This window comes from Schistocerca serialis, chromosome 6 (genome assembly GCF_023864345.2).
Source record: "Schistocerca serialis cubense isolate TAMUIC-IGC-003099 chromosome 6, iqSchSeri2.2, whole genome shotgun sequence".
NCBI lineage: Eukaryota > Metazoa > Arthropoda > Insecta > Orthoptera > Acrididae > Schistocerca > Schistocerca serialis.
In genome coordinates this window covers 247463141-247607319 of record NC_064643.1, presented here as the reverse complement: position 1 = coordinate 247607319, position 144179 = coordinate 247463141, and the positions used below count along the sequence as shown (strand labels likewise).

Below are 144179 nucleotides of genomic sequence, written 5' to 3'. Positions count from 1 at the left end.
ATTTAAGTCTCTGTCTGCCTTTTGTCTATTGGGCTGCCAGGTGCTCCGACTCACCACAATCTTCTAAGTGACACCCCACCGTATCCGAGTGGTGTCTGTTCTTGGACCTACGAAGCTTTGTATCCAATACGGTGAATTCTTTCGTTAGAAGACTCTCCATGTTGGGTTAATTGTCCGATCAATCATCAGTGTTCTGACCGTGGTCAGGATTTACAATTCCAGATGTGATCTGGAAAAGTGGTAAATGAAATATGGTGGGATGATGAATGACATTGTGGAGTGTGATTGGTCCGCGAGAGCTATTTTATTACGCTCAAGTCCGCCAGCAAGGCTGGTTAGGACCCCCCTATCCTCCACCTGGGCCACGCCACGTTGGAGTATCACCTCTCCTCCTGCTGCGACAACGTAGTAGCTAATATCATAATATTATTACAAATTATTGAAGCGATTTCATAAATTTGCTGCGGCTATATTAATTGACACTGCCTCACATAACTCGACATTCATATAGAAAATATCGAAAAGTTTTGTAAGACTGTTGTTGCAGCCGCACTTCAGATTTCCGCCATGAGCGCGCAGCAGTGAGCAGTTAAGTAAGAGAGCGACAGGCGCGGAGAAACCGTATGTTGTGCTTGAAATGCATTCACTACAGCTGCCGTAACAGTGCAACGAAACTTCAGAGCAAAGATCCACCAACTGCCAACTCCATTCGGCGATAGTACGCACAGTTTAAGGTTTCAGGATAACTCTGCAAGGGGAAATCAACGGGTCAACCTGTAGCGAGTTTCGCACGTAGCCTACAGAAGTCAATGAAGAGAGAGCAGAAAGTATTAGAAGCGACCATTTGGAAGATCTTAAGGAAACGACTTAAGATGAAGCTTTACGGCTCGCAGTTACTACAAGTTCTAACTCCCGATAAAGATCAGACGGCCTTGAATTTTTGGCACATTTGCACAATCTTATTGATGAGGATAGATGTAATCTGAAACTCATCTTCAGTGATGAAGCAACATTTTTTTGTTAAACGGCAAAGGAAACAGGCACAATATGCGAATATGTATGACACAGAATCCCCCACTATCTTGCAGCACATTCGAGACTCACCAAAAGTTAATGTGTTTTGTGCTGTCTCGCGGTGTAAAGTTTACGGCCCCTTTTTCTTATGCGAAAATACTGTTACGGGACTCGTGTACCTGGACATGCTGGCTCACCCCACAGCTGGAGATTGAGACATCATCTACCAATAGGATCGTGCTCCATCCACTTCATCACGACGTTCGTTAATTCTTAAACAAGGACTCAATGGTTAGATGGTGGTGGGGATGATGATCAGAAATTTATGTTGTGGCCTCTACGCTCTTCCGATTTAACCGCATACATTTTTTATGGTATGTGAAAGATTCAGTGTCTATGCTTCCTACACCAATAAAGCTACCAGAACTGTGGACTTGCATCAATAGTGCTTTTGAACGGATTGATTGTGACATGCTGTGCCAAACGTGGGAGGACGTTTACTATGGATTGGATATCTGCAGAACCAGTAGGATTCCACACATCATGAAAATATGTCTTATCTGGAAACAAATTGGTTACATTCAGCATATTACTTGTTCTTGACGACAATAGTACCGACTATACCTGTTGCCCTAAAGCGTGCCGTCACTATTGTTTGTTTCTGTCTCGGATTTGTTTTCATCTTCCATGAGGGTCTGGTATGGATAGGTTTACTAATGTACTGTTAGCCGATATGTACCTCGTATGCCGGCTGGGGCGACCGAGCGGTTCTAGGCGCTACAGTCTGGAACCGCGCGACAGCTACGGTCGCAGGTTCGAATCCTGCCTTGGGCATGGGTGTGTGTGATGTCCTTAGGTTGGTTAGGTTTAAGTAGTTCTAAGTTCTAAGGGACTGATGACCTCAGAAGTTAAGTCCCACAGAGCTCAGAGCCATTTGAACCATTTTTTGTACCTCGTATATCGGTTAACTAAATGCAGTGGGAGAGCGCACAACCATGCAATCCTGAGCTGATCCTGCAGCGATGGAAAGCAACATCATAGTACTCTTGTACACAATATTTGTGGTTTTACTGTCGTTTTACGTGTGATGACAGCATATGACTGCATATTGATAATGAAATTCAGTATTAATGAAGGCTAATAGGGGTTAAACTTTCCCACGTATATTTTGTGTCGTCTGAGAATGTGGAAGATACCCGACAGCCTAACAGTACTAGAAAGTGACAGACTCGTCGAGCAGGAAAGTGTATGCATGCTCTCAGTCCTTGAACACAGGTCCATCTCAAGTTCTAACAGCCATACAGACAATTCGACACATGGTTGATCTTCCACCGGGTTATTTTGTGACTTTAGTTTATCTGTTTGGGGTTAATAAAAATAAATACAATCGATTTACACTAAGAGGAAGAAACAGTCCAGTATTCAGTTCTCCAAAGTAATATCGAACAACTTGCTGTCCAACAGGGGTGCGGGCATTAATTTATTCACAGACGTAGTTAAGGTACTGGGTCCGAAAGTCCAGCCTCACAACATAGGCGTGTTAAACGTACTGGTTCTCACCTATGATGCAGTTGCGGTTATGCAGTGCTCCCTTCTGTGATCCTAACTGACCCTTGCAAGACTACAAACAGATTCGGGAAGGGCTTAGTATCACGTTAAAGAAAGAATAAATTAATCTTGTAAAATCAACAATTACATCAATAGCTTCTGTCCTGCAGTCAAGTTAGTGCACATAATTTACAACATTTATGCAAAGTTCCCAATAACACTCATCATAATTCAGGGGATTACGAGACTGAAACTAATTCCTACTGACAAAACACTTCCGTCCTACACGTAACATTATTATCACTTCGCTGCCCTTCCACTTGGGACTTAGACACGAACAGCCAGGATAGTTTTGTAATCTTCTAGCAATAAGACACACGATTTCTTCAGGATCACATGGCCGTTACCGACATCCTATAGCGACACGAGCCAGTACACCACTCAATAATTAGCCCCGTTTCACTTACCGACAGTTGATTGAGTGATGACGTAAGGCGCGTCATCAGTTTTGTTCGTTTAAATTGTCTCGTAAGTCTGTAAATACTACAACCAACAAAAATATACTTTGAGACTCTGAGACCACAGCCTATGCGCCTGGGCGCATTCAGACTTACTTAACACGAAATGAACAAAGATTACTATGTAACCGAAGTGCCATCTGACTTAGGTCCGTTCTCTGTCAGGCCTCGATGAGTTCTCCTCCGACCTGTCAGTCGTACTTACAACACTTCAGGAAACTGTAAAGTAAGAAAATCCACTTTATCAATTTTTTTCTATCAAAATTATAGTGTTCTACATTCGTTCCTCCAGTGGAAACTCTTTAAGAATACTCTCCGAAATAATTCTCCCTTCATTCTTATTCTATAAAATGCATTTTTCTGATGAACTATTTTTCTTTCCACGATCGTCCATTTCATGGACTCGTCCATCGGCTGGCTACCAAGGGGTATCTGTTCTCGGAAACTATATCTTACTTTTCTTCTGTGCCTTTTCGCCGGCCCTCCAAAACTTTCCGTAACCCCATTCAGAAACCCACCAAGAGGACTTGGCGTCCTTATGTGCGCTGCGCCCCGTTGACCGAAAAATGATAGCTTCCTGCCTTTGTTTGTCCCCAAGAATACTAAATCTAGAGCTTAATTAAACTTAAAATATCTCGTGATCTACCACTCGGGCCACAATTCGGTTTCCATTAAACTTACCCTAATAAAAATCCACTTACATCTACATGTGATCCCACCTGTGCATTTCTCTCCATTTTTTAATTTATTGACTTATTAACAAGGAGTGCAGTGAGTGTGCACTGTGGAATGACCTACTACTGCCACGTCTGAAGTCGGCACGCTTAAGAGGTCACTCATACTCCCTCACCCCGCCCCTCCCATACATGAAGTTTATGCAGACTCTAACCACTTCAATTACAGATCCCCTGTATGGGAGGCAAACGAAAGGCCTTTAACTGCTAAACCTGTTTCTGGACCAAATTGGCAAAATTCATAGCTTCATCCTCTTTACTTTGCGTTGTGTCTGAAACGGAGTGGGCGGATGCAGAACGATGTTGCCATTGCGCTAATACCCCGTGACTCTCCAGCGAGATTTCCATCCACAGAACTTCCATTTGAGCGAAATAAATATGAACTGAATGAGAGTCTACCAAAAGGTAACACCATCATGGAGATGCGTGGCAACATGCTTTCCCCCTTTCTTTAAAAAAATGGTCTCAGTACTAATCTTACTGCAATTACTATTGCTACTACTATGGTAACTTACGAAACTGCTAAATAGTTCATCGTTATGTTTAAGATTCAAGTCTTCTTAAAAAATTTATTTGATGGGCATTTGTTTTATTTATTAGATACTTTACAGCTACAGTTTACATATTAATCATTATTTGGTGAGTGAGTGTATGTTCACAAGTTAACTCCTCTGGCTCTCCAGTTGTCTCCGTACTTGGCCACAGCTTCTCCACTAGGGTCATACTTGGTGAGCAGCTTCTTCATATCGTCTGGCTTATTCTTAGACACGTACGACAGGAATTTCGCAACATCATCTTTCTGTGGTTCAGAGCATTCGGCGCAGTTGGTCTTCACCATCTCTGAGATCAGGCCTGTGGATGAAATTCAGAGATTAATTCACCGAAACTTTCATACCCATTTCCGCGTACAAGTGTGGTTTGAAGTTTATTTAAACAAGAGTTAAGATAAAAACGATTTCTTATACTTTATGTCTGTGCAGTGCTTCGTCTACTTTTGGTAGCTGGATCTTTTGAGAGATTTATGTAAGGAGAAGTAAGATGACCTCACATTTCTTTCTCGAAGCGGACTCTCTGTATCCATATGCCAGCTTTAGTCGTATTTTGCATGATCAACTCCATTACACCCACCATTATAATTGATAAGTGGCAAATATTTACCGATCAAAAATGTTAAATTCGTAAACTTCTAACACTTTCAGGATATTTAGACTTCTCCGTGCAGGATAAATATAAAATATTATATTATATAAAATATATTATATTATATAAAGGGTCGAGGGACATGAAAGGGAAACAGTGGTTGGGAAGGGACTGAGACAGGGTTGTAGCCTCTCCCCGATGTTATTCAATCTGTATATTGAGCAAGCAGTAAAGAAAACAAAAGAAAAATTCGGAGTAGGTATTAAAATCCATGGAGAAGAAATAAAAACTTTGAGGTTCGCCGATGACATTGTAATTCTGTCAGCGACAGCAAAGGACTTGGAAGAGCAGTTGAATGGAATGGATAGTGTCTTGAAAGGAGGATATGAGATGAACATCAACAAAAGCAAAACTAGGATAATGGGATGTAGTCAAATTAAGTCGGGTGATGCTGAGGGAATTAGATTAGGAAATGAGACACTTAAAGTAGTAAAGGAGTTTTAGCTATTTGGTCAGCAAAATAACTGATGATGGTCAAAGTAGGGAGGATTTAGACTGGCAATGGCAAGGAAAGCGTTTCTCAAGAAGAGAAATTTGTTAACATCGAGTATAGATTTAAGTGTCAGGAAGTCATTTCTGAAAATATTTGTATGGAGTGTAGCCATGTATGGAAGTTAAACATGGACGATAAATAGTGTGAGTAAGAAGAGAATAGAAGCTTTAGAAATGTGGTGCTACAGAAGAATGCTGAAGATTAGATGGGTAGATCACGTAACTAATGAGGAGGTATTGAATAGGATTGGGGAGAAGTTGGTGGCACAACTTGACTAAAAGAAGGGGTCGGTTGGTAGGACATGTTCTGCGGCATCAAGAGATCACCAATTTAGTATTGGAGGGCATCGTGGAGGGTAAAAATCGTAGAGGCAGACCAAGAGATGAATACACTAAGCAGATTCAGAAGGATGTAGGTTGCAGAAGGTACTGGGAGATGAAGAAGCTTGCACAGGATTAGCATGGAGAGCTGCATCAAACCAGTCTCAGGTCTGAAGACCACAACAATAACAACAATATAAAATATATTACATTATGTAAAATTATATTATTTAAAATATAGTAGTTTATATTAATGGTCTTCTTATTTGATATTTGTAAGTACCGTAACTGAAAGAATCAGATTATTTTTAAGTAACATACTGAAAACAGTCTGTACTTCAAACCTCACTTGTACTTTCAGGTGCTACTGAATCAGAGATTTTTCTTACATCGTAATATCAATCGCTGCTGTACACACGACGAATGAATGGTATCACCTTGTCAAGGATGCTCCGTGCTACATCAGTTAGGGGAAAACTGTTGTGGCGAGAGTCAAGTTGTTGGTATCAAAGGTCGTGTACCGACTACCGCAAATTGTAACAAAGAACATACGAGGAAAAGGGTAGAACATCACTCGTCAGTTCAAAGCTGGACAACAACACCCAGGAAGTAACCATGCCATTCACTAAATTATCATCTCTATCGGGCGTGGAACTCCTCATAGCACGTGTACCTCTGCTATTGGTACGAGGGTACAGCTCTACATGGTCCAAGGAACACCGCTGTTGGATACTCGGAACATGGAATAAAGTCACCTGCACGCTTGCGCTCATTGATGTCTGACGACAAACACATCGAAAACGTCCTGAGTCGATGCTTCCTGCTTGGTCAACAGTTCACTGCTTACCATCTTTCCGGCCTCGACCTGTGGGACCTGTGTGAGCACCGCTGAAAAATTTCTTCGGTAGGGATCCTTATTACCATCAACACGAATTTTAGCCTCTTGAACAATACCGACATCTTTGCATCGCCCATGGTCTGTGACGACAGGTTTACGACGCATCCTGTCCTGTCCAAGTACCGTCTATCTTTCCAAATCATCTCGTATCTACACGCATAACTCCACCATCATCCGGGGCAAAAGTGTTCGCTCCTACACACGCCATCCGCCCAAGCCGCCGCATCATAAAAGCAAGAATTCAAAGAGCTAAGTAATACCTTGAGAGTCAATGGATATGACAATGTAACAATAAGAAGAGATCCAAATTCAGGTATAGAAATGAAATAAAATATCGACTCTCGGTGGAGCATTTATCTTACGGCAAGGTCGCCTGTGATACAGTACGCAGGGTACAGCGCCGAGGAGGCAACAAACCAGTTTTCCAGAGACGCCTCAACGCTTTAGCTGTGTAAGCTGTATTAAGTTGGCACGTAAGTTCCTAGCTTTTTTCTTTTGAATGTTGGTTATGCGGTTGCTATGGGTTTGCTTATAGATTGTCATTTGTTATTTGTAGTTCACTGTTGCTATAGGAGTTTAGATATTGACGTTTTAGTCATTTGGAGATAGCGACGCTATGGACGTTAGAAAGTGGAGTACCACTTGGAGAAAACCAAACATTCCGGACGTATTCTTCTGTTTGACCAAGAAAATTGTTTTCTTGCTTTAAGAAGGATCGTTTTGATATTAGTGACTCTCCAAGTTCAGGAAGACCTTCGGGGTTTGATGAAGATCGTTTAAACGCATTAATCCACATTGATCCACGTCAGCGCTAAGCCAAAATGACAAAAGTCAGCTGGTGGCCATACGTGCACCTCTGCCTTCTCGTCATCAATTGGCTTGTGAATAACACCGACCATTGCTATGTTGTATCGTTACTAGTGACGATAAATTGTGTCCTTATCCTAACATAAGGAAAAGGAAGGAATGGTTGAAGCCAAACAAAGCAGTAACTCCCCATACAAAGACCTGCGCACACACACAATGCTATTCACCTGGTGAAACAGTGACGGTGTGGTGTACTACGAACTACTGGCATTTATTTTCAATAACTGAGACGTCCAGCAGACGCAGTTCAAGAACATCCACCAGGGAGACAGCGTGACATGACGCTACTCCGCGACAATGCCCCACAGCATTCTGCTAGCTGAAAAGAAACACTATACAGTGGTTCCGCACCAACCTTATTGACCCGATCTTGCGCCCTGAGATTTTCGCCTTTCCCTCTGTATATCGAACAACGTTCAAGGAACTTCCTTTCCAGATGCAAATGCGCTCCGTACATGGCTCGACGAATTCTTTGCTTCAAAAGCACATGATTTCTACAGTCGTGGAATCGAAAAGTTAGACCGGCTTTAGATGACTGTAAACAGTGAAGGCGAATTATAATTGATAACTAAAATCTCCTGTTGTGTTTATTAAAATTACTGAAAAACGCTACGAATTTATGCACCAACCTAATAACATTTAGTGTGCGGTATAGGCTAGATTGGAAAAACGGGGAGGCCTGTTAGCATTCGCTTAGCAGAGCATAAACGCAATGTTCAGTATGGGCAGCATAATAGATCAGCACTAGCGGAAGACCATCTCTGTTGTGGGCAGGCTATTATGTTTCAAGAAGCACCTCTACTTGCAAGACAGCCGTGAGTGCTGACACGTCAAATAAGAGAGAAAACTGAAATAGTGTAGCTGAAGACGGCTACAGGCTGCTGACGTTCCGGCAGCTAGCAGTCCCTGAACGGTGGCCATGTCTGATCGCAGGGCGGCGGCCGAGGCCGTGATTGGCTAAAAGAACAGAGTATGCATAACCGCCGTCGTTACAATCAGGAAAATACGCTAACCAGAAACTTTTCGTACATTCGTAGCAGGATATCAGCTACCAGCAAGCAGTGTAAATCACAAATAGTTTGCTCCATATCCCCTCCCTAACATCGAACAGTGGTGTTTCTGAACCAATGAAATACTGAGAAACTTGACCTCGGTGCTATTCTGAGAGCACAATAAATGCAATGTATTGAAGCATTCACTCCCAACTAATTACTTTATGTCCTGAAGCATGTCACTGACACGCAGCAAAAAGTCTTTTCCTTCAGTATTTTAGGCTTATTAGTACAGGGTGTTCACAAATTATTTACGCAAAAGAATGGTTCAAATGACTCTAAGCACTTGACATCTGAAGTCATCAGTCCCCTAGACTTAGAAACTATTTAAACCTAAGGGCATTACACACATCCATGACCGAGGCAGGATTCGAAACTGCGATCGTAGCAGCAGCGCGGTTCCGGATTGAAACGCCTAGAACCGCTCGGCCACATGCGGCCGGCATTTACACAAAAGTAAACTTTTATTGTAACCTGGGCAAATAACTAACAGAAATATTTCATAGGGCGCTAAATGCAGTATACTTTCAAGTTTTATTTCCGCCTAACACTGTTAGTTCTCGATGTTCCCGATAGGTGGCATAGGTGAATAAGTTATTCCAACAGTCATCATGGATTCGTACAACAGTGCAGAATGTGGGCAATGCTGTTTATGGTTTCATGAATACAAACTCGTTACTACAGTTCACATACAATTCAGTACTAAATACCGCAGACCACCATCTCCGAGATATACTTTTATTAATGTCTACAATCCTTTCGCCGAAACTGGCTTTGTATCACAAGTTCGTCCAGCAGTCTCTGACACAGTAATTGAACATGTTCACATTCTTGCACTCGCAGTTCGGGTAAATCAACGAGACATGCCAGCTTAGAACTCAATACGCCTAGTGTTACGGTGTGGAAACACCTGTTATTCAAACCTTACAAACTAGAACTGCCGCAAGCTTTAAAAGAAAGTGACAAAGAAAAACGAGCTGAGGTTTGTAAAGAAATGTTTAATAAAATGCAGACTCAAGATAATTTTCTTCATAGAATTGTGTTCAGTGAAGAACGACTTTCCATACCTGCGGAAAAGTGAATCGGCATAATGTTCGCATATAGGTGAGCAGAAAGCACGTAACATAATTGAAAATGTACGGGACTCGCTGAAGGCAAATGTTTTTTTCTGTCCTTTCTTTCTTGTCGAGTCATCTGTAACTGGCATATCGTACCCTGACATGCCTTTACATTACAACATGACTCAACTGCGACAGGATAAGAGTACAGAATTTATTTTCCAGCAAGATGGCGCGCCACCACATTGTCGAGTAAGTCAGCAACAATGTTCCGACCTTGATTGTATGCGATGGAGCAATATTGTGGCCACCACTATCAACTGATTTAACCTAGACGGACTTCTGTGTGTGGGGTTACATTACAGTGTTTGTTCCTCTGTTTCCGGGAAACATCGACGAGCTGCATTACTACCATACATCAAGATTTGCTTCATAGGATTTGGCAGAAAAATGATTACAAACGGACGTTTCTCGTTTTACGAAACGTAGCCACATTGAACATTCGTAAATATAATTTGATGATATACTGCATTCAGTTCTGTACTGAACATTTTGTGTGAGTTAGTTACCTTCTCCACAATTAAGGATTACTTCTTAATAACTTATTTCCAAGCACCGTGTTTTTATAAGATGACGCGGCAGTACACACAGAAGGATTTTAAAGAAAAAGTGTAGACCACTGAGCTATACCTTCAGCGTGACTATGCGCCTCGCTATGCTTTTGTCTCGAGGGTTTAAAGAACACGCCATGGCAATTTGAGGGGACTCAGATTATGCCCCTGATATCAGTTCTACAATTCTGTTGGGATGGACTCTTTGAGGAATCAGGGAGCAGCGTATCTCCGTGATTTCAGTGGTTCATAGAATCGATGCCGTGACGCTTCTTCAGAAAGATTAAGGAAGAAAGGCTGTGCTGCGCACTTTATATTTTTAATTCGGTTGATGACGAGTGTATTTCCGTGGTGGACAAGTTCTCAGGTTTTTCTTAGTGTCAGAAAATTGAATGATCCTAATCGCATGTTTTGAATTGCTCACATACTACATACAACTGATTCAGATGGAAAGTGTTCACGGAGGCCTAGCCACCCAGAGTATCAGCAAGAATTCAAATCCGTAGCTCAACAAAGTACACAAGTAGGTGAGTGCAAAACTAAATTTATGAATGTCTTTGCAGTTAGATATCTTCTGCCTTGTAGTCTCATTTAAGCTATTTTGTATTAAACTATGTACGAATTATAGGAATGTGTTGGGGAGTTTTAGAAACGGCGGGTGTGTACTTTGCAAGAACGGGCAGCTTTGCTGAATATAACAAGCACTATCACGGTTTTGAAATGACTGCAGCAGCGCCCGCAATGCACGTGGCAAGTGTTAGCGAGAGGTGCACGTACTTTTGATGATTTTCGCTAGTGGTTCGCAGGAGTCGTCGCCGTCCTCAACGAAGCACTGCACGGCGGCGTCCACCTTGGCCGGGTCTGCGAGCAGCGCGTCCATGTCCACGTGGATCTGCGACAACGGGTTCTGAGCGGCGACCATCGCCACTGCTGCCAGCAATACCAGCAAGTGCGGACGAGCCATGGCGAGTACCTCTGCAGGTGGACGAATGCCAGTGGGTGCCAGGCGTCTCACTTGGAGGCCTTCTTATACCCAGCTGCTCTCGGACTTTTGACCTTCCGAGAGTCACCCTTAATAACCTCCTGACCGGCGCTTCCCGGAACAGTTACTATGCAACGCTGCCTGTCCTTGCAGAGGGCACACGTAATTGATCGTTACGACGCCTACACAGACCGCACGCAAGCGCATTTCCGCACGATAATATCTTCTCCGGCTTGCTGAACGATCTATTAAAACAGTTACAATTAATGGATGGAGACTGTATCAGAGATGTCATTATTAATCAGAATGCTCGCGACTGTTAAGTTTTCTACTGTTCGCAGCAACACGTGGTCTAGTATTACCATAATGATTAACTTTATGCCGGACTAGAACTCGATTCCGGAAACTGGCCCTTTGCTGATAGTGCTCTTCACGGCTCAGCTATCCAGGAACGATTAACGCAAAGCCTACCACTCGCACAGCCCTCACACTGCCTCTTTCACTCAGGAAGCATACTTATTTTATTTATCGTAAGACGAAAACAAATAGAATTATGAGATGCTATCTCAGTCAGATGAGTACAGGGTACTAACAGCGACAGAAAGGAAGTGGTACACCGCTAGTAGGATTCGTTATTAGAAGGGAGGTAGAGCACAGAGTGAGTTACTGTGAACGGTTCATTGATAGGGTGGTTCTCATCAAAAGCTACAGCAGGCCAGCGCCAGCAACGACAGCACAGGTTTTCAAGCCGACGTCGCAAGCCAAAGATGAAGAGATGGGGAAAGTATATGAGGATATTGAATGTGTACTTCAGTACGTAAAACGAGATGAAAATCTAATAGTCACGGGCTATTGAAATGTGGTTGTCGCGGAGGGAGTAGAAGAAAGGGAACATGAAAATATGAGCTTAATACTAGGGATGAGAGGAGAAAGATTACTTGAGTTCTGCAATAAATTTCAGCTACTAATAGCGAACACTGTTCACAAATGACAAGAGCAGGGTGCATACTTGCAAAAAGGCTGGAAGATTTCAGTTAGATTACATCATTGTAAAGTAGAGAACGAGATAGCACATATTGCGCTGTCCTCGTACCCAGAAGCATGTATAAACTCACATCACAATTCAGAGTAGGCTGAAGTTTAAGAGACCAGTCGCGAAGATTTAGTCAGAAATGATATGGGATACGGAAGTGCTAAACAATGAATAAAGATTTTCTGAGGCTACATATACTGCGATAAGGAACAGTTCAATAGGCAGTTCACCTGAAGAGAAACGGTCATATCTAAAAAGGGCAAACGCAGAAGCTGGAAAGAAAACTGTCGGTACAAAGAAGGTAACTGTGAAGAAACAGCAGGTAATAGAAGAAATACTTCAGTTGATCGATGAAAGAAGGAAGTACAAAAATGTTGAATGAAATTCAGAAATACAGAAATACAAATCACTTAGGAATAAACGAAACAGGAAATACAGGGAAGCTAAGGTGAAATGGCTACATGAAAAATGTGAAGAAATCGAAAACGAAGTGATGGTCGAAAGGACTGACTCAGTGTGTAGGAAAGTCAAAATAAACTTTGCAGAAATTAAAAGCAAGAACGGTGACATTAAGAGTACAGTGGCAATACCATTATTAAATGCAGAAGGGAGAGCAGATAGGTAGAAAGAATTCATTGAAGGCCTTTATGAGGGGAGGTCTTGACGTGATGGGAGAAGAAACGGGAGTTGATATAGAAGAGATAGGGTATCCATTACTAGAATCAGAATTTAAAAGATCTTTGGAAGACTAAAACTCAAATACTCAGAATTTCCAAAATCATTGGAGAAAGTAGCAACGAAGCGACTATTCACGCTTGTGTGTTGAATGAACGAGTCTGGTGATATACTATTTAACTTTCGTAAGAAATTCATCCACACAATTCCGAAGACTACAAGAACAGACAAGTGAGAGAATTATCGCACAGTCAGCTTGGCAGCTCATGCATACAAGTTGCTGAAAGAATAATACACCGAAGAATGGAAAAGAGAACTGTGAATGTATTAGATGATAGTCAGTTTTGCTTTAGGAAAGGTAAAGGCACGAAAGAGGTACCTGTGACGTCGCAGCTGATACTGGAAGCAAGACTAAAGAAAACTCAAGACACGTTCAAAGGGTTTGTCGACCTAGAAAAACCGTCTGACACTATCAAATGGTGCAAGATTCTCGAAATTCTGAGATAACTTGGGATAAGCTGTTGTGAAAGATGGGTAATATTTACAGTATTTACGAGCACCAGAAGGTATCGATAAGAGTGGTAGATCAAGAACGAGGCGCTCAGCTTATAAAAGATTAAGACAAGGATGTAGTGTTTCGCCCTTACCGTTCGATCTATACATCTAGGAAGCAATGATTGAAATAAAAAAAAGAGTTCAAGAGTGGAATTAAAACACAGGGTGAAAGATACCAATGATAGGTTTCGATGATGACATTCCTATCCTCATTTAAAGTGAAGAAGAGTAACAGGATCTGCTGAATGGACTGAACATTGTAATGAGTACAAAATATGGATTGAGAGTACGGATCAAAGAAAGACGAAAGTAATGAGAAGTAACAGAAATGAGAGCAGCGAGAAAATAAACATCAGGATTGGCGAACACGAAGTTGATGAAGTTAAGGAATTCTGCTAGTTAGGCAGCAAAATAACCTATAAGAGACAGGACTAAGGCAGATATAAGAAGCACAATACCATTGGTAGAAAGGGAATTCCTGACCAACACAAGTCTACTAGTATTGCAAGGTGGCATGGTCTCCTGACCTTCATTTCTTACATATTCCGTCCTCACAATCGTATTCTGCACATCAATGTGCTGCATTCGAACCCAAAATCGATAAGGCAGAATCAATTTTGTATGAACCTCTAGTACCATGGTACTAGAGGTAGCTGCAGACGGCAAAAATTGTAGTGGAAGACAGAGACTGAACTTTTTTGAGTCATCAGTCATCTGACTGGTTTGATGCAGTCCTGTGCCAACCTCTTCATCCCAGAGTAGCGCTTGCAACCTATGTCTTCTCTATAGTCTTCCTCTACAGTCTCTTGTCCTCTACAGCTCCCACTAGTACTATGGAAATCAATGTCCCTCTCCTTGTCAGTGGTTTCCACATATTCCTTTCCCTTCCGATTCTGCGCAAAACTTCCTCATTCTATACCTCATCAGTCCACCTAGTTTTCAACATTCGTAGGTAGCAAAACATCTCAAATGCTTTGATTCTGTTTGGCCCCGGTTTTCCCATAGTCCATGTTTCACAACCATACAATACTGTACTCCAGAAATTCTCAGAAATTTCTTCCTAAAATTAAGGCTTATATTTGATACTAGTCGACTTCTCATGGCCAGGAAAGCCCTTTTTCACAGTGTTAGCCTGCTTCTGATATCCTCCTTACTCCGTCCGTCATTAGTTATTTTGCTGCCTAGGTAGTAGAATTCCTTAATTTTGAATGCTTCGTGACCATCAGTTCGGATGTTAAGTTTCTTGCTGTCCTCATTCCTGCTGCTTCTCATTATGCTACTCTCGTCTTTCTTCGATTCATTCTCAGTCTATATTCTTCACTCATTAGGCTGTTCATTCCATTCAGCAGATCACGTAATTCTTCATCACTCTCACTGACGGTTCCAATGTCATCAGCGATTTGTATAATTGATACCCTTTCATCTTAAATTTTTATTCCACTCTTGAACTTTTCTTTTATTTCAGTTATTGCTTCCTAGATGTATAAATTCAGCGGTAAGGACTAAAGACTACATCCCTGTATTACACTTTTTTTTTTATCTGAGCACTTCGTTCTTAGTCTTCCATCCTCATTATCGCCTCTTGGTTTCTGTGCAGATTCCATATTACACCTCTTTCCCTATGGCTCAACCCTATCTATCCCACAATTTTCTGCATCTTGCACCATTTGACATTATCGAACGCTTTTTCTAGGTCGACAGACCCTATGTACGTGTCTCGATTTTTCTTTAGTCTTGCTTCCATTATTAACTGCAACTCAGATCTGCTTCTCTGTTGCCTTTACTTTTCCTAAAACAAAACTGATCATCACCTCAAACATCCTCAATTTTCTTTTCCATTCTTCTGTATGACAGACTTCAGTATGACTTGTCAGCAACTTGGATGCATTAGCTGTTAAGGTGGATGATATTTTTCCGAATGTCAGAGGGTGTGGCTCCAAATCACACATTCTAAACATCAATGTGAATAGTTGTTTTGATGCAACTCCCCCAATGATTTTAGAAACTCTGACGCAATATTAATTATTCTTTTTGCCTCTTTTGATTTTAAGTCTTCCAAAGCTCTTTTAAATGCTGATTATAATACTGGATCCTCTATCTCTTCTAAATCGAGTCCTGTTTCTTCTTTTATCACATCAGACAAATCTTTCCCTTAGTAGAGGCCTTCAATGTACTCTTTCCACCCATCCCCTCTCTACTCTGCATTTAACAGGGGAATTCCCGTTGCATTTGAAACGTCCCCTGTGAAAAATTGTACAAGACTGTGCTTAAGCTGACACACAATATTTTTAGCGCAACGCAATCTGACTTTCGGTAATCCCTACAAAAGAATAGCCCTGACTAACATTAACCTACACCTTTCATAAATCACTTACCTCACAAAAATCTTCGTTACTCGAACTACTGCAATACAGGGAGCGCCACTACTGCCAGCTAAATAAAAGATTCAAACTACGGAAGGCACTAACTACTGATAGGCATAGTTAGCAAATGAAAGATTTTAATACAGAACAAACAATGTATTTACCTTAATAGTGTTGAAAATTCATAATATACATAGCAGTTCCTGACATCCAGTCTTACAAATTTCAAAACTCCGCCATCTCTCTCCCCACATCCACCACTGCTGGCGGCTCACCTCCAACTGCGCAACGCTATGCGCTGTTGACAGCCAACTGCCCAACGCTACAATGGCGAGTATTACAACAATGCCAACCAGCCACAGACTGCACACAGCACAGCAAGTGATTTTCATACAGAGGTAGCGTTACCAATACACAAACCTAAACAGCCTACTTACATAGCCCCCATGCTCCCCACAAAAAATTTTCAAATTTTTTGGGCACTGGCCAATACATATTTGTTACAATTTTTTTTCACAATTACAATAACAAATAAATCAAATGCACATACTCACTGATACAATGTTGGTCAAAAGCTAAAATTTTCTCACAGTCCATAAAGACAGTCCTGATCATCCATCACAGTAAAATTGCAGTTTTTTTTTTTCTCAAAGTCTGAGCAGTAAAAGAAAATGCACACAGAAATAGTGGATTTCTATGCAATCTTGAAGAAGTAGTGTTGTCCTTCCAACGGAAAGACAGTGCTGACTCTTGACATACAGACAGGTATTGGTCCACAACAGAGCAAACCCACAGCAGAGTCAGTCGAAATTTTGAAGAGTATTGGTAGGTAGGTCATCACAGAGCAGACCCACTGTAGTCCTGGTAGAGATTATGGTATTGGTGGGCTACCAGAGGTGCAGACCCACTGCAGTCCTTGTAGAAATAATGGTATTGGTGGATCATCAAAGATGCAGACCCACTGTAGTCCTTGTAGAGACAGCCAGCAACCATCTGTTGCGACTGTGCAGGTGCACAATTACCATCGAAGAGTCTTGCGGACAATATAGCAAGTCCATAAACCACCACTTGTGCACTCACAAAAAAATTTTTTTAACTGTCCTTAAAACCAGCAATGCTGTTATCCAGTCCCTTGCTGAATTATTAATACACGTGCAAACACTATGAGTCCCTACTTCTCACATATTGTCCATATATTATGACCAACAGAAACATGTGCAGTGAAATGGAACTTACAAGTTAATAATATGATGAACTGGTGTCAATTACAATTTTGTAACATAAGAATACAATTACAAAGGTACAAAATACATCATTAAAGAACATAACAATACAGATAAATCTGTAGTAGTATAGGCTTTACAAAAGAATTGAAATAAACAGATACATCAGTGTTGCAGGAATTATGACATAAGTACATGCATAAAGATCAGAATAACTTTTGAAACATCAACTTCACACATGAGCATTAAAACAAAACAGAATAAATAATGTCTAAACATCTTTACACAGTAAATAACATATTATTATAAAATTTCTACAACATAACTCTCATCAGCTAAACATATAAAGCCAGGAAGAACACAAGTATACAAGAGTACACAAACACATAGCAGAATAACAGAAAGGGAAAGGACAGGGTTTGTTTTACTGCAGTACCTTGCAAACAAAACTTTCTTTACTTCTTGGAGATCTCCCTTCGTTCTTCATTATTTCAAAAAGTGCTATCTATACCCGCTTTCTGTACTTTTTTTGTAAAACCTCTCAATGCATTTCTTCCAATTCATCGCAACTCATTCTCTTATATAGTCTACCCCCTCTTAAGCTAACTTAAATCTACTGAGCTCAGATGCTAAACTAAGGAACGAGGCAATGCAGCAGCATAAAACAATTAATACAATCAGCAATGAAAAAAAATGGAAATTGTCAAAGCAAGCTGCAGTAAATCTAAATTACCAAGCAATGCAACATTACAACTAATATGAGCCAATGTGCAGCAACAAGAAAAATAAATCAGTAGTAAAACTAGCTTAACAGAGTATTACAAAGTGAAATTTAGTAGCACTATGCTTGGCAAACAGCAGCAGCAAATGTAATAACTTATATCTAAACATGACAAAGCTCGAGCAAAAAAAAAATTACACTAAAGATGGCCATGTCTAATACCTATGTCTCATCTTAATACTAGAGTGATGCATCACAATTTATTCTACAAAAGAAATTACCAAGTACTTGAAAAGAAAATTCTGTATGCAATTCCTGTGAAGGGAAATGTCTTTTTGTGCTCCTTCGTTTTTTTTTAAGTACATCATAAAGTTAGTATTTACTGGATCAGTAGGCATAAAATATCTATATTAGTACATCTATAAAATTTTATTTTAACCAATGCTGCAGGGCAGCTAGGAACTAGATATTAAACAAAATGAGCAAATATATATAGCCTATATAGAGCAATACATGAAACGTCATTCACTAGGCAAATGGCGTCTCCAAAGGCAAAAGAATCCCTCAACTAGAAAGACAATAAATTTAAAATGTTTCTCGTCATTTCATTAGGCATTTCAGTAAATATCATAAATTAAGAGCTCCACAGTGTAATCATATGTTTTCGAGTTTGAGTGTGTCGTATTTGCAATGCTTTCTACAAAGGAATGTTAATAGCGAGGATAATGGCCTCTTTTTCTTCCACCTGTGCCTCTGAAAGGTACACACTAATGCTTTTTTCCAGGCGACTCGTGCAGCTGGATGCCCACGACGCATTACGTGCAGGTGGTCACTTAACTTTCTTACCGAAATATTTACGACACCAGTTTGCACTACAGTGACAGTCTCATATAAAAACTTCACAGTTCGAGAATTAGCGTTGCAAATCTGTAGAAACTAAATCCTATACATATAACAGTGTCCAAAAAATATTCGTCGGCATTGTGATACATTCACGCATTTAGACACATTTCATAACTCTTAAAGTACGATTATTGGTTTCCAACATACTTTTTCACAAGTCAGAGCCCCTAACCACTACTCATTATTCCTTACTTTATTACACATATACATATTCGTCGACACTTCTTCAATATTTCATCATAATAAATACGCAGCATAATCAAATTCCTCATATAGCATCAGCTTATTGATCATAAACATACCTCAACAGCATAATACACATCGTCATCATAATAATAACATCATAAAAACTCAGCCAAAGCTCAAAAACGTCGTAGCTTTCTGCAATAAATTCAAATCCTAAAGAAAATTCTCTGCTCATTTCAGTAGTGTCATCTACCTCAAACGTAGTTGAAAAATCATGACCCCATACCAAATACATCACTCAAAGCTCTCATAGTATCGCAATGGTTCCGAAAAAATATGAACAGTTCACACAGTACAGACAAAATACAATTTCATAAGTGTGAAGGTATCCAACTGTGTAATTGCGTAAACATGTCACTGATGTAGTAAAAAAAATGTTTGTCTCTCTCAGTTAAATGATCAGATAGCTGTGTAATTTATGTGTTAGAGAAATATGGTACCGATGTGTAAAGTTGTATAAACAAATACCACATTAGCTAGGGTTCCTTGTGATTGCCAAACACATGGTACACAAAGTAAGCGTGTACCCCCCTGAGGATAAATGAATAATACCCTCAGGTGTTACAGATTACAGCAATGGAATGAAATGTATCATCTAAAACCTTTGTATCATTGTACTTAAAATATCTTTAAAAATAAATGTTTTAAGTACAAAATTAATCACTCAAATACTGTAGCGCTAAACTGTGCATCGTGTAAGATAATCTCTGTGGAAGTGTCGTAGTTATCGTCCTCCGAAAGCTAAGTTCCCCAAAAGTTAATGTACTTACCTCATGATAAACAAAAGTGAAATGCTATGCGTATAGATATCTTAGTTATTACGCTTATTGCCGTGATGAAGAAAGTACTGTGCTGTAACGTATTGTTGTGCTACGGAAAAGGCTGTCTCATTGTAGCTATACCACAAAAGTTACAACTAAAACATGTTTTACTTTCTAGAATAATACAGAAAAACTGTGCAGATATAAAACAGAAACACTGCAAAAGCAACAATGTAAATCGTGTCACATATTAGTAGTGTCGTGATATAATTGTGTAGCTGTCACATAAACTAACCACTGTGTCATCTGGTATCTCACTGAAAGTACTTTAAATCCAGAATGTATTTTCAAGTAAACCAAAATGTGGCATTAAAATCTCATTAGTAGTACCAGTATATGTTCTAAGTATGTAAGCCTTATAGTTGTTACGTACTCGTGCAACTAACAAAGCAAGAATGTACAAATAAGAACACTGTGTCGTCTGTTCACTATAACAATGCATTCGTAATTTCTGTTTAAATAAGTTCTCTTGGTTCTTGATTGGACATTTAACTTCAAACATTGTTGCATGGTAACAGTTTCTAAGTCTGACAATGCATACTAGAAATGTGAAGTGAAAAGTTTTATAGCAAAGACTAAGTTAAAAAGCAGATTATCTCTCAATAAACGGTTTTAATGTGAAATGTGGTGCAATCTTTTACCCTTTCAACTTGAACGCAATTATCATGCGGTATACATCGGTAAGGAATACTGGAATTTTTCTCAAGGTTAGCGTCTATGTTATTTTTTCCTGAGCCAGCGGCACACGCGGCTGCCTGCGGTGCGAGTCATTGTCTGTTTCTTTGTTGGCGCGCGTCGTTACTGGGATTAGGAGACCTAACTTCTACAAATTCAACTTGTTGAGAGGGCCCTGCCGTTTTTGAATCCCGCCAATTCTGATGCAATTCAGGTCTGTTATTACGATTATATCGTCTGTCGTCATGTCGGTAGATTCCATAGTTTCTTTCTTGTCGATCACATGGTGGAGAATTTCTCCCGGAATCGTAACTGTGCGGTGGACCGTTGCGTCTGAAGTTATTCTGTCTCCCTTGATAATAATTCTTCTTGTTCCCATATTGTCTGTTTCTATGGTAATCTCTGTCATATTCATTACTACGGAAATGCGATCTTTCTCTGTAACTATTATTACTCTGCCAGTGGTTGTCGTACGGGTGGTGTCTGTTTTGGTCACGATTTACGTTTTAAGACTAGCCTTGTCGTGTATTTTTTCTGTCATCGAGGAATTGTGACAGATGTGACTTGTAATTGTTGTGCTCCTGTTTTCGCGTTCCGCGATTGTCAGCGTCAATTTCCAGTTCTTGTAACAGTCCCTGAAAAGCTTCTATGTCGTCTTTGCAACGTCCTGCTAAAATAATACGTCGTAAATGTTCAGGCAATTTGATTAAGCAAATGCGGATGAGTTCTGACGGGCTGTATGGGTTTGAAAGATACTGATTCTTATGCAACATGTCTTCAAAATATTTCATAAGACTGGAAAATTCAGATTGTCCGAAACGTTTCATCATTATGATGCTATGTTTTACTCGGTCTTGTGTAGCTTGAGACCAATATGCTGAGAGGAAGGCATGATAAAATTCTCCTTTACTGTGGCAATCGTGAATGACCAATCACATTCTTACAGCTGGTTCATTCTCCAAGTAGCCACACATAAATTCTAACCTGTGTTCTGACAACCAGTTAGGAGGAAAACAATGAGAGAATTGATGGAGCCATGCTTGTGGATGAATGTCGTTGCCAGAATTCTTAAATGTTTTAAATTTACGTGTAGTAATGAACAGATTATAGTCAAAATCATCATGTCGGCGAGTCGCATATCGGTCATTGTTGTGTCGGCGGTTCCATTTCAAAATTCGGTGCACCTTGCCAATTTCTTTCATAATTTTCGAAATGCGCTGTGTTATTATTTTGTGGCTGTTCCGTATTTCTATGTCGCTCTTCCCGTATTGGGGTGCGAGTGTCCTCTGAAATACGTAATTCTTGTATTACCTGTGTCAGCTGATCTTGTACTTCCCGGATTTCTCTTTGGTGTTGCGTATTAATTTGATTCTGATTTTGTTTGAATTTCTTAATTTGTTCATACTCTTCTGTGTCAGTGATGGCTACAGGTCTTGTGTCATTCAGATCATCTACCTTTGTAGATAAGTTAGTGAACTGATCCGAAAGTTCGGCTACTTTCTCCGATAGTGTACTTATTTCCTCAGTGTGTTTTTCTAAACCAAGTTTCAGAGTATCTACTGTGACCTTTAAGTTTTCCTGAGTTTTTGCAAGTTGCGTAACCGAATCGGTAGATGCTACTGAGTCAATTTTAGCTTGCAAGGTCTCATGATTTTCATGAACAGTAGTTTTCAGCTCTTTTATGGCTGCTTCGTGATTCTGTAAAGCATTTTCATGCCGCGAAAAAATAGGTTGAAAATGCTCACAAATCTGTGTTTTTACGTCATTACAAACTTTTTGACATTTCGATTCAATGTTATGTAACTCAGTAGTTAAATCTTCACGTGTTTGTTCAAGTGTGGTGCCTAACTTCCGAAGATTTTGTTCCGTTGTGTCTATCTTTTGAAGCTTTTGCTGTGTTTGTCTCTGATTTTGTTCCACTGTGTCTAACTTTTGAAGCTTTTGCTGTGTTTGTCCCATTTGTTGTATTAATTGTAATAACAATGCATTGGTGTCTGAAACATGTTCCTCAGTGCTTTTCGGCAGTGAATTTGCACCGGCAACATTCACATTTTGACAAGCGAAAAATGTGTCTTGACTCATTTGAGAAAACGGTGAGAACCCAAAACCTGAGTCTACAGTATTTGCAATATTGTGTTCTGTCATTCCCGATTCCTGAGGCGAGCTGTTGCCGACCGATCGATCGATAATGCTTCCCTGCTCACTACTTGTTTTACTGTCTACAGCATTATTTGACGCCCGCTCCATTTCCCTATTCACAGTTACCAAATTACTAATTTGAACATTAGTAAATTCATTACTCGGTGGCGCTGATAAGCTACGCTCGTCGTCACTATTATTTCTCAGTTTACTTTGGAGCCTAGTGTTACGTTTTTCACACGCCATTATTGTCACAATATTTCACAAGATAACACAGAAAAGCACAATTTGAAGAGCAAAAATAAGAGAACACATTAACATAGCACTGAAAATAATATCTAGTTAATTGCAAGCGCAGCTGCGAAATACTTGGTGCAAATCTACATGCATGCCACAACAACAATGAAAGACTGCAACTACAGTTACGCGCTAGCAATAAACAAAATCTATACTAATTACACAAACTACAAGAAAAAAATCAGAAGATTCCAGTGAGGTATCCTCGGCTAAGGGTCGACATATGAAACGTCCCCTTTGAAAAATTGTACAAGACTGTGCTTAAGCTGACACACAATAATTTTAGCGCAACGCAGTCTGACTTTCAGTAATCCCTACAAAAGAATGGCCCTGACTAACATTAACCTATACCTTTCACAAATCACTTACCTCACAAAAATCTTCGTTACTCGAACTACTGCAATACAGATAGCGCCACTACTGCCAGCTAAATAAAAGATTCAAACTACGGAAGACACTAACTACTGATAGGCATAGTTAGCAAATGAAAGATTTTAATACAGAACAAACAATGTATTTACCTTAATAGTGTTCAAAAATCATAATATACATAGCAGTTCCTGACATCCAGTCTTACAAATTTCAAAATTCCGCCATCTCTCTCCCCACATCCATCACTGCTGGCGGCTCACCTCCAACTGCACAACGCTATGCGCTGTTAACAGCCAACTGCCCAACGCTACAATGGCGAGTATTACAACAATGCCAACCAGCCACAGACTGCACACAGCACAGCAAGTGATTTTCATACAGAGGTAGCGTTACCAATACAAAAACCTAAACAGCCTACTTACACATTCATAATGTTACAACCCTTGCTTTTAATACTGCCGAAGGTTTTTTTGCTTTCCTATATGCTGAGTCATTCCTTATGTTAATCATTTCTTTATTGATTTTTTTTACATTCTTCATGCAGCAATTTCGTCTTAACATCCTTGCACTTCCTATTTTTTTCATTCCTGTGACTTGTATTTCTGTATTCCTGAATTATCCTAAACGTTTTTGTACTTCCTTCTTTCGTTGATCAGCTGAAGTAATTCTTTTGTTACCTACGGCTTCTTCGCTGTTACCTTCTTTGTATCGATGTTTCCTATCCAAATTTTGTGACTGCCCGTAACAGAGGCGTCCATTCCTCTTCAACTGTACTGCCTACTGAGCTATTCCTTATTGCTGTATCCATAGCATCAGAGAACTTCAAGCGTATCTTGTCATTCCTTAATACTTCCGTATCCCACCTCGGGGTGTATCGACTCTTCCTGACCAATAACTTAAACTTCAGCCTACTCTTCATCACTACTACATTGCGATCTGAGTCTATATCTGCTCCTGGGTACGCCTTACAATCTAGTATTTGATCTCGGAATCTTGAGGTGACAATGATGTAATCTGACTGAAGCCTTCCCGTATCACCCGGCCTTTTCCGAGTGTATTTCCTCCTTTTGTGATTCTTCAACAGAGTATTAGCTTTTACTAGCTGCAATTTGATACAGAACTCAATTAGCCTTTCTCTTCTCTCATTCCTTGTCTCAGCCTCATATCCTATAGAAACCGTTTCTACTACTGATTCTCCTACAACTGCATTCCAGCCCCCCATGACTATTAGATTGTCATCTCCCTTTACGTACTGTATACTCTTTCGATATCCTCATGTGCTATCACTATCTCTTTCTGTGCAGCTTGTGAATTCGGCATGTATACCTGAATTATTGTTGTCAGGGTTGTTTTGCAATAGATTCTGATAAGAACAACCCTATCACTGAACTATTCACAGTAACTCAGTCTCTGCCCTACCTTCCTATTCATAATGAATCCTCCCCCCGTTGTACCATTTTCTGTGCTGTTGATATTACCTTTTAGTCATCTGACCAGAAATCCTTGTCTTCCTTCTATTTCGCTTCACTCACCCCTACTATATCTATATTGAGCCTTTGCGTTTTCCTTTTCAGATTTTCTAGCTTTCCTACGATATTCAATCTCTGACATTTCACGGCCGACTCTTAGAACGTCATACGTTCTTTGGTTATTCAGTCTCTTTCTCATGGTCATCGTCCCCTTGATAGCCCCCTCGCCCCTCGCGGAGATCCGAACGGGGGACTGTTCCACAATCTGTTGCCAATGGAGAGATCATCATGACCAGTTTTTCAGTTCCAGGCCACATGTCCTGCGGAATCACGTTATGTGTCTTTAATGCTGTGGTTTCCATTGCCTTCTGCATCCCCATACCGTTGATCTTTGCGATTCTCCCGTGTTTAGGAGAAATTTCCTGCTCCAAGGACAAGAATATGTTCCGAACCTCTGTCCGCTCCTCCGTCCACTGTGACAATACCATTGACAGAATGAGAGTGAGTTCTTATGCCGGAAGTCTTCAGTCGCCAATGCTGATTTTTAATCAAAATTTAAACACAGCTGTGCTTAGAACACGGGACTGAGGACGTTTTCCCTATTAATCAAAGACGCTACCACTAGACCACCGGTGGAATACAGCCAGCACACAAATGAGGATATAGGTTGCAAGTGCTACTCCGAGATGAAGAAATTATCCCAGGAGAGAAATTCGTTGATGACCGCATCAAACCAGTCATACGATCTATGACTTAGGGAAAAGAAGGGGCTTAGTACCCGGAATTGACCGGATATCTATTTATTGCCACCTTGTGTTGATCCATCTCCTTCTTCCCCTTATCTCCTCCCTCTCCTCTATTTTCTTCGCAGACTCTCTCTGCCCCCATCCCCCATCCCTCACTCTCTCTCTCTCTCTCCATTCCCTCCTGCCCCTCCGTCTACCTCCTACCCTCCCCTCTAATTCGACCTCCTCCTCCAATCTCTTCGTCAACCTCTTCCTTCTCCCTCTCTCTGTCGATCTACTCCTCTCCCCTCTCTCTGTCGATCTCCTCCTCTTTCCTCTCTCTGTCCATGTTCTCCCCCATATTATCTGTTCGCCTCCACATCCCGCTTCGCTCTGTACATTTCGTTCTCCAAATCTCTGTGCTTATCTCTTTCTCCCCTCTGTGCATCTTCTCCTTCGACTTCCCAATCTGTTCATATCCACCCATCCCTTTTCTCCCCACGTCATCATGCTCAACCCAATAGGATGCTTGTGGCTCTGACACCTATAGTATTTGTTTCCAGAGTATAAGTAAGCTTTCCAGAGGCTGAGGACGAGCCTTTTACCCATAGCTTTGCCCGCGTACGCACATGTCAAGTACATTCATGTTTATAAAAAAAACATAATAGCTTGAACGATTAGAGATATGATTTTCATATTCAGAGGACATATGGATTAGTAAGTTCTGCATAAAGGATTAGCATTTGAATCATATTGGCCCTCGAGTTCAATGTCAACATCGATATCGCGGCCCAACGCCACCTACAGGTAAAATGTGGCTGCGGCTCTCGTTGTCGCTATGAGCCGACGGTATTGCATCACTGTGGTTTGAGTGGACGTGCAGGACACCTCGCAGACGTATGCACGAATCATACCGTCAAATCAGTGGGTTTGAAAGAGGGTACATATTGGCATGAGAGAATTTGGTACATCCATCTGCAAAATAGCTGCTTCTGTGGGATGAATTGTTTCGGCAGTGCAATGAGTGTGTACAGAATGGTCCATGGAAGGCCGTAGGGCACGAAGAGAGAGGCCAAATCACTCCCCTCTCCTCACTCCCGCGCCACCCTCGAAAGAACCGACAGTCCTGCGTCCTTCTCGACTCTGGCGCAACAGTGGAACAATGTAATACATCGTACACTATCACACTATCGGGGGTGACGATCCGTTTATTACAGCATGGGTTACGTGCGCCTCGTCCACCTCTGTGCCTGCCTTTGACGAATGTGCAAAAAACATGCTAGACGGCAATGCTGTATGCAACAACGTGTCTGGAGACAGGAATGGCATCATTTAGTGTTTTCGCATGAATCCAGGTTTATTTGTTTGAAAATAATGGCGACATTGGTTCACCACAGACAGGCGGAACGGCATCACAGTGACTGTATTCTTACAACACAAACAGCGCCAACTCAAGGCCCTACTGTGTGGGGTACTTGTGTACAACCCCAAATCACAGTTGGTGCGTGTGTCCACGGCACTGTGAACAGTGTGCCCTACGTGAATGACATCCTGCGACCCGTAGTCATACCATTTCTGCACAACAATGTCAACACCATTTTTCAGCAAGACAATGTACGACCGCATGTCGCTGCACGAACACGTATCTTCTTGGTGTCGCAGGATGTCGATCTTTTGGCCTGGCCCGCCAGGCCACGAGAACTTGACGCCAGTCGAAAATGTGTGGGATATGGTGAAACGACGGGTGCGTCGATGTGACCCAATGCCAACCACCACAGATGAACCTTGGAACCACGTGAATGCGGCTTGGATGGCTATACCACTACGATCATTCGCATCTTACTCCATTCGCGCCGTACACGCGTCGCTGGCATCACGCATAGAACAAGTTACCAGGGCATGGCGGACCCTTTGCCTACTAGGCAGCAGAACACGTGCTGAACCGAGGCGACTGAAATACTAGTCATACCTTCAGAACACGCTAATGTACACGTCCAGTGAATGTGAACGTCCTATCTGTAGTCCTCCAAGGTGTGTTGTCTTTTCTGAACGTAATTGTGTATTTCACATATATTTAACACATTTTACATGTGTTTTTACACATATTTCACCTGCATGTACAGGGAATTTCGCCTTGCAATTTCGTCTTCACGTAGCTCAATGATATGACGCCGTATGTCATAAACTATGTGCTGTACAGTGAGATGATATTGTAGGTACATCGAGTGTTATATGTTCCCATTGCCTGCGCAATTTTTTGTGAAGAGAGTTAGTAATATAGAAGTAATAAGTGGAAACGGTATGGATGATGCCACAGTTCGTCACGCTTCTCGGTATTAAACGACATATCTCCTTAACGATGTGTCGTACAATATTACACTTCTGTAGCTACCTTCAGCAACATACGTTGGTACAGTCTGCGAAAATTGTTGCAAATATAGTTGGTAGCAACGAAGTAATAAATTGAAGCATCTTGGACGCTGCGACAGTTTTCACTCTCTCAGTATTTCACGTCGTATCTCCTGAATTACGTGTCTAACAATTATATATATTTGTAGATGCATTCAGCGGCAGACGTTGATACTGACCACAAAAAGTGTTGCATATAGAGATAGAAACAACGCAGTAGTAAAGCTAAATGTCTTGCATGATACAGTAGTTTTCCACATATCTTAGTGTTGTTGAGATCATATCTCCTCAACTAAGCGTCGTACGGTGATGTAACTTTTCTGCTACATTCAGCGGCAGTTTTTCAATATAAAGGGCGAATATGCGCTAATCGATAAACATTTTTCCTTTCATCATTTTGTCAAGGTTGTCAGCAAGAAAAGTTTCTTAAACGTTTCAAATTACTTGAAAAGTTCGTTACAATTCTCTAAGTGGTCCCATTCTCAGATACTGAATGACTAAATTATGTGTCTTCACGCATCTTGGGCTACACTGCTTTTTCACCGTTGCCACCTACTTTGATTGATGGGTGAGTCTTACCCTCACAGCGATCCGTTCCAGATAGTAAGTGATAAGTGTACCAAGTTTGGTTGAACTTGATCAGTCATTTAGGAGGCGATGTTGAACATACATACACAGTTATATACATACATAAATATATACACTACTGGCCATTAAAATTGCTACGCCATGAAGATGACGTGCTACAGACACGAAATTTAACCGAGAGGAAGAAGATGCTGTGATATGCAAATGATAGGCTTTTCAGAGCATTCACACAAGTTTGGTGCCGGTGGCGACACCCACAACGTGCTGACATGAGGAAAGTTTCCAACCGATTTCTCATACTCAAACAGTAGTTGACCGGCGTTGCCTGGTGAAACGTTGTTGTGATGCCTCGTGTAAGGAGGAGAAATGCGTACCATTCCATTTCCTACTTTGATAAAGGTCGGATTGTAGCCTATCGCGATTGCGGTTTATCGTATCGCGACATTGCTGCTCGCATTCGTTGGGATCCAATGACTGTTAGCAGAATATGGAATCGGTGGGTTCAGGAGGGTAGTACGGAACGCACTGCTGGATCCCAACGGCCTCGTATCACTAGCAGTCGAGATGACAGGCATCTTATCCGCATAGCCGTAACGGATCGTACAGCCACGTCTCGATCGCTGAGTCAACAGATGCGGACGTTTGCAAGACAACAACCATCTGCACAAACAGTTCGACGACGTTTGCAGCAGCATGGACTATCAGCTCGGAGACCATGGCTGCGGTTACCCTTGACGCGGCATCACAGACAGGAGCGCCTGAGATGGTGTACTCAACGACGAACCTGGGTGCACGAATGGCAAAAAGTCTTTTTTTCGGATGAATCCAGGTCCTGTTTACAGCATAATGATGGTCGCATCCGTGTTTGGTGACATCGCGGTGAACGCACATTGGAGGCGTATATTCGTCATCTCCATACTGGCATATCACCTGGCGTGATGGTCTGGGGTGCCATTGGTTACACGTCTCGGTCACCTCTTGTTCGCATTGACGGCACTTTGAACAGTGGACGTTACATTTCAGATGTGTTACGACCCGTGGCCCTACCCTTCATTCGATCCCTGCGAAACCCTACATTTCAGCAGGATAATGCACGACCGCATGTTGCAGGTCCTGTACGGGCCTTTCCGAATACAGAAAATGTTCGACTGCTGCTCTGGCCAGCAGATTCTCCAGATCTCTCACCAATTGAAAACGTCTGGTCAATGGTGGCCTACCAGCTGGCTCGTCACAATACGCCAGTCACTACTCTTGATGAACTGTGGTATCATGTTGAAGCTGCATGGGCAGCTGTACCTGTACACGCCATCCAAGCTCTGTTTGATTCAATGCCCAGGCGTATCAAGTCCGTCATTACGGCAAGAGGTGGTTGTTCTGGTTACTGATTTCTCACGATCTATGCACCCAAATTGCTTGAAAATGTAATCACATGTCAGTTCTAATATAATATATTTGTCCAATGCATAACCGTTTATCATCTGCATTTCTTCTTGGTGTAGCACTTTCGATGGCCAGTAGTGTAATTCTATGGACTCATGATCAGTTGTTCACCATCATAGGCTCGTGCAATCTTAAATCACCAGACATAGCTTATTGAACCTTGATAAGTGCTTGGTGAATGTCCACTATCGCTACTTTGCACGCTCGAAGAAGGCATTCAGCAGCGACGTGGACTCACTATTTGCAGCACCATCTCATCTCCTCTTGCTTGGCAGATAGTCAAATCTGGCTTTTTCTACTCGAATCCGGTTCATACTACTCTACTCTCGTCTGAGGAGATCGAATCTTTTTATCTGCATGGAAGGATTCTTAGCTAAATGTTTGTTGACTACTGCTACCACTGAATTTTCCATAAATGGTTGAATGGAAAGAGGACCCAGCAAGGTTGTCTGCTGTACGCCACGACTGTTTCCTTAATTTGCAGCGTTGATGTTCTGCTTGTGGAACATCTCAATGAATGGGTAGCTGAGAATTCTTCTGAACTTTGTTCCAATCACTCAGGGGAGCTTCTGAGATTCTTAGAGCTGGAAGAAGATTAATGCTGAGAAAAGGAAGGCCTTGGGTACTTTTACTTGAATACATCCAATAATTATTCGCTTTTCCAGGTTGAGGTGGTCATATACCTTCTTAGAGGGAGCACTATTGATCCTGGTCGGTCAGCTGTATAAAGCAACAGTGTGATAGGGCGAAGTTTGTGGGTACTGACAGCATATCAGTTACTAGTTACTAGACCTCACATTAAGAGACATTGACACTACAGCTGATAATTAATGACAGTAACTACAACATATGGTAAATTATGTAAGTGACATAATTTTTGCCTCAGTCACATTTGAAAATAGAACACAATGTTTCACAAATAGAAATACGTAGGTTGAAGCTTAAATACTGGCAACACTGCTGTGGAGACACTATGCAATGGAACCTACTATTTTCGCTGATAGTACACTTATATTGACATATCTACCTTACCTCCGTGCGCAGAATCGACGGAAACACAGTCACTTGTGAGCGGGCGTTCTAACGTAACGGTGTCACTATGTTTTCGAAACAGGAACAACGGAGTTGGGTCAAGATTGAATGTGCTAGAGGTTGTAAGCACGACAGTGTCATCAAGGTCTTCAAGAGGCATGCTGGGAACCGGTATTGCCGTACAGAACAGTGGCACGTTGGGTAAAAGCCTTCAACGACGGTCGGCAAACTGCGGCAGAAATACATCGGGCAGGTCGTCCTAGCGTCTGTTGCCACGTTAGTGGACAGTGATCGACGTAATACGATTCGTGAGCTCGCCCACAAAACCGGATTAGCGCTGACGATCGTGCTTCGCATCTTGAAGAAGTGCCTGGTCATGCGAAAAATTGCATCACGATGGGTTCCGCTTGACTTGACGGAAATGCAGAAATGGATGTGTTACGACGCTGCTCAGACGCACGTGGAACGCTGTGAGCGCGATGGAGAGGCTTTATTACGCCGAATCGTAACACTGGATGACTCATGGGCCACATCTTACGAGCCAAAACTGAAACGCCATCCAACGAACGGCGTCATTATGGGTCGCCGCGAAAGTCCCAGTATGGTGAAAGTTATGGCGATACTCGTGTACGATTGTGATGGTGTTATCCTAACGCATTAGTTCCTCCACGGAATACCACCAATGCACAGTGTTACTGTTCTTTTTTGCAGCATCAACTGCGACCAGCTTTGCGAAAGAAGCGGCGACACTTTCTGCGCAACCCACCCATCATTTTACGCGACAATGCGCGGGTGCATACAGCACCAAGCTGTGGCTGCTCTGTTCGGTCGATGGGACTGGGAAGTACTATACCATCCGCCATACTCCCTGAATTTAAGTCCTTGTGACTTTGATTTGCTTCCGAAGATAATGGAACCACTACGTGGCATTCGCTGCAGAACTATTCCAGAGATTCGACAGGCTCTGCTAGCGGTATACTACGCCTTCCACATCCCTGGCAATGGGTTCTACACAACGCAGGTGATTACTTTGAAGGACGTAACAGGTGCAAATATGTAACTCTTTTGCATTGGTCACGAATAAATAGTTGCTACTATTTAAATTCCAGCCTTCATATTAAACGATCTTTTTGAAATTATGAGTATATGATGTTAATTCCAGGTTTCTCGCCTCGGTAGCTGTGGAGCCAGCGCGCTGGACTCCTGAGCGAAGGGCACCATGTACGATTGCCGGCCGTTTGGACATTTTCTCTGCGCGACGGCTGGGTATTGTCCTTTCGCTCATATCCTCATAACTGATATTACACTTTTGAGATGGTGCAATGGGCACGGCCCGAAAGACAACAAATTGAAAAAATTACTCATGTTGTTATTAAGGCACTGTACAAAGAAATTCTTGAAAAAATGGAAATTAATGGTTTATAAGAGATGATGCAATGGGCACGGCCCGAAAGACAACAAATTGAAAAAATTACTCAGGTTGTTATTAAGGCACTGTACAAAGAAATTCTTGAAAAAATGGAAATTAATGGTTTATAAGTAATAGAGCTGGTGCACTGGATCAGAATTCTCACCTTTGTTATGTGCTTATTTAATTATAAATAAATCACTACAGTTGTATTCGCTTCTCACACGACTCTATACGCCAATGTTGCCAGATTGGATGCACCAGCTCTTGACCGATCACCGAAGTTAGATCATCTCTCTATTACATTCGTCTAGCCTCAATAGGTCCATTGTCGTTGTAAAAGCAAAGAATCCAAGGAATTCATATTTTATCCAGAAGGTTGCAGTAAAAACAGTAATATGTAGTCTTCCATTTGCTCGAAGAAATATTTACTTTTTTTAACGTAATTCATGCAATTGGTTCCCCTACAAACACTGCCAGGCGAAAAAGTGAAGCACCCACCACTGGCGGGTATGCGAATGGTAGGAAGAACGGGCACCAGAGTGCATTAACGTTGTACGTGTTTAGTGTTGTTACCAGGCCTGATAGGGTATACGCGGAGTGTCAGCAGCGTCAGAAGTTGATTGGTCATTTTGAATAACACTGAGATGCGGCTTAGACAGCGTTATGAGCACATGAAAGGGTTTGAAAGGGGGCGTCATTTTGGGTCTGCGTTTGGCCGGCTGGACGAATAGTGGAACTGCATAGAAACGTGAGGGCAGGCTCCGTTCGACAGCTTTTGCTCACCACAAGGGAGGATCACCGAACTGTGCACCACCCACTCTGTAGCGCCTTCACATCAGCACCTATAAGGACTCCCTACGTCATTCTATGCCGCCACGCACCGTTGGTCGGGGATTAGCTACAGCCGGACTAAGGACTTACCCTCCCAGGTGTAGGATGCAGTTAACACTCTCTCAAGGGAGCGTAGTGACGGGACGCCCACTTCATGCAGGCTACTCACATGTCGGACCACTGGCAGCTGGAGAGACGTTCTTCGGATAGCCACGTAACTCACCTAAAGACTGAGTAACAGAGAGAGAGCAACGGCGTTATGGACTCGCCTGTCGAGGTTTACTTTTGACCGGTTTCCCCACCACCTGACTCTGAGTAGCAACACAAGAGCACCCCACAAATTCATGGGTCTGGAGTCGTGTCTTGGCCTAGAAGATTATGAATGGCGTATCATTTCGTTCAGTGATGAGTCATGGTTATGCAGTAACCTGGGTGACCATCGTCGATGAATATGGCGGCGACGTGGGGAAGGTCCACTGCTTAGGACAGGCACTACGGTATTACTCCTAGTGCCATTGCCTGAGGAACCACGACTTCAAGTCATTGCTGGTACTGACTGAGGCACATCTGACAGCATATAAGTTCCTCACGGACCTAGAGCGTCCTCATCTGTTACCTTCCATGCGACAATTTCGTGGCACCATTTTCCATTAGGATAATGTTCGTTCACACAAGGGACACGTCGCTTTGAAATATCTTCGTGATGCTGAGGTATCCGCGTTGCCAGCCAGATACTCAGGTCCATCTGCGACAGAACATGTGTGGGACCGGCTTGGACGACACCTCTGTCGCAGTGTCACTACCCAGGATATTGTGGGTCAGCTTTCCTCACGAGAGAACACAACAGCCTTATGACCCACTTACTAACAGAATCAGTGCAAATATCCAGGTCAGAGGAGCTTTACGTCGTACTGATAAGGGAGCTCAATCTAGCTGGTTCTTCACAAATTTTATTCGAATTTGCACTCCCTGCAACACCATCACATACCCTCTGAAGTTGTTTAATTTCGTTTATTGTGCCCCTCACTCTCTGGGATCTTCACTCTTAATTTAAGACATTTTATATATCGCTCGTCTTTCCCCATAACGTGTGGCTATGTTTCTGAGAATTTCGTAAATTTTTCATGACTTTACGTAGTCTATAAATTCTGTGAAAGTGTCTTCATTTTAGAAAGTCATAAGTCTATTTTCTGGTACCATTTTACAATTGTTTCTGTAGCGCCTTTATATTGTCTAAAGCCAAATTAATTGTCATCTTAGCGATTCTCTTTCATTTTCTTCTTGTTGTATATGTTTCTTGTCAGCAACTTGGATTAATGAGCTGCAGTATGGTTGACAGACAGTATTAGGAAGTATTTTCCTCAGCTGTCTTCGGATGTCTGGATGATATTCTGCCAATAGTCTTCTTAATTACTTATTAAGGGACGGTACCATCGGCATTACGTACTGGGCGTCCAGTAAGTTTTTCACTAAGGAAGTGCTTGTACAGAAATACATGGCACAACAGTCCATTTTAATCTCCAAATAATAAATTCTAATTTTCAATTAATCAGTATAGTGCTTCTCCCATTATAGTCTTCTGACAAGTATGATAGAATAATAATTTCATGTGGCTTCACTACCTAGTGCAAGTCAACCTATTTCTTCGATTTTTTTATCTCTGAAGAACCTCAGTTATCTTCCCGGAAAAATGGGACCTACAGTTCAGTCGCCAATCGCGGTATTAGTACATTATAATTGTCACGCCGAATAATATCTAATGTAGGAGCAACTCTCTCCCCTTTCTATACTGGTACATCATGGCTCAAGTGACGAGCTTACGGTTAGAAATGGACAGTGACGGTGACTCTTGAGTAGAGTCTCTGAGTTTACAGACACACCAAGTGCGAAGACGATGTCATGTTTAAAGCATGTATACTCAGCTCATTTCTGAACTCTATTTTCACATACCGTTCCTGGCGAATCTTCACGTCCTTGTGGTGAAGGCTAGGTTAAGGGCGGACAGTAAAATTTCCATGGTTCGATCGCAATTCCATTGCTCTACGTGTCGGTTTAAAGACGTGTTTATCACCACTCTACCACCTAGCGCTTCATGTCTAAAGGGGATAAAATTGAAATCTTCTATTTGAAAAATTATATGTAAGATATCAAAATTGATTGGCCAGTCAAATACTCTAATTGTAAATTGCCAGAGCAACTAGTCACCTCACCAAACTGTCTCTCATTTATTTCAGAAGGGGGAGGGAGGGCAGGCTACCTAAAAACCCTTTGGTCGGAACAAGGTGTTGTGACTTGGCGAGACAGCCAAGCCACTATGAGGTAGCCGAAAGGCACGCGTTTAAACTCACGCAGACTGGCGTGAGGTCTGGAACAGTTAAAGGAGTTGAGTCTAGTAAAAAAAGTACGTAGCTTCTGGAATACTTAACTTTAATCCATAATTGGTGAACATCGGTCTGACGGTACATGCATCACAAGGTAAATAGCAAATGATAATGGCGCCTTGCTAGGTCGTAGCAAATGACGTAGCTGAAGGCTATGCTAACTATCGTCTCGGCAAATGAGAGCGTAATTTGTCAGTGAACCATCGCTAGCAAAGTCGGCTGTACAGCTGGGGCGAGTGCTAGGAAGTCTCTCTAGACCTGCCGTGTGGCGGCGCTCGGTCTGCACTCACTGATAGTGGCAACACGCGGGTCCGACGTATACTAATGAACCGCGGCCGATTTAAAGGCTACCATCTAGGAAGTGTGGTGTCTGGCGGTGACACCACACAAGGGTCCCAATTTTTGCCATTGGGTGGAGGCATACTGAACAGTCCTGACATGCTGGCGCCAATAGCTCCGAATACAGTATCCCTTCAGTGTCGCGGGCACCACTCGGTAACGTTTTGCTAACTGTAAATTATTCTCGCCGCTGGCCTGGGCAAGGAAAAGTCGGGGGCGGTTCCTAGGTCTCCTCTGCTTGTGCTGGTACTTGGAGGCAGTTGGTGGAGAACTTGGGCAACAGAAACATTCGAAAGACGAGTCTGTAAAGCCGCCCGTCTTTGGCAATCACTTTTGCGTTCCTTGTTACTTGGCTGTCCGCTTTGTGGCTCATGAGCCGCTGCTGGGTCGCCATGGGACTAGATTCCTTGAGGTGAGCGGTACCATAATTACTTTCCTCTTGTGGCATACTACATCATTTCCTCTTGGGTTAGGACCTTCCTGAAGAGACTTGTGATGACTAGCTGCAGTAGAACATTGTGCCGTAACTAGGTTACCTCTACAAACGTGTGCGTGATTGTGTGTGTGTGTGTGTGTGTGTGTGTGTGTGTGTGTGTGTGTGTGTTATGTGTGTAGGCTCCTTTGTTTTGTTTTACTCAAGTTCATGGCACTAGAGATCAGAAATGAGATCCGTAAAAACGCTTTAAACTTGCCGGCGGGTCCTACGACATCATCTTCGAACTTGGCTTGTCTCTTAACTCAGAGATTTAGCTCTCGAGTCACCGCTACTGTCCAGTTCTAAGCGTAAATTCGTCGTTTGAGCCTTGACTGGTACAAGTGAACTCTACCAGTGTAGAAAGGGGAGAGAGAGTAAAACTTCCCAGTATAACCGAGAATTCGCGTCGTTGCCACTACATTAGCTACCAACGGGATTGCCACCTATTATGTACCAACACTGTGTGACTGATGACGCATTAGTTAGCAATGTATAAAATGTGATTGGACCGTGTCGTGTCACGTAAAGCTATTATGTTTAAATCTTCGGAGTTTTACAAGCAGCTTTCTATTCTCTTTTTTCCCTCTCTGTGGATTTTTCCTCTTTATTAAGGCCTCTTTCTCACTGGTGTAGTACTGATGTCTAGCAGTACTTCACATTTTCCAGTTTCTGTCTCTACGAGTTCCTCTTGAAAATTTCTAGTGGGCTTATATGAGCCTTTTCTAAATCCTGGTGGATCCTGGGTATGGTTATATGTATATTTACGCATCTGTGTGTGTACTTATAAACTTTTCGAAGACTGCTATATATTTGTTTTAACATTAATCTCTGTGAAGAGTACGTCTAACAGTTACACACATGACTGAGACATTACCGCATTCTTTGAAGGCAGTACAAGAATACGGGGTACAAAGGATGAAGTGTGTTCTCTGACTGGTGATTAATTATTAAAATACATTTACAGCAGTCTCCGAATATATTACAGAAATGAATGACAAGATACAGACCCAAAGCCTATAAACGCAATTTGCCATAGACAAAAGAATACACAAATAGTATCCTTTGTGATTGGAGTGACGTAACAGTGACATTGCCCTGTACGATGTTTTCTTTTACCAATTATTGTTATATCGCTTAGGCTGTACCAAATATTTTTTTCTTTAGATGTCACGATTGTAATTTCGACATTTTATCATCGGGTGGCCTGGAAGAAAGTCCCCAAAAAATTACACCAACTCATCAAGAAAAAACTTACACAAACTTTAAGTATAATTTTTTTCTTGACTGATTTCTTCCACAAAACCTGATGATGACAAAATGTCAAAATTGCAATCGTGATAGATGAACAATAAATTTTTTGGTACAGATTAAGTGTAATGACAAATTTAAGCAATGTTACCAATACTGTGGACCCAGTCAATCAAAACTTCAGCTTTCGTTTGGCAGCGCGCATATATTTTCTCATAGTGGAGGTAGAACTAACAAGAATACAATCATTTAGTTTGTATATTTTCGACTGAAGGGTGGATTACAACATCGAATATTTTCCAGAGCTCACTAAGCTGTAGCGGAGCACATTGACAATTGTCTACAATTCATCGCTTAATTTCCCTCTTTCATCCCCCACAGCTTCGTTAGAAGTCACCTAATCCAGACAAGCGGTCATTTTACAATGTCAGTCCTACACTGCAACAGCGACATCTGTTGCAATATCTACATCATTTAAACCCGAAATTCATCAAATGTGTGCTAATTAACATGTAACTAAACTTCCTGTTCTGCGACAAAAGAGCGTCTTTTTATTTCCAATTACATGCTGCATACAAAATTTCAATGTTCATTCCAAATATGAATTTTTAATTATCAGTATTATATATACAATATTGGTAATAAAGATTGTTTACTTTAAGAAAACATTACACATTAATTTTTGAGACAAAAATGAAAAGTCAAATACTCTTTATTTGATTTGTATCACAGATGTGGTCTCACAACTGCCAAAGTAATAAGTGCCGTAGAAACATGGAAAACAATAAATTTCATTGTACTGAGCTCATTGTACAAACGCTGTATTTTTAACTTTGCTACCGTACCACTGCAATCTGAACCTAACATAACTGATTTGGAGCCAATTTAAACAATTTGTCGAGAGAAATAACACGACATTTCAGTTACCAGGCGAACTCTAGCTAACGCACGAAGCTTTGCCACACGCCACTGCCGAATGCTGCCGACACACAGAACAACACGTCATAAATGAAGACGAGAAAATGTGGTGCCATGATGGCTTCGTTACTGCTGTTTATCCCCTTTTTATCAACGTAGCAAATGAGTGTCCCTGGGGTGAACAGAAATTCTGATATGGAAGGAGTTACGAATTTTCATCAGTCTTAATAAACATGGTCCGTAGTAAGCTGTAATGCGACGTTTATTTAATCGTGGAATTAGCCATTTGCTACTAAGCGTTATTGTCAAGCACATTTGTAACATCTGATTTCAAACCGCTCTTACATACAAATAAAAACTAGCCATATTCCGTCATTTTACGAAAGGATTCAAACTACAGTGACACCTTTTAAGATTGTATTCTGAACATTGCTCTATGTACAACGACGTGGTAAGTCCAGAACACGAAGGTGTCACTGCATTGTCGATTCCTTCGTAAAATGACGGAGTATGCTGCCTTTTGCTTGTAATTGAAAGTGATTTGAAAGGGACATGAAATACAGATGTTACATATGAGCTTGACAGTGACGCTTGTCAAAAGTAGCTAATCGCACGAGTAAATAAACATCGCATTACTGTCTTCTACGCACCATGTTTACGTATATTAAGCATCTTGAGGCTATGTATCCCCATAAGTACAAAATTTCATCATTCCTGTTTTTAATTCCAGCACTTTGTTAGCTAAGAACGAGAACATATTGTCTTCTGTTCGACACGATATAAATATAATGCATGGGTTTTGACGTGTATTGTTTATACTGTTTAAAATTTATATGATTCTTGAAGCTACTGTAAATTATTTTTCTACTCGTCTCTTTCTACGTCTTCACCGCAACTATTCACGTCACCGCAGGTTAGCTGAACCAGTTACCTGGTCAGTGCTGTCGAAATAGTAGTCGATGTGGACCTAACACATAGCGTAAGATGTATCCTTATTTTTATGCTTGGGTCTACTGGAGACAGGTCGGCTTCTGTTCTGTTTGAAATCAAATCCAGTGAGATTACGGCCGTCGTGGAAGAATACATAATGTAATGTTTACATCAGGTTTATTCTTATAATGAACGCAGTATAGTAGTGAAACTAAGCACTGTTTCGGTCGCAGTTTCTTCCATTAATAAACTGTTTATTGGACCATCACAGAGAAGATCACGTTTTTTGTTCAAGGCATCTTAGTATTAAGTTTACAACTACCGGTATAGATCTCCTCTTGTAGTCCATTCTTCTACTGAAAATATGAAATGTATAGCTTCCTTGTCGGAAAGTAAACACGGATAATAAATACGACTATGACCACTAATCAAACGGAAATATGTGGGTTGCTGGCGTCCAGCATAGTTGTTTGCAGTTTATCAACAAAACGAGCTACAACATTGTATTAGGAAAGGCAAACGAAAAATGGTTGCTTCTATCCACAGACTGAAACAAAGTTATACAAAAAGAATAAAAAAAGGATCGAGATTCTACATCCCTATTCGTAATTAATGAGGATAATATATAGTATAAATGTTTTATGTTCCATAAGTAGTAAGGTGAAAATAAAATTATTATTAACGCTGGGTGATAAAAGAAACAGCAGTATCGAACTCTGCTATGAATGTTACTGTGAAAACTGGACATTCACTTTAGTTCTATGGCCAAGCACCGAATAGTTAATTTACCTGAAGGTACATTTCACTTCACTCACGCTGAATTAATACAAAACGTGGAACTGTAATACAAATAATGAAAAGCACGTTTGCATTTTCGCTGCTACTAGTGACTAAATTGCAGGTTATAATGCTGAAGCATAGATTTCAGGATACTGCTGCCAGAACTGTTCATTCAGAACGCTAGCTAGGAGTAAGAAATGTCTTCTCCTCACGCACTTGACTTCTGCACAGATCTATTTTGTACAACTACTCTTGTAACTGGCAATGGTGATCAGTGTCATTACTTTCTCATAGATTTCTTTGGGACAGTTTATACACTCATTAGTCAAGTGGTGCTGCTGAATACCCTCACTAATACAGAACTGAGCAAAGCTTCCCTCAGACCTTGAGAGACTTTATGCGATGTCTGCTCTGTACCGGTCGCCCCACAGAAGTAAGAACACGAAGAAAAACAAATTGGTGCACGTCGGTAACTGTAGATAGTTGATTCCTGGCGTCTATACCTGACCGTATCGGTGATTTCTTCGCTCAAGGACTGTGAGTTTGGGCTGTCCTGGTCACTTCATTTTTTCTTCGTCACAAAGACGCACAATTTGCCAAAGAGGCATGAAATAAATAGATATCAGGCGACCAATCATCCCCGACGTGGTGCCCGGGCCAATAATATCATACGATCATTCGGTTTTCATCCATTTGTTATGAAGAACTTTTACAACTAGCTCATCGTTCAAAAATCAACGGTCAATCAGCAATATTGATTTCTCTTCTATCTTATTAAAAGTGACAAGAAACTTTTGTCATCATTAATGTTGGCTTTACAGTACCCAGATTTGTCTTGAGATCAGTTAATTAAGATGTGTTGATGAAATACCACACAGAAACAGCACTACACAGCCTTTCAATTCAGGAATGAACTATACATTGTTCATAATCTGCAAAAGAAACTTTTAAGACAATGCTGAGCCGCGAAGACTCGGCCTTCTATCGCTTACGCCCGTCGTTGACTAGCTTGCTCTGAATACCTTTGGAGGTACACCAGTGCGCCATCGGTGGGACACAAGCATTAAGGTTTTGGGAGTGACTGAGTGGTGTGCGTAGCGAGTCGAATTGGAACGCGAGGGGTTTGTAATTCTGGATGGTACATGAGAGAACGAATCGGCACCTGTGAGGGCGCCGAGACTTGTTTTGACTTTAGATTATCGCCTTCCCTGCGAAGCTGTTTCCGTGAGTGGGCACGATATTTTGGTAAACACACCAGCGACTTGGAGGTCATTTTATTGGTTCGTTGCTAGCGAGGGCGCTCCGGTATCTTTCACGCAAAAGAAGTGGAAGAACGGTGGCCATCCTGTGATGTTAATCCATATATGTCCTAATCACTTGCTCTTCCACTACCTCATCCCCCCTGCTACAAGTTTAATCGGGGTCCTTTTTGACTGTCTACGGGCGCGGCCTAGTTGTCCCGTCATTTGGACCATATTTTCAGAGATCTGAAGTTCAGATACATGAATAACTATTTTGATGATGTGCTGGTTTACAGTGCTATGTTCGCGGAGCGTTTGGACCATACCATCCCGAAGAAATTTCGTTACGTCTTAGGGAGACCTGACTTACTTACTGTCAAGCCTAAGATTAGCTTGGCTCGCCCTTGTATATCATTTTGCGGTCACGGTTTCGGCTCAAGGGGTCAGCACTGATCAGAGTGCACACATTCCTTGTGTTATCCCCCCATCCCTAATCCACCACCCCCCACCCCCCGCCCCCAAGAGCAAGAAAAGAATGTCCAGATTTATTAGAATGGCGAATTTCTTTCGGAAGTTTCTTCCTCATTTCACCTGATTGGCGACACCTTTGAATTGCTAGCTCAAGATAGGCGAGCGCTTATTTTGAAGTGGAATCATCAAGCAACCTTTGAGCAATTAAAACCACCATTAGTAAACCTCCTGTGTCAGTTATTCGTGATTTTAGTCCAGATCGACAGTTCTGGGGTAGCGGCGGTACTCCAAACACATCAGGGGTAGTGGCTTCCAGTCGCCTACGCATCTCTCTGTCTCCCGCTGAATGAAAATACTTAGTAAACGAGTGGGAAGCTTTAGCAGTTGTCTTCACCTTGGACAACTATAAGTTCTACCTAGGGCATAGAGAATTTGTGCTCTTGACTGGTATTGGGTATTGGCGGGCCCCAGAAAAATTGTGGGGTCGCTCGTTGGGCAGTCTGCATCCCCACATTTCTTTATGAATCTCTGTTGGTTCATCATGGACAGGGAACACCAGCTGGTTCATTAATTGACAATATCAATGAAATTCTCCAATAGCCGTGTACTAAGATGTTATTTTATTGTGACGAGAACCAGTTTCGACATTCAACTATGCCATCTTCAGGCCCCATACGCATCTCTCAGAATATAAGTTAATGTCATTTAGAGCCATATACCTGGATTTCGCGCGTTCAGACCGTTTCACAAGAGCTGTAGTCGATGCCTTTGAATGAAGCACTTGTCTTATCGTTTATTCTGAGACATGCATATGGGGCCTGAAGGTAGCACAGTAGAATGCTGAAAGTGGTTGTCGTCAAAATAAAATAAAATAACATCTTATTTACACGGCTGTTGGGGAATTTCACTGATATTGACAATTTCTTTTTAAGATTCATCATATTGGAGGTCCAAGATAACAGCGTAGCTTTAAGTTGCATGTGTGAAGACTGCGACTCCCCTCAATATGTGGAGGATGGTGGTCAACTTGTCTAGGGTGGTGCTCTGTCGACTGAAGTTCCTGAACTTTTTTCTGATCTCAGGAGGAGACAGGAAGAAGACTCCCGTATTTTCCAAATAAAAAAAAAGGATTTTAGATGGCGAGTACGTACACGGGTATGTGCTTAATAAAGGTATTGTGTATCAAAAGGAGAATGCCGACCGCATATTCAAAATCTGTTTGCCTCTGTTATTGGTTCCTGCTGTTTGTCAGCAACTTCATAATTCTGAGGTGGGTGGTCAACTAGGTTTCTTTAAGACCTTATCCAAAAGTAGACCACATGTGCTTTGGCCGTCTACATGTAAGGATATACGTTGGTCAGTGAGAGAGTGTCAGTTACTGAGAAACAAGGCCGCGCGTGATTAGCCAAGCGGTTTAAGGCGCTGCAGTAATGGTCTGTGCGGCTGGTCCCGGCGGTGGATCGAGTCCTCCCTCGGGCATGGGTGTGTGTGTTTGTCCTTAGGATAATTTAGGTTAAGTAGTGTGTAAGATTAGGGGCTGATGACCTTAGCAGTTAAGTCCCATAAGATTTCACACACATTTGAACATATCTTTGAAACAAGGTAAACCCAGTTCAAACTCACTAACTCTTGAGAGCAGACAGATGGACCGTCTTGTGGACTATATGGGACCCTGTACAAGTACCCTTCGGAAGTAGGGGTGAGGGGGGATGAGGCGTTATATCTTGCTTGTGGTGCTGGTGTAACTCCCAGCCGTGAGATCATTACTGGCCAATCTGTATAGCAACTCAACAAAATTTGTTCTGTATTTGGACCACCATGTACCCTAGTAAGTGATAATGGTTTGAAATGAATTGACGAGAAGATTTCTAGAGCACATGTTAGGTTAAGGGGAGTAGCTAGCCAATCTTTCTTTACCTTCTGTCCTCCGTGCCGAACCCCGCCGGGGCGTCTTTGAATTTCAGTGGAGGAGGTTAGCCGCGTAGGCTCTGCCTTCTATCGATTTCACCCCTCATTGACGATCTTTGTCTGGATACTTCATTTGTGTGTCCATATTGCCCTTAGTTGCGCTACAATTCTTGAGAGTATTTCCGTTCTGCCGTTGCAACTACGAAAACTGCGCGTTTTTTTCTTTTTTTTCACCAGACGCGTTTCGCTTTATTGAGGTGAAGCATCATCAGTGGTCTGTAATTAAGTTATTTACATTTTGATTTGCTTTAAGATCGAAAAACTGGTTTGTACTTACCCGTCCTAGGGTGGTCGATCTAGCAGATATAACACTAGATGCAAACGAACAACAGCTTTTAGAAAAGGGTTTAAAACGCAATGTTGACTCGCCAGCAAATGAACAACAGATACAAGAACTCATTATAGAATCTGAATATATTCTCAATACAGAAGATGAAAATGACAACGTTAATGTAAGCACAGGGCTAACTAGGAGTTAATAAAGAAGAAATTAAAAAGATAGCAACACAAATGAAATACAAAATAATAAGAAAAACTGCAAGCAGAACACATTATTATAACAAAATCTGACAAACGTAATAGTGTCGTCCACACGAAAACAAAAGAATACATAGAAGAAACAGAAGAATTCACCGGCAAAAACAACATAAAAACTTAAAATCAAGCCCAACCAACAAATTTCAAACAGATGTTAAAAACACTCAAAAACATGGAGTATTGATTTACAGACAGAGAGAAACAGAGACTTGTAGAAAAAGATCCTCAAGCCCATAACATGAGGGGTCGACCAAAGGACCAGAAAGAAAATCATCTGGTGCGTCTGATAGTGAATTTCAGAGCAGCTCCTAGATACCTATTAGCAAAACAAATGCAGTCACAACTCAACCAGTACTACAAACTAGAAAATTATGGAAAAATAAGAAATGGCAAAAAGGTGGGAATTTAAGGAGATGGGACCTGGATAAACTGACTGAATCAGAGGTTGTACAGAGTTTCAGGGAGAGCGTAAGGGAACAAATGGCAGGAATGGGGGAAAGAAATACAGTAGAAGAAGAATGGGTAGCTCTGAGGGATGAAGTAGTGAAGGCAGCAGAGGATCAAGTAGGTAAAGAGACGAGGGCTAGTAGAAATCCTTGGGTAACAGAAGAAATACTAAATTTAATTGATGAAAGGAGAAAATATAAAAATGCAGTAAATGAAGCAGGCAAAATGGAATACAAACGTCTCAAAAATCAGATCGACAGGAAGTGCAAAATGGCTAAGCAGGGATGGCTAGAGGACAAATGTAAGGATGTAGAGGCTTATCTCACCAGGGGTAAGATAGATACAGCCTACAGGAAAATTAAAGAAACCTTTGGAGAAAAGATAACCACTTGTATGAATATTAAGAGCTCAGATGGAAACCCAGTTCTAAGCAAAGAAGGGAAAGCAGAAACGTGGAAGGAGTATATATAGAGTCTATACAAGGGCGATGTACTTGAGGACAATATTATGGAAATGGAAGAGGATGTAGGTGAAGATGAAATGGGAGATATGATACTGCGTGAAGAGTTTGACAGAGCACTGAAAGACCTGAGTCGAAACAAGGCCCTGGGGATAGACAACATTCCATTAGAACTACTGACGGCCTTGGGAGAGCCAGTCCTGACAAAACTCTGCCATCTGATGAGCAAGATGTATGAGACAGGCGAAATACCCTCAGACTTCAAGAAGAATATAATAATTCCAATCCCATAGAAAGCAGGTGTTGACAGATGTGAACGTTACTGAACCACCAGTTTAATAAGTCACAGCTGCAAAATGCTAACGCGAATTCTTTACAGACGAATGGAAAAACTAGTAGAAGCCGACCTTGGGGAAGATCAGTTTGGATTCCGTAGAAATACTGGAACACGTGAGGCAATACTGACCCTACGGCTTATCTTAGAAGCTAGATTAAGGAAAGGCAAACCTACGCTTCTAGCAGTTGTAGACTTAGAGAAAGCTTTTGACAACGTTGACTGGAATACTCTCTTTCAAATCCTGAATGTGGCAGGGGTAAAATACAGGGAGCGAAAGGCTGTTTACAATTTGTATAGAAGACAAATGGCAGTTATAAGAGTTGAGGGGCATGAAAGGGAAGCAGTGGTTGGGAAGGGAGTGAGACAGGGTTGTAGCCTCTCCCCGATGTTATTCAATCTGTATATTGAGCAAACAGTGAAGGAAACAAAAAAAAAATTCGGAGTAGGTATTAAAATCCATGGAGAAGAAATAAAAACTTTGAGGTTCGCCGATGACATTGTAATTCTGTCAGAGACAGCAAAGGACTTGGAAGAGCAGTTGAACGGAATGGAGAGTGTCTTGAAAAGAGGATATAAGATGAACATCAACAAAAGCAAAACGAGGATAATGGAATGTAGTAGAATTAAGTCGGGTGATGATGAGGGAATTAGATTAGGAAATGAGACACTTAAAGTAGTAAAGTAGTTTTCCTATTTGGGGAGCAAAATGACTGATGATGGTCGAAGTAGAGAGGATATAAAATGTAGACTGGCAATGGCAAGGAAAGTGTTTCTGAAGAAGAGAAATTTGTTAACATCAAGTATAGATTTAAGTGTCAGGAAGTCGTTTCTGAAAGTATTTGTATGGAGTGTAGCCATGTATGGAAGTGAAACATGGACGATAAATAGTTTGGACAAGAAGAGAATAGAAGCTTTCGAAATGTGGTGCTACGGAAGAATGCTGAATATTAGATGGGTAGATCACATAAGTAATGAGGAAGTGTTGAATAGGATTGGGGAGAAGAGAAGTTTGTGGCACAACTTGACTAGAAGAAGGGATCGGTTGGTAGGACATGTTCTGAGGCATCAAGGGATCACGAATTTAGTATTGGATGGCAGCGTTGAGGTTAAAAATCGTAGAGGGAGACCAAGAGATGAATACACTAAGCAGATTCAGAAGGATGTAGGTTGCAGTAGGTACTGGGAGATAAAGCTTGCGCGGGGTAGAGTAGCATGGAGAGCTGCATCAAACCAGTCTCAGGACTGAAGACCACAACAACAACAACAATGAGAAATGCCTCTCGACTAATAGAAAATATAAGAGAGATTAAAATCCTTGCGCTCCTTTGATGTAGAAAATAAGTACAGTTGCGTTCCTGTTAGCAAATCCATAAAAATAATTGAAGAAAACCTGAAAACACACAATGAGCTACATCTTGAACACACGTATGAAACAATAAAATTATTACAGTGTTAATAACACAACTACATAATTTTTACTTCAGTCAAGAATGCAACAAACAAGAAGAAGGTTTAACCATGAGTTAACTTATGTCCGGAACATTAACCAACATTTTCATGAATCAAATAGAGAAATTAATATTTGAAGACCTAATAACAATGAAATGCTAATTATCATCTATTGGTGCGCATACATGACGTAGTATGCATGGTAGATGAACCCAAAAACAGAATACAGCAACTACTCTCTACACGAAAACATAATGTTCACAATAGAAGAAGAACAAGAAAACTCACTCAAACAGTACCATCAGCGAATTTTATCATTGAAATCATTTCACCTTGAATTTTAGTCCCTATCGTGAACGTTACTTTTATTTCCGTCATTGCTTCTTAGGTGTATAGACTCAACAGTTAGGGTGAAAGACTATATTCCTCTTCACGTTCTTTTTAACCCGAGTGCCGGCCGGAGTGGCCGTGCGGTTAAAGGCGCTGCAGCCTGGAACCGCAAGACCGCTACGATCGCAGGTTCGAATCCTGCCTCGGGCATGGATGTGTGTGATGTCCTTAGGTTAGTTAGGTTTAACTATTTCTAAGTTCTAGGGGACTAATGACCTCAGCAGTTGAGTCCCATAGTGCTCAGAGCCATTTGAACCATTTTAACCCGAGCACTTCGATCTTGGTCTTCTATTCTCTTTGTTAAGTCTGGCTTATTACACAGCCTATATATCAGCCGTTTGTGCCTAATCATGCGCATGTCAGGACAGTGTGTCTGGTGCTTTTACCTTCCCTAAAGTCAAAGTGATTGTCAGCTAACAGCTCACTGATTTTCTTTTCCATTCTTGTATATATTGTTTCTGCCTGCAGAGATTGCAGCATGAGACGTTGATCTGACTGTGAGAAGATTCACGTACCTGACCTTGTTTTCTTCAAGATTGTGTGGATTATATTTCTTCAGAGGCCTGACGGCTTGTCATTAGTATCATAGATTCTAGACACCATCTTATATAGTCGCTTCGTTTCCACTCCCACCGATGAGTAAGTATTCCAAACGAATTTTATCTATCCTTGTTACCTTCTCTAAGAACAAGTCTTAGACTATTTACTGTTATAGTAGATCCCCTGTATCTTCCATCTCGAATCGCATTTCTCTTTCCATCACGCTGTCAGATAATTCGTCCCCCTTGTGGAGGTCTTCAGTGTAATGTTTCCATCCATCAGCTCTCTCCTCTACGGTTAGTAGTGTAATTATCACTGCTCTTTAATGTTGACTCTTGCTTTAAACTTGTCCGCAGATTGACTTTTTTGTATGCTGAATCAGGTTCTCCGATGACATTCCCTTTCCGATTGCTTCATATTTTTCTTGCAGCCATTTCTCCTTGGCTACTCTGTACTTCACGTTTATTTCATTGCTATCCAAGTTATATATGAGGTTCAGCCGAAAAGTAAGTAATATTTGTCAACAATTTAAAAGGCAACTGCATAGGTTGAAAACCACAACATTGAAGATTAATTTATGACTATTCAACATAATCTCCGTTCATTTCCACAGCTTTGGTCCATCTTTTGACAAGTGCATGTATTCCAATATGGTAAAACACATGGTCCCGATTTCGAAGCCATTGACGCACAGACGTTTTTACGGCCTCCACGCCTTCAATGTGAATCACACTATGAGCTTCTTTTTAGCGACCCAGCAGATGGAAGAGTGATCGTGCCAGGTCAGGCCGTATAGTCAATGAGACAAGGCTTCCGATCCCATTTTCACAATCTCTTCAGTGGTGTTTCACACACATTTGGTGTCTGAGTTCGTTAATAATGGTCAACACACTACTTTTAATTGAGGGAGGGAGAGCGACAGAGATAATCTGCAGTCTCCCGGCAGCCCCCGGGTGTGATCTCATCGACATGCTGGATGTTGCGTGGAGGCACTGCAGCCACCGGCCTGTCACTCCGCGTTTCGTCAGACAACGGTGTTTGTCCTTCAGCTTCGTTACAATGACGAACCCATCGTGCTGATATCCAGTGCTCCACCACCGTACAAATTTTTTCAGACATTCATGAATGCACTTGGGAACTTCGTCTCCTGCCTTCAACTATTATAAGACCGAATGGTATCTAATACGAACATTCATTTCGGCTATTTTGCAAGCGACTACAGATCTGGCATCCATTGACGCAGAAAGCTACTGCTGCAGTGGAGTACAGAAGAAGCTACGCGAAATAGCACCAAATTCAAATTTTCACTTAACAAACCGTATTTAAGGAGAAAAAATAGCAGGCATTACTTTTTGATTGACCCCCGTGTAAAACTTATAAAATTCCACATACCGACTCGCAGAATGTTACCTTCTCCTTGGTTATTCAATCTTTTTCACATAATTATCTCTCCAAAGACCTGGATGGGGTGCTAATATGTGATCTATTGTCAATGTAGAGACAAACACGGCACTTTTTTCTATTAAAGGCCACATCACCTGTGGATACACCTTATGCAGTGGCTTCCACTGCCGTCTGCATCCACATACCGTTGATTATGGCAGATTATTCTGTCTCTTATGGACAGCTTCCCACCAAAAAGCAAGAGGTTTCTCTGGAACTCTGTCCGCTACTACGTAATCAGCCACTGCTTATGGTTTTCATTAAGATTTCAGGTAGTCGCTGAGTTCAAAATAGGAACAAAGTGCGTTTCGATTACTAGTCAAACTAGACCATACCTAGTCTGAAATAAGAAGACATATTAAATTAAGCCCTCCCTTGTATAAACAACCACACTTCATGTAATAGTACTGAAATGAATGGTAAAATCCGCTTAAAGTTTTCATCTCTTACTAGTTATTAGGCTACAAGACACTGATGTTGCATTACATTAGAAAATGTGGGCGGGTGAGAGATAGTCTCTCAAATTATACTAAAAATACTGTAGATTTCTCTAAGATTGGTAGCAGAATCCTTCCTAATCGAGTTGACCTGAGCAGCAGTGACTGGGCTTTGAGGTTTGGTTGCAGTCATACTTGCGAGTTATTATGGTAATATTTAGTAACCGAGTTGTTTGAAAAGAGCGAGCAAACTTAGTCTTAAATGGTTTGCTCGTCGAAACAAAGAAGCCTTCCCCAAACATCTGAGGCGCCCAAACTGTCGGAGCGTCTTGACCAGAAGCTGACTGCGCCTGTAGCGAAAAAACATCGTGTCTTCCCCGTGGTGGTCCGAAAAAGCAGAGCTGCTGGTCAATTTGGGCGTTATTCAAAACTTCAGCTCCAAACGAAAACAGTCAGCAGGTCGGGGAATGGTACTAGTATGTCTCTCACACTAGCTCTGGAAGGGCCTCTCTGAAATTTCAAGTCGAACACACCGTTTCCAGTCAGATCACAGGTTAGCAACGTCGGATGTGGGAGATACTTGCTTGAGTAGATGCGCCGGTACGCCACGCACTGTTGGCAGCTTTCTCTGTGCCTTCACAGCAAGGGCGAGGAGTGGTGGTAATGCAGAGTTCCTCATCACCTGTCTTTGCATCAATGCCCGGGATTATATTCCAAATCAGTCCATAGCGCCTCATGAAGTGAGGGAATGTGACTCTGTTGATGTTGATCCGTAAGTCGGACGGGGACGTAAGGCCCGTGGCCCCGTTGATGCGATTCGAGACGAGTGAGCTATGTGCCGGCACTCTCTTCTCTCGTCATATTTCAACACAAACCAGAAACTACACTACACATCCTCACCCGTCATACTTACCTGCACTTAACAATTACACTTAAACACAAAACTCTCACACTTCGCGAAGGTAGATGTCGAAGGAAACGAAAACTTCTTGGAGTTAGACGGTTCTACGTGTCCTTTGGGCCCTCTTTTCTAACCATGCCGCAAGGCTTTACTTCGTTTTACCTTGCAGACACATCTTTGAGCCTGAAAGTATTCAGATACAAATAAAGACTGGGTTTTACTGAAAACTACGAAATTGGCGATAGTGACTTTTTAACCCCACTGGGAATCGACACTCTAAAATCATTTTACCTATCTATCAGATCTCGCACAAGTGCAGTATGTCTCGGACAGTCTTTTATGGTACACGAACTGAAATGCTAGTTCGGACTCTCATAAATTACCGTTGTCTCTGATTTAATGTATGGCCTCTATTGCATTTCTGAGTTAATTTTTAGCCCCAATTACCAATTTCTTTTCAAAGAAATAATTGTAAAATGTTATGGACATCCCTTGAGGGTGTGGCATCGAACAGTTCAAATCCATACCGCTGAAGATTGTAATGCGAGGAAAAGTCAGAGGAGGCGATCCCCCAGGAGTGGATACCAAATATCTTAGAAGAGTGATGAAGATGAAGAGAAAGAAGGTAGCAGTTAAAGTATTTACTTTTATAGCAGATGCTGCTAACTAATCCTGTTTACTTCAATAAATGAATCATGTTCGCTGTATTATATGTCGCTTATTTACCTCATACACAGAGTCCTCTTTGTTCTCTTCATAATAGTTTTTACCTGGCTCGATACTGCAACCATCTGACAAACGTGTTTTCTTCCATCACCCGTCCTCTCTTACATAATCCAAGATAAATCTACAGTATTTTATAACAAACTTGTATTTTAGTTCTCTCGGAGTTTGTGATAGATACATACCTGAATTGATGCTTCCGTACCGCGTAGATAATCGAACATCGGTTAACATATGAAATTATATATTAATCTCTTGTAGGAGAAAGTCTCTCTCATTTCAGAAATTGTTGCCACGTATACTAATCATCAACAGCTACTGGATTGCGATGAACTCCCAGGACCGGACGTCTTGCCAGAACTGAGAGTCAGCTGTTGATTCACTTAACTTCGGCCAATCTTTATAGCTTATAAAAATGTATATGTCCATGAATGTTCAACATCTCTTCTTGAACTATTGCACTGACGTCATCCAAACCTGGTACATGTGTCACTTCCCAAGTGGAAAGAAGCGTTGTGAATTTAAGAACCACCTACCTCTTAAAGAAGTATGGATGAAAAAAGGAGCATAACACACAGCTCGCAAATACCTAGATCATAATCATCCAGTATTTGAGAATGAGAGCATTTAGTGACTGGCAACAAACTTTACTCATAATGTCAAACCTCTACGAAATTTTTCTCCCTAACGCCCCATGCCCCCTCTCTCCCCCCTAATGATGAAAAAATCTTATCCCTTACTACAAATATGTTGTTCATGCTGTAAAACTGCCGCAAAAGGCATAACGTTCAAATGTATTACTTCTTAACTATTAACTCTGTTCGCAATACTGTTTCGAGATAGTATCGACATATAGCACTGAAAGTACCAGCAAAATTATATCGTTGTACCGATACAAGCTTCAGACGACTCGACGTTAACAACACTGTCATACGTGAAAAACTAAGTTTCCTTAAAACGGGATGCGAATTACCCACACTATACTCCTGCACAACTTGATAAAGAGAGCATTTAGCGACTTCCAGACAGAAGTTCTCTACAGTTTTTCGCCATTACTTGCTCACTATAAAATATTTTACACTTAAATCATTTGTAATTTAATCAGAAATTTGTTTATTGCACAGGAGATAGAGTCTTCAAAAAATCGGGGGTTTATTGGTTACTTACTATCTTGAAAGATGCAGTGGGGAATTAAGAATTGCCTATATCTCATAGAGTTTAAAGTGTGTAGAGAGGGTGACAATGAAGTATAACTCAGGAACACCTGGAGCAATTTTTTAGGTCTATGACTGATTATTTCTATAAAAATACAAGATTTCCCGCTGTCCCTGTGGGTAGGGCTGTGGACAAGAAAGGGTGATGTGAAAATATTCTGAAACGTCTTGCTGGTAGTTGTTTCTTATATCTATTGAATTGGGAAACTTTCAAAAACACGATGAGTAATTTTTTACTTATTTGAGCCGTTCAGTGCGTCAACCTTATCGCGAGAGTGATCACAGCAGAGAGCCCATAATTTTGTCAGCATGTTTCGGATGTCTGGGTGTATGGATAGGTGTACACATTTTAAAATTGTTGGGTGCTAAAGAGCTTGGTTATCAGCTCTCTTTCACGAGAGCCTAGTACCGTTGAATTAAGGTTACTCATGTTAAAACTGTTAGATAAGCTGATACAAAGACACAGCAATAGAAAATACTCCATGCAAGTGTCAGTTGATCTAGTCATGCCATTGTCACATGTTAAAAGAAGTAATAAAAGAGTCAGTAGGAATGCTGGTTGATCGTGTAACTAAAAAGATAAGACAGCCACTAACAACCAAATCAAAAGTTCCTAAACTGAGCAGGAGCCCAGACGCTACACAAAATGTCAATAATTACCGTGCTACACGTTTGTCATTGCCGAAATAGCTGTTACGTCCCTCGAAAGGCGAAAACCATCTCACCTATCAGCTATTTCTGGACCTAAAATCAAGCTAAGAGGATGAACACCACAAAAAAATTTGACGTCCTCTCTGGAGTCGTATGGATTAAAGCAGAGGCCGAGCGGTTCTAGGCGCTACAGTCTGGAACCGCGCGACCGCTACGGTCGCAGGTTCGAATCCTGCCTCGGGCGTGGTTGTGTGGGCTGTCCTTAGGTTAGTTAGGTTTAAGTAGTTCTAAGTTCTAGGGGACTGATGACCTCAGAAGTTAAGTCCCATAGTCTTCAGAGCCATTTGAACCATTTGAACCATTAAAGCAGAATGGAATCAGACAGATATGTGTGCAATATATATGTCACATACATATACGTTCAGCATCTGCCCCTAGCCAATGAATCCATTTCAACCAAACTTGATACAAATATTATTTATCATCCGGAAATAAATACTGTGGAGACAGAAACTAACTATCTCGTAGTGGGGGTGACAATGGGATGACGGACAGAGAGATAGGGGTGAGCGGGAGAAGGTGGACAGAGAAAGTGAGATGTACAGACAGGGAGGAAGTAGATGGAGAGTGAACTGGAGGAGGAAGGGGGAAGGGGGAGGAGGAGATAGAGTAACAGAGGTCTGGAACAAACATATACCTGAGCTGTCCCGGTTTTCTCCGCTATTAGGTAAATAAACGAAAGATTCATTGAAACAGTACTAACAATTCATTTGTTTTTTTGAGAACAGCTGAGTCTCAACCAAGCTTTCACGGTCGCCTCAGTTTTCAAAGTAAGATGAATAACATAGATTTTAAATCAGTTCTTTTTATATGTTTTGAACTTTGCACACATTTCTGGAAGTGGTTGTTGTTAGCATAACAAGAAATTATAATGTTATTCATGTTCAGAGCATTATTTTGTGTCAACAAGATGTAAATTCATTTGGAACAGTACATTTACCACTGGTAAAAGCTATTGTCAGTTAAATAATGCACGAGAAATTGTTTTCAGTCCTACAGTCGTCTGTGTGTGTCATGAGCTAAACCGCAAACAGCTCATTACAATATACCTAACACTAAGTGTTGTGCAAAGCTTTTCACGTACCTCCGTGATGCAAGTACAAATCGCAGGCGGCTGTGTATAGTTGCTTCATCCTGTCTTGAGCATCAGTTTCCAGACGCTATTGTACTTACTTATTTTAAACACAGGGTGGGGAAAATAAAAGTGGTCCGGACAACTGGACACAATTGGACGTGAATGTATGCGTATAACCACACCCAAACGAGATGGAGCAACTGTCTATACGGCCGGTTGAATCTTGTAGTACATTTACACAGTCTTCATGCCTGACAGATTTGTTTCTTGAGGTCAGTGTAGTCGAGGGCCTAGCTGGCAACTCAGGTCACCGGTCAGTGTGCAGTTACTTTGTCTGGGGAGCCCTCAAGTCTAAGGTGTATCGCTACAACCCTCATAATCTTCAAGAACTGCGGTAAAATATTTCGGGTGAGACTGTAGCAATTCCAGGAGTACAGCTTCGATTCGCTTTCAGCAACTTGCTGACCAAGTCCCAAAGGTGCCAAGAAAGGAATGGTGGACACTTTTAACATCTGCTCTAGTCAGGTTAGTACTGTATTTGGTTCCCTCTGCCGTGTTTCTTTGTGCCCTGGAACTACATTCCCTGGGCCACTTTTATTTCCTCCCACCCTGTATTAATAGCTTGTATCAAAATGTACTTCTAAAATTGATTTTCATATGTGAAGGCTAATAAGGCAATAGTGCGTTGTAAGTACATAGACTACCCCAAAAGAAACTAGGAACATGAGAGCAGTTCCCCAAAACAAAATAAAAAATAGAATAAAAGCATCTTCAGGTGAATTAATATGGGGCACAGATCATAAGTGTGGACTGCCTGGTGGGCGAAGATCGATTTGAGACAAGATGTGGGTCCCTTACAAAAATACTGGAACCAAACACAGTATGCAGGAAAACTATTCTTTATCCTGTTACGTAATACATATTGTGTTACAACACTGAAAATACACTTAAATCATTTAATAATCCTGTCGCAAATGGAAATATTTGCAAATACTATTTCATTTAAAGGTTTTGTATAAAGTAGAATCTGTGCTACTAACTGAACGAGAGGTAACATACTGTCAGGGTGGTTTTTTCTGGTGTGTCACAAGAAGCATTGTAGCAATGACATTTGCAACGGTTCTTCTACTGGGTGCCAGTTACGGGAGGATGACATTTATTGATCTGTTCATTACCATATTGTTGTACTTGTGTATGAAATATGCATGTTACCAGTATCGAAAACGGTTAACTGCGGCAGCTGCAGGAATGTAGATCACAAAAAATTATTTTCATTAACACAAGATATTTGTACCATGTCTGTCACCATAAGTTACTGTTTTCAAATCACTGTCATTAAATAATTAATGTCTTTTCATCGCTAGCAACGAAATAAAATAATAACAAGATGTACTTTGTCAGTGTCAGTGGTGTTTTTAATTACTGTTACTAGGAGAAAAATGGAACATTGGCAGGCGTAGGACTGGAATGCATTATTGTGTGTCATTTACAGGCAGTGTATATGGTGTGTTTATGGTGAGGACTCATAAATCCGCAAGCCCGGGGCAATGGCTGGGCGGTGAAGTAGTGTTCAGTGGCGGCGGTGTGGTGTGTGTGCGACTGGCGGGGCGTGCCTCTCGGCTGTAGCCGGAGCTGGGCGTCTCGTGTCAGGGGCTGTACGACAGTACTGTGCGATCTCAGAGTTGACTGCTCAAGGCTTGCACTGCAATTGGTGTCCAGCAATCTAGCAGTGAAAAGTCTGTTTTGGAATCTCGATGTGAAGTGGAGCACCAGCATGGTCTCTCTCCTAGTGTTCTGCGGGTCCATACACCCGACTGATCTCCTCAGATTCTTCATCGTTCCAGCCGAAAGTTTCACATATTTATACTCGCCGGATTCTGCTTTCATTGTCACGGTATAAAGATCATAAACGCTCGCCAGACAAGATTTTACTGGAAGGCATTCTTTCGTTTGGTAAGTTGCGCATTCTCCGACACCTGCAAACCACTCTCCTTTTGTCATCTTCATCGACGAACGATCCTTAATGCTGCATTATCTTCTTTCACTCCAGTCTAACAATATATGTTGGGTTCACGTCGAGACGGCCCTTGTTAGGACATAGAGTTGTCTGTGGCAAATTTTGTGTCTTTTTCGTGCTATCGCTCTAAGCCCCTATTCTCTTCGGGTGATGGACGTTTCGTTCATTCCACTCAATGGTCTTCTTACGTTTACTTGCCGGTATTTTCATACACAGGCATCCGGCAGGACATCTAGACTGTCGCTGTACTACTTCATGTTACTGTGCAATTCATTGCTGAATGATTTGTCTGACTAAGTCTAATTTGTGTCTCACACTATTTACAGCGTCGTGATTTAAATCGTTATCATCGAAAGAATCTGCTCATCTGGTAACGCATTATGTTATTTAGAGAAGTATTCTCATATCATTAAAGGTAAGCTGGATGTTGTTACGAGGACTGATGCTGAAAGTTTTTTGGACGTGCGATCTTTATACACTCATTGTTATGGCTGTCCATATTATTTGTGGTTTCATTCTGTGGATGTTTTCGTGCATAGTGGAACTGTCTGTCTGGAGTGGATGACGTCTGTTCGGTGATCTAACATCGTGTTACTGTATTGTAGTCTAATTTATGTTGAGCAATCCACCGCTGCTTCAAAACATTCCCCAAATCTTATAAACTTTTTTACCCTCAACAGCTCCCTCTAATACTGTCGAAATTATTCCATTATGTCTTAACAGATGTCCTACAATCCAGTCCCCTATTCTTTTCAGTGTTTTACATATATCAGTTTCCTCACAGATTCTCCAGTGAACCTAATCATTCCAAACCTTATCAGTTCCCGTAATTTTCAATATTCTTCTGAAGCACAATATTTCAAATCCTCATACACTTTCTTTGCCTCCTTATGTTTGCTTGCCCGCATCTCGTGGTCGTGCGGTAGCGTTCTCGCTTCCCACGCCCGGGTTCCCGGGTTCGATTCCCGGCGGGGTCAGGGATTTTCTCTGCCTCGTGATGGCTGGGTGTTGTGTGCTGTCCTTAGGTTAGTTAGGTTTAAGTAGTTCTAAGTTCTAGGGGACTTATGACCACAGCAGTTGAGTCCCATAGTGCTCAGAGCCATTTGAACCATTTTTATGTTTGCTTTCGACGAAGGCATGTATATCTATTGCTGTTCGCGTTAGTTTGCTGTCAAATGTGATGAGAACAGCCCTATAACTGTAGTATTCACAGTAACTCAGTCTCTGCCCTGCCTTCCTTTTCATAACGAACGCTGTTCCCATACACCATTTCCTGGTGCTGTTGATATTACGCTATACTCATCTGTCCATGAATCCTTGTCTTCTTTTCATTTCACTTCACTAATTCTCACTATATCTAGGTCGAGACTTAGCATTTCCCGTTTCAGATATTCTAGCTAACCTATTACATTCAAACTTCTGACATTCCACGCCCCAACGCGTTGGTTATTCCATCCTTTTCTCATCATCACCTAGGCAGTCCCCTCCCGGAGATTCTAATGGGGGTTAAGTCCGGAAACGGTTGCCAATGGAGAAATAACCATAACACTTTTTCAATTGTGGGCCACATGTCCAGTGAGTACACATTATGTGTCTTTAATGCAGTGCTTCCCATTGCCTTCGCAGCCTCATACCGTAGATCATTGTTGATTCTTCCGTCTATAGGGGCAATTCTACCGGAATGGCAAGAGAGTGCCCTGAATATCTACCGGCTCTACCGCCATCTTTTGACAAGACCGTTTGCTACAAGAGGATCACATCGCATGCTGAAAGTCTTTGGCTGCCACTGCTGATGATTTTGATTCCAAAATTAAGCAGGGGCTCGATCCCGAAACTGAGGACAATTTTATTACGAACCAAAGGCGCTACTCCGAGACCACGGAATGATTATTCAGACGTTAGCCTGTAGTGATTTAGATCAACTACGTAAAACTTAATTTAGTATTGCAGCATGGGGAACCGAGAGATTCCAGAGCCGTAGTTACTGTAAAAATACTACCAAAATTTCCACTGTTGCTGGACTGATTACGAGGAATAGTTTCAAATTACATGAAGTAAAAGGTATTTCGGTATTTTCTTCATAACTAGCATGGAATATAACTTCTTCGTGATTGACCATTGAAATCTGTCTGTCTTTCTTTATTTTTTTTCTTTAATGTCGCACATAGAAATTTTGAAAAGACTTTGAAAGTCACAAGTAAGGAATCATTTTAGTTGATTACTGCCATTTCTCTAAATAGCTCACGCGGTGAATAAGAAACTTCCACAAAATGTCTTGTACCTTGATGCAAAAGATTGTATGTATGGAACCACTGTTCCGCTCATTCAAGGAAGAAACATGATAAGTCGGCAGTAATCGTCTATATAGCCCAAAATTAAAAATTAACATCATATTTAACTTAAAAGCCACAATGAAAAAGACTTGGAACTATTGTCAGGTGAAAAATGTTTGGTTTCGTCACCAGAAAAGTCTACTTCACTTAGACAGTGATGATAAGATAATGATGACCCTAGAAAAGGTGTAGCGTCGTCGGCTGGCTGAAAGGTACCATTTAAAGTGCAGAGTATCTTTTTTGGCATGACTTTTGATAGCACATTAAGCTGGACGCTACAAACAGCATGCAATGTTTTCGTGTGATCAGACAGTGAGCGTTACACGATTTCTCACGACGGTTTGATGCGGAGCCCATTCCACGACATTTTTTGTTCTGTACAAATGTCTAGTCAGATCCTGGGCAGATTACGGTTGCTGTTTATTCGATGATTGCAACATCAGATAGTTTGAAAAGATAGGCTACACTACCGTTCCCTCTTCATGTGCTTGTTTGCAGTGCAAATAACGACTTAAGTGCTCTTTAAGTAGAAACTCATCATGTGTGCCTGAGTGTTAGAATATAAATATTAGCAAATTGTCAAGTTACACAGAGAATTCTTGCAGTTGACGAATTGCTCTGTGAATTTCGTACATATCACAATAACACATTCAACGGGAGTATAGTTGCTCGTGGGAACACGTTGCAGAACATGCATTGTAGTCTGTTGTCAGCGCACTCGCTATAAAGGCTCATGTCACGCCATTTTAATGTCCGATGGACAATCGGGAACCGCGGTGACTTCATTGTAATTGTTGTCTTTACCGAGCGAGGTAGCGCAGTGGTTAGACACTGGACTCGCATTCGGGAGGAAGACGGTTCAATCCCGCGTCCGGCCATCCTGATTTAGGTTTTCCGTGATTTCCCTAAATCGCTCCAGGCAAATGCCGGGATGGTTCCTTTCAAAGGGCACGGCCGACTTCCTTCCCCGTCCTTCCCTAATCCGATGAGACCGATGACCTCGCTGTCTGGTCTCCTTCCCCAAAACAACCCAACCCCAACCCAACCCAACCCCAACCCAACCCAATTGTTGTCTTTGAACACAAGTTTCATTTCTGTTGTTCTCAATGTGTCTTTCAGTTACCTTCTGCTCGTACACCGTAGTAATTCTTTGTATGTATTGTCAGACCTTTCATCGAGCTGTATTACTTAACAGTGACACATCATGTAACAGCTAGGCATATCAGTGTATTACCACAATATCGATCCTATAGTCTTCTCACAGCCACGATTCGCCTACCACAACTGCCACAAAAAAGAAATATCCAGTACCCTGAGCACTAGAGGAGTCAACTACAGCAGTTTGCCTACCCATCTGCTCAGATATCATTTATTTAATTTTCCATATTGAGATTGCGACAGCAACTCGCTAAGAGATGCTAATCTTATTAGCTTCGCCTAAAGGCAATACAACACACACAGAGTGTATGCAAGCTGATGATGACTGACATTCCTCAACGAACTACCATAGAGTAGCAATAATCCAGAAATGTGCGATGGTTTCTTCTTTTCAGATGTCTCTTTCTGCTACAAATATTTCGCTGTGACTGTGCCAAATTATTGTGCATTAATGTTATTTGTTTCAGAGGAGCTGGATGTATAATTGGGTGTATTTAATATTTTAAGTGTTATTGTGTTTGTGCGGCATGTTATTTGCAAATGCTTATTATTCCAGAAGATATGGTTTGTGTGCAATTTTTGTGGCGCAATTGAGGGTTGAGTAAGGCCACATAAATAAAATCGTAAAAATTATATCACTTTGTAGATTTAAGAAAAGCATTTATTGTAAGAAGAAAATGGTACTTCTTTTCTACATTGGAACATACAATCTTTAATCGCCGTCTTCACAGAGAGAGACATTACAGGTCTAAACCACAATATAGACGGCATTAAAGGAGTACAGGTACACTTCACACCTTGACGCCCTTAGCCCTCAAGGCTTCTGCGTGCTTGGCGCGGTATTCTCCGGTAGGGTCGTACTTTGCCTGGAGCTTCGGCACATACTCCGGTTTGCTGTTGCTGATGTACACCATGAACTTCGTCATAGCCGTTTTCTGAGGTTCGGCACAGTCCGTGCAGTCATTTTTAATTGTCTCCTCAACCAACCCTGCGTCAAAAGATGAGATTCACATAGCCACTTTAATAATATTCTAATATTACCAAGCACAAGCATAAGTAAAATGACAGTTTGATGAAATGACAAACATCTCTGCCCCATACACATTAACTTTTATGCTTTCCTTCTTGGGAAATAAAGCACGAACATGTTACCTCTTAAGTATTCAACAGACAGTGAAAATGATATTAACAGTATTATACAACGAAATTGTTTGAAGCCAGGTACCTAAATTTACGTTTGCGTTCATTGCTCTCCAAACATTTTCTATCAACAGTAAATCATTAACAACCGCTGTGCAGTCAGAACACATACATACTTACAAGTACCACCTTCCGCAGCTCTAACTAGACATACATACAGAAGTGAAATAGTTTTTATCGATTTCCCAGCACAATGCAGTAACTTATTTAGATTGAATAAGCACATTACAGTCACATCTTGATAGTTTCTTGTAATTTCTTCGGTTTCGTGACGAGGAGTTACGAATAACGTTTGGTGGATTGGTTCAAATGGCTCTGAGCACTATGGGACTCAACTGCTGAGGTCATTAGTCCCCTAGAACTTAGAACTAGTTAAACCTAACTAACCTAAGGACATCACAAACATCCATGCCCGAGGCAGGATTCGAACCTGCGACCGTAGCGGTCTTGCGGTTCCAGACTGCAGCGCCTTTAACCGCACGGCCACTTCGGCCGGCCGTTTGGTGGACGATCAATAAGTGGATATCTTATGAAGTTGCTAAATAAAGAGTAATTTTAGAAATTACAATCGCAAAAGTAAGTGTCGTATTAAAAATTTTCCCTATACATTAACAGCAGTTGAAAATGGATGTAGATCGCTAGATCGCAATAGCTATTCGGAGAGTAACAAGCCAAGCACAGGAGAGACTAGCGCGGAGAGCCACTTCGAATCAGTCTATGGACTGAAGATCACGACTAAAACACATGTTATTTACCAATGACTCTGCATAGCAAACTGTGACTGTTTTCTTTTTATTATTCGTGATATAACTGTGTAAATATTGCGTTTATTGCAAATAAGGAACACACAAAATAGCAATACGTCCATTTACATGAAGCATGTTGTGTGTATTGTATCTGAAGTAGTAACTGCCAATGATGCCTCAACACAATTAGCACTGAAATCCGTAAGTGGGCATTATTAAGTTTGTTGAGAGTGTTTTACCTTCTAATAATGCCATGCTCAGAAATTACTGGTACTGCATTTAAACTGAACTTAATTGTTATTCTTCAAGGAAATAGTGAATTGCTAAGTGTACTTCAGTACGTTGGATGGAGGTATTACGTATAAACATTTGTAAATGTCACTTGCATTATCAACTATCTACATCGGAAAAGTTTCTTGTACGAAACATAAAAATTAGATTTGACGTCAACAGTATGTTTCAGGGAGAATAGCAACTATATGACAAAATAAAAGAGGAGAGTGGGAGGCACTGCACAACGGCACTGCATAATCAACAGATTGGTGATTATGTTTTAAGCCTGTAGCTGTATAGTTAAGGACTACCAGACGTGAAAAATCTTGATGAAATTAGCTTACACATTATATATCTTTCCGTGAAGAACAGCAATTGAATGTAGAACAGGGATGTTATTATTTCGTTCATTCATTACAGAAAAATTCTTTTAGATACCCTACTAACTTATTATCCTCAAGGATAGCTCCACTATCCTTATAAGTGGTGCAAAACATCTTGTTAGGAATTTCTGCAACTGCATCTCATTGGCAAATCTGCAACCATTCTGCTCGTCTAGTAACCTTAACTGCTCTTCCTGCATGCAGATACTCTCACTTTTTAGTAAGTTTGATAACCCGTTATGCTATCTGTAAATGTGTTTCGTGTCATTCGACTTCCAGGTAGAGTATATAGAGATGTGTACGTGCTAGGTGTAAATCGCCGGCTATTGAAGAAGAAGTTTGAACATGAACATAATGTTGCAGTACAACTCAGAAGATTTTACATTCAAGGAAGTAACATGTCTCATTATGTAAAATATTCTTTGTTTTCGAGTCGCTTTATTTCGAACAAAATTCTCGAGCTTACCGACAGCTGTCCTCACATGTAGGTCTTCGGAGTGAACACTACAGGGATGCGTTGAGGTATAGCTTCTAGTAAGATAGTGGCAAGGAAGGACGCTACTCAGATCTTTCTCACGACAAGAGTCCGATGACAAATTACCTCCTGAACCGGTTCCAGCCTACCACGTTTCTATCAGGATCGTGAGTCACAAACTGGTGATTTCACCGACTATTTTCTTGTAGCAAAAGAGATTCTCCAGTTTTGTAACTGTTTTTAAGCCTGTTGGTTGAGAGCTGAACTAAGTAAACGTTTGGAACATTACCATAAGTCCAGCATCTTGTAATTAGGATTTACCTCTAGATAGTCCTTCCAACAATCTGTTCAGGAACAACACCTTCACGCCTAATATTTCGACATGGTTGTACTCGTCTGTCATTAAGTGAGCACGATTTGGTTTACGAAACAACACAATGGATGATTATTGAGGAACTCATATAAATAAGTAAAATGGCATCAACTAACTCTCTGTTGCCTTCTAGAGCTCTGGAAGGAAAACACTTAGCCTGAACTGAGCCATCGTTGTTGGTGGAATCGGCGATGATTCATACAGAGGCTCTTCCCTCTAAAGAGTAAATTATGTGCAAGCATAAAGCAAACTCCATAACTTCGAGAAAAATTATTGTGGTGTTGATTGCAATGTGTCCCTGATTCTAGAAAGGGCCACCACAGTGCACACTATTGAAAGAAAGGGAAAATGGTTTGTCTTATCTGTGAGATTAATAGAAAAGTACTATTTGTATTCAAAATCTCGTTGTACACGAAGTCGTTCGAGACGAGGCTCCAGTCAAACTGGAAAAGGACAGCAAACAAAATCTATCGTTCCGCTTATAAGGAACCATCTCATTATTAACTATAATCGATTTAAGTAAATCACAGAAAGACTTAATCTGGATGTCCAAATGGGCTTTTGAATTCCGCTCTTTCCCCATGTCAGTCAGTTCCCTTAAAAGGTACACAAGGTTTATCCTGTTGCAGCATTCTGTACGATACTCCATCATAATGCTTGAGAACCATTTACCGCAATTATCCATGCGATAGTTGTTTCCAATTAACATTTGGTTGAGGATTTTGAATAAAACAATTTCAAGTTACCTTCCCCCACAAGCAGAACCGTTCACTGTCGCAAACTTGAGGGTTAGCAATGATTTGAAAGCGTTATTTGCATCGACCGACGACCTCCAGCGGACTCTGATACAAAAATTTGCACACATGAGGGCCACTCTAACACTCATCGGGAAGTAAGTGAACCTTTCACTCTCATATTTTTCTATTTCTGCAGTTGTAGGAGACTTACTTTCTGTATTCGTGATAAAATTACGAGACAAAGAGACTCACAATGTCAAGGCGGAAATAAATTCTTACGGGCTATAGCCTGTATCATATTGTAAAAAATACCAACATTTCACTGGATCGTACACTATGCTTCAAACAACACCTTCTTAACTTAGCTCAAAAGCTGAGGACTCGAAACAACATCCTCCATAAGCTATGCGGAACTACCCGGGGATCTTCAGCAACCACCCTGCGAACTTCAGCTCTGGGCTTGGTATACTCAAGTGCTGAGTATTGTGCACCTGTTTGGATGAATAGTCATCATACAAGGCTTGTTGATACCCAGCTGAATATTGATACCCAGCTGAATACGACAATGCGCATAATATCTGGCACAATCAGATCTACTCCAGTTTATTGGCTTCCACTGTTAACCGGTATAATGCCTCCTGATCTGCGCAGATGTACTGCCCTTATGACAGAATTCCATAAGATCTCCAGGAATTCTAACCTACCCGTGCATAGCGACCTGCCACTTTTAAATCGCAAGAGACTGATATCACGTCATCCAACTCTGTGCGCTGCTGCTGACATGGTTGCTAAGGATTTCAAACCTCTTGAAGAATGGAAAGGTCGGTGGGAAGCAGTGACAGATGTGCACCTGCATAACATCTTCTCAGGTGCTAAACTTCCAAGTGGATTCGACTTACCACGCAAGACGTGGTCTACTCTCAACAGAATCCGTACCAGCCATGGGCGATGTAGGGATGCTCTCTTTAAGTGGAAGAAGCTGCCTGATCCAGCTTGTGACTGCGGGGCTCCATACCAGACTGTTCACCACATTGTCAGTGAATGCAGGATTCGAGCCTATCACGGCGCCAAAGAGGACTTCCTGCTAGCAACTCCAGATGCAGTGCGCTGGATTGAAGGACTGGATATTCAGTTGTAAAGACAAACTTAAGTTTCTTGTGTGTCAATTTGTACATATGTATATGTAATTTCATGATATGTCTGTATTAGCCATACGCTAAATAAAAACCAACATTTCAGCCTCTACAGTCCAAAAGAATTATATGGAATCTCACTCCTGCCACAAAAGCCTACGAAAAAGTGTGTTCAGCAGCCTGAAACGAAAGAATATCAAATAAAAGAAGGGTAAAAGAACTGACGCACAGAATTACAGACCAAAATCCCTCACTGCTTTAATACAGAATCCTTGAACATATTCTCAGTTCTAATACAATAAATTTTCTTGAGAACGAGAAGCTTATTTCCACGAATCAGCATGGTTTTAGAAAGAATCTCTCTTGTGAAACTCAGCCTTGCCTTTTCTCATTTGATATACTCCGAGCTATGGAAGATTCTGGATTTCCGAAAGACATTTCACATATTATCCCACTGCAGACTGTTAAGGTAAGATCATATGGAATACGTTGCCAGATATCTGAGTAGCTCTAAGACTCTTAAGGATAGAACCTAGCATGTTGTCCTCGACGGTCACTATTCATCAGAGACGAGGATAGCCCAGCAAGGTATGCTAGGACCGCTACTATTTTCTAAATACGTAAGTGATACGGCGATCTGCAGTTGTTTGCTCATCGTGTTGTGGTGTATTGTAAGGTGTCGAAGTTGAGTGACTGTGGGATACAAGATGACTTAGACAAAATTTCTAGTTGGTGAGTTGAATGGCAGCTCTATACGTAGTAAAATGTGAGTTAAAGCGGATAAGTAGGAAAAGCAAACCCACAATGTAGGGATGCAGCGTTAGTAGTGTCCTGCTTGGCTCATTCACATTTTTTAAACATGTGGGCTTAACGATGCAAAACGATATGAAACGGAACGAGCATGTGACGGAGTCTTATCTGTGAAGAAGACTGCAAATTGGACGCTAGTGCGACCTATTCTTGAGTAGTATTCGCATGTTTGTGATCTGTATCAGGTCGGATTAAAGGAAGATATCGAAGCAATCCAAAGGCGGGCTGCTAGATTTGTTACCAGTGGGTTGGAACAACACTTAAGTGTTATGTAGATACTTTGGCAACTCAAATAGAAATGCCTGGAAAGAAGACAACGTTCTCTTCGAGGGACACTATTGAGAAAATTTAGAGAAGTGGTATTTACGGCTAACTGTAGAGCGCCTCTTCTGCCACCAACATAAATTTCGCTTAGAGACCACGAAGATAAGATACGAGGAATTGGTACTGATACAAGGCTTATAGACAGTCGTTTTACCTCGTTTTCTTTGCGAGTGTAACAGGAAAGGAAATAATTAGTAGTGGTACAGGATACCCTCCGCCCTGCATCATACGGTGAATTGCGATGTATGTATGCAGATGTAGATGCAGAAAAAGATGGGCGAATAACGACCATTACTCACAATACCAAGGTGGAAGCAGAGAAAGATACATTAGTGTTATGAGGTGTATAAGGCAGGGTTCCATCCTATCCCTAATGAAGCTTATATTTTATGTTGCTGCAGGAATTAAACAAGTGAAATCATGTTTCAGATAAGGAATGAAATCCCATAGAGCAAGAAGCAAAGAGTTGGAGAAGACGTAGCCCTCACGTCATAAATAAACAGAAATGCAGAAGAACTGTTAACTGGAATGTATAGAACATTGGTAATGTAGAAACTAAATCATGATTAAAGTGAGGAAGAGTATTCGGACGAAAAATAGGGAGGAATCAGCGTTGAATTTGAGAAAGATATCGCAGAAGAACACTGTGTAACAACACGCAGCATGATAACAAGGTGTGAACAAATCAAAGAAAAAGGAGAAGTCAGATGCTTCAGCGATGAATCGTTTTTTGATATAAAACTGCTCCTAAAGCTAGATATTGTGTTGGTTTTTACGAAAACTATCGTAAAAGTGTAGGAGCATAGTATTGTATGGTAGTTAAGAAAAATGGGAAATATCGAAAAAAGTGCTGGAAGAGTTTTTAAATTGACACTATAAAAGAGCGTTGCAAGTTAAGTAATAAAAAGCAAGATGATGTATTAGAAATAATTGTACAGGAAGTAAACCTAGTGCGAATCGTTATCGTAGGTAGGCAGATTATGGTGCCAACCAGGATGGGTTGATTAGGCGTCCACATGGTGACAGGTGTAGGGAAGAGTGGTGTACCGTGCCACACTTTTCAGACTTTCTCCTCTAGCCAGCCCTGAAACAGGAGTTTAAGATATTTTCTTATTCCATTCTGAAATGATGGAATTCGTTTTATGTGTGATACAGTCTGTTTCTGAGATCACAAAAATTACTCTGGAAAAGTAAGTTTTTTCCAAATATAAAAACATGTTCCAAGAGCTAGTACAAAATATTCTATTGTAATTTAAAAGTGTTACAATCGATAACACGTTGTTTATACAGTATTTGATTGTCTGTGTGTTAGGTTATTACTCTAGTACACAATAACCAGTTAATGAAATCGAAATAAAGCAAAATATAGTCATAAACTGATTACAAGTCAAAAAATTTTCGAAATAGAAGCTTTCGGCAAGCAACACAGATTTTGATTTTCAAGATAGCGAAAAGTGCTAAGACTGTAAAGAAACTCAGTTCATTTGCAAATGTGACATATTTCGTGGTAGACGAGCTCGTTCTGTTTTAGGTACAAGATGGTGCACGACGTACGAAGTGTGGCTTAACCGACCAGACGTAATATAACTAGATTAAAAAATATACAGAACATGACTCACCATAAATCTGTGTAGCTGAAGAATTAAAAATATCCTCCAAATAGCTTTAATATATTATACAGCACTTAAACATGTACAACTCGTAATAGTTACAAGTACTCCACAAAACATAGACTCATGTCTCAAAACAAAAGAACAGTAGGAAATACAGGAAATTTCATGTGTGCCTAGATACACTGCCCTCCAGTTGCAACACTGTCTCCTGCTCCTAGCTCCTAAACCAATATTAGGATATGAAAATGTTGAGTAAAGTACAACAAAAATATTGGTCCATGAAAGGAAGAGGTCAAACACGATGTCAGATCTGTTTAAGGACGACTCAGTAATAAATGCAAAATATGGGTACAACCTCTCTCCATCTATAGAGGAACAATACCGGTGGCATCAGGTGACAAAGAAAACCGTGAAGTCAGAGACTGGTCTTTCGCAAACGACAGTCACCAGCAGTGATCAAGACATTGAAGATCAAGTGGCAGGGTACCTCCATGGTACACAATATCTGTGGACAAATCTCTATAAAAACACCGACGACTGCTTAATGTCTGTAAAGCAACAAACAGGGCTACGGATGCAGGTATACTGAATGAAACGCGTTTGGCTGTCAAAATGACAATGCGTGAGATCTTCAGTGACTACAATAGAAGAAACCTGACTACAATAGAAGAAACGGAATGAAATTTTGGCCTTATGTAATGTCCAGGTTATTAGTGCCCGGACCAATAAAGCGAAAATGAGGATGAACTTTGTTTTCAAATCATCATATACAAAGAAAGACACATTACTACGGCACCACTTTAATTCTAACTACACTGCAAGGCTAGCTGATGTAGGTGTCACTATAAGTGGCGCTAAGGCACAACTGAAAACGGTAAAATTAAACAAGAAATGAGGGCTTAATGGACTACCGGTCAGATTGTATACAGAATTTGTTCCTGAGTAAGCTCGTAGATTAATTATAAAATACAGTATATCTCTAAAACCAGAATCTGTGACTACTTATTGGAAGACAGCACAAGTCATAAGCGTCTATCAGAAGGGTAGCAGAGGTGATATACATAATTACTGTCTAGTCAAATTAAGGTCCATCTTTTGTACAATCCTAGAACATACTAGGTCTTGAAACATAATAAAGTATCTCGAAAAGAATGATCTCCTCCATGTCAACAAGCATGGAGTACTAAAATGTCAGTCGTACGGCGCCCAACTCGTGCTTTTATCATGTGTTATGCCGAAAGCCATTTATAAAGGGCCGAGTGGATGCAGCAAGAGGTTTGACTTTTCAAAATCATTTGAGTCGGCACATTTATTAAGAAAAATACCATCATATGGCCTAACAAAGAGAACTGTAATTGAATTAAGGTTTTCTTGGTAGGTAAGACATAGCATGTCTTGAATGGAGAGTTAACGACGGAGGTAGAAGTGTGCCCAGGAAGTGTACATTGACACTTGTTATGCAGGTTGTATATTAATGATCAGGCAAGCAATATTAATAACTTATTCATGCATATGATACAGTTACCTACATTGAAGTACTGTCTGCAGAAATATCCAATCAGATCTTCATAAGATTTCAAAGCGGTGCGTAGATTTGCATTTGCTTTAAACGTAGAGAAATGTAAAATTGCACACTTCACAAAACTTGGCAAACTTGCATTCTATGTATACAACATGAATGAGTTACGTTTGTTATCAGCCATCTCATACAAGTAGCTGGATGTAACATTTTTTGTGGATATATTGTAGATGTATCACATAATTTCAGTCATAGGTAAGGCGGTTATCAAATTTCTGATCCTTGGTATGATAGTCGAAAATGCTTACAACTACCTGTACGTTGCATTTTACAGTAATGCTCAAGCACGTTATAATTTACACAAGCTGTTGGGGCGATCTACTGTTGTAATTTATAACACTAGAAACGAAGATCTCTTCAGGTGAAATAGTTTACTTAATGACCAGTCTTACAGTAACTAGCTGTCAGTGTCTCAGATCTCCCCGAAACATAATTATACATCCATCTCGTCCATATCTTGAGAAAATGCTCCAACTATAATAACACAGCTACACATTGGTCTGTCAAATTAATAAAACTTGCGTTATTAAATACCCATAGCACCAATAAGGAGAACATGAGCAAAAATCAGTGCATCAGTAAACATGATGAGTCTTCCTGAGCTGACATCAAAGAATCATCGTTACTGATGTACCTGTTTTTAGTCTTGTACTCTTTGTTGGTGTTATGGATACTTTTCTTTTGCAAGTTTTGTATATTTGACAAAATACTGTGGAACTGTATTATTATATTTAGAGCATGTTCCCAGTACATCGAAGAGACTGATATGTTATTATATTACCGGGAGACCTAATTATCTGAGAATGACAGGTAGTTACTATCGAAACTGGTCACGAAATAAACTACTTCACAAACAGCATTTTGGCTTCTAATATTATGAACTACAATTATGGGTGTCAAGGAACACGAAACGTACTTGAAGAGCACTAATGTTCACAGGTATACTTGATTCATGGGAGATACTTCAATTATCCCGCGAATATCTACTTACACAGTTTAAACGCGACTCGAACAGGATGAAGCGGTACCATGCCGAGTGGCCTTTTCCAAGCACTTCACAGTGGCGTCGAGAGTATGTATTTGTAGGTGTAGATGTATGCAGGGTGTCCCAAGAGGAATGGTCAGTAATCAGTAATATGAAAGGAACGATATTTACAATAATTCAGAGCAAAAAAATCCAGTAAGCATGCACACCTAGAGAAGTATGAGCGCATACCTCATCTGCAATACTCTCTCTACTGCAAGCTGCATTCCATATTTCGAGAGCTGGTAGCATGGAAGAGCAGTTGTTCATCTTTGCTACTGTGAAGAACAGGTGTTCACAACTTTTAAGGTAAGCATTACAGAGTCCATGCTTACCGGCAATTTTTTCTCGTTTTGATCCATAATACCTCTCTTGCAGCAGAATCTTAACTTATCAAAGATAAAGAAGTGTTCACAGCTCTTGAGGGACATATTTTAGAGACCATGTTTACTAGACATTTTTTGCTTCGAATGAGCGTTACAGTCATATTTCTATATAGTGCCACGATTCCTCCCGTATGTAGATCTAGGTCCGCTTCAGAGAATGCTCTGGCTCACAGCACTATCTGCTCTGAAGTTAGCACGACTCCCACCAGCGTTTAATTGGTTAAAAAATTTATTGCTTCGCACTTACGTTTCACAATTTTTCCGTCGGCGGTACAAGAGTTGTCCGAGTCGTCGAGGAGGCACTTCATAACCTCTTCCAGCTTGGCGGAGTCGGCCAGCAGCGCGTCCATATCGACGCTGCCCAGCTGCGACAGTGGCGTCTGGGTGGCCACCAGCGCCAGGAAGGCGAGCACGACCAAGAGAGTCAGGCGGGACATGGCGTGATGGAGGCTTCGTTGGGTCTGCACTGACTGCTGCTGGCGCCAGCTCTTATACTCGCACGGACCCAACGGCCTTGTTTAGTAAACGTGACACAGCAACTGCTGATCGACTTGCAGCTGACTGTTGCTATTTTATTTTCATCGCATCCCAGTCCACGTTAATCACCTGTAGGTGATTTGCAAAGTGCAGGCCAAGGAGCATTCGCTCTCGCTGTAAACAAAAGTTAGTAGTGAAGTTTTTCTCTGTGAGATGAGTCACCCATCATCTGTCTTCTCTGTACCGAAGCTCGACGTCCGAGAAAATTTCTGAGGAGGTGGACTTAATTTTATTTTGTTTATTTATTTATTTCATGCATCAATCTTCTGACTGCGGTCCGGCATGAATTCCTCTCCAGCTCACTCTTTTCATTCTAGAATAGCAATTACAATCAACGTCCTCAGTCGTTTGCTGGATACATTTCTATCGCTGTCCTCTACAATTTTTATCCTCTATAGCTCCATCTACTACCATGGAGATTATTGATTAATATCTTAATATATGTCCTATCAACCTGTCCCTTCTTCTTGTCAGTATTTTATATGTTCCTTTCCTTGCAGTGCGATGTATTTTCATGTGTATCAACTGCTTTCCTTGCCTGCATGCTGACATGTCCTGGCAGCCAGTTGCTATAGCATCTTTCACATCATTCTCCACCAGCCCTGCATATTGATAACCTCACTCCATTTATGCCATCTCCATGGAAGCCAGTGCCGTCACATAACTTCGTCTTTGGTATGATTACGCTTTGTAAGTTTTCTTCAGTTGCCCATAGACGGTTATCTGCCTATAGACAGCCAATCTGAATTCGCTATTCTCCTGCATCTACTTAAATGTAATTTGACAAACTGCTTGATATAGCAGGTATTTTTGTAATGTTGTTTAACGTATGACAAGATCTTTTCGGGTTATCAGCCGCGTCAAGGCGTCGTTCTGTGGCAACGTTTTGACAAGTTTCCTACTCGCTCGTCATCGTTAGGCGAAATGACAGGTTCATGTCCAGTTCGTACCTCTATAGGCACTGGACTGCAAGCTACCCTGCCTTGTCTGGAACAGTTTGACCAATCGACACGCGTCCGGATCGGGTGTCGCGATCAGTGTTCGTGGTAGGGAAGGAGGGCGGGGGGGGGGGGGGGGGAGGGACGGAGGATCACCTACGGTGGTGATGGAAAGTGGGAGGGGCAGGGAGGCTGCCAGCATGTTGAAAAGTCCTAGTGTCGAATGCCTATTACAACGGCTGCATTCACCCGCTTTCACGTAAGAGTGTTCAAGAAGTATTCGTGCTAGCTCTACATCCCATGTGGAGCTCAGCTGGAAGTTCCTTCCCCAGTTTACAGGTTCATCGTGGACCTGCATCTCCAACGCACAATACCTCTATATGTTCAAAATCGCACGTATGAATTTCTTTGAGGCAGTGGTCTGCTTTTGGAGATTTGTCCACTTGGCTTAGGCGAAAGCTTCTCTTACGTTCTCAGTGGCGCTTCGAAATACACCGCTGTGTCTGGCCGATATTTTGCTTGCCACATTCGCAACTGATTCTGTAGAATCCCAGTCTCTGCAATGCTGGCTGGTCTATCATTCAGCAGACTTAGTGTTTATTTTAGCCAATAAGCATAAAATAGTTTTAATGCTGTTTTTCTCCAATAGCCTGGCAATCTTGGCAGTGGGTGTACCAGCACATGGAAGGAACGCCAGGCGTCTTAAGCCCTCTTACGGATTGTATTCTTTCTTCTTCTTGCTCGGCTGGAGAGCCTGTTTTATCAGTGTCTCCTAGTAGCCGTTCTTACTAAAGGTTTCCCTCAGATGCTGCAATTCGGTGAGTAGACTCTCCTCGCATATATGTCGTGCTATATGCACCAGGCCTATGAGCGCAGGTTACCGCTGCGCTGCAGGCTGACAGCTGTTGACGTTTAGGTACATGTCCGCGTGTGTGTTTTTCTGACAGACAGAATGTCTCAGCGTGCCGTCAGTTTCTCTGTTATTAGGATAACGAGGAAACGCATGTATCGCTTTCTTCTACCTCCTTCGTGAACTTTCATCGTCGTCTACGTTATTACGGCCATCAAAAAATTCCTGTAGGTTTTCTTCACCACGCGAAGATACAACAAATGTGTCGCCCAAGTATCGGTAGAACGTCTTTGGTTCCTGACGCGTGGCTTCGAGAGCTGTTACCTCGAAGTGTTCCATATACAGGTTCCCGATGCCTGGCGCAGGTGATCCCTTACCTACGCCGTCTACCAGTTGGTAGAACTTCCACCGCATAGCAAGCAGATGGCAGTGAGCGCGTTTGCACGTTGTATTCGGCGAAATGGCTCCCTAGCATTGTGAAGGATCGTACCCGTGTAAAAAGACATGACGTCAGAACTGACCAGGAAATCACTCTTGTCCAGATGTGTCTCCCGAAGCACCTTAACAAACTCAATTGGATTTTTGACATGGTGAGTAAAGTGAGATACAAGAGGGTTTAGTAGCTGTGGCAGATGTTTACCTGTTCCATATGCTGGTGAATTTATCGTGTACATTATTGGACGTAGTGGAAGTCCTTTCTTGTGTATCTTGTGCATGACCAAGGAGGTATTGGTGCTCTTGGTTAGAGCTTTTTGACCATCTCCATGTGCATTCCTGAGTTGGTTAGGAATGAGGTCTTCTTGCCAGTCTCTGTGGAGCAGGATCCTTTCCTACTGGCTACTAACCCAGGTCGTGTAATAGCATGTTAATCATCTGCTAGTAGCCAACCGATTTTAGCTGCACCGTCGCATTACCTTTGGCAACTGCTATGACGACTGATCTTCATCTTTTCGGAAGTCGCGTATCGCCCTGCTTCTTGCCCAGAGATATTGGTTTTTCGGCATTCTTGCTTTGTCAAGAACTCTGCAGGATCTCACAACTTTGCCAGTATCATAGCGGACCCCCAAATGGCTTGTTAGATGCTGCCCATGATCTCCAGTCTCGGAAATGAATTTGGACAGATGAAAGACGTAATCATTTTGACAGTACGGATGTTGTCACCTCGCCCATTTAGATCGCACTGGTAATTTTTCTCGAATTCTTAGTGTTGATTTACTTCATGTAAACCCTCGGAAATAGTGGAACTTCTTGCGTAGTTTTAAGGCGTCTTTGCGCTTGAAAACTGAAAGTATTATCTACCCACTCTCACTTGCAGGGCGAGAGACTGAATGGGAATCGCTGGTGGCACGCAAGTAGAGTACGTCCAGTTTTGTCTAGTTCAAGCGTCGTGATGGTTGTGTACTTCGTCGGCACGACGAAATTTGCCAGGATATTGGAGACAAAAAAAAAATTAAAATAAGCTTCGCTCATCGGCTGAAACAAAAAGATGCACTTAGCTCAGTGAAAAATAAACTAGGACAGTGAACACCTGGAATCTACAGCATCAGTTGCGAATGCGACAAGCAATATATCGGCCAGACGATACAGCGCAGCTCAGAACATGTGAGAAGTGTTTGCTTCGGGCAAACGGCCAAATCTGCAGTGGCGGGGCCGGCCGGTGTGGCCGTGCGGTTCTAGGCGCTTCAGTCTGGAACCGCGTGACCGCTACGGTCGCAGGTTCAAATCCTGCCTTGGGCAAGGATGTGTGTGATGTCCTTAGGTTCGTTAGGTTTAAGTAGTTATAAGTTCTAGGCGACTGATGATCTCAGAAGTTAAGTCGCATAGTGCTCAGAGCCATTTGAACCATTAAATGCTTATTTTCTTATTCGATGTTAATGTATCACTATTTTCCAAGAAACATTTTCTTTCTATCGCCAGTCTTCATTTCATATCCTCTTCTCTTCTCTTGTCATCAGTCATTTTACTGCCCAAAAATCGAAAAACTCTTCAGCCACTTTGAGTGTCTCATTTCGTAATTCAGTACCCCCAGAAAAACCACATTTAATTCGACTGTGTTCCTTTGCCATTATTTTTCACTATCGACGTTTATCTCGTAAAATTTTTTTCAAGACTATTAATTCCGATCAATTGGTCTAGCTATTTCACTGCCATCTTTGACGGAATTACTATGTTACTGACAGACAAACAATGTATTCCACCTTCTTCACACTTACCGTCGTCCTTCCACACTTCACTCTGGTTCCTATTATGTAACATTCCGCTCTAGAAATCACAGAGAAAACCGTTTGCATTTTAAATGTGGAGTTGCTAAGTAATTTACTTTGTTGTTGCACAGCTGTCTATACGTTTGATGGAAATTAGAAGATAAACTTTAAATACTGATTGACCCACAAGTAATTTTGTCATATTTTTCCATAAAACTAAGGAGACGATAGAAAAGATTTCTCCACCGTACATGTAACAACAGATATTGTTGAGACTGCCGAATTCGAAAAATGAGAAATTCTTTAAAAACTGGCGCATGATGTAACCGAATTTAGTTCATAAATCAAAAGTCCGCTAATTTGAGTATGTCATCAGAACGTCACGCAGTTGGATAGGACTGTAGTTCAACCAGACTTGAAACATAACAGCTAATGTCGTTATTTATAAAGGATGGCATAGAAAACGATATTTCATTCTGAAATTGGCATACATTGGCTAGGGATAATCAAGTATAAAATAGCGTCTGAGGCAACAGGAGGAAAGAACAATGGGGTTAGTGAAACATTTCCTGGAACTGATTCATAAAAAATAGTCCGCGCGAGGTGGATTTTGGTTCAGGCACTGGACCTGTTGTGTGAAGGAAATCACGTCTAACCCTCCCGATTTAAAGTTTTGAGGGTTTCCCTAGTCAGTCACTAACTGCCTTTGATTTGTTGATCACCTTTATACGTCGGACTGTACAGTAAATAAGAAGCAACCAGATCGTAGAATTAACACAGTTACAAGCGTTTTCACATCGTGTGGCCACCATAGCAGTGGGAGTGTGCTAGATCTTCCTTAACGTGATACCATTAAATATTTCAGCCACGGTTCGTACGTCAAAGTAACGAACTCGCAACATATACGAAGGGAAAGTATTTCCTGGACGGTTAATACTTGTCCGTTTATGTATAGAAATACTGAAACAAACTGCTGTTTCAGAGACTTCAGATGGAAGCAACATATGTCTGAAGGTACGTTTACTCCACACACATTCAGATGACATAACTTCTGGTAACCTGGAAGGAAAATGAAATATTTATTTTCCAAGACGTTCAGTCACCTTTTGGCAAAGCTTAAAAATAACGAAGAAACCTCACATTTAGAATCTTTTGCAGAAGTTGGAAACTGCTATATTTTCAGTAAAAATAGTCTCGGTAACTTTGTACACTTTCGCTGTATCATTTCTTACGGCATCATTATTTAGGGGTAACACTGTGTATTCACAAGAAATATATTACTATCCTAAAAAGGACATGTCAACGGCTTGCTGAGTCTGTTCACCTTGGATGTCGATGTTCAAGAGCCTCGAAAAACTCACTGTGCATGCAGTTTCTTGTGAGGTCAATTCTTGCTAATAATACTCGTTCAAAATTACCTGGCCGGTTTATTCAGTTAACAAAAGACGGCGAAGGTACTACACTGCCGACGTATTTATTTATAATAAAGATGAGTTTTCATGAAATCCTTGCCTAGAATCATCACTATGGAAAAGTTCAGTGTTAGCAAAAACTTCCACTCCAAGGTACTGCCTTGACACACGAATTCCAGTCAGACTTAATGCCTTGCTTACATCGTCATAATGTGTCGTCTGCCACTGGCAAAATTTGGCTACCATTGTCGAGAATGGCCTGTAAGCCTATTTCACCGACTAAAAAGTTGGCTATTGGATGTGTACTCTGCGTCTCCATAACGTCTCTCCTCCCCAACAACACCTCTCGTACCACCCTTCACACAACCTTAATAAAACGTAAGAGAGGACTACAGCCGATATAAATATAACTAGCATTAAATAAACAAACAGCTGTATTTTCATCTCTGATTTATTCCGGAGGACACCGGTTTCGGTATTTCATTATTCCATGAGACTGTTTACTTGTGTACAACTATGTTAATACGCTGGTGCGGATACTAGTTCACTTTTGCGTGATGTTTTGTCTAGAAATATTCAAATGGTCAAATGTGTGTAAAATCTTATGGGACTTAACTGCTAAGGTCATCAGTCCCTAAGCGTACACACTACTTCACCTAAATTATCCTAAGGACAAACACACACACCCATTCCCGAGGGAGGACTCGAACCTCCACCGGGATCAGCCGCACAGTCCATGACTGCAGCGCCTCAGACCGCTCGGCTGATCCCTCGCTGCTTTTGTCTAGAAATACAAGTTCACCACCATGTTATCACACAGGGCCTAATAAGGGCGTCATGGAATACCGAAACCGATTGCCTCTGGAATAAGTCAGAGACGGAACTACAGCTGTTGGTTTATTTATTACTGGTTGCACTTCCCGTAAGTCTTCATATTTGATGTAGTCTCTCTCTTCTATTCTCAGTCCAGTCAAGGGCATCTCCTTTCTTTTATCCGTGGATCTCATGAGCCATTGTGATGATGATGGCATTGCAATTGCGTTCTTCATAGGTCGGATCGGCATAGTTCCGTGATCTCGGCTTGTTGCCATGGCTGCACATGCTCACTTCCCTCGAACCAGGAGCCGGTATTACCATTATTCTAATGATCATTGTAGTCATAACTTTCCGATCATTCATATTATTCCATCGTCCGTCTTACAGGTGACACCGTCTAAAATGTCTACCACCGTTACAATGCGATCTGTTGTTTCACACACTGTTATGCCGTCTGTGAGGACCATTATAGTTAGAAACTAACGTTAGGGGCTGTTTCATTCTGTAATCGCCGTAGTGTGCTAATTCCATGTATTGCAGCATTTCCTTGAACTCATCCACATCGTTGCGAAAGCATCTGATAGTTCGTGTTAGTACTTCTGGGGTAACTTTTGAAAGCAGAACCTGACCATCTCTTGCGCACCTTATGGTATATCTAAGAACTGCTTCTTCTTCAACTTTTTCTCTAAAAATTTCGCTGGACGAAGCCATGGCTCTTGGAAATCGTGACCCATAATTATTTCATGTTTCACCCATGCATGCTTTAGCCTTAGCCAGTAGTTGGCTAAAAATGCTTCTTTAAGACGTGCACTTGCACCTCATTGCTCTTGGTCCTATCTCCACTGCGGGTTCACCTTCAAACGAACTGCATTGTTCATTAATGAACACAATGGTTGGCTCAGATTATATGACTGCTCAGTGCAAGCAAGCGGTTGAGCATATTTTAGTTCTCCTGAAACACATGGCACTTGTGTACTGACGTATAGTGCTTGTAACTGACTTGCTCAGTCCTACGCCTTTCTGTCTGACTAAATGATTCCGTTCCACATGCCTCAAAATATCCTTGTGATTATGTTATGACCACTTTTCCTGCACCTTCACGTTCTTTGTCGTCTCTGTCCTCATAATCATCAACCCTTCTGAGCGGTTCACAATTATGTACTCGTTCTGCACTATTGCTCAGCCGTATCTTGTGCTTTCATAACATCGCACAATGTTGCCAACTGTTCTACTTATTTTGCATTGCTTCTCCCTAAAGACTTTCTGCTTCTGTTTAAACGTTAACAACGTTCGATCGTCTTGTATCTCGCCAGTTGTGACAGCGGCAGTGACTCCCGAAGCTACGTGTCCAGTCCTTATTCCTTCTTTGACAATCTGCCTGTTTCAGTAGGTAAATCGTTCACAGTTTTACATAGCTTCTGCTCTAGGGGCTGTTCTACTTGGTACATCCTGCCTTCTGCTATAGCCACGCGCTTTTCTGCTTTATCCATCTCTTTCTCTTTTCCCTTCTGCTTCTCCTCTATTGCATTCACTTTGTGATTCAGGGTCAGAAACTGTTCCCGTAGTTTCTCTAGTCTGGCAATTTGATCGTCCTGCTTCCTTATTATCTTGTAGCGTTGTATGTGGAGGAGTTATTCGTCCACCAAGGGCTGACACTGAGAAGAGCTGAATTAACTTGCTTGGCTGTGTGCAAGTCGACGGCACGAGGACGTCACACGTCTGCCCCAGGCGAACTCACGTCCAGAGACGAGGAGCACATCACCAGAAATGTGTAAATACCAAAGCTGGGATCGTGGACAGTGGTTGCTTGCATGACTTTTGTGCAGGACAAACAATGCTCAAAGAAATGCCCGAGTGTGAGATAACCTGAAAGTGGCTTCTTACAGCTCTACAAGAACTATAATAATTCACAGTCAGGTACTAATGCAAATTTGAGTACATCTGTCAATCCAGAAAAACGAGGTGCATTCCACGACACAGCAATATTTCAGTATCCGTTAAACTACCGAGGTTGATATTTCACAGCGAACAAACATTTTCACAGTGATATTTTGGATGAACAACTTCTAAACGCTTCACGCAATTTTTTTTTTTTAAAAAGCGTCTTTTATGTCTTTCCAGTATGCAAATGTTTGTGAGAACATTACATTCTCAACAATTACACAGTAAATGAACACAGCGTGAATACCTTACAATTGTCATACTCTTGTCGTTATTTAATGAACAACTCACTATTTTGCCAGTAACTTTTTTTTAAATGTGGATTGGAAATGCTATTATTAAATTATGCTAATTTGAAAGAAGTCAATCGTGTATGTTAGCGGGGACCACAGTTGGAAAAAAAAACAAATGTCGTTGCTGCAAAGAGGGCATGAATAATTGTTTAAAATATATTTAACGACAATCTGTTGTAATTTATAATGAGCACACTAGCGCAAGAATGCTGTCTTATTTATTTGTGAACCAACTATATTATATTTATTGTAAATGATATTACTGAAAGTTTGTAACATTTCTTTATTTAAATATTGCTGCGATGTATTAGTTTACTCTGGGAAGTGATCATATTGTGTGAAATCATGTCTGTAGTGCTTAAGAACGATGTATTTTTTAGTGGGAATGGCCTTCAGCCAATGACAGTTGGGAAGTCGAAGAACACTGCTGCAACCAAGTGGGGAGGTACTCTTTTTCTAAGAGAAGCTCAAGGGAGCAATTCTAAGCGCTTTTACGTTTGTCCTTCAAGAAGACAGAGCTGTCTGTGGTAATGTGCGTGATTCGGATGCATAGGTGGTAGATTCAGGGGCTGTGAACAGCCGCTATGAGACTATAAGTTTTGAGGAAACTATTCGTTTAGATTTTGAAGGAGACGCTTGGATGTTAGTTCTAGAAGAAGGAAGACCTGCCTCTGGTATCGTGTGGTGTTTGATGGAGTGGGTGATAGATTCTGCGCTGTGAACGGCTGCTACCACCACACTTTAACTTCTGAAGGGACTATATATTTCGAATGCTATGAATGTGCTCCGTGGTCGGACTCTTCACTTTTCTTCCGGTTATATTACGGAAAAGAGGACAGACAGAGAATGGGTTACTATTTTTCGTATCGCGTGTGTCAGTTTTTGAATCATCTTGTTGAAGCCTGAACTGTTTTGAGCTAGTGAATATTTCGAGTATTATGGTTACGAAGTGCGAGTTTGTTTCCACATATCTTTGATGAGCATTTACATCGGGGATTTTGCTATCATTCTTATAAAACTCTCAACGTAACTTTACTGCGTTTGATGAGGGTATTTCTGTCCTGTTTTAACTGAATATCAAAAACCACTTTCCGGTTATATGAAGTGCCCTTTCCTGAATAAATGTTATTCAACTTAATTCTCCGTTACAGGCGTTAGAATAAACCTTTGTTATTAAATTATTCATGTAACTTCAATACTGTTTTTCTGTGTTTTTCAGTTATAGCCAATGCATAAACTATTTGCCTGCAGGATCACAGCTACACGTTATTATCTGCAGCGAATTAGCTGTGGGTCGTGTAAGCAGACGTGTGCGACTCCACCCTACGACTACATGCAGCAATTGTTTTTAACCAGAGATGTGCATAGCCCGGGTACCTGAAGTACGAATAACCACAGGTAAAGACGCAGTACGGGATGCTGTTTAGGAGAGCAGGTACTCGGCAGCAACCGTGACGCAGCGTCGCAATTTCCTGCGCTGCATCCCATATTTCCTTATGTAAGTCCTCTGTTTTATCCCTAGCTTCGTCTTGTTTCTTTCTTCTCCTCTCTAGCTTGGCTGTTTTTTATTTATCTTTTCTGTTTTTTCATCTCTTGCCTCCTCCTATTCGTGTAGATCATTTCAATAAACGCCATGAAACTGCACATGATCACTTTGTTACTCTCATCTATCTTGTTGGTTGACGCCCTTGTATCACACAATTGCTTTTCTGTTTCTGCTGCAAGTGGTCCTTCGTACTTCGTCCACTGAATTAAAAAAAAAACACCTTTCACAAAACTCAGTCTCCTACTTGTTCACATCAACCTCTTATTGAAACCATGGCTAAGTACACAATTACGTCAGAACTCAATGAACATCAGAAACGGCGGCTCCTTTATACGACAGGTACAGGCCACTGCGCCTGCGCGAGAAGCGGAAGTGCTGCCCCCTGCGAAGCGAAGAATTGCAGATCCGCCGGCGGTACAAATTGGCGAACTCGATAAATCACAAATTAAGATGTAGCGCGGCGAAAACCAGACCGTTATTGTTTGATATCAGATAAAATAGGGTTCCATGCCTTGCTTAAAGGAAAACCTTTATCACTATTAATAATGTTATCAGATAATCGTATTTCGATGGATTTCTTGAGCACACAATCCCATTAACGAGGATCCGGAGCGATAACTTGCGTCTCTTTAAACATGATATTCCGTTCATTAAGACAATGTTCGGTGACGGCAGATTTTTCAGGCTGGAACAAATGTGACTCTAAAGTTCCACACATCGGTCATGAACACTGCAAATAGTCTGTCCAGTATAGGCATTTCCAAAATGACAAGGAATTTTATAAGTTCCAGGCTTTCTCAATCTCAATTGATTTCTTTAGCGCTGTTGAACAGGCCATTGCTCGCTTTCCTGAAAATGTGGCAGAGGAAAATAGACAGGAAGTTTCTTAGATTATGTGGAATAACTTATACTGCTGCAGCCGCATTTTACTAATATTTTATTAGCACAATGCATTTCGGCAGCATGCTGCTATCATCAGGTGCATTATACAGTTACTCATACATCAAATGAAAGGCTATGTACATTAGCTGTGTGTCTCAGTGGGGTTAAGAATCGAAAAATAAATCTGTGTGGAAGGATAAATCTATTACAGTGCGTACATTATGTGAATACCATGATTAGGTAATATATTAATACGTTTACTCACATTTCTGTTGGCGATTTTATTTTCTGGCGCACAGAGCACAGTAACAGGTAAATCACAACTTAGTATTTTCACAAACATCTGTTTACATCTTTCCAAAGAGTTTTAAAATCTAGGATAAACTACTTACAAATTCAAAGACTGTTAACATCTTTCCAGAGAGTCATAAAGCTAAATTACTTACAATTTCAAACACAGTAATATATACCTGTACTGAAGATGAGGACTTTTATCTAGATGTATTGGCAATATGGAGAATGTTACATGGCTACTTAATGAAAACTATTCTGTCAGTGAAATAAACATTTAATGTTGGAGAAGTTTTTGAAGAAGTTAACATTATTACTTTCAGGCTTATCATTTAATAATACATCTCCATGTACTGTGCCACGAATGAAGTTTCAGTTCTTCATGTAAGTCCATTTGGTGTCCCTTATTCTTTTTATGTAATATATGAAGATCATTCGCAATCTCATGGAATAGGTGGCCTGTGTCTTTTATGTGGGTGGCTATTGCTGATCTATTGTAACTGTTAGTGTGGTAAGCGTTTATGTGTTCATTATATCTTGTTTGGAAGTCTCTCCCAGTTTGGCCTATATAGAGGGATCCACAGGTATTACATACTATTTTATAGATGCCTGATTGTGAGTCCATTTGGTGTCCCTTATTCTTTTTATGTAATATATGAAGATCATTCGCAATCTCATGGAATAGGTGGCCTGTGTCTTTTATGTGGGTGGCTATTGCTGATCTATTGTAACTGTTAGTGTGGTAAGCGTTTATGTGTTCATTATATCTTGTTTGGAAGTCTCTCCCAGTTTGGCCTATATAGAGGGATCCACAGGTATTACATACTATTTTATAGATGCCTGATTGTGAGTGTGTGTGCATATATTGTGTCTCAGTGTGTGCTGCAGTTTGTTGTGTGTTGTAAAGCCAATGTTAATGTCGTGTAGTCTGAGAATGTTTGCCATTTTGTAGGAGAGTTTGCCTGTGAAAGGTATGCAAGCCGTGGATTTCGTTTGCATTTCTTGTATGGTAGGTGGTTTATTATTGTTTTTCCTTTTTTGCGTAAGGTCATCAATTAAAACTTCATATAAAGTTTCCTGGTAAAACATGCTTTAGAACTATGCAATTACAATTTTATATATGTGTAGGCACTGATTACGTCTGTAAACTCTGAATAATAATAGAATGGAGACAATTATGTTATATTTTGTATCTGTAAAGGATTAAGTACTGGATTTGTGAAATAATATCTGTGTCGGCGAGTTCTCAAACCACCACAGAAAAGAATATGTAAAAGAAAACCTCAGAGATTTAATGACAATCAGCCATTGTATAAATAGTAGTGTAAGAATAATAATGTCGTTGTCGTCTTCTTCGAGTCATCTAGAAAGGAGGAACCTGTGACGCTATGTTTAACGCATAGGTATCTTTCATTTGTCAAGATTGTAAGCAGGATGCCATTAGGTGCTAATTATAAAGAGAGGTGTTGAACTTCGAGTTTTAAATATAGTTATCTAATGAGAAATCTCATGTTATTATTAGAAAGCTTGCCTGATATTTTACCCATTTATTTAAGACACTTTTAACTTTTTAAGCAGTGTTCGTGGTGCAGAGCTGCGACACGGCGGAACGATCCGCCACCGCGGCAAATTCAAATCTGATAATAAGGGCAATCATACCGCAATAAGCGGCAGGGTAAAAAGTGAATTTAAAATTATTCCTTACAGCAGTTCGAAATCGGAGTACGAAGCAGCAGATTTTACGTTGTGTTTTACAGGCGGACGCGGGCTGCTAATATTGTAAGCTTTAACAGTGTCAAAGTTAAAATACTTTCATGTTTCAGAAGGAAATCTTGCTATGCAAAAATTCTGGACTGGTAAAAGTTATAGAAAACTCATTTTCTGGTTAATAATGATAGTCTCATGTTCTTGTGTTAGCCGTGGCATCGATTACTAATTAAAGTTTGTATGATTTAATTGTCAGTGCAATACGGCGATCTGTGCAAAATAATCCCTGGAAGTCTGGTCTGCAGAAGGGAAAAAGGCGGACAGTGCTTCGATATCGGAGGTATCAGTAATTCGGCGGGTAAATTCGATAAGAGCCAATGACTGACATGGTTTGTGCTGGGATATAGGAGCCTCTACATAGAGTTGAGGACGTTTGCGTATGTTGAGTGAATTAAGAGTATCACGTTATGTGCGCTGGGCCGACTGAATTTGATGTTATTTTCGTAAACAGGTTCTGTTAGGGTAAGAATTTCGGTTCATTCAATCTGAGACATGTAGGAAGCGAGCGTTAACTATTTCTGGGACACTATACAATTCCCAAGAGGTCTACTTGGCTTTTTTTTTTTATACAAAGCCATGTGACGTAAGAATACAGGGCTATTACAAATGATTGAAGCGATTTCATAAATTCACTGTAGCTCCATTCATTGACATATGGTCACGACACACTACAGATACGTAGAAAAACTCATAAAGTTTTGTTCGGCTGAAGCCGCACTTCAGGTTTCTGCCGCCAGAGCGCTCGAGAGCGCAGTGAGACAAAATGGCGACAGGAGCCGAGAAAGCGTATGTCGTGCTTGAAATGCACTCACATCAGTCAGTCATAATAGTGCAACGACACTTCAGGACGAAGTTCAACAAAGATCCACCAACTGCTTGCAATCTCACAGTTTAAAGTTTATGGCCCCTTTTTCTTCTGCGAAAAAAACGTTACAGGGCACGTGTATCTGGATATGCTGGAAAACTGGCTCATGCCACAACTAGAGACCGACAGCGCCGACTTCATTTTTCAACAGGATGGTGCTCCACCGCACTTCCATCATGATGTTCGGCATTTCTTAAACAGGAGATTGGAAAACCGATGGATCGGTCGTGGTGGAGATCATGATCAGCAATTCATATCATGGCCTCCACGCTCTCCCGACTTAACCTCATGCGATTTCTTTCTGTGGGGTTATGTGAAAGATTGAGTGTTTAAACCTCCTCTACCAAGAAACGTGCCAGAACTGCGAGCTCGCATCAACGATGCTTTCGAACTCATTGATGGGGACATGCTGCGCCGAGTGTGGGAGGAACTTGATTATCGGCTTGATGTCTGCCGAATCACTAAAGGGGCACATATCGAACATTTGTGAATGCCTATAAAAACTTTTTGAGTTTTTGTATGTGTGTGCAAAGCATTGTGAAAATATCTCAAATAATAAAGTTATTGTATAGCTGTGAAATCGCTTCAATCGTTTGTAATAAACCTGTAACATTGAAAACTTTTAGATGGCGAGTCGCCACGCAGACGTCTCGCGGGTGTCTCATGTCGTGCTAGGAGCAGTGCTCCCTGTGCTATTCTGTCATCGGCGGTCGGTGAAGAGATCTGCTGCTCGGAGGTGTCTCGTGTGAGTGCACCTTGGAATTCAGTGACGTCAGTATGAGCGTGAATGTATACACGAAAATATGGGCAGGCAACTTCCACCTGCATTCAGCGGCGGCTCGCGACTGTGACAGCGCGCCAGGACACGTGTCTAGGTGAACACGCATTGCGATAGGAATTTCTCTTGTGTCAAGTATGAAAAGGGATGTGGCCGCCTCATGCTTGTGGGAGCCGAGCGTGCGCGTGTTCGTGGTTTGACAGCTGACAGCCGCTCCCCTTCGTTGGGGTAGAGCGCGTGAGGCAACCCTAGGAGTTGGCGGAGGGTGTTTGCATGGGTTGAGTGCATTATTTTGGGAGTGGACATGAAGGCTGTGCTGTGCATTACTTGGACAGTTTACGAGTACTGAGCGTGTCTACACATCCCTGCGCTGCATTAGTTAGGAGGAGTCCCCAAGTGTATAATGAAATTATTTGGGAAAATTAGGAGCTGTTTGCATGTCCGGAGAGCGTTATTTAGAAGTAGTTCACACGTCTGTGATCTGTGTGTGATGGCCTCGAAGGACGTCTTTTGTATGAGTGTGATAAATAAAATGTTCAAAAATAAATAGAGTGCACTGCTTCCTTACTCTCCCCAGCAGCCCAGTGCAGCCTGAGTCATTTTTGCGCCATTTTCCCGCTAGAGATCACCATCTGGCGTTCCATGACGTAGAACACGTGACTAATGCAGTAGCCAAAAGAGTGCAGCATTCTAGAGGGGGAGGGGGGGTGCTACGTGATGAATGAATGAGCATTGTGCTGCTATTGTGAAAATGTGAAACTTCTAATTTGATAATTGAATAATAGATATAGTAGATTAATCTATGGAATATAATTAAAATTGAATTGGAGTTAAGTACTTAGGTAATTGATACATTTGATGCGTGATGTGGGTGTCACATGTGTTCAGTTACATTCGCTAGGGTATTTGCAGAACACTATCTGTGGCGCAGATATGAACGTGCAGGCTGGAGGTTGTTATGTCAGTGGTCGCGCTCTCACTGGCCCCATACGTGAGAGAGATAGAGCAGCTGATCTGGGGTGTGACCTAGAGCACATGGTGAAGAAAATGTATGCAGCCATCTTGAATAACAGTACTTGCATCATGACCTGACATCACGGTAGCGCCCTCTGGTGGCTATGATATGAACTAAGCCAGATGGGGTGTGGACCTGTTGGTGGACACACTGGGTGGAACCATCTTGGATAACTGTACTTGTGTCATCACCTGACGTCACGGTAGCACCCTCTGGTGGCGATGAACTCAACTAAGCCAGTTGTAGCCCAGACCCAATGGTGAACAAGCCTGCTTGAAATTGGTTAAACAATAAAGACAAGTCCTTTTTTCCGACGAATCCTTAGGTGGAAGACCCGACTGAGGTTAGTACAAGTGTCCTTTCTTTTGCGCTAGCAGTGAAACCCCAAGTGACCTATCTTCCCACCAAAATTAAAACTTGGCGCCAGTTCGTAGGAGGAAATGGCAGTCAGGTGACTTAGGTTAGTGGAGGTAGACCGAATGACCTATATTCGTTCGATATTCTTTGCTTAGTAGAGATAATCGAGGTGTGGTGCATTATCCTGTTGGAACTCGAACTTGGCGCCATTTTTCTGGGAGAGGGGGGGGGCTTGGTACTTTTTCACCAAAATACAAACTTCCCGCCATATTGATTGACGTCACATACGCCATCTTGGATGACGGCATCGCAACAATCTTGGATGACGTCAGCACCGCCATCTTGGATAACGGTACTTTGGAATGGTGCCCCCTTTGCTCCAACACTTACGAAACATGACGATCATGTTTCCCAACGACAGTGGCACTTTTCAACAAGATAATGTGGCATGTCACAAGACCAGAAGTGTGCTGCAGTGGTTCAAGGAATGCAGTGGTGAGTTCCAGTTGATGTGCTGGGCCCCCAACTCTCCAGACCTGAAGTCCTCGAACGTGGGATGTGACTGAGCATGGGGTCAGAGATCACTGCCCACTCCCTGCCCCACAATTTACGGAAACTGGATGACATATTTGTGCAGGTGTGGTGCCTACTCCCTCCAGCGACCTACCAATGCCTGATTGATTCCATTCCACGGCGCATCGCTGCTGTTACCTGTGCCAAGGTTGGACATACTGGCTGTTGGGTAGGTGGTCATAGTGCTCTGGCTGATCAGTTCTGTGTGAAGCTTCATACTGTACTCAAATGTCCTTCATATTGTTTTCAGAAAAATGTTGAGATTCTCATTCAATAGGGATTATTTTCTGCTCTGCAAAGTTCTTTTCTACTTGTTCACTAGAACGTTTTTCAATGTCTTCCATTAGATTTCGTTCTCTCGAGATTATTTCTCTCACAACATGTTTTACAGTTCTCACATTCCTATTTTTTGCAGATATCACAGTCCATATGTAAGGTGTTAAACAAATAACACACCTTGCATTGAATTCCTGAAACAATTCGATTTACCTCGATATGTCACACGACATAGTTACGTGAAAATGTATGAATTATTGATAGACAAAGCGAATAAATAAATCGGCATTTCATGAATATAAACCACCAGCATTCACAATAGAACTTGTATACAAGTAATTTTCCAGACCTGAGCTGCGAGACGCAGTTCTGAGAGAAGATGAATTTTTGCAATGAAATGCCCTCCCATGTTCGGTTGACACAGCGTGGCACCCAGTGGGCACAGTGAGACGCCACTGTGTAGGGCGCCAGCAAAGTAGCCCTTGTCCCTGCTTTTAATGACGACCCTTCAGAAAGCCTTCCTACAGGAACACGGTGGGAGATGCCAGATAAACCAAAAAAACCCAACTCAAAACATTAGTGACTCCCTGTAGCCACCTGTATTAAAATGCACATGAAAGAAAAAGCTGTTTATCTCAGCATTACGTAGCAGAAGCTAAACTCTGCCCGACAAAAGGAACGACGCCTGTGATAGGTTAAAAAAACTCTAGTGGGTGTAGCTACAATGAGTACGAACTCTCTGATGGCCAGAAAGAAAAGGCGTGGCCACCGGCTTTGATATATGCAAATAGCAACATAGTAATTCGCTTCTTCTCGTTCAGAAAATCGTTGAGTGTTTGAGCAAGGCTACTCACGTTGCACTGAGACGATTGCGAGATTCATTATGTGACCTTTCACAGGCTCGTCTTAACTTACAAGGAGATAAACTGCAAAGTCTCCTAGTATGGAGAATCGCACCGACTACTGACAGTTAACGCTTATAAGCTATTTAGGGGCAATGACATTCGCACTATTCTAGTCAAATAGCGTGTAACATGCCAGTTAACTCAGCTAGGGAATAACTAGGAGTCTTGGCTTCTCCGAAGATGTAGGAAATGTATCAGACTGGTGTTTAACAGTCATGAGAGAGAGAGAATAGAGTCTCAGGTTCACACCTCACGCCAACAGCAGCCACTGCCACCGCCGACCACCACTTGCTCGCGCAGTGCCTGCAAGTGATATTGAATTGACACTCAGAATTGCAGTCGTCTCCATCTCTCCTATTTTTTTGTACATTCAACCATGACCTGTAGTTAAACATATTCATGAATGTCAGGCTTAACTGAAGCAGAAACACGATACATCCGATCTAATGTAAAGGATTGATCAGCCACTGTGGAGTACTTTATACCCTGTAGTTACTAAGTGGTTTCTACTGTGTACTTCTTTTTGATTACTCTTTAGCAAACTGTATTCGGTTTTGAGTATTTTAATGGTGCATTTTACCATAGTTGATATTTCTGGCCTCAACTGTATTTCATTTGTTTGGTTTTTTTTATCGACCTCCAGGCATGGTCATCAACCACCTTACCATTAAAGACCCATATAATAGTTAGGAATTTCGCTTCACAGTTGTGAACACCCAGTATCAATATTTTACCATCCTTTATGTAAATTTGCTTACATTACTATGTCATGAAATGATACTTTGAATTAAAATAAAGCTTAGTAACCAAAATCTAAGATTTTCATATTTGCTGGCTCAATGTTATGCCTGAACCCATACACTAATTTCAGTTAGCGATAACGTTTCCTTTACATGGAGTGTAGAGGAACTGACATTGTGATCATTGTCTGATTACATCACTGTCTGTACTGCAGCACTCTTCTGAACTCTTCATGTATGAGATGGTATCTGCCTACCTTGCAGGCTGTAGGTTCAACACGAATTCGTAAAACACTCACAGAGCATTCCTGCGCAACTTCGGTAGGAAGATGGTCAGAACCAGTCTCACACATGTTAGACATAATAATTCCCTTTCAGTGTTTTTCCTAAAAATAACGTATCTATCAGTTTTCTAATCTTCTTCTCTTTATTCCCCCCTTCTTAATATCGACAGGATGCGACCATTGTGTTAGTATTCTTGCTAATAATTCTTATTTTCCTTCATGCGACGACCATTACGTTTCCTACCTGCCATAACAATCAAAGTATGTTAATGTGACGCGAATAGGAAATACAGTACTCTTGTGTGGAAAACTCCGATTCTCCTGCTCCCACTCCGTCGTCGGTCTCAATAACTTAGTCGTAAACCTCTTTATTAGCCGCCAGAGAAGGCTGCCACCGTTTATACCAGAATTTTCAGCGCCGTTATGTCTTTGGGCGTCACAGGGAATTCGTGGTAAACTCTTTGGATCAGATATTATTGACCCAAGATGTATTCGATATTTTAACTGGTCATTTATTTCCTCCCCCCCCCCCCTCCTCCCAATACAAAAGAAAAAATAAACTATACGAGAGTTAGTAATAAGTAACTTATTCAAAGAGAAAGAAAAGCTATGCCGGTATGAACTCATGCAACAGCGTTTAATTAATCTTGAAACGAGGATTCTTTGAAAGGGGATTTTGCTCGTGACAACATTTTTTTCAATTGACATTATGTTTTGTCATTCTTATTTTCTTGGTTTTCAGTGTGACTTATAAATACTGCAGACCTATCAAATCGTCACCATGCGTTCTAATTTCGTGTTCTAAATGTGATATGCTAACTTTTACATCCATGTTTATTATCCATGCCTGTAGATTACGATGATGGTTATTATGAAGGAAGAGGTGAATACTGATGTCGATCTGTAGCCTACTGCCATCGAATAGCTTAAGAGCTTTGTTTGAAAAGCTTAAGAACTCTGTTCAACTGATGGATCACCATTAACAGGGACATACCCCACACTTTTCTTATTACAAACTGAAGTAGTTCATAAAATATTGCACTGATCTCTTATACAGGTGGGGGACTGAGCTCTCTCTCCCAAGACATCCAGATTCATGGTGTTAACAATCAGACAAAACTACAATCTCCAATCATAACTGTGAGTTCTTCTATTGCTCTGCGAGAGTGCTCACCTGAACTATAAAATACTTTATGAAATATAGTACACCGCATTACATAAAGAGATTTACTTAACTTGAAATAATCCCTTGCCACAGGACTGCATGATAGTTTACAATTGTTATTGACTATTAAAGCATCACTTCGTGCATTAATTAAAAACTCTTCTGTTGAAGTTATTTGTTCAAAATTTAGAAAAGTACATTTTCATTTAAAGTGTGAATTACTCTTTAGTCCCGCTCGATGATGTTGATTGCTTTGGCTGACATCATTTCCATGCTCAGCTGTGCATTGACCTCCATGGCAGTGGGTCACTATGCAAAGAGACAGGGCGTGTCTTCTTTAGCCTCACCCATCCGTTGTTACGGACTTCAGGGAGACATCTGTTGTGTCCATGCGTGTTGGTGTCTGTGGTGTGGCACCATGATTTTTGGATGATACCACATATGAAATGAAGAATTCCCTTAAACCATACAAACTTAATGCCACGATAAACCCTCTGCAAATGTTATGGCTGTTTGTGTGCCTTACCTGGGTACACCAGAATCTCTTTCATTTCTTAAAGACCGCCTTATCGTTGGGCATGAAACGCCAGCATTATGTTCCTCCTTTTCGAGTGTCACCACGAAAATCTGCGTTACCTACCCTAGTGACTTTTCACTGAAGAACTTTAAATTTACATGAAACTTTGACCAGATATTAGTCATTAAACTAAATCAGGTTTTATCTAACATTTTTCCTCGACAGTTTGTATTATTAGGAAAAATCGACAGATTTTCTGGTGTCGCTTAAGGCCTAATGACTTTTCCAAGAATGCCGTCATACCTCGAGTCTCCTTCATTCGGAACCATCCACTGATTCCATTGTGGAACTGAGCGCAATTTCAGTCGCAGTTTATTCACTCAATAAATTGTCCGTGAGAATAAGACAGCAGAAATCATGCTGTGAGTTCGAGCCAGGGACACATTATTGTTAATTTCATAATTAACGGTACAGATCTCCTCAAGGAAAGCATTTAGTCTTTTGTTCGATACTTCCATTAAAAATACGAAACGAATAGACTGTTAGTCGGAAGTATATACCGATAATAAAAGCAATTATGCCAACTAATAAAGAGAAAATTATGTCACCAGTTCCTCTCGAGTTTTATATAATCAGGGTACCAACAAAACGAGTTAGAATAAAGTGTTAGGAAAACCAAGGAAAAAATAATTGGCTTTATGTACAGATGGAGGCAAAGTTAAATAAAAAAAACTGGCTCGATGTACTAGACCCCTATTCTTAATTTATTATGCTGAGTATAAATCTGAAATATGCTATGTTTCACTTAAGCAGTACAGTGGAAAATAAAATTGTTCGTTGGATTATGTAAAAAAAGAACCAACAGTATCGAACTCTGCAATGTACTTAGATGTTTGAGCTTTCCAAATTACTGTGAAAACTGGACTTCCGGGCTATCGCCAAAGAGCGAATAGCTAATCTATGAGACGATAGTACGGGTACATTCCACTGCATACACGTTGCGTTAATACAAAATCTGGAACTGCAATAGTCATTTGGTATGCAAATGCGTATATTCATTACCTGCTACTAGGATTCATCTGTTACCAAGCTGACCACTCAGACGCTACGTCTGAGTAAAACGTTTCTTGTCTTCACGCACTTGACTTTTACCAAAATCTATTCTGTAGAACAATTCTTGCTACTGTCCGTGATAATCATACCCACTACTTTCACAAACACCCTATGAGCCAAAACATTATCACTACCTGTTCCATAGCGTGTTGTTCTACTTTTCAAACACATTTAACAGAGATTCTGCTTTGCATGGATTCTACAAGTCACTGACAGGATTCCAGATGTATGTGGACCAGATGTCTATGCACAGGGCAAGAAATTCCCGCAAATTACGGGATGGTGTTTAATGGGCGCACAGCTGACCTTTAGTATGTTTTCCAATTGATACAGATCAGGAACATCTGCTGGCCAAGATATCAATGTGCGTTCACTCCAATGCCCCTCAAACGACTTTACCACGATTATGACCTTGCAACACGTACGGTTATCCTACTGGAAGATGTTCTCGCCTTGGACGGAGACTTCAAGCATGAAGCGATGCAGGTGGTCCCCAATAACGTTCATGTAGAATCCACTGCTGTCACGTTGCCTTCGATTACCACCACAGATCCCATGGAAGCCCAGCTCAGTGTACCTGTAGCATAGTTCTCCTCTCACCAGCCTGTAAATGTGGGGCGATGCATATTTCGTGCAGCCATGTATTTGGATACGGCATATAAGGACCTAACCAATACGTTTCTATGGATCCACAGTGAAAACTCAGGGATGCTGTGCCCACTGCAATCAAAGCTGAAGATGTCGATGGGTCAACACAGGAACATGTAGGAGTCGTGTGATGTGGAGCTCCATTTTCGACAATGACCTTTGCACAGTGTGCTCTGAAACACTTGTGCCTGCATCAGCATTGTACTCTGTCGTTAGATCTGATACAGATCGCTGCCTATCCTTACACATTGGTAGATCCTCAGACTTCTCCGTTTTGTGATGAGACGTGGTCGTCCAGTACCAAATGGCCTACTCCTTTTTCAACTTCCGTCAACCTCTTTCTATAGGTGCTCACGACAATAGTACGCCAACGGTCAACCAGCTCCGACGTTTCAGAGATTCTCGATTTCAGCCGCAGCGCCACAACAATGTGCCCTTTGTCAGAATCGCTTATATCAGTGGATTTTCCCTTTAGCGGCCCATACCTTCTATGCAATAATGGCTCATTCGTCTCTGTTCCGCTCACATTCTTTCCTTACTGCGTCACTTGTCCGCAACACCACAAGGAGGCATTCAGCCTCAACGTCGGCAGTGGTCATAACGTTTCGGCTCATGAGTGTTTCTTCGGAACAATTTCCTACCCAGTGGTGTCGGCGCCGTAGCACTTCCGATCAGAGGGCTTATTAACCACAGTAACGAACAAAAAAAAATTGTGTGAGTATTTCACCGATAGAGTCAGAGAGACGTCATGCGACGCCCGCGCGGTGTCGCTCACCCCGTAGAAGAAAAACGAGAAAGAAATAGAAAAAGTGATTATCCTCGCTACCTATAGGTCACGTAGTGCCGGTTTATGATACCCGGCCGGATCAGAGATTTACCGCGATCGGGAACTCCATGTAGGTTGTGACCTAATCACTTCATGTCATCTCCTCAGGAAGATGGGCAAGTTGCCGAAGAGTCATCAAATGTAGACACTTGTAGCAGGTGGTCAATCAACCACACAGGGGATTTCCCGGTCTATAAAGGCAAAAAATAATTTCATTTTTGTCTATTAGTTATGACGCACCTGTAAAATTGTAATAAATATTTATCCAATACGTACCTCTTCATCTGAAAACTTTTCAGTGCTCCGTGCAACAGTATTTAGTTCACTTACTTTTTTCTTCAACGTGATAAGAAACTTTTCTCACGATTAATGTAAGTTTTGCAGTATCACATTAGTCAAAAAATGGCTCTGAGCACTATGGGACTTAACATCTGAGGTCATCAGTCCCCTAGAACTTAGAACTACTTAAACCTAACTAACCTAAGGACATCACACACATCCATGCCCGAGGCAGGATTCTAACCTGCGACCGTAGCGGTCGCGCGGTTCCAGACTGAAGCGCCTAGAACCGCTCGGCCACCCCGGCCGTAAAAATTTCTATGTCCTGTGTCTCTGCATTTTAGGTCATCTTGACGCAATTTACTTATATTTAGCCCTAAAGTTTTCCAGGTGTCGTTAAAAACCCTGTGGAAATGTGACATATGACATATGACATATGTGAATTAAATATTTCCAACTCGTTGACAGATAAAGTTACTATTTACATCGATAACAACCGTCACAGTTTCAAAGTAGATATCTAGTAAGAAATTATAGTTATTTTGCCATTATGCAAATGCTAAACATTAAACAATTTTTCATTTCATACAGTAATCGTTTACCAGACGAATGCACACACTCATTGTGACGATGAAAACAGCTGTGTTCTGATGTTAACATCTGTGGTGTAATTCATTGTAGGGTGTAAGTCAGCGTGAATACAGCTAGGCAAAAACTTGTTATGCTTTACGGGCTGTAATTATAAATGCTCCCTCATTTGAATTAACAGGTGTTGGAGAAACCGAGAAACAAAATTAACCTAGGGCCTTTAAGCTGCATCATCTGGCTGTGTAGTGTGATTATAAAGTTCGTGATTACTGCAATTTCATGTGATTTGATTAGCAAACACATAAGAAGGTTTACACATGAAGTAAAACTCATAATGTAGGGACATGAGTTAAAATTTGAAATATGTCATGAGATAACATTTTGCCATTGAAAATTTGCTTTTTGTGGGTGTTTACATGAGATAAGCACACTGCTGGAATTTGCCTGTACTTCGTACAGAGGAAAGGATGGGGAGTGAGGATCAGAGCTGATAGGAGGGATAAATGGAGGGAGAGAGGGCATCATCCGGGAGGGGGAGTTGATGGAAGCCACCTTGGGAAAGGAGATGAAGGGTGTAGAGATGGAGGGTAGGGGGGAGGGTAGGGGGGACACAACAGTGAAGACGTGGCAGGGGGTGGGGATGGGAGAGGTGAGGAGCAACCAGGGGGGTGAGGGGGATCAAGGCGGCAGGATGTGTAGAAGATGCGGATATGTTCGAGGAAAAGGAGCAGATGGGGGAAAGGAATGAGGTCATAGAGGATCTGCGTGGGGTATGGGAGGCGTATATACGGAAGGCAAGGCGGAGTGCATGACGCTCAAGGATCTGGAGGGACTTACAGAATTTGGGGGGGAGGGGGGACAGATATCCAGGCGGGACTGGCATAACAGGGGATGGGACGGATTAAGGATTTGTAGGTGTGGAGGATGGTAGAGGGGTGCAACCCCCATGTCCACCCAGAGAGGAGTTTGAGGAGTCGGAGCTGGTTGTGGGCTTTGGATTGGATGGAACGGATATGAGGGATCCAGGTGAGGTGACGGTCAATGGTGAGGCCAAGGTAGGTGAGGGTGGGGGTGAGGCGAACAGGACGGGCGCAGACAGTAAGGGAGAAATCCAGGAGCCGGAAAGAGCGAGTGGTACGACCTACGATGATTGCCTGGATCTTGGAAGGATTGATTTTCAGGAGCCACTGGTTACACCATGCAGCAGAAAGGTCAAGGTGATTCTTGAGAAGGCGTTGGGACCGTTGGAGGGTAGGAGCGATGGCGAGGAATGCGGCGTCATCGGCATATTGCAAGAGGTGTACTGGAGGGGCGGGTTGGGGCATATCTGCCGTGTACAGGAGGTAGACGAGAGGGGGGAGAGCCCTGGGGCACACCTGCAGAGGGGTAGAAGGTGTGGGAATTGGTGTTATGGATGGCAACATAGGAGGGGCGGCGGGAGAGGAAGGAGGCCATCAGACGGATGTAGTTGATAGGAAGGGCGTAGGTTTGGAGTTTAAACAGGAGACCGGGATGCCAGACACGGTCCTAGGCCTTTTCGAGGTCGAGGGAGACGGCGGAGCGACGTGAGTTAAGCTGGAGGGAGAGGAGATGAGTGAGGCGGAGGAGTTGGTCATCGGCAGAGAAGGAAGGTCGAAAGCCACATTGGGTATTGGGCTGGCTGAGTGAGAGGCAGGCGCTTAAGTACGCTATCGGGGACGCCGCTATTGGCCGTTTGAACCACGTGTTCCACTGTGGCACCCTCACACTAAAAGCGGGCCAGGAGGTGCGCGCCGCCACAGCTTACGGCGTGATGGTGCAGAGACCTCTAGGGTCTTCGACGACCATGACGTCTGGCGCGGATTCAAATTCTGCCTCGCGCGGTACCAGAATACATAAGAATTTTCTCAGTCAAGATAGCGTATTTAAATATTTTTATTTCCTCTCTGCCCAGCTTCGACAGGTCTAGTTGTCGTCTTCTTATCTGCCGGAAATATTACCGTGCATGAGTCGTACAACCATAACGAAAGTAGACTCCACTTAAGAAACACAGACGCCACACTGGCTTGTCAAATACATAAAATGGAGTAATTAAAAACATCATAATATTCGTTGTAGCTCTCCCTGGTCCTTCATGGCACACTGTTGGTGCTACGTACTTTTTAATTACTCTGTTTTCCGTAAGAAAGATCCGAAGATAATAGCTAGACCTGTCGAAGCTGGTGTTTGAGGAAATAAAAATACACTCCTGGAAATGGAAAAAAGAACACATTGACACCGGTGTGTCAGACCCACCATACTTGCTCCGGACACTGCGAGAGGGCTGTACAAGCAATAATCACACGCACGGCACAGCGGACACACCAGGAACCGCGGTGTTGGCCGTCGAATGGCGCTAGCTGCGCAGCATTTGTGCACCGCCGCCGTCAGTGTCAGCCAGTTTGCCGTGGCATACGGAGCTCCATCGCAGTCTTTAACACTGGTAGCATGCCGCGACAGCGTGGACGTGAACCGTATGTGCAGTTGACGGACTTTGAGCGAGGGCGTATAGTGGGCATGCGGGAGGCCGGGTGGACGTACCGCCGAATTGCTCAACACGATGTTGTCGCCAGTGGTCGGCGGAAGGTGCACGTGCCCGTCGACCTGGGACCGGACCGCAGCGACGCACGGATGCACGCCAAGACCGTAGGATCCTACGCAGTGCCGTAGGGGACCGCACCGCCACTTCCCAGCAAATTAGGGACACTGTTGCTCCTGGGGTATCGGCGAGGACCATTCGCAACCGTCTCCATGAAGTTGGGCTACGGTCCCGCACACCGTTAGGCCGTCTTCCGCTCACGCCCCAACATCGTGCAGCCCGCCTCCAGTGGTGTCACGACAGGCGTGAATGGAGGGACGAATGGAGACGTGTCGTCTTCAGCGATGAGAGTCGCTTCTGCCTTGATGCCAATGATGGTCGTATGCGTGTTTGGCGCCGTGCAGGTGAGCGCCACAATTAGGACTGCATACGACCGAGGCACACAGGGCCAACACCCGGCATCATGGTGTGGGGAGCGATCTCCTACACTGGCCGTACACCACTGGTGATCGTCGAGGGGACACTGAATAGTGCACGGTACATCCAAACCGTCATCGAACCCATCGTTCTACCATTCCTAGACCGGCAAGGGAACTTGCTGTTCCAACAGGACAATGCACGTCCGCATGTATCCCGTGCCACCCAACGTGCTCTAGAAGGTGTAAGTCAACTACCCTGGCCAGCAAGATCTCCGGATCTGTCCCCCATTGAGCATGTTTGGGACTGGATGAAGCGTCGTCTCATGCGGTCTGCACGTCCAGCACGAACGCTGGTCCAACTGAGGCGCCAGGTGGAAATGGCATGGCAAGCCGTTCCACAGGACTACATCCAGCATCTCTACGATCGTCTCCATGGGAGAATAGCAGCCTGCATTGCTGCGAAAGGTGGATATACACTGTACTAGTGCCGACATTGTGCATGCTCTGTTGCCTGTGTCTATGTGCCTGTGGTTCTGTCAGTGTGATCATGTGATGTATCTGACCCCAGGAATGTGTCAATAAAGTTTCCCCTTCCTGGGACAATGAATTCACGGTGTTCTTATTTCAATTTCCAGGAGTGTATATTGGCACTTGATGTTGGCTGTAAAAATTCTTATTTTTTTTCCACTCTTCTTGTTGGCACTCTTCTTTTAGTTCCAGCGTACTGAATTACGTCTTCCGGTGACCATATCTTTTTTCTAGTCCTTCACATTTTCCTTTCGGTCATTTCTCCTTTGCTTCATTGCAATTTCCATTTATTTCATTCCCAACTATCTTATATATAATACTTCTTTGTTTTCACGTTAAGACTCGCAAATATGACATTACCTTGGTTGTTCAATGTTTTTCTTAGTGACCTGCACATAACCGTCCTCTCCCAGAGATCCGAATGGGGTCTAATCTGGAACTGGCGGGCCCACATGCTGCCAAGGTTGTTTCGACTACGCTGCAGAAGTGTCGCTGGGAATCTCTTACACATCCTTCGTACTGTCCCAATTTCTCCCCGAGCGATTTTTGTATTTTTATGGTCGTCGACGAAAAGGTACACGCCTGGGTAGAATCGTGGCTCTATAGGCAACTGCAAACATTTTTCTGTGAAGGCATTGACGGTCTTGTCTCACAGTGTGATAAATGTCTTAACAGTTATGGTGGTTAATTTTGAAGTAATAGTTTTTTTCCATATGTCGCTTTCTCATTTGGTTGCCCCTTATAATTACAAAATTTTAGCGCCTTCCTTGAAACTGTGCCATTACACATCACTGAAGACTGTGATGCAATAAAATCTCTAGACGACGCATTCTTCCCGCAATACCTAGCAAAAAAAAATAATTTCCTCGCGATTCTAGCCTCGGCAGGTGACTAAATCCTACGAGCCTTCCACCGAGCTCTCCTAGGATATTGCCAAGTGGCACATGAGTGCCGTGTAGCCATGGCTTCGACGCTATATCGCCGCGCTGCTAGCTGTGACGTCGTTCTTGCTCTCTGCCTCGCCCAATATGGTGATGATCTCGTTCCGCGTCCATCGCGCCGGCTTCACCTTGCCGGATCCAGCCTCTGCTGAGCTGGAAACCGCCGTCCTTATTGATGGTGTTTTCAGATATTTTACTTGTACAGCTTTTTTTATAACGCCATCACAATCTCGATTCGTTCTCATAAAAACTGATGTTACGTCGAACAAAATACTGTATCGATTTTTTAAGGTGCGCTCCGCCACGGCTGATTTTCCAGGGTAGCGTAGGCTCAACACTACAGGTGTTTCGACCGCCGTTTCTCCACGGTGTATACTGTTAGGCCGACGCAGCAGTGTCCACACTGGCGCGGTATCTCGCACTTTCCATGTGTTCTGGGCCCTAGATCGTCCTTCACAGGCCTCATGAACTGTCATATTTGTTTTGGGGACCTGACAACTTATGAAATGTTGTCTCTCTTCAAGAGGCGGCAACAGAAAGATAAAAACGCCAGTTTCTTTATGTCTCTTCGGTGGTGTTTTTCCTAGGCGTCTTACCAGAAATAGCCTGTGATACCTGTCTGTGACTGCAGTAATTTTCGCAGAAAGCTCTCTGGAGCTGGGTTACTTCTAGTGGCAGGTTTTTCAGCGTCTCAGACGGCTTTAGCACGAGGACGAAGGTACCCAGAACGCCACGTTTATGTGCCCTACGGTGCTGGTTTAAAGCGTACAGATACGGAGCTTTGTGTGTGGGTTTCCTATAGACACAGAGGCTGATGTGCCCGTTGCTTTTTCGGCGAACGAGGACGTCAAGGAAGGGCAATGCTCCATCTATCCTACCTCCATCGTGTATCTGGCGCGGTAGTGAATGCCATTGAGGTGATCTAAGAAATCTCCCACTGTCCACGTCCGTGGGGCCAGATGATAAAAGTGTCGTCGCTGTAACAATAAAAGTAACTGGGCTTAGCTGGGGCCCTGTCCAAAAGCGATATCTTTAAACTTCTTCATAAAAAGGGTTGGTTTCAGATGGAGCTAACAGGTTTCTCATAACCACGCCATCCAACTGGTCGAAATTCTGTCCTTCATCTAGAACGTGCGACGATGTTATCGTGTGTTTAAACAATACTACAATTGTACTATCAAATAACTGGGAGAGGAGATCTGTACAATCTTTGACAGGCACATCGGTAAATAATTTTTTTATTAATTTACTGCCTTTCAGAACGCACCCGTAAATAGGGAGACGACATCAAAATTGACCATTGAATCACCTTGTCCAAGACCCTGATGTTTCATTCGGTTGATAAAATCATCGAAATTCTTGACGTGATGCATATAGCGACACACATGCTGTGGAAAGAGGTTGGCCAGGTGTTCTGCCAGTTGGTGACTCAATGGCGTTCACAGTGGCGTCAAGAGGAGAAGTGGATCTTTGGTAGCCCAAATGGTCTCGGCGCCAGAGAGAGACTCTTAATGGGCGCTTCCCAATATTTTATGATGATGATGATGTTGGTGGTGGTGAACAGGAGAAAAAATAAGACAGTGGCTAAATCACTACAGTGAATATCAGCACTTTGTTTCCATTCTCAGCAGATGCTGCTAAGTAAAGCTGTTTATTTGAATGTCTGCGTGATGTTTTCTGTACTAGATGTTAATGGTTTACTGCATACACAGTGTCCTGGTTCACGTGAACTCGGTTTTCGTCTGCCTCGATTCTGAGACAACTAGAAAAACACGTTCTCTTCTCTTTCGTCATCAGTGTTCTTCCATCGTCAGTAACTACAGTTACGTAATCCAACTGAAATCTACAGTATTTTATTACAGACTCGTTTTTCAGATTCTACGGAGTTTCTGCTAGACACCTACCTGAATAACTGCTTATGTAGGACGTAAACAGCAGGATTTCATTTATCACATGAAGTTATATGTTTAGCTCTTATAAGATAAATGTGTCACTCATATATGAATGCTTTTCAGAAACTGTCACTACGTATACAAATCGTAAGGAGCTGCCATCAGTTACCTCGTGGTCAGCTTCCTGATTCATACATGTTGCTAGCAACAGATGAGAACCAAGAAATTTTGTCAGCTATTGATTCATTCACCTTCGGCCTGTATGCGGGAAAAAGAAAGACTCACTGAACGAACGCGGAGTTCTCATTTGTTTATCTGGTTCAGCTGATTATTAACTAAGTTCTCGTGGTCACATCAAATGGTGCAGGAAGAACGAAGGATAAAATTTTAGTAAATTATTTTCGTATAATTTGAACACTGTATACGTTGGTGGGAGTGAGTGTTGTTAACACTGAAATGCTGTAGTCAGTGAAGAACTGGGAGTGGTACGGTGCCAGATTCCAAAAAGCAACGTGTAGCACAAAAAGACATTTTATTTCTAAAAACAGTACTGCAAATATTAATGTATTTTCTTAGAACGATTTTAATAATTCTGAGAAACTTTAATAAAAGCAAAAAAGTAAAGAGTATATTTTTATTATGCAAGCGAACGGTTTCACTGAAGGTAGCACTAATACTCAACAAATTCAAACAAATAAACAATACAGTTTGGAAATTAAAAGCTGGAAAATTTAACGGAACACAAAAAAACTTCACCTCATTCACGTGGTTCTGTTTCAGCATACTTTAACAAGCACAGTCTTAACTGGAGCAGAGAGATAAGCTTTTCCAGTAGTTGATATTGTAGAACAAATGGGTAAGGATGAAAGATGGAAAAATAAATTTCAGAAAAAAACGTCTAACTCGTATCAACTGAGAGTAATGCATTTAGCCATGCGTAACCAAGCTAGCCCAATTAACACTACTGAATTAAAAATCGGGTCCAAAGCCAATAAATAGGAGTAGAGATGGAAATACCGCTTCAGTTGTAAGATTCTTTAATTTTTCATTGTTTAGATCACGACTGGTTTCGGTCTGTTACATATTCATCGTCAGTCGCCGGCTCCCAGTTAGGAGTTTTAATACGGTTCTGTACTGCGCCTGTTTCGATGTGTTCCTTTAGCACTCACAATTAACTCTTAACGCTTTTCATGCAACTTCTTTCTCATATTTTGTTTTTTCATGTAAATTACGAACTCAAACTGTGAACGACCGGGCTTGCTGGTCCCACGTTATTCTTTCCATCAACAGATGGCACTATTTTTCCCGATCTATTGTACTAGTTTGCTTACTCCTTAGCATACACTACTCCGTCCTCTGCCCTCTGTGGTTGTACACTTCATCCTATAGACTCCATCGCGGCGCTCGGGTTCGCAGCACAAAATGTACATTGTGGTGATAAACGTCATGGGATAGCAATATGCACTTATATAGATGACCGTAGTATAGTGTATAAAAGGGTGGTATATTGGTCGAGGTGTCGTTTGTAGTCAGGTGTTTCACGTGGAAAAGTTTCCGATGGCAATTAACGGACTTTTAACACGGAATGGTGGTTGGAGCTAGACGCATGGGATGTTCCATTTCGGAAATCGTTAGAGAATTCAATATTCTGAGATGTATTTATTTATTTGTCATTAGTTTATTTCATTAACAGAACAGAATAACCCACCACCTGGAAATCTAAGATGTATCGAATGCTTATAACTCTAATAGCAAAGACTTCTTATTATTACAATCTTATCGGTATACAATTGTTAATGCTTATTTTTAAAAATAATATAAATGATATAATGTATAGAAATTTCCCTAAGGTTACAGAGAATTTAATGGTTAAAAATTCTTAAAGTGGTTATACATAATTCGTTTATTATTAGTTGAGGAGAATATAATTTATATAACACAATTGTCAAAAAAAATAGACTTGTAATAAAATAAGTGCGGTGAAAATAAGTTGCAATATGTAGAGGGAAGTGATATACTATATTTGGATGTGTAATACAGTCTAAGTAGCTTGTTCGTTGATAACAGCCTATTGCTACGTATTTCAGGTGAGAAGAGGTATCCTCATCTGAAATGGTTTGTCTTTATGCATATTTATTGGTCTTTGTATGTATTGATGTATTACTTGAAGTGTTGAATGTCAGTACACTATATGATATTCAGTAGTTGTTTGTTTGCTTTTTTGTTGGTAGTTGTGGCGTATTCTGTGTGATACTTTAGATACATACCCCTGGTATTATACAGATTAAATACTGGTTGAGCATTTGATACATGGAATACATGAATTTTTAGCTTTACATGAAGAGTACTCTTATGGTTGTAAATTTTTTAGTAGAAATTGAATATTTTTCATTGATACTTGAATGTAGTATTCCTTAAATAACTTAATACATAACATTTTCAGTTTTATGCATATTTTATACAGAAAATACATCTAATTCATTGATTGTAGTTTTCATAAAGTAGACAATATACTTCTGTCACACATATTAAGAAGAATAATTCATTACTGCTTGTGTACAGTATACTTCAACACCATGCATTGCGTCGTTGGGGAGAGGAGCCTCGGAATAAAAGTCCTTCGAGCTTTCTCCTCTCAAGTGGCGTTACCTTATTGCTTTAACCTTTGTATGCGGCGTCGGTTTAGTTTGGGTCCTTTACGTGATGATCCCTTTTGCGCCATGTTCATTTTGTGCATTGGTTTCTTTCTCGATTTCGGAATCTGTGATCATGCTTGTATCCTGCCATGTGGTTTGTTGTGTTGTTTGTGCTTGTCCAAACCATCTTCCGTATGGGTTTTGGCGCTTGTATTCTTCTTGCAGTGTGTTCGATACAATATCGGCTATGCTATTTATTGTGTTCGAGTCACCGGGGTTACGTGTTATTCTGGCGATGTCTCTGTCGTTCTGCATAGATCTTACGTGTCCTAGCGTGTCGCATAGCAGTGTGCTATGTTCTGGTGTCCGTTTCTCCGCAAATGCATATTTCATCGTCAGTTAGTCCCATGCGGTTTAAGTGTACCGGCTACGGTCCATGGCCTGTCAGGAAATGGACCATCCCCTGGCTTTGGTCTACATGTTTTAGTCGTAATCCGTCACGTTCGTCAGGAAAGAAAGAAAGAGTGAGTCGGGCCGTGCGGAGTGGCAGCGCGATTTCAGGCGCCATGTTGGATTGCGCGACTCCTCCCTCCGGAGGTTCGAGTCCTTCCTCGGGCATGGGTGTGAGTGTTGTTCTTAGCATACGTTAATTTAAGTTAGTTTAAGTAGAATGTAAGTGTAGGGGCCTACGATCTCAGCAGTTTGATAGCTTAGGAATTCACACACATTTGAATAGTGCACTCGAATTTCCTTGTCGGAACTCCCACTCTCTCTTTGTTTATAATTTTGTTGCCCGTAATTTCGGCAACTATCTCGAGCCTGTCGCTCTTAAGCCAGTAAATTGCTACTGTACAACATATTTTAATGTCTATAGGACAGGTCCCCATCACAACGCAAAGTACCTCTAGCGATGTAGTGCTGAAATCTCAGCTTATTCTCAGGAGTACACTACGTTGACCTCGTCTTGCAATTGTCTTGTTAGCCCGTATGTTCACTCTGTGAATCCAAGCACTTGCGACGAAGCATGCGATGGATTCAAATATCAGAATGTGGTAAGTTCTGATAGTCCTAATAGGTTATTTGTACTGAATTGCGTTGATCTTGCTAGTTTGTGCATGATTTTAGAGGCTTTGATATGATCGTTGAAAGTCTATTTTTCGTCAAGATGCAGTCGTAGATGTCGTTTCGCTTGCATCTTCTGTATGCTAGTATTGTCTAATTTTAGAATTGGCTTGCTGTGTAGAGCCCCTTTGAGCAGGAAATGTGCAGTTTTGTTGTGCGCTATTTTTAGTTTATTTTCTTTGCACCAGTTGTTCATTTTCTGAAGCGGTTGCTTACCTCTTATCTCTAGTGCTGCTCTCGAGTTGGCTGACACTACTACGAGCAGATCACCAGCTTGCACAGAGCCTTGTTTACAACATGAGTGCATGGCCTTGTGCGGTGTGCACCACACTTGATTGCTACCATCAGCTCTTACCAAATGAAATTAGGACTCATCTGACCAAGCGACGGATTTCTAGTGGTCCAGGGTTCAACCGACGCGGTCGTGAGGCAAGGAGAGGCGCTGCAGTTGATATGATGTTAGTAAAAGCACTCCCGTCTCTTGCCTGCTGTCGTAGCCCATTGCGCCAAATTTTGTCCCACTGTGCTAACGGATACGTCCGTCGTACATCCTACGTTGATTTCTGTGAATATTTCAGGCAGTGCCGCTAGTCTGTTAGCACTGACAAATGTACTGAGACGCCGCTGCTCTCGGTCGTTAAGTGAAGCCCGTTGGACACTGCGTTGTCCGTGGGGGAGCATTGTCTGAAATTTGGTCTTCTTGGCACACTCTCGACACTGTGGATCCCGGAATATTGAATTCTTAACGATTTCCGAAATGGAATTTCCCATGCGTCTAGCTCCAACTACCGTTCTGCGTTCATGTCTGTTAAGTGCCGTTGTGCGGCCACAAGCATGTCGGAAAAATTTTCCGGTGAGTCACATGAGTACAAATGCCGGGTGCGCCAGAGCACTGCTCTTTCATTCCTAGTGTACGCGACACTGCCGCTTCTTGTATACGTGCGTATCGCTATCTCACACCTCTGTCTATACAGCAAACGGAGTTATTTACATACACTCAGACTTTAGTTAAAGGTTTTACAGAAAGTAATATCTGTGCTATTAACTGAGAGAAAGTTACTGTACAGTCATGTTGGTTTTGCGGGTATGTCACAACGAGCATTCTAGTGACGGCATTTACATCGGCTCCTCCGCTGTGCCCCAGTTATGTGACGATTCCTTTTTTTTTTTTTTTTTGTTTTTGTTTTTGTCTTTCATTGCCATGTAATTGGACTTGAGTGTGAAATATACTAGTGACAAAATAATTAGGTTTGCAAGCTTCAGGGGTGTCAATGGACAACGTCACAAAATTTGTTTTCATTAACAGAAGAGGTTGGACCACAACTGTTAACGCAGATTACCGTTTTCAAATGACTGTCGCAAAATGTTTAATGCCTTTCCATCACTACTGACGAAATAAGCCCTTTGTCAACAAAAGTCTCACGGGATTGTTTTAATTACAGCTACTAAGGGAGAAATGGAGTATTGTAAGGTGGACTGTGACAGTAATGTATTAGAGCGTGTTGTAGCAGGGATATGTGTGTCGCGTGCACGTGGTGAGAACTCGTAAATCCGATTGCTCGGTACAATGTCAGAGCGATGATGCTGCGGTCAAAGGCGGCTGCGTGGTGTATGTTCGACGGGTGTACGTGTCTCTCCGCAGCAGCCAGAGTTGGACGTCTGGTTTCACGGGGGTAACGATCAGAAGCTGAGAGTTTAGCGATCTCGGAGATGATCTGTCTAACCAGCAATCTAGCACTGAAGTACACTCAGTGACAAAAGATGGGATACCTTCAAATACCACCTACGGATCATCTTTTGTCCTGTGTAGTACAGCAACTCGACGTATCTTAGACTCAGCAAAGGTCCAGAGTTCGAGTCTCGGTCCGGCACACAGTTTTAATCTGCCAGGAAATTTCATATCAGCGCACACTCCGCTGCAGAGTGAAAATCTCATTCTGGACTCAACAAGTTCGCAGCAGAAATACTGAGCCATGCTGCCTCTTTAGCCGTCCCCGAAAGTGTTCCCAATGTAGATTTTGTGCTCGAGTTGACCTCTCCATTACGCCTGAAAAATTTTCGATAGGAGTCATGACGGTCGGTATGGGCGGCCACATCAATCGCACCAAATGTTCAGAATGTTATTTAAAGCAACTGCAAACAACTGTGGCCCGATGACATGACGCACTGATATCCACAAAAACTCCATCATTGTATCGTAATAGGAAGTCCATGAATAGCTGCAAATGGTCTCCAAGTAGCCGAACATAACGATTTCCAGTCAACAGACCGGCGGACACAGTCAAATGGTTCAAATAGCTCTAAGCACTATGGGACTTAACTTCTGAGGTCATCAGTCCCCTAGAACTTAGAACTACTTAAACCTAACTAACCCAAGGACAACACACACATCCATTCCCTAGGCAGGATTCGAACCTGCGACCGTAGCGGTCGCGCGACTCCAGACTGTAGCGCCTATAACCGCTCGGACACTCCGGCCGGTCAGGACACAGTCCATTCCATGTAAACCACCAGCTTGCACAGAGCCTTGTTTACATCTTCAGTGCTTGGCTTCGTGGGGTCTGCGACACACTCGATCCCTAACACCAGCTCTTACCGTATGAAATAAGGACACATCTGACCAGGCCAAGGCTTTCCTGTGGTCTAGGATCCAACCGACGTGGTCACGAGTCAAGGAGAGAAGTTTCATGTGATGTCACGATGTTAGTATGCTGCCGTAGTGCATTAACGCCAAATTTTGCCAGATTGTGCAAACGGGTAAGTTCGTCGTACGTCCGACGTTAATTTCTGTGGCTATTTCAAACAGCGTTGCTTGTCTGTTAGCACTGACAACACTACGCAAACGCCGCTGCACTTAGTCGTTAATTGAAGGCCGTCGGCAGCTGCGTTGTTCGTGGTGAGAGGTAATGCCTGAAATTTGGTATTCTCAGCGCACTTGTGACATTGTGGATCTGCGAATATTAAATTCCCAAACGATTTGCGAAATGGAATGCCCCATGAGTTCAAAGTCTGTCATTTACTGTAGTACGACCATAAACAAGTCGGAAACATTTCTCATGAATCACCTGAGTACAAATGACAAAATGGTTCAAATGGCTCTGAGTGCTATGCGACTTAACTTCTGAGGTCATCAGTCGCCTAGAACTTAGAACTACTTAAACCTAACTAACCTAAGGACATCACACACATCCATGCCCGAGGCAGGATTCGAACCTGCGACCGTAGCGGTCGCTCGGCTCCAGACTGTAGCGCCTAGAACCGTACGGCCACTCCGGCCGGCTACAAATGACAGCTCCGCCAAATCACTGCCTTCTTATACCTTATGTACGCGGTAGTATCGCAGTCTGTATATGTGCATATCGCTATCCCATGAGTTTAGTCACGTCAGTGTATCTATTCTGCAATTTCACTTTGAAGTGTCGCCCTAGCATGCTCTCTCTTCTTGTGTTTAGCTTGTGAATACATCCGATTGAGCCGGCCGAAGAGGCCGTGCGGTTAAAGGCGCTGCAGTCTGGAACCGCAAGGCCGCTACGGTCGCAGGTTCGAATCCTGCCTCGGGCATGGATGTTTGTGTTGTCCTTAGGTTAAGTTAGGTTTAACTAGTTCTAAGTTCTAGGGGACTAATGACCTCAGCAGTTGAGTCCCATAGTGCTCAGAGCCATTTGAACCATTTACATCCGATTGATCAGTTCAGGTTCTTCACCGTTCCAATGAAATTGTGTTACAATTTTCGTTGCAGTTCTGCTATAATTTCTACGAATAAATTATCATACGTATTCGCCAAAAAAGTTTTTATTCGAAAATATTCTTTCATATGGCAATCTGCGCATTCTCCAATACTTCCAAAGCATCCGGTAGGCCTCTCCTTCTGTCATTTTTGTTCCGTCAGCTCCTTGGCTTCTGCTGATGTCTGCTTTCACTGCAGTCTAGAAACGCATTGTGCCCACGACCAGTATCTCCAAGACTGAACTTGGAATAGAATCTTTCTCGTTTTCTGACTCCAAGCCTCTGCTGTCTTAGAGGGCTGACGTCTCCTCATATCACAGTGAATAGTCTTCTTGCGGCTGTTTGTTGATGTTTTGGTACGCAGACCACCGATCTCTCTTACTTATTGTCTCGGACTCTCTCGGGCCTGTCGTCTATCCATGTATTACTGTAGGTTATTGTGTAATTCATTGCTGTGCGATTTGTCTGATTGCATCAAATTTGTATCGCGTCCTATCGACTGCATCGCGCTCTAAGCAACTGTCTTCCAAAGAATCTTATCATATGCTGTTGTTGTTGTGGTCTTCAGTCCAGAGACTGGTTTGATGCAGCTCTCCATGCTACTCCATCCTGCGCAAGCTTCTTCATTTCCCAGCACTTTCTACAACCTACATCCTTCTGAATCTGATTAGTGTATTCATCTCTTGGTCTCTCTCTTCGATTTTTACCCTCCGCGCTGCCCTCAAATAGTAAACTGGTGATCCCTTGATGCCTCAGAATATGTCCTACCAACCGATCCCTTCTTCTAGTCAAATGCCACAAATTTCTCTTCTCCCCTATGCTATGCTATTGCAATACAATACACTCCTGGAAATTGAAATAAGAACACCGTGAATTCTTTGTCCCAGGAAGGGGAAACTTTATTGACACATTCCTGGGGTCAGATACATCACATGATCACACTGACAGAACCACAGGCACATAGACACAGGCAACAGAGCATGCACAATGTCGGCACTAGTACAGTGTATAGCCACCTTTCGCAGCAATGCAGGCTGCTATTCTCCCATGGAGACGATCGTAGAGATGCTGGATGTAGTCCTGTGGAACGGCTTGTCATGCCATTTCCACCTGGCGCCTCAGTTGGACCAGCGTTCGTGCTGGACGTGCAGACCGCGTGAGACGACGCTTCATCCAGTCCCAAACATGCTCAATGAGGGACAGATCCGGAGATCTTGCTGGCCAGGGTAGTTGACTTACACCTTCTAGAGCACGTTGGGTGGCACGGGATACATGCGGAAGTGCATTGTCCCGTTGGAACAGCAAGTTCCCTTGCCGGTCTAGGAATGGTAGAACGATGGGTTCGATGACGGTTTGGATGTACCGTGCACTATTCAGTGTCCCCTCGACGATCACCAGTGGTGTACGGCCAGTGTAGGAGATCGCTCCCCACACCATGATGCCGGGTGTTGGCCCTGTGTGCCTCGGTTGTATGCAGTCCTGATTGTGGAGCTCACCTGCACGGCGCCAAACACGCATACGACCATCATTGGCACCAAGGCAGAAGCGACTCTCATCGCTGAAGACGACACGTCTCCATTCGTCCCTCCATTCACGCCTGTCGCGACACCACTGGAGGCGGGCTGCACGATGTTGGGGTGTGAGCGGAAGACGGCCTAACGGTGTGCGGGACCGTAGCCCAGCTTCATGGAGACGGTTGCGAATGGTCCTCGCCGATACCCCAGGAGCAACAGTGTCCCTAATTTGCTGGGAAGTGGCGGTGCGGTCCCCTACGGCACTGCGTAGGATCCTACGGTCTTGGCGTGCATCCGTGCGTCGCTGCGGTCCGGTCCCAGGTCGACGGGCACGTGCACCTTCCGCCGACCACTGGCGACAACATCGATGTACTGTGGAGACCACACGCCCCACGTGTTGAGCAATTCGGCGGTACGTCCACCCGGCCTCCCGCATGCCCACTATACGCCCTCGCTCAAAGTCCGTCAACTGCACATACGGTTCACGTCCACGCTGTCGCGGCATGCTACCAGTGTTAAAGACTGCGATGGAGCTCCGTATGCCACGGCAAACTGGCTGACACTGACGGCGGCGGTGCACAAATGCAGCGCAGCTAGCGCCATTCGACGGCCAACACCGCGGTTCCTGGTGTGTCCGCTGTGCCGTGCGTGTGATCATTGCTTGTACAGCCCTCTCGCAGTGTCCGGAGCAAGTATGGTGGGTCTGACACACCGGTGTCAATGTGTTCTTTTTTCCATTTCCAGGAGTGTATATGCAGAATCCAATTTCCTGCTGTTATCATAAAGTTCTTTTTTTTCTGAGTAGATTATGATTTTTATTAAATTATTGTGAGTGTGCACTCCTTATTTTACCAATTAGCAGGGTCCACCATAATTTCCTTCCGCTACCGTTGTGTGCATAATTAATTAGCTGGTAGATAAGCAGGGGGTTGAGTGCATGTCTCGTTCTCATGCCAAATTCGTCTGAATTAAAGAGGTACAAACTCTTCTCCACATCGGCACCTCGCAAGGTGACTGAAAGAAGTACACAATGATACGAACTGAAATGACACATTTATTGAAAGGCAATAATTGCACTGAAGTCACCACAAATTGATATCGTCCTCTGGAGATTACAAATGCGAGACACAGTTCTTAGTAGAGTGCGCGGTCAGCGTGCACGGCAATGATGCGCTCTCTGTAACGTGACCCGTTGCTAGCCACGAGGTTGGTAAGGAATTCTTGCGATAATGCGTAGCGCGGTTGACAGCTGCTAGTTGGTCTTGTCGCATGTGGACGTGTTAGAGTACATCTCCCCAACGCTTCCCACATGTTATCAATCGGCTTTAAGTCGTGGGGACGGGCAGGCCAGGCCAGACGGCGAACGTCTTCTCGTTCCGAGAATTCCTTCATATACCCTGTTCCACGTCAGGGCCATATGAACCCCTGATAAACCGTACACGGGAGAGGACTGCAGTGCGATTGTACCGTGACCAAACATCTGGAGGTCGGCACACAATGCAACACCTTCACAACCAACACGATCATTTTCGACAATTCTGGACGTACCGTCGTATGGTGAGAGATGGAAACACGTAATGCAACCAGGAACATTGTCGAACATCATGTTTTGCCAGTTATTGTGCTGCGGACTGGCGATACATAATGTTGCACGGTCGTACTGTGTTCCAAAGCTTTGAACAGGATACACTCACCAGTCAACGTTCTTGAAACACTGTAGTCCTCCACGTAATTGTATCTTTTCAGTGGTGGTGTAGGCCTTTTAATTTTTGTGGATGAAAATACACCACCGCATCGAACAGCGTAGGTGGAGCAGCTCTTGGAACGACAGGATTTCGTTTAGTGGACTGGCTTGCCAGTGCCCCCCCCCCCCTCCCCCCGCCTTAAATACTATGCAGTTCGTTTGTGATACGTTGGGGCGATGTATTGCAGGACAACCACATGAAGCAAAGGCCATCCAGTAGTTGTAAGCTGCATTGATGGAGGAATGGAGCACCCTGCCACAAGAAGTTACCAACGCTGTGGCCAGATGGGAGCATGTTGTCGAACATGTACGTACATGGTCCATGGGGACCACACACCCTATAAATAACCATGTCCAGTCTTTTGTAATGTACAAGAATCATCCTGAACTGTGGTGACTTTAGTGTACACTACTGGCCATTACAATTACTACACCAAGGAGAAATGCAGATGATAAACAGGTATTCATTGGACAAATATATTATGCTAGAACTGACATGTGATTACATTTTCAAGCAATTTGGGTGCATAGATCCTGAGGAATCAGTACCCAGAACAACCTCCTCTGGCCTTGATACGCCTGGGCATTGAGTCAAACAGAGCTTCGATGGCGTGTACAGGTACAGCTGCCCTTGCAGCTTCAACACGATACCACAGTTCATCAAGAGTAGTGACTAGCGTATTGTGACGAGCCAGTTGCTCGGCCACCATTGACCGGACGTTTTCAGTTGGTGAGAGATCTGGAGAATGTGCGGGCCAGGACAGCAGACGAACATTTTTTGTATCCAGAAAGGCCCGTACAGGACCTGCAACATGCGGTCGTGCATTATCCTGATGAAATGTAGGGTTTCACAGGGATCGAATGAACGGTTGAGCCACGGGTCGTAACACATCCGAAATGTAGCGTCCACTGTCCAAAGTGCAGTCAATGTGAACAAGAGGTGACCGAGACGTGTAACCAATGGCACCCCATACCATCACGCCGGGTGATACGCCAGTATGGCGATGACAAATACACGCTTCCAATGTGCGTTCAACGCGACGTCGCCAAACACGGATGCGACCATCATGATGCTGTAAACGGAACCTGGATTCATCCGAAAAAATTACGTTTTGCCATTGGTGCACCCAGGCTCGTCGTTGAGTACACCATCGCGGCGCTCCTGTCTGTGATGCAGCGTCAAGGGTAACCGCAGCCATGGTCTCCGAGCTGATAGTCCATGCTGCTGCAGACGTCGTCGAAGTGTCCGTGCAGATGGTTGTTGTCTTGCAAACGTCCCCATCTGTTGACTCTGGGATCGAGACGTGGCTGCACGATCCGGGTAAGATGCCTGTCATCTCGACTGCTAGTGATACGAGGCCGTTGGGATCCAGCACGGCGTTTCGTATTACCCTCCTGAATCCACCGATTCCATATTCTGCTAACAGTCATTGGACCTCGACCAACGCGCGCAGCAATGTCGCGATACGATAAACCGCAATCGCGATAAGCTACAATCCGACCTTTATCAATGTCGGAAACGTGTTGGTACGCATTTCTCCTTCTGACACGAGGCATCACAACAACGTTTCACCAGGCAACGCCGTTCAACTGCTGTTTGTGTATGAGAAATCTGTTGGAAACTTTCCTCGTGTCAGCACGTTGTAGGTGTCGCCACCGGTGCCAATGTTGTGTGAATGCTCTGAAAAGCTAATCATTTGCATATCACAGCATCTTCTTCCTGTCCGTTAAATTTCGCGTCTGTAGCACGTGATTTTCGTGGTGTATCAATTTTAATGGCCAGTAGTGTAATTACTGTATTTTAATAAAACCGCCATTTCTGTCCGTATCATTGCGTTTTTTTTTTTTTTTTTTTTTTTTTTTTTTTAGTTACTTCTGTACTACAGGGTAGCTGTTTGTTCTGTGTGTGGTCCATGTTTCAGCGAGTTATGTTACCTGATTGTGATATGAAAGTGAAAGTTAGTTTCGTTCCTATGTTTCGAACACCATTATACTGCACAGATATCCAGCCTACAGTCTTGTCACAGCCATGATTTGTTACTTTACCTGCCATAAAAATGTATATCCGCTATTGTTGCGACTAGATGAGTCACTCACGTCGATTTCTCAACCAATCGGCACAAAATACGTTTGATTTCCCGTGTGGCAGGTTACGACAACAGTTCCCCGAGTGATGATAAACCATGTCAGTTTTGCTTGCAAGAAGTACATTACACATAGAGACACGTTCTTACATGAGTTAATGAAGACTAAAGTTCCTTAACTGAATTCCATCGGGTCCGTACTATGTTATTTGCAAATGGTTAAATCCGTTATTCCGCTAGACACGCCTTGTGCACACAGTCTGAGGCTTAATGAAAATGAAAAGAATTTATTGAAAGCAAGAAATTACAAGTATTTTCTACGTTAGAATATTCAAAATTTTATCAACGTTTACATAGAGAGACACATTACATGTACAATTCCAGTATGAATCCTGATGGCATTAATGGTGTCTAGATGCTCCTACGAATTTTAAAACTTGACACCCTTAGCCCTGTAGGCGTCTCCATGCTTGGCGCGGAATTCTCCTGTAGGGTCGTACTTGGAATTCGTCTTCGGCACGAACTCTGGTTTCTCGTTGCTGATGTACACCATGAACTTCAAAAATTCCGCTTTCTGAGGTTCGGTACAGCCGGCGCAGTTATTTTTTACTGTCTCCTCAGCCAAGCCTACGTTAAAAGAAAAAGTTCACATCACCATTTTAATAATATCATAGTACTACTATACACATGTGTAGATGAAACTACAGTCTAAAGAGCTGATAAACTCTTTGCACAATACATATTTCTTTTCATGTTTTCCTTCATGAGAAATACAGCAAAAATATGCTACCTTTTACATATTCAACAAACAGTGAAATTCATATAAAAATGTTAGACAAGAAATCAGTGTAAAGTCAGGTATTGTAATTTAAATTTGCATTCATTGTCCCCCGAACTTTCTGCCTCAGTAAGAAAGCGTTAGTTACATTTGTGTTATCGATAACTGCCACAATTCTAAATCTCTCATTACGTTACATAACAATGAACAGGGAGTTTTGTATCAGTTTCAGAATAAAGTAGCCCGTTAGTTCATTTCGTCCCACACATTCAACCAAGTCACTACAATATACTGATTTTGTTCGTGAATTGCTGACAGCAGTTAACAATTACATATTATAACGGCAGAACGTTATCAAATAATTTATCAAAATAAACGGTAGATAGCTTGTTTCCTTTCCAGTGGCCACTGCAGCAACTTATCTGGATTCAACAAAAAAATGACGCCCACATATTTATAGCTTTTCGAAATTTCTTCGGTACTGTCATGAGAAGTTGTGAATAACGTTTGACGAAGAATCAGTGTAGGTGAGTACATGTTGAAGCTCATAAAGGAGGAGTTCTACAAATTACACATGCAAAACTTAAGTATCGTATTTCGAATTTTCTCTATACATGGTGTAGCAGTTTCAAATGGATGTGAGTTGTAATAGCTATTCGGAGATGAAAAATCTTGCACAGATTAAACAAGAGTGGAGAGTTTCCTCAGACCAGTCACTGGACTGAATACCTCAACAACAACAACAACAACAACAACATGATATTTATCAAGGACTCCTCATAGCAGACTACGAATTTTTTAATTTTTGTTATTCGTGATTTAAGTGCGTAAGTATTGACATTAAGACGTATATGTAAATATAAGAGACGTATAAAAGAGCATAACGCCCTTCAGTATAAAGCTTGCTGTATATATAATATTCGAAGTAGTAATTGGGAACAATACTTCACGACAGTTATTCACTACAATCCTTAATTTGGCATCTCTTAACAGTCTACAGTATTTCATTTCGATATACCGTCGGGAAAGTTCCCGTAATTGTACTCATAAATAACTGGTATTCTATCTTTACAGAACTTGATTTTAATTTTTTTTGTGTTGCTAAGTATTTTCGAGCAGCTGCATAGGAATGTTATCTGTAACTACTTTTAAATGTCACCTACATTAACAACTTTGAGCTTTGGATACGTTACTTGCACGAAGCTAAAAATTTAGGATGGACATCTGCAATTGTTTCAGGAAAAACAGCAACCATATGAATAAATAAACGAGTGGATGAGAGGCACTGCACAATCATCAGGTTTATGGTTGTATTTTAAGCGCGTACCTCTATAATTAAAATCTGTTAAGCACGAAGAAATAGGATGAATGTGATTACACTCCACTTGTCCTTGCGTGAAATTTTGTGGGGACCAAACTTCTGAGGTCCTCTGTCCCTAGGCTTACACACTACTTAATATAACTTAAACTAGCTTACGCTAAGGACAACACACACACCCATTCCCAAGGGAGGATTCGAACCTCTGACGAGGGGAGCCGCGCAAACCGTGGCAAGGCGCCCAAGACCGCACGGCTATCCCGCGCGGCTGTCCTTGCGTAAAGAATAACACGTGACTGTAGAACGAAGGAAGCTATTTCCATAAAAAATGCTGTCTTCTCATGTAGTTGCAGTCCGAAAGGAATGCACTGAAGCGAGAACTTCTATTCGGGAAGTTGCAAAGGAGGACGCTACTCTGTTCTTTCTCAGGAAATGGGTCGGCCTGTACGTTACCTCCTAAAGCACCTCTCACATAGGTTGTCACGAGGCTATCAAGCATATGAGTCAGCAATTGATGTTTGCCCGACTATTTACGTGCAACAGAAGGGATTCTCCAGTTTTTTAATTACTTCTAAGCATGGTGGTAGAAAGCTTAACGAAGTAGATGTTTTGAACATTACGATAAGTCTAGCGCCATGTACTTAGGCTTTCCCTTGTTCAGTAATCCTTCCAACAACTTGTTCAAGAACAACATTTCCTTTTCTTATGCTTCCTATTTTGACACAATTGTACTCGTCTGTCATTACTTAAGCATGATTTGGTTTTCGAGACGGCGCAACGGATCTTAATAGAGTTCTACCTGGAAATTAGTAAATATGGCATCGGTTCGGTTCCCATTGCCTTCTGAGGCTTTGGAAGGAAATTAGTGTTCCCAGATTGACAGCATCGATGTTGGTGGATTCGCTGATGATTCATACAAAGGGATTGCTCGCTCACCCAAAAAATAAGTGATTTGTAAGCACAACACAATTTCCATAACTCCAAGAAAAATTGTTGGAATTGATGTTGACTGATTATGTGTTCTCTATTCGCAAACTATTCACAAAAAAATTGGCGAGTTGTCTATATTTTCAATCATATAAGACGATCCGTTGCTTCCGATAAACTCTTGCTATAATCAGACTGTTTCATCAGATCAGTATAAACTCTAACAGAGAAGTTGCCTTCGCTTCAGTGAACATCATTAGTTGCCTTTCGCTTACGCTGTCAACTACATGTGGCAGAGTTAAGCAGAAGTTGGCAAGCTAGTGTACACACGCCGAGAAGATCGTCGACTTTCCTCTGCATACACAAAAATAAATACATTGCACGTGCACTAGATTTACATATATTTTGTCTGTGACATATGTACAACTAACATTTTCAGGCGGTTTTAGTAAGTTACAGGGCAAATGTTGGTACCGGAAATTCCAAATTCGGACTCCCTATGTCACACTACTAGTTCACCTGATATTTGACTGAAAATCCCATTGTACGGAAGGAAAGAGGAAAAATCTTTGTCTGATCTTTGAGGTTTTATGTTTTCCACTAAATGCATTGTAAAGCATTACTGACGAATTATAAGTAAAAAGGATAGCAAAGAAAATCTGTCGATCCGGCCACTTACGTAAATCACGGAAATACTAAATCTGAATGGCCAGACGGGATTCTTAATTCTGCTAATCCCGAATGTGAGTCCATTTCCTTAAACGACCCACAGAGTGTATCCCCTAACACTATTGTATACGACACTCGAGCATAACGTTTCAGAACCATTTATTAAAATCATCCATTTGATAAATATATCCAATCAGCACCTGGTTGAGTATTATAAATGAAAATGCCGTGTGGCTAGGGCTTCCCGTCGGGTAGACCGTTTGCCTGGTGGAAGTCTTTCGAGTTGTGTGTGTGTGTGTGTTGGGGTTTATGGGCGCTCAACATCGAGGTCATCAGCGCCCTTCTTTCGAGTTGACGTCATTTCGGTGGCTTCCGTGTCGATGGGGATGAAATGATGATGACAAGGGCAACACAACACCCAGTCTCTGAGCGGAGAAAATCTCCGACCCAGCCGAGAATTCACAATGCTAAGGCCGAAATAAAACCCTGACGGGCTGTAGTCTGTGTGATATTGTAAAAATACCAACGTGTGCCCTGTACAGTCTGCAAGAACTTTACTGAATGTGATGCCGGTCGCGAAAGCCCACGAAAATGTTGAAAAGGGTTTCGGCAGCCTGAGACGAATGAATTTCAAATAAAAAGATGGACGAGGAATTTGCATACTTACAAAATCAAACTGAAAGGCTAAGAAAGATGCATTACTTCTGAGAAGAGTGCAAGACAGGCCCCCATCCTATCTCTAACGATGCTTATATTTTATGTTGGTGAAACAATTAAACACATTGTAGCTAATTTCAGAAAAGGAATGAAACCTCGGAACAAATACAAATGCAAGGAGTTGGAGAAGACATAGCCATCCCGACAGAAATAAACGGAAACGGAAAAAGACTTAACGTGGAATGTATAGAATAAGAGTTAACTTTAAAAGAAACTACGGTTAAGGTGAGGAAGAGTAGTCAGGCGGAAAACAGGAAGTGTTTAGCGCTGAATTTGAGGAAGAAACCGTAGGAAAACGCTGTGTAATAATTCTCTCTAAACAGTATGAACAAAACAAAGAATAATCAAAAGTCATTTGCTTCAGCGATGAATGGCTTCATCACATAAGAACGCTACTAACGTCAGATATTGGTCTGGTTTTCACGAAAACGATCACGAAAGCCTACGGAAGTAGCATAGCATTGTATGATAGTTACCATTAGCATAGTGGAAAAAAAGGAAAAAAAAAGAAACTGGAAGAACTTTTAACATGGCGTTATAAAATGATGTTGCAAGTTAAAATTATTATGTGAATCTACCGCACATCGTTGTCGTAAGTAGACAGGTTACTGAGAGATACAGGACGGGTTGATTGGGCGCCCAGGTGATGACACGTATTGGGGAGAGTAGAGTACCCTGGAACCCTTCTCAGACTTTCTCCTCTAGCCAGTTCAATATGTTTTATTATTCTATTCTGAAATGATTGCATTCACTTTGATTGAAGAACTCACGGAAAAAACGGCTAAGTCAGTTTAATTCGAAAATGAGATATGGCCGGCAGTCGGTACTACAAGGCAGTTGAAATGACTTTCAAATAAAGTGGTAAGTCATCGATATGTAAGATGTTTTACTTCTACTGGGACGGAAAGAACGATCTAAGTTGGTCTGTCCACGGAAAGAATGGAGCAAGTCCAAGGTTTGCTTCCACTGTTTGCAGTACGCATTCTACATTAGTTGGGTTACTACTGCAAATGCAACCGGTTGTGTTTCTTAGTCTTTGCTGTTGCCCTTTACTGGCATTGGTTTTAGTTTGAAATGTGTTCGTAGTGTGGTTCTTTTCGGATCTTTAAAATATGTGGATCGTCTCAAGATAAAGGTGAGAAGCCATCTGTTAATCAATCTTCGTAGGGACCTTAGAGAAACGTCTCTTTACTTAGGCAGAGACTACAAATGCTCACTATTCCAATATTTCAAACAAATAAAACCCCACGAAGGGATAGCTTATCAATAATTTAAATTTGTTAGGTAACTGCAATTATCGATCTTTCTATTGAATCCAGCTCCATTTCTGTGACATTAATTGGTCGTCGAAGGCCTAGTCATGACTATTCCAGTGCAAGAGACTGCTCTTTCTAATACATTGAATGAAACAAACGAAATGATACCATGAAAGAAAATCTTATTTTCTAACAGATCTTCATTGCCTTTCCTGAATTTACCGTTTTGCAGTTTCAAACTTCATCAAATGTCCAGCAGTGATGCAGTATTTCATACTTATGCTGAAGGAGAGGAAAATAAAGTGTCAATGAAGTTGGAAATTTTTTGCACAGTTATGTGAGTAAAATACTTGACCCAAGGGTATGGGTTGTTGTAACATTCTAATTCTTGCTCAGGACACAATTAAGAACTATACCGTATTTACACCTTAATTACCTTGTTCGTACCGCTAACAGATTAGACACTGTCAAAACAATATTTATTCAAGAGGGAGCTCTTACGCGGAATGCGATAAAAACTTTGATTTGATAAAAAAGGAAATTATTGCAACATTACCAAAAGACGGCTTTTCAAACCGTAAGAGTAAATCCAAGGCGTTAGAAAGTCATTCCAGTTCAAGAAGAAATTTTATGAGATTTGAGGACCTTCTGACAAATTGAAGTATCGTTTCAAGACACGACCGCTCTGAGATACTCTGGTTGTGAAGGAAGGTAAGCTGTTTAAATAAGTGATTTCTTGCAGTGGATCCTGGACATCAGTAGGTTTGGTGCCTTCTCTTGGTCTACAATTAGACGTGCAACCTGAGAATCAGTCGCAGGACACTGATATTTTCATGTGGCCTCATAGAGCATGTAATGGTAAGTGTTTTACAGTATGAAACTTTTTTCTAAGGTAAACACGACAGTTCTGCAAATTACTAATTCTAGGAGTATATTTTCAGAGCTCCTGCCAATACCATATGGCAAAATACGCAGCATTCAAGAACTTAAACAGTTGTGTGGTAAATCTGTAAGAAATTTCTATTCCAATCTACCACATAATAAGCCAAAATCCAGGACTAAAAAAATAAAATAACTTCCAACGTTAAAAAAAAGAGACGGACGCCAACCCATAAGTGATAGACTTACCACGTTCCTTTCGTGGTAATCATGTACTTGCTTTGCGTGTAGTGTCTCTTTTATCATATAATTGCAGTTGTTATTTCTTCTAACGTTCATCCTGCACAGTCGCCAAATTTGGCATCTTGATTATGTTGGTTACGCTCGATTGGAGTGTTTTATGAATTTTTTTGTAATCTTGAAAGATTAAATTGACTCCCCTGAGAAATGTACACAACGTGATTTCTCCGTTTCTTCCGTGGGCTCTCCAGCTGTGATGCAGTCTTTTTCTGAAATTACAAAAATCACTCCGGAATTATAAGGTTTTCCAAAAATAAAAAAAGATGTTCCAAGATGCAACGTGGTCATGTAACTAGTAAAAAATGTTCTATTCAAACTTAAAACTGTTTCTATACTCGTATTGTATTTAATTGTTTATCTGTTACATTATTACTTACTGTGCAATAATCTGAAACAGAATGAAGAAGGAAAAACCCAGTTACATGTTAAAAACATTTTGAAACTTTCGGCAGTTAGCACAAGCTTCCAATTTCAAGCCGGGAAAAATTGTTAAGAATGTAAATATGGCATGTTCCATAATAGAAGGGATTTTTCCGTTTAGAGGTACAGGATACCACACGACCGACAAAGTGTGTCTTAACTTTCCACGTGTTATGTAACTACATTTACAATACATACAGAATTTTACTCGCAATAAAATACTGAAACTAAATATTGAACAATATCCTCCAAATAGCTTCAACACATTACGCAACACTTAAAGATGTAGAATGCGTAGTATTTACAAACGCTGCAGAAAGCACAACCTGATGTCTCACAACAACAAAAAGACTAGAAAACGCTGTAATTTTCTTAGACCATGAAAGGAAGAAGACAAAGACGGTGACAAATCTTTTGAAAGATGACGCAACAATAGATGCAAAAACTGGGTGCGACCCTTCTCCATGTATACAGGACCAATACATGTGGCGTTAGACAAAGGAAACTGTGAAATCAGAGATTAGACAATGGCAGAGAATGGTGCCCGTAGTGAATAACACCGTACAGATTATGCCGGCAGAGTACCACCACGATACACAATATCTGTGAAAAATTTTCTATAGAAACACCGACTGCTGCGTAATATGTGCAAATCAGCAATTCGTGATGTCTTCAATGACTACTACAGATGAATGTTACTGAATATCTCAAAACCAAAAGAAAGACTGGTCTTATACGTAGATTGGCAGTGGCTAGGCACTTAGTGCCCATACAGATAAACCGAAACTGAAGTTAACAGAGCACAAGAAGAGAGATGAATATCGTTTTCAAAGGATTGTATACAAATGAAGACACATGACTACTACGCCAGTTTAATTCTTGAACCACTGCACACACGACATAGAAAACAGTGTCAGTGGCATTGCTTACCAGCTGAGAACACTAAATGAAACAAGAAACCAGGGCTGGATGGAATATCTGTCACACTGTATACACTATCTGCAGCTGAGTAAGCTCCAACATTAAGTATAATTGTATTGTAGATCCCTAGAACCAAAATCTGTGCCTACTGGTTGGATGAAACCACAATTCACAAGTGTTTACAAGATGGGTAGCAATAGTGATCAACGTAATTATTTCCCAGTCGAACTGGCTCGCATCCGTTGTACAATCCTAGAACTTACCCTGAATTAAAACCTTACGAGGTTCTCGAAGATAACGAGGTTCTCCATGGATTACGGAAATGTCAGTCGTACTAAATCCTACTCTAGCATTTTTCACGACATCCTGAAAGTCATGGGTGAAGGCAATCAAGTGGATGCAGTAATTTTGACTTTCTGAAAGCATTTGATTCAGTACGTTTATTAAGAATACGATACCAAGAAGTAACAAAGAAAACTGTTAATGAATTCAGGATATCATTGTATGTAGGACACAGTGTGCTATCTTGGACAGAGAGTTACCGACAGAGGTAGAAGCTGCCCCAGGAGAGTGTACTGAGACCAATGTAGATCACGTTGTATATTAATAACTTGACGGAAAAGTAAACAACTAACGTCATACTTATTGGAAATTATGCAGCTATTTCAATAAAGTACTGGCTGCACAAATGTTCAGTCGGTCTTGATAAGATGTCAAAGTGGTTCTTAGATTGACACTTGCTTTAAATGTACAGAAGTGTATAATTTCACGCTTTACAGGACTCAATGAAATAGTATCCTTCGACTGCAATATAAAATGAGCCACAGTTGGGATCAGCCAACACATATATCTGGTTGTAGCTATGTGTGAATATGAAATGGAATGATCACATAAGCTTAGTCGTACCTAAGGGAGTTGGCAGATTTCTGGTCACTGGAAGGATACTAAGAAAATGCAGTCACTGTACAGAGATGACTACTTATAGACACTTTTGCGTCCCAGTTAGGAGTACTGCTGAAGTACATGGAGCCTATAGAAAACAGAAGTACTAGGGGTACAGAACTTACTCAAAGAAGGAAAGTACGAAAGGTTACAAGTATGTTTGGTTAGCGGAAAAGCTGTGCCGAAAATGCTGAAAGGGCATAATTTGGCAGATCGTTCAAGGTAGACTTCAATTATCCTGCAGAAGTTTAAACGTGACTGAATTGGGACCAAGCAATAATATACGGTACCATGAAGCGCACCCTTAGCATTTTACGAATGTAGATGTAGTCTACAAGGTGGCAGTGATTCAAGGAATATTTTAGGGGACGTTTAAAAATTTTATTTCATAGGCCAAGTCAGATCTCTACAGTTATTCTCCCAGAGCATCGAGGCAGTTCAGTCCGATTAAAGTTGCTGAAAAGATTCGCCTTCAAGCCCTGTGCTGAAATTACAAGCAAGTTCAAGTCATCGGTTTTAACCATTAGCGTCTCTGGGAGGCAAGTCACGTGTTTGGACGCTAGAGGGCTCTGCAGAGCAGATCGTACTCCTTGTGATCCACACCTCTACTAGAACACGTGTATTTCTGAGCAGGCAGTGCCTGTCGCTCTGCGTCACATGATCGACCACCATCAGAACTTAACATGAAGCGCCGCCCCCTTCCCCCCGTTTGCCCACTCGATTTAGTTCTTGACCTCCTAGCCTGGCCATCATCTGCTTGCTTCGTCACTAGGCCCTCCTCTTGTATCTCGTACATTGAAATACATATTCTCTTTATTTGACTTAATTTCCTGTACTGTTGTTTAACGTTAAATTGACTCCTATATGTTGCACACTCCTAGAACATATTCTGACCTAAAACATAATGAAGTTTCTCGAACAGAACAATCTTCTCCATGTCAGCAACGATAGATTACGAAAATGTCAGTCGTACGAGATCCAACTCGTGGTTTTTGTAAGTGATACCCTGAAAACCATAAATAAAACGAATCAAGTGGATGCAGTAGGTTTGACTTCTGAAAATCTTTTGATTCGGTACATTTATTAAGAAAAATACGATAATAAGGAGTAACAAAAGAAAACTGAATTAGTGTTTTATTGGTAAGCAGGACACAGCATGTTATCTTGGATGGACAGTTGTCGACAGAGATAGAAATGTGCCGCAGGGAAGTGTACTGAGACGCTTTTTGATCTGGTTGTATATTAATAACGTGTCAGATAATAAGGAAACCTACCTCAGTATTTTTGAATATGATACAGTTATCTACAGTGAAGTTCTGTCTGCACAAATGTACAGTCAGATCTTGATAAGATCTCAAGGTAGTGCGAGACTGACTCTTGCTTCAACCGTAGAGAAATGTAAAATTTCACACTGGGTAAAGTTGTATCCTATTAGTACAATATGAATGAGTTACAGCTGGGATCAGCCAACACTTTGTTTGTATATGAAATGGAAAGCCCCCTCCCATGGACCTTGTCGTCGATGGGGTTGCTTGCGTTCCTCAGAGATACAGACAGCCGTACAATATGTGCAACCACAACGGAGGGGTATCTGTTGAGAGCCCAGATAAACGAGTTCTTCCTGAAGAGGGGCAGCAGCCTTTTCAGTAGTTACGGGGGCAACATTCTGGATGATTGACTGATTTGGCCTTGAAACATCAGCCGAAATAGTCTTGCTGTGCTGGTACTTCGAACGACTGAAAGCAAGGGGAAACAACAGAAGAAACGTTTCCCGAGGAGAGCTACTGTATGGTTAAATGATGATGACGTCCTCATGGGTAAAATATCCCAGAGGAAAAATAGTCTCCCGCTCGGATCTACGGGCGGGGACTATTGAGGATTATGTCGTCATCAGGAGAAACAAAACTGGCACTCTAGAGATCGGTGCGTGGAATGTTAGGTCCCTTAACTGGTCAAGTAAGAAAATTTATGAAGGAAAATTTATCGGTTGACGTTAGCTATAGTGGGAATTAGTGATGTTCGGTGACAGGCTGTTCAGGTGAATACAGGGCTATAAATTCAAAATTAAATAGGGCTTATGTAGGAGTAGGATTAATAATGCATAGAAAATAGGAATGCTGGTAAGCTACTATGATCAGCGTAGGGAACGCATTATAGTAGCCAAGATAGACACGAAGGCCACAACCACCACAGTAGTACAAGTTTATAAGCCAACTAGCTTCGCAGATGATGAAGGGATTGAAGAAATGTAGAAGCAATTATTCGGATAGTTAAGGAAGACGAAAATTGAACAGTGTTAGGGAACTGGAATTCGATAGTAAGAAAAGGAACAGGTGAATACGGACTGGTAAAAAGGAATGACAGAGGCAGGTACATAGCAGAGTTCTGAACGAAACAAGGCCCTGGAAGTATACAATATTCCGCCAGTCTACTGATAGCGTTGAAAGAGCCAGCCACGATAAAACTGTCCCATCTGGTGCAAGGTGTATAGACAGGCCTTGGATATCAAGAAGAAAGTAATAATTCCAATTCCAAGGAAAGCAGTTGATGATAGGTGTGAAAATTACCAAACTATCAGTTTAACAAATCATGGTTGGAAAATGCTAACACGAATTCCTTACAGGAGAATGGAAAAATTGGTAGAAGACGACCTCGAGAACACGCGAACACGCGAGCAATGCTAACGCTACGGCTAATGTTAGAAGGTAGGCTAAGGAATGGGAACCTGCGTTTATGACCTTTCTAGGCTCAGAGAAAGCTTTTGACATTGTTTAATGGCATACTCTCTTTGATTCTGAAGGTAGCAGGGATACAATACAGGTATCAAAAGGCTGTTTACAGCTTGTACAGAAACCAGACGGTAGTTATAAAGACTCGAATGGTATGACAGGTAAGCATTGATTGATGAAGGAGTGACACAGCATTGTAACCTGTCCCTGATATCAGTCAACCTGTACACTGAACAAACAGTAAAGGAAACCAAATAAACATTTGGCGTACCAATTAAAGTTCAAGGAAAATAAATAAAGGCTTTGAGGTTTCCTGATGACATTGTAATTTTGCCAGAGACGGCAAAGGATTTGGAACTGCAGTTGAATGGAATGGAGATTGTCTTGATACGAGGATATAAGGCGAACATCGACAAAGGTGAAACCGAGATAATAGAATGTAGTCGAATTAAATCAGATGACGCTAAGGGAATTAGACGAGGAAACGAGACACTTCAAACAGTAGGTGAGTTTCGGTATTTGAGAAGGAAAATAACTGATGATGCCTGAAGTAAAGAGGATATAAAATGTAGTCTGTCAATGGCAAGAAAAGCATTTCTGAGGAAGAGAAATTGGTTGACATCTAATATAGATTTAAGTTTAGGAAGTCTCTTCTGAAAATATTTGTCTGGAATGTACCCATGTGTGGAAGTGAGACGTGGACGATAAACAGTTTAGACAAAAAGAGAATAGATGGTTCCGAAATGCGCTGCAACACAAGAATTTTGAAGATTAGATAAGTAAATCGTGTAACTAATGAAGAGGTACATAATAAATTGGAGAGGCAAGAAACTTGTGCCACAACTTGGCCAAAAGAAGGGTTCAAGACACATTCTGAGACATCAAGGGATGACCAGTTTAGCATTGGGGGTAAGTGTGGGGTTGACTGGCGGCTGGCGGGGGGGGGGGGGGGGGAGGGGGGGATCGTAGAGGGAGACCAAGAGATGGATACAGTAAGCGGATTCGGAAGGATGTGGGTTGCTGCAGTTTTTTGAGGATGAAAAGGCTCGCAAGGGATAGCGTAGGATGGAGAGCTCCATCAAACTAGTCTTCGGACTGAAGACCACAAGAACAAGAACATGAAATGGAATCATCACAAAAGTTAAATTGTATATAAGGCAATTGGCATATTTCTTGTCATTAGTAGGATATTCGGAAAAAGCTTAAAAGCGCTTGTGGGTCCCATCTTGCAGTATTGCTCAACTTCGCTGATCCCATACCAGATAGAAGTATTCAAAGAACGACGGCACGAATCGTCACAGGTATGTTTGATTTACTGGAGCGACTTCAACTACCGCGCGAAAGTTTACGCAGACAGATTAAACGCGAATGGATCGGAATGAAGCGGTTACATACTGCATCATGATCAACACCCTTTGCTGTGGTCTTCACAGTGGGTTCCAGAGTACATATGCAGGCATAGATGTACATCCGAGTGAGGATATGCTCGACCTCACAGTATCCCTTGCCCCAGTGTTAGCAGGAGATCTATCAGATATTGATGGGTATCGAATACACTGCTTCGCACTTACGTCTCACAATTTTTCCGTCGGCGGTGCAGGAGCCGTCCGAGTCGTCGAGGAGGCACTTCATAAGCGCCTCCAGCTTGGCGGAGTCGGCCAGCAGCGCGCCAATGTCGACGCTGCCCAGCTGCGACACCGGCGTCTGGGCGGCCACGAGCCCTACGCAAGCGAGCACGACAACGAGCGTCAGGCGGGACATAGCTGGTCCGTAGGTTGAGTCTGGCGCGGCTGGCGACTGCTCTTATAGTTGCACGCACTCCACCGTCTTGTTTACTAATCGTGATGAAGCAATCACTAATGCACTTGCAGCCGGGTGTTTCTAGTCCTTTTTTTATTTGTTTTTTTTTTTTTTTGCATCCGAGGTCACACTAATGAGACTGTACGTTATTCGCGAACAACGAGTCAATAAATATTCTTTGTGACACCAAACAATAAAAAACAATGTTTCAATTATGCAGCCTTCCTCTGTTAGGAGAGTAGCCAGTCATCTGTTTTCGTTGTACTGAAGCCCGAGGTGGATGACAACTTCAAAGAACTGTTCAAATTCTACATCGCACTCACTGTCCGGTGTGGTGTGTTTCTATCCTATTACATTTGCATTTTCAGTCTGGGAATAATGACAACGTCCCTTTGTGCGCTCTCTAACTCCTCTAACTTCATCCATATAATTTGTGGTGGCAGCAAAATAGTCGCACAATCGTCCTCGAATACAGGTTTTACCCAACAGAGTTTCGCGAGGATTAAGTTGTCTTTCTCGTTCTAAACAAATATTCTCATTTACGTTACCCGACCATTTCTGAATATCATCGAAGTCTGTCTATGCTCACGTCCATTCGACTTTTTTTCTTTTTTTCGTCATGTGGCCCTCCATTAATTCCTCTCTTGGGCTGACCCTTCCATCTTCAGCACATTAACCCTACATCTGCAATTATTTGCCGGCCGGTGTGGCCGAGCGGTTCTAGGTACTACAGTTTGGAACCGCGCGATCGCTACGGTCGTAGGTTCGAATCCTGCCTCGGGCATGGGTGTGTGTGATGTCCTTAGGTTAGTTAGGTTTAAGTAGTTCTAAGTTGTAGGGGACTGATCACCTCAGAAGTTAAGTCCCATAGTCCTCAGAGCCATTTGAACCATTTTTTGCAATTATTTCTTGGATGTATTCCACACTTCCCCTACAGTTTTTACCCCTACTACCATGCAGGTTATTCCCTGATGTCTTAACACATGCCCTATCATCCTGTCCTTCATCTTGTGTTTCCATAAATTCCTTGCTTCAACGATTCCACGGAGAACTCTCCACATTTCTTGTCAGTTCATCACTGTAGCACTACACCTCAAACGCTTCTGGTTTTCCCACTGTTCATGATTTTTCACTACCATATAATTCTGTGCTTCAGACGCACATTCATTGAAATTTGTTCCTCAAATTAAAGTCTTTGTTAAATGTGAGTTGATTTCTGTTGGTCATGAATACTCTCTTTGCCTGTGTTGGTTTGCTTTTTATATCCTCGTTGCTTCATCCGCCATGGTTTATTTTCTTCCAAGGTGGCGAGCACCATTTCTTAGGTTCGTCTTCTCTATCATACCGCTTTTGACGTTAACTTTCTCGCTATTCTCATTTATGCTTTTTGTCGCTACTTATATTTCCCTGTTTTACTGTCAATCCACCTTCTATACTCATTAATGTATTAATTCACTCAACAAATTCTGGAATTCCGATTCACCTTCACTGACGATATCAATGTCATCAGTGAATCTCATCACTGATGTCCTTTCACCACGAATTTTAAGCCCCCCGACCTTTCAACCTTTATTTTTCTTCCATTATTACTGTTCTCTCTTGGTTTTTATGTGTATTTTACGTTCCTCGTGTTTCCCTATAGTTTAATACTGGCTCTCAGAATTTCGAACATCCTCATGATTAACACTCCAAACACAAAAGCTAGAATTAGTCACACTGTCGCCTTGTAAACGATTTCATTTACAAATGCGTTGCACTTTCCTATAACTATTTAAAGAAATCGAAGTCTTACATTCGCCTTCCCTAATACTGATTTGAATTGGTAACTCCATTCCATATCGTTTCTTTGTAGTGTAACACTTAAATATCTGTACAATGTAAATAGGTCAAAATGTTCACCAGTAATCTTGTAATTATATACCACCGGGTATTTCGCTTCGCTACAGACATTTTATTACAGTTATCCACATTTTAAGAGAGCTGTCGTACATCAAAAAATGTGAAAATTTTGTAAATGTCTTTCAGCATTTTCCTACGATCGTGGAATGACGGATGTATAGTATCTCGTGGGCAGCAGCATCGTCAACGAACACTAAAGCTGTTCATCCTGTCTGATTTTTTTATGATTAAGTGCGTTCTAGGTTCTATTACTTTTCATTGGGGTACGCACGACTCTGCTTTCGTTTCTGTTACGTTACCTAACCAAATATATCTGACACTGTCAGATTAGGAGAAGTGATCGTAAGCAGATAACCAAACATAAAATCATAAAAATTTTAAGAACTTTCTATAAAACTTTTTGAGGTTTCCAAGATTTTTCTATATAATATCTTAATCCTGTTTAACATTTTTATTTTATTTTTACAAAGCGATGATCAGTTTTGGTAGGTTAACTACCACCTTCAGATCTGAGAACAGACAAACAAAAAGAAAAATTGACTTCAAAAGTTCTAGAAAAATCTGTTGGTTTACTTTTAAAACATTTTGAGGGACTTCACACACCAAATGCAGTACACTATGTGATCAAAACTATCCGGACACCCTGCTGACAATGACTTACAAGTTCGTGGCGCCCTCCATCGGTAATACTGGAATTCAATTTGGTGTTGGCCCACCTGTAGCCTTGATGACAGCTTCCACTCTCGCAGGCATACGTTCAGTCACGTGCTGGAAGGCTTCTTGGGGTATGGCAGCCCATTCTTCGCGGAGTGCTGGACTGAGGAGAGGTATCGATGTCGGTCGCTGAGGCCTGGCACGAAGTCGGCGCTCCAAAACATCCCAAAGGTGTTTTATAGGAGTCAGGTTGGGACTCTGTGAGGGCGAGTCCGTTACAGGGATGTTATTCTTGTGTAACCACTCCGCCACTGGCCATGCATTATGAACAGATGCTCGATCGTGTTGAAAGATGCAATCGCCATCCCCGAATTGGTCTTCAACGGAGGGAAGCAAGAAGGTGCTTAAGACATCAATGTAGGCCTATGCTGTGATAGTGTCACCCAAAACAACATAGGGTGCAAGCCCCCTCCAAGAAAAATACGACCACACCATAACACCACCTCCTCCGAATTTTACTGTTGGCACTACACACGCTAGCCGATAACGTTCAAGGGGCATTCGCCATACCCATACCCTGCCACAAGGTGTACCGTGATTCGTCACTCCACACAACGTTTTTCTACTGTTCAGTCGTCCAATGTTTACGCTCCTTACACCAAGCGAGACGTCGTTTGGCATTTACTGGCATGATGTATGGCTTGTGAACAGCCGCTCGACCATGAAATTCAATTTTTCTCACCTCCCGCCTAACTGTCATAGTACTTGCAGTGGATCCTGATGCAGTTTGGAATTACTGTATGATTGCCAGGATAGATGTCTGCCTATTACACATTACGACCTCTTCAACTGTCGGCGGTCTCCATCAGTCAACAGACGAGGTTGGCCTGCACGCTTTTGTGCTGTACGTGTCCCTTCATGTTTCCATTTCACGATCACGTCGGAAACAGTGGACCTAGGGATGTTTAGGAGTGTGGAAATCTCGCGTACAAACGTATGACACAAGTGACAATCACGTGACCACGTTCGAAGTCCGTGAGTTCCGCGGAGCGCCCAATTCTGCTGTCTCACGATGTCTAATGACTACTGAGGTCGCTGATATGGAGTACCTGGCAGTAGGTTGCAGCACAATGCACCTAATATGAAAAACGTATGTTTTTGGTGGTGTCCGGATACTTTTGTCACGTAGTGTATCTACCACAACTGCAGCTAGCCGTGTATTACACCGTTGCATCGTCCATAACATAGTTATTTTAAATCCTCAGGAAAAATCTGATATATTCCACCTAAAAAGAACGCAAAAATTTGTTGAGTACTGACAAACGAATAACAAAATTACTATTCCGATGAAACACTAATTCGTTGAACATACCACTCTGTCTGTGACAGACATTGATACGCAGACTGTATACCTTTGTAATTTTTTTCCTTTAATACAGTGAAACATCTATGTAATTATTTTCGTTACGATCAATAACTGCAAAGAGAGATTTGTGTACGAGAAGGGCAACAAATAAGAAATGTCGGCCTTTAGATAACACTGCGTAAAAGTAATGAGATTATTGAAAACAGTAATAAGTAAAAATTGCTATTGGCTTACTATTAAAAGAGTGTGGAGTGAAAATTCCACATATAGTATTCCTAGCGAAGCCGATAATGCCTCGCCGTTGCTAATTTTAATGGGGATTGGATATACATCCTATACTCCATAAGGCGAGAGAAGAGCTCTGACTGTTAACGCAGCCTTGGCGCGTGTGCTTCTCGCATCAATGGCTCTGAGCACTGTGGGACTTAACATCTATGGTCATCAGTCCCCTAGAACTTAGAACTACTTAAACCTAACTAACCTAAGGACATCACATACACTCATGCCCGAGGCAGGATTGGAACCTGCGACCGTAGCAACAGCGCGGCTCCGGACTGGAGCGCCTAGAACCGCACGGCCACCGCGGCCGGCTGCTTTGAGTCAGTTGCGCCACGTGCTACATTCAGGTTTGTGTGTATACATGTGCATTCCACTACTTCTGTGAGTTTCTTGCCTTGTGAATAAATGGAAAAGCGTGTATAAGCGGAAAATGGGTTCCTGTAGTGCAGAGAAGAGGCCTTTTGGGATAGGAGCTACGCTGAAATCCCAAGCACGCGAATTTATATACAGATTGCGTGTTTACTTTGAAAGGAAAAGGGACAATAGGGTCCTTTGATATCAGTGAGTGAAGTGGTTGACAGAGTGCATTGAACACCTCTACAGCGACAGTAAAGAGAGTCACAAATGATAAAGAGGCTGCCAATTCAGTTGCGAGCCCTGTTATTGTGACGCCTGGAACGTCAAGGAAGAGAGTGTGTCATGTGACTGAAACAGACAACTTTGACGCAAGTGCTATCAGCCAACACATATAAGCATACTACAGCAGGAAGTAGTATCTGACACTTAAAAAGTTGATGGCATCACGGTCGGACAGTGGTTTGTTGACAGGCAGAACGACATGTCTCTCCATTGTTTTGAAAAAAAATTGTTTCCTTTGGAAAAAGATCTCGGGACGAAATGTATTATTGGAGCGCGGAGACATTGTAGCATGGAGATATCGTTTCCTGCGCGAGTTCCTAACAGTGGATCCGGAAAATGTAATATGGATTGACGAAACATGGGTCAACGTGCGTCATTCACATTCCGTCGCATGGACAGACGACACGAGCCACAGAACTATGAGTGTGCCAACTGGTAAGGGAGGGCGACTAATTATAGTTCATGCTGGCTCAATGAACGGTAATTATAGTTCATGCTGGCTCTATGAACGGTTTTGTGCCTGGTGCTATGATGATGTTTCAGTCAAAAAAAAAAAATTAAAAAAACAAAAAAATAAAAAAACAACTCTCTACTACCATGAGGAGATGAATGCAGATACAAAGACTGGTTCGTTACTCGTCTGCTACCAGACGTCAGTTCTGGTAGTGTTTTTGTAATGGACAATGCGCCGTACCATTCTGTACAATTAATTAATGCACCAACGGCTGCTGCAAGGCGAGACGAAATAGTCAGCAGGTTGAAAGATAATAAAATATGCTTTGAACAGAATATGCGGAAAGCGGAACTTATGGAATTAGTGAAACGATACGAGACACAGAAGACACATTATGTGATTGATACTTCAGCAGAGAGCCACGGCCACAAAGTTACACGTCTTCCACCATACCACTGCCATTATAACGCAATTGAACTCATCTGGGCTCAAAGAAAAGCAGGTGTTGCGGACAAAAACAAAACCTTTACATCGTGAGACTCAGAGAGACTGGTAAATGAGGCTATCACACGAATAACGCCACAAAATTGGAAGAACGTCGTGAACCACGTGTGGAAGGAGATAACAAGGTCAAACATAGAAGAAGGTATAAGAGAAGAGTACGTTCATAATACTGTAATTTCAGACGATGAGGACAGCAGCAGTGAAAATGTCAAAGACTGTGTGGTCGTGACGAGAGGTGACCAGTCAGATGACGATGATCTTGGGGTTTCCGTTCTCCCTCACCAAAGATAGAGGTAACGTCCTTATTCGATATTTTACATGTAACATTTATGAAATTTGCTTTACTTGGTTAATGTTGAAAAGCAGATTGTGTGTAATTTTTATTTTGGTTGGAACCATTGTCATGGTAATTTCTTTAGTGATGTTATCGCCGTTTGACGGTAATAATTTTTATTTTACTGTTACACGATCCACAGTTCGGCCGTAGGCCATTTTCAAGTACAGTAACTTACACTACTGGCCATTAAAATTGCTACACCACGAAGATGACGTGCTACAGATGCGAAATTTAGCCGACAGGAAGAAGATGCTGTGATATGCAAATGATTGGCTTTTCAGAGCATTCACACAGGGTTGGCGCCGACGGCGACACCTACAACGTGCTGACATGAGGAAAGTTTCCAACCGATTTCTCATACACAAACAGCAGTTGACCGGCGTTGCCTGGTGAAACGCTGTTGTGATGCCTCGTGTCAGGAGGAGTAATGCGTACCACCACGTTTCCGACTTTGATAAAGGTCGGATTGTAGCCTATCGCGATTGCGGTTTATCGTATCGCGACATTGCTGCTCGCGTTGGTCGAGATCCAATGACTGTTAGCAGAATATGGAATCGGTGGGTTCAGGAGGGTAATACGGAAAGCCGTGCCGGATGCCAACGGCCTCGTATCACTAGCAGTCGAGAAGACACGCATCTTATCCGCATGGCTGTAACGGATCGTGCAGCCACGTCTCGATCCCTGAGTCAACAGGTGGGGACGTTTGCAAGACAACAATCATCTGCACGAACAGTTCGAAGACGTTTGCAGAAGCATGGACTATCAGCTCGGAGACCATAGCTGTGGTTACCCTTGACGATTCATCACAGACAGGAGCGCCTGCGATAGTGTAGTCAACGCCGAACCTGAATGCACCAATGGCAAAACGTCATTTTTTCGGATTAATCCAGGTTCTGTTTACAGCATCATGATGGTCGCATCCGTGTTTGGCGACATCGCGGTGAACGCACATTGGAAGCGTGTATTCGTCATCGCCCTACTATCGTATAGCCAGGTATGATGGTATGTGGTGCCGTTGGTTACACGCCTCGGTCACCTCTTCTTCGCACTGACGGCACTTTGAACAGTGGAGGTTACATTTCAGATGTATTACGACCCGTGGCTCTACCCTTCATTCGATCCCTGCGAAACCCTACATTTCAGCAGGATAATGCACGACCGCATGTTGCTGGTCTTGTACGGGCCTTTCTGGATACAGAAAATGTTCGACTGCTGCCCTGGCCAGCATTCTCCAGATCTCTCACCAACTGAAAACGTCTGGTCAATGGTGGCCGAGCAACTGGCTAGTCACAATGCGCCAGTCACTACTCTTGATGAACTGTGGTATCGTGTTGAAGCAGCATGGGTAGCTGTACATGTACTCGCCATCCAAGCTCTGTTTGACTCAATGCCCAGGCGTATCAAGGCCGTTATTACGGCCAGAAGTGGTTGTTATGGGTACTGATTTCTCAGGATCTATGCACCTAAATTGCGTGAAAATGTAATTACATGTCAGTTCTAGTATAATATATTTGTCCAATGAATACCCGTTTATCATCTGCATTTCTTCTTGGTGTAGCAATTTTAAGGGGCAGTATTGTATTTATATGTCAAAAGATATCAGACTGGTATGAAATACAGCGAAATCTGAACCATATAACAATAAAATAAAAATTGTTGCAGTCAAATGGCTGCAACATCATTAAAGAAAATATTTATACGTGTGTTTGTGTTAGGTGACAAATACTGGTAGCGCATGTGAAAAAATATTCCATTAAGTTACACATCGGTCAACAGAATGCTGCCCCTACAGGAATGCTGCAGTGAATGACGCGGCATTGTTAGCTTCTGAAGGAGCCGACTGTTGCCGCTTGCCGAAGGGTGGGCTGGGAAGGTCTATCATCCCCATCCCCCGCCACTAGCTCGCTGCCCGTCTGTGCCCAATACTGTCAACGGCGCTGCCAGCTGTCAGCTCTTGTCTCTACGTACGGGGTATAAACTCCTTCCACCCTCTCACTGCCCATCTCCTCCTCGCCCCTCTCTTTGTCAATCCCCTCCACTTCTTCCCCTCTCTGTGCACCGACTCCTCCCTTCCTCTCTCTGTCCACCTCATACTGCACCCTCTCTCAGTCAACGCCCTCCTTCCACTTCTATTTCCATTTAACCCCCCCCCCCCTTTCCCTGTCAATCACCTCCTCTCCCGTCTCTGACATTAGCCTTGTTTATTCTTGTTGTGGGGGAAACCCTGATTGGAAATAGAAGTCGCTTAAAATGCCTGTTAATCTATTAGGATCAAGAGGTACCTTCAACTGATGCACCTCTTAGGATAGTAGCTTCAGTGACAGGATTTTGCATAGTTTTAATCTGTGAATCGGCAGGATTACAAAGTTTCAAACGAATCATATTCTGTCGTAGCATACTAATCTTAAGCTGATAAGCAATAAATATACGCTTGCTATTCTCTGTAAAACCGACAGCGAGGAATAAAACAAAAAGTACATCGCTCTGTATATAATATTCTTTTTAAATTATATACAGGGTCTACATAAAGTCTGGGAACACTTTCAATTATATATTGCACAAGAACTAAACATTGTACAGATGTATTTAGAAGAGAAACTCTGAAAGTGATTCTTACAAACATTCGATATGTGAACGAACCATGAGTGACCCAGCAGACGTCAGTACGGCAATCGAATTCTTGCCGTACCTGTCAGAGCATGGCATCGTCGACTGTGGCAGTCGCTTCCCGTATTCTCTCCCGGAGCTCTGATACATCACTTTGCACTACAGGCGGTACATACACCAGATCTTTAATGTGTCCCCATAGAAAAAAGTCACATGGAGTGTGATCTGCAGATTGTGGAGGCCATTTCATGAAACAGCTCGCTCCGCACCTGAACTCACCATGTTTGCGCCTAGCGCTTACTATCGCCAAATTACCAAACTAGGCTGTGGTGGTATACATGGAAAAAACCCTTTCAGGTTTTCTCATCAAAACGACTTATATATGATATCTGTACAATGTTTAGTTCTTGTGCAATAAATAATTGAAAGTGTTCCCGGACTTAATGTACACCCTGTAACTTACTGTAAGAAAGAAAACAAAACCTAATACGGGGCGGCACAGAATAAGAAAAAAACATGCGAATGATGTTTATACGAGCATCGTGTCAAAATCTGAATATTGTGACAAAGTGTGAGCAGTATGTGTAGAAGCATCGTGTCAAAATTTGAAGATAATCGGTCAATAAACTTGAGAGATTTGTTAACATCGTTTCCTTTTATGTATTACATATCGGTACAAATTTAAAGCAAATCGATCAAGAACTCGTGAGACGTTTACTAATAACATTGCCCTCTTATACAGTATGTACATATATATAAAGCACATTCACTGGTGTCCAAAATTAAAGTAAAAAATATTTTGCAAGAGTGCGTTTATTTTGCCACAAAACAGTATAAACAATATGAAGATTTCAGAACTTAAACAAGTGCAACATGCATAATGGCAGACAAAAATGTTCTTCGTTTTCACCAACTTAGCGGATTTACACACACATTCCGACAATGCGCTCAGTATTTGGTGTGACTACCTCTGGCAGCAATACAGGCCTGACAAATGACGGGGCATGATGTGAATGATGTCATCAATCTCATGTTGAGGTAATAACTCCCATTCTTCCTGCAGAGCTGCTCGCAACTCTTGGAGAGTGGTTGGTGGATGTTAACGTGATCCAACCCGTGTCCCTAGTGCATCCTAGACATGTTCTATGGGATTAGAATTGAGAGAGCGATCAGGCCACGCCATGCGTTATCTTCCGTTTCAAGGAAAACAACAAACTACCCGTGCTCTGATCGAGCATTGTCTTCCAGCAATACGAAGTCTGGGCCCACAGCACATCGCAACAAACGCACATGATGTCCCAAGATCTCGTCACGATATCTGACAGCAGATAAACCTTGCCGAGCCGGCCGGTGTGGCCGTGCGGTTCTAGGCGCTTCAGTCTGGAACCGCGTGACCGCTACGGTCGCAGGTTCGAATCCTGCCTCGGGCATGGATGTGTGTGATGTCCTTAGGTTAGTTAGGTTTAAGTAGTTCTAAGTTGTAGGGGACTGATGACCACAGATGTTAAGTCCCATAGAGCTCAGAGCCATTTGAACCATTTGAAACCTTGCCGTTTCAGCAGTACAATTTCATGAAGAGGTGTTCGAGTGGTCTACAGAATCCCTGCCCATATTGTTAGGAATCCTCCTCGATATCACCGAGCGAGGTGGCGCAGTGGTTAGCACACTGGACTCGCATTCGGGAGGACGACGGTTCAATCCCGTCTCCAGCCATCCTGATTTAGGTTTTCCGTGATTTCCCTAAATCGTTTCAGGCAAATGCCGGGATGGTTCCTTTCAAAGGGCACGGCCGATTTCCTTCCCTAACCCGAGCTAGCGCTCCGTCTCTAATGACCGCATTGTCGACGGGACGTTAAACAACACTAACCTAGCCTAACCTCCTCGATATCAGACTCTTTCCACAATTTTTGGGTCCCGAAATGGTTTAGTACGTTCCCTCTAGATGGTAATCAGTCGATAATCACTGTCCAGACCAAATCGGGACTCATCTCTGACAATAAAATTGTCGCACTGTTCGACAGTCAAGCGGCATGTTGACGGCTCCACTCTAGACGTTCCTTGTGTGAAGGCGCGTCAGAGGTACACATTCAGCAGGTGTGAGACAATAAAGGCCACTTAGCTGAAGCCTAAAGTACACCGTTTACCTCTGTACAGTCCGCCTCTGTAGCGTAGCGGTAGCGTTTCTACCTACCACACAAGGGTACCCGTGTTCGATTTCTGGCAGGGGACTGGGTATTGTGTGTCCTTCATCGTCATTTTCATTATCATTGACCCGAGAGTCGCGGAAGTGGTGTCAACTAAAGAGGACTTGCAGTACGGCGGCCGAACTGCCCTACATGGGGCCTCCCAGCCAAAAATGCCATACGATGATTTCCATTTTCTTACCTCTGTGCAGCACTGCCAGTGGATGCTGAGAGGTCAGATGCCAGTTGCTGTGCAATACTAAGGTAACACCATCGTATGGTGCTCTTACAGCAAAATAACGGTCCAACGGTCCTCTCTTTCTGATGTTACAAGTGGTCCCCCCCCCCCCCCCCCCCCGATCTTCGGGATACAGTTACAAAACGATTCACAGTAAGCCATCGGGCCACATCACTTTGCGACTGTCCTGCTTTCATGTCCCTCCACTGCAGAGAGCCTGGCAGACGTCTCCTGTGTACCGTACTGCACTGTACCATACGTGACTGTGTACACAGCGACTGTGGATGAGGGACAACACTATCCCGTCTGATAGGTGCCCGGACTTCGTTGTTGCCGTTGACTAGAATGCCATCTTCTGTGCAAGATACGACCGTACGGACATCTGATGACAGTTTGTATGATAATATCGTGAATTAGGACGTGGAATAGTGGTTTGTTGCTTTAATTTTGGACACCAGCGTATATTAAAAATTGGGTAATCTATGTCCGTCCGAACGTTTATCACAGTATCGTGTAAGACTTTGAGGCAAACTGGTCAACAACTTTTCAATATTTTTGGTAACAACGCTAAACAATGACTTGTCTTTATGTGCCAGCGTAGGTAAGTAGAACTGGCGGTGTACAACACCGTGCATCGAACAGAACATTCCTATATTAAAATCTTCAGGTAAATGCGAATATGTACAGCGTGCAACGAACGTAAGCGGAAATATACTACGAACATTCGAAAAAAATAGGGATAAGATCAATGGTAACAGCAGTGGCAAATATCACAGCAGAAAAAGCACTTTTCATTCTTTTCCGTCCGGTGCACTATACCAACAAACCCTTGTACCGCCAGAAAAATCTCTGAAGGAGATATGTAATAGGTATCACAATAAGGTTGGGACACTCTTGTTTCCCTGCACACCTCTACAGGACTGGCATGATAGACTCACACAAAATGCAGGTAACACCCAGAGACGGCGGATATATTGACGTATTTTTTGTGGTATTCCAAATATGCTTCACATCAAAATAAGCTGTAGGAAAACCTTGCAAAAATGAAAATTCCATTGTCAACAAGAATTAAAACAGTGAGTGAGAATGACTCAGAATTAACGATTTAATAGTAGGTTAACTGCAAGAAGGGGATGTAAAGCTCTGACATATCAATTTGCTAATTTATACAACAGCTGTTTATATGAAATTTCTTTGTAGTCACTAACGTAAGCAGTTGTAATTCCCGTATTGTTTTCTACAAAAAGCCAATAAATTAATTTTAACAAAATTGTAAATTTTTTTGTTTAGGCCGCCGCCTGTGACGTCGAGGCGTGCTTGAGTTATCACTCGCTCAAATCGCTCAGTTCGAGACAGCTCGTAGTCGTGCATGCTCTGCTGAAGACGTAGCTGTGTTGTGTTGTGTATAATGCACGAGGATATCTGAGGGCAGACACATTGTAGGTACCGTCTGCTAAAGACTATGACGATCAGCAACGAATTGGTGTCCTGTTATACGTACTGCTACTGAAATAACAACTGCGCGTAAAAAGGTATGCAAGAAAGAAGAATGGGCAAATGGCACGTGTGCTGTACAATATGAGGCAACATTTCGGAACGCATTGAAACTGAGCGTATCAATTACCACCACAGGCAATAGATAATTGTTTTACTTTGTAACGGGATGAGGATGATTGTTTTTTTCTTTTTTTCTTTTTTCTAAAACTGAAGGTGGCAGGGGTAAAATACAGGGAGCGACAGGCTATTTACAATTTGTACAGAAACCAGATGGCAGTTATAAGAGTCGAGGGACATGAAAGGGAAGCAGTGGTTGGGAAGGGACTGAGACAGGGTTGTAGCCTCTCCCCGATGTTATTCAATTTGTATATTGAACAAGCAGTGAAGGAAGCAAAAGAAAAATTCAGAGTAGGTATTAAAATCCACGGAGAAGAAATAAAAACTTTGAGGTTCGCCGATGACATTGTAATTCTGTCAGAGACAGCAAAGGACTTGGCAGAGCAGTTGAACGGAATGGATAGTGTCTTGAAGGGAGGATATAAGATGAACATCAACAAAAGCAAAACGAGGATAATGGAATGTAGTCGAATTAAGTCGGGTGATGCTGAGGGTATTAGATTAGGAAATGAGGCACTTAAAGTAGTAAAAGAGTTTTGTTATTTGGGGAGCAAACTAACTGATGATGGTCGAAGTAGAGAGGATATAAAATGTAGACTGGCAATGGCAAGGAAAGCATTTCTGAAGAAGAGAAATTTGTTGACATCGAGTATAGATTTAAGTGTCAGGAAGTCGTTTCTGAAAGTATTGGTATGGAGTGTAGCTATATATGGAAGTGAAACATGGACGATAAGTAGTTTGGACAAGAAGAGAATAGAAGTTTTCGAAATGTGGTGCTACAGAAGAATGCTGATGATTAGATGGGTAGACCACGTAACAAACGAGGAAGTATTGGATGGGATTGAGGAGAAGAGAAATTTGTGACACAACATGACTAGAAGAAGGGATCGGTTGGTAGGACATGTTCTGAGGCAACAAGGGACCACCAATTTAGTATTCGAGCTCAGCGTGGAGGGTAAAAATCGTAGAGGGAGACCAAGAGATGAATACACTAAGCAGATTCAGAAGGATGTAGGTTGGAGTAGGTACTGGGAGATGAAGAAGCTTGCACAGGATAGAGTAGCATGGAGAGCTGCATCAAACCAGTCTCAGGACTGAAGACCACAACAACAACAACAAAAACTTAAAAACATACTCCCAGTTACAAGATCGACGTCTCTCACTGACTATAAACTACCCCGTGTCCTAAGTCTTATACGTTTCCTCTTGTGTGTGTCAAAGTTCATTGAGGAGAAATGCAAAATAACTAGTGCTGCTTCGTGCTAAGAAGCTTAGCTCGCTTTGTAAAGGAGATAGCTTTCTTTGTTCTATTGACACTGACTGTAAATTCAAGGACCTTCAGTTGCACATTATTTAAATATTTTACACAAATTATATGAAGTACAAGGGATTACTTCCAATACAGATCGCAGATCTGTAGTACTAGTTACTGAAATACGAGTTCCTTTGTTTTATCAAATTCCCTTCAAATAGACGTGGTTTTGTGCAAACAGTTTTAACTTTGCTAGTTAATCATTTATCTTTCCCTGAAAGTTTGTTCAAAAGGAAAATATTCATGTACATACAACTTGAACTCTTCAAGTAAATGAAGTGTTTTTGATTTCTCAAGTTTCATGCGAAAGGCACCATCTAGTTTCAAACATACTTAATTTTTCAGTTGAAGTATCCATATCATTTTCAAACCGACAAAACTCTCAGGTGGATGGTTTAGTTTCTCAAGCTGTGTGTATTGCTCTGTCACTATCTGTGATGATATTAGAAAAGGCTAAGCAGGTAGGAACCGATGCGGTAAACTAACAGCTATGGTTTAGTGTCTCACTGTGTCCTCTGACATTGGTTTTCTTAAGGTTACTTTATGAGCTGAGATTAGATTATGGTCGAGAGACGCTAAAACTGTTTCATCAGGTAGCGTCTTAGGTATTGTGATGAAATGAGGGACTGACAAAATGTTAGTCAGTAACAGCTCTTGTGAATTCATTTTAAAATCTTATCAGGCAACGGTATAAATATAAAAAATGAAACCACTAAAACTGAATGTCAAATAATTGCACAGTATCAAAGATAGTGTCAATAATTCTTCTGTACGAATTTGACTTTAATAAAAGAGTACAGACCGTTATCACTTCCTTAACGATTGTGCAGAAAGGTTTGCACTAACCTTCAAGTTTTATTTTCAGTATACTATCAATAAAAATAGAAATTGGATAAAATCCAAGCTTTCAAACCAGCAAAACTAACAATTGGATGCACGGTATGCTGTCAAATGTAAGTTAACAGGCTGTGTTATGGTACCATCGTTTTATTCTGTAGAGTGGTTCCCCGTAGCAGTTTATAGTGCAGCACTGTAACTTATTATTTATTATTGATACCACTATAATTTATTCGCATTCTGTATTAATAATTTTGATATTATTATTATTAGGTTTTCGCTTTTCTTCCAGCTTTCTGTGAGTTATGTAATGAGTTATTCCACTGCTAATTAACTTTGGATTACGTCCTCTCATAGCACCTAAAGAACTAGAATTAAAACTACAAATTTGGATTAGCATTGTTAACAGTTTCCTTTGAGGTTTAGACTGGGCTATTACCATTAGAAGTTTCAAACAAAAAAGTTACGTGAGTTACCATTCTACATGGCATTAGTCACATGTATGAATATATGAACTAACTAAATTTTAGACTGCCACAATGAGTGCTCATAATAATACGTGCATTCTGTACTGCTACAACGTCATATAACTCAATTTCGAGACACTCAGAAGCGTGACTAGTGATCCTTCTGAAAGCCACATGAATGTACCAAGTCACCTCATCAGCAATTTTGTAATTACAGACGTCCATTTGTCAGCACACGTGGCTTGTCACGATTACATCTGCGTTTTCTGTTACTCCCCTCTTCACATCATAGTTAATTTACATTTTTAGTAACCGAAACGCAAAACAGGTTTTTGTACACGTTCAGCTTATGTAACTAATTG

At 42.0% G+C, this 144179-nt stretch overlaps 2 protein-coding genes across 4 annotated transcripts; both read right to left on the bottom strand.

Annotated features, from left to right (window-relative positions):
- Positions 1 to 4382: 4382 nt before the first annotated feature.
- On the bottom strand, positions 4383 to 11303 carry LOC126484338 (ejaculatory bulb-specific protein 3-like). The gene is made up of 2 exons (XM_050107791.1): positions 11091 to 11303; positions 4383 to 4666 (listed from the first exon to the last, which is right to left on the bottom strand). The coding sequence occupies exons 1-2, from the start codon at positions 11275 to 11277 to the stop codon at positions 4470 to 4472; spliced, it is 384 nt and encodes a 127-aa protein (XP_049963748.1). The 5' UTR covers positions 11278 to 11303; the 3' UTR covers positions 4383 to 4469.
- Positions 11304 to 60785: 49482 nt separating this feature from the next.
- On the bottom strand, positions 60786 to 128420 carry LOC126483983 (ejaculatory bulb-specific protein 3-like). Of its 3 annotated transcripts, none has more exons than XM_050107284.1 (2): positions 128199 to 128413; positions 60786 to 61134 (listed from the first exon to the last, which is right to left on the bottom strand). In XM_050107284.1, exons 1-2 carry the CDS (start codon positions 128386 to 128388, stop codon positions 60938 to 60940), a joined length of 387 nt encoding a protein of 128 aa, XP_049963241.1. In that variant the 5' UTR covers positions 128389 to 128413; the 3' UTR covers positions 60786 to 60937. The 3 variants fall into 3 exon arrangements, with proteins under 3 accessions (XP_049963241.1, XP_049963240.1, XP_049963242.1); XM_050107283.1 differs by lacking the exon at positions 128199 to 128413 and adding an exon at positions 71450 to 71681; XM_050107285.1 differs by lacking the exon at positions 60786 to 61134 and adding an exon at positions 115043 to 115398 and having other exon boundaries at positions 128199 to 128420.
- Between the last annotated feature and the right edge of the window lie 15759 nt (positions 128421 to 144179).

Excerpts from the sequence above, each read along its gene's own strand:
- LOC126484338 (XM_050107791.1), bottom strand. The coding sequence starts at position 11,277 with ATGGCTCGTCCGCACTTGCTGGTATTGCTGGCAGCAGTGGCGATGGTC. Across the intron at positions 4,667-11,090 it reads ACTAGCGAAAATCATCAAAA|GCCTGATCTCAGAGATGGTG; the intron begins GTACGTGCACCT and ends TTTCATCCACAG.
- LOC126483983 (XM_050107285.1), bottom strand. The coding sequence starts at position 128,388 with ATGTCCCGCCTGACGCTCGTTGTCGTGCTCGCTTGCGTAGGGCTCGTG. Across the intron at positions 115,399-128,198 it reads CGACGGAAAAATTGTGAGAC|GCTTGGCTGAGGAGACAGTA; the intron begins GTAAGTGCGAAG and ends CTTTTAACGTAG.